Below are 141,621 nucleotides of genomic sequence, written 5' to 3' on the forward strand. Positions count from 1 at the left end.
ACAGCTAAGATGTGATGCGGCCAAATAAATATTTCTTTACAATTTAAAAAAGAGTTGATTTTTGGAGGCCCTTAGTCCACCGTTCTAGAAATGCGTCCACCTATGATATTTTATTTGCAGCTTAGAGAATAGGCGGGATTTTTCCCCTGGGTATCAACATTGTTCTATAAGTGGCTTCTAGGGCGCAGTATAAGGGTTCATATTTTTAATGTACAATGAGCATATTCATTTTCTCCAGCCAGAATTCTCCTTGAACAGACTTCATCACCTGGTACTGTATCGGAGGGCTAAGACAAAGTTGTAGATAAAAACTATCACATTGACCTCTGACACCATCTTCAGTTTTCTCTTGTGAAAATCATATGCACCATGTCTCCAGTATACTTGCATTATATTTCATCCAGATATTTGCGTGTGTGTGTGCTCAGTCACACAGCTGTGTCCAACTGTTTGTGACATCATGGACTACAACCCACCAGGCTCCTCTGTCCATGGGATTTCCCAGGCAAGAATACTGGAGTGGGTTGCCATTTCCTCCTCCAGGGCATCTTCCGGACCCAGGGATGGAGCCACCTGGGAAGCCATACCCAGATATATATTTCATCTGAAAATCATAATCATCAAACTATACAGCTGTTGGGATTTTATCTCCACGCAGAATCTGTGCAGAATCTGTGTAGACTGCAACCTAGTCTGTCTCACTATTAAGTTCTTGCGATTCTCAGTACAAGGCTTTATGTGTCATATTTAGTTTCTTTAACTGCTCATCTCTCCACGATCCCTCTCTCACAATGTTGCTTTTTTATTGTAACAGAAGTCGAAAGTGGGACTTCCCTGGTGGTCCAGTGGTTAAGACTCTGCCTTCCAATGCAGGGGGCGCTGGTGTGATCCCTAGTTAGGGAGCTAAGATGCCACATGCCCACCACACAGAGCTATAAAAAAAAAAAAAAAGCTTTCTGATTATTCTTCATTTAAAAAGAACTCAAGTGACATGATAATCAGAACACCATCATTCTCTGTAACGTGGGACTTCACCTACTATTTTCCCACTTTTGTGCCAAATCACTGTTGTGTCCGACTCTTTGTGACCCCGTGGCCTGTAGCCCACCAGGCTCCTCTGTCTGTGGGGTTCTCCAGGCAACAATACCGGAGTGGGGTGCCATTTCCTCCTCCAGGGGATCTTCCGGACCCAGGGATTGAACCCGCATCTCTTACATCTCCTGCACGGGCAGGCGGGTTCTTTACCACTAGCGCCACCTGGGAAGCCCTGTCCACCTTTAGGGTCTGTCTTAAGAACTTGCTCTGAGACGCTCTTTCCCTATGAAGTTTTTCCAATCATAAATATTAAAAATTTATTCTGCATTTGGAAGTCTATGCCAAATGTAAGTTTTGCTGGCAAGAAAAGAACCTAAAGTACAAAGCAATGATAGAAATAATTAAGTGAAATCATAGATTGGGTGGCTTATTGCTATTACAGATATTTGAAAGGCAACATGTTCTTCTGGGAAAGGTTCCAAGGATTGTGGTATCTTTGTCTAATACAGCGCAGAGCAAGTATTCTGCACATCACAATGTAGACACACAACCTCAGATTATCTCATTCCACTTATATTTGCTGTTCAATAGCCTATATCCACTTTTTATTCAAAATATACTTTTATTAAAATAGAACTGTCTATAGTTCATATCTAGACAGAGACTTGTGTTCACTAACCATCTTTTGAGCCTTTTGTTCTCGAATTACTTTAAGCCTGGATGGGCCACATGTTGTGGACTGAATTGTGCCCCCAAGTCCCAAATTCACATATCCTGTTGAAGCCCTAAATCCCAATGTGACTATACTTGCAGATAGGGCTTATACAGAAGTGAAACTGAAGTTGCTCAGTCGTGTCAGACCCTTTTGCGACCCCATGGACTGTACCCTACCAGGCTCCTTCACCCATGGAATTTTCCAGGCAAGAGTACTGGAGTGAGTTGCCATTTCCTTCTCCAGGGGATCTTCCGACCCAGGGATTGAACCTGGGTCTCCCACATTGCAGAGAACCAGAGATCAAATTGCCAACATCCACTGGATCATCGAAAAAGCAAGAGAGTTCCAGAAAAACATCTATTTCTGCTTTATTGACTATGCCAAAGCCTTTGACTGTGTGGATCACAATAAACTGTGGAAAATTCTGAAAGAGATGGGAATACCAGACCACCTGACCTGCCTCTTGAGAGACTTATATGCAGGTCAGGAAGCAACAATTAGAACTGGACATGGAACAACAGACTGGTTCCAAATAGGAAAAGGAATACATCAAGGCTGTATATTGTCACCCTGCTTATTTAACTTATATGTAGAGTACATCATGAGAAATGCTGGGCTGGAGGAAGCACAAACTGGAATCAAGATTGCCGGGAGAAATATCAATAATCTCAGCTATGCAGATGATACAACCCTTATGTCAGAAGGTGAAGAAGAACTAAAGAGCCTCTTGATGAAAGTGAAAGAAGAGAGTGAAAAAGTTGGCTTAAAGCCCAACATTCAGAAAACGAAGATCATGGCATCTGGTCCCATCACTTCATGGGAAATAGATGGGGAAACAGTGGAAACAGTGTCAGACTTTACTTTTTTGGGATCCAAAATCACTGCAGATGGTGATTGTAGCCATGAAATTAAGACGCCCACTCCTTGGAAGGAAAGTTATGACCAACCTAGATAGCATATTCAAAAACAGAGACATTACTTTGCCAAAAAAGGTCCATCTAGTTAAGGCTATGGTTTTTCCAGTGGTCATGTATGGATGCGAGAGTTGGACTATAAAGAAAGCTGAGTGCCGAAGAACTGATGCTTTTGAACTGTGGTATTGGAGAAGACTCTTGAGAGTCCTTTGGACTGCAAGGAGATCCAACCAGTCCATCCTAAAGGAGATCAGTCCTGGGTGTTCTTTCGAAGGACTGATGCTAAAGCTGAAACTCCAATACTTTGTCCACCTGATGTGAAGAGCTGACTCATTGGAAAAGACCCTGATGCTGGGAAAGATTGAGGGCAGGAGGAAAAGGGGATGACAGAGGATGAGATGGTTGGATGGCATCACTGACTTGATGCACGTGGGTTTGGGTGGACTCCGGGAGTTGGTGATGGACAGGGAGGCCTGGTGTGCTGTGATTCATGGGGTCACAAAGAGTCGGACAGAACTGAGCAACTGAACAGAACTGAACTCCTGCATTGCAGGCAGACACTTTACCATCTGAGCCACCTGGGAAGCCCTATACAGAAGTTAAGGTTAAATGAGATAAGGGTGGGGCCTTGATCTGATAAGATTAATGTCCTTTAAGGCAAGGATTCCCAACCCCCAGACCATGGGCCCGTTAGGAACCCGTCACACAGAAGGAGCCCAGGTGACGAAACAAGCAAACTTTATCTGTATTTACAGCCCCTCCTCACTGTTCACATGACTGTCTGAGCTCTGCCTCCTGTTAGGTCAGCGGCAGCATTAGATTCTCATAGGAGCGAAATCCTACTGTGAACTGAGCGTGCAAGAGATCTAGGTGGAGTGGTCCTTACAAGAATCTAACGCCTACTGATTTCAGGTGGAGTTGAAGAGGTGATGTTAGCACTGGGGAGCAGCAGCCACTGTCTCCCCATCACCCCGAGATGGGACCATCTAGTTGCAGGAAAACAAGCTCAGGGCTCTCACTGATTCTGCATTATGGTGAGTTTGTCATTATTTCATTATATATCACAATGTAATAATAATAAAGTACACAATAAATGTAAAGCACTCGAATCACCCCCTATGTTCATGGAAAAACTGTCTTCCAGAAAACTGGTCCCTGGTGCCAAAAAAAATTGGGGCCCACTGCTTTAAGAGACACCAGAGAGCGGTCTCTCTCCTCCTTTCTCTTGCACTCTCCTCGCACACCACACACCAAGGAAATGCCATGTGAGGACTTCGTGAGAAGGCAGCCATCCATAATAGCAGCCTGAAAGAGAACTGACCCCGCTGGAGCTTAATCTGGGACTCCAAACCTCTGGAATGTGAGCAAACAGATGTCTGTCATTTAAGTCACTCGGTTTGCTTTCTGACGGCAGCCTGAGCAGACGGGAGCGTCCCAAGGGGCACTGTTGTTAAAGTATCCACCACCAACGCAGGAGGCAAGAGAGACGTGGGCTCGATCCCTGGTTGGGGAAGATCCCCTGGAGAGGAACGTGGCAGCCCACTCCAGTATTCTTGCCTGGAGAATCCCAGAGACAGAGGAGCCTGGCGGGCTACAGTCCATGGGGTCACACAGAGTTGACACGATTGAGCCACTGAACAACAACAAACACCCTATCTCCAGCGTGGCCGCATTCTGAGCAGTAGGGGCTAGGACTTTAACATCTGAATTCAGGGAGCTGGGTGAGGGGCACCATTGGCCTGTAATGAACAGCAATATGTACAATACGTGTACGTTTAAGACACTGCCCACTAGCAAGGTGATTCCTTTTATGCCATTTCTTCATCCCCCCTGCAATGGACTCCCAGGTTTTGAAAGATATCACCTGCCAAGTTACATTTATCAACTTACAAATTCCTCATTTCTAAAAATCAAGGACACTATATCAACTCTGATCAGCAGGCAACATCTAGAATCACCATATTACGTTGGTAAAATCTCAACTTAAGAGGAAAATACGACATCTTCCTGTGAAGACATTGGGGGCAGATATGTGATGACTGATAAACTTTTGAAACAACAGTTGTGAAGGGCATCCTCCTAGGTACACAGACACACTGAGTGTGTCTCTCTCAAAGCACTTACATAAGTGTATTGACATTTCTGTGGTTATGTGACTGTATCTCTCTCCTTCTTCTGAATGCCCTGTAAATAGGGACAATGTCTCATTCATTTTCACATCTCTAGCTATGCCCCTGACTGTGGGAAACTGTGCTAAACACATTACCACACCTTTAAGACCTCTAGAGAGCAGAAGACCACAGAGTCGGAAACCGACGTTCCAGGATTTTATTTGTACATGGGAAGATCGCACATTCATGTTCATACATGCACAAACTCACACTTTAAATGCCTGACCATGCAGAGGAAGATGACCAAAAGAGCGTGATGTGCTATCATGGGCCTTCCCTGGCGGTCCAGTGGTTAAGACTCTGGGCCTCCACCGCAGGGGCCACAGGTTCAATCCTTGGTCAGGGAACTAAGATCCCACATGCCGAGCAGCAAGGCCAAAAAATTTTAAAAAATAAAAGATAATTCTGTGGGATTCTGAAGAGAGGCCCAGCAAAAGCTAGCGCTCTCAGGGAAGACTTCCTAGAGATGGCGAGACGAGGCTTGAAAGAATAAAGGAGACTGGATAAGCAGGAAAGGCAAGAAATGGGAAAACATGGACTGAAAGATATTTTATGGTTTTCAGTATTTAAATTTTTAAAAATTAGAACATTGATCTCTGTATATTTTTATATCTTTAAATATTGATTCACTTGAAAATATAAGAATAAAAGAAAAACAAACAAAAACATAATGGGGGATACATTCTGCCTCCTGGGGCCAGCTGAATAATGACCATCCCATGTAACTTATATGCACAGCACATCGTGAGAAACGCTGGGCTGGATGAAACACAAGCTGGAATCAAGATTGCCAGGAGAAATATCAATAACCTCAGATATGCAGATGATACCACCCTTATGGCAGAAGGTGAAGAAGAACTAAAGAGCCTCTTGATGAAAGTGAAAGAGGAGAGTGAAAAAGTTGCCTTACAACTCAACATTCAGAAAATTAAGATCATGGCATCTGGTCCCATCACTTCATGGCAAATAGATGGGGAAACAGCGGAAACAGTGTCAGACTTCATTTGGCGGGGCTCCAAAATCACTGCAGATGGTGATTGCAGCCATGAAATTAAAAGATGCTTGCTCCTTGGAAGGAAAGTTATGACCAACCTAGACAGCATATTAAAAAACAGAGACATTACTTGGTGGACCAAGGTCTGTCTAATCAAAGCTATAGTTTTTCCAGTGGTCATATATGGATGTGAGAGTGGACTGTAAAGAAAGCTGAGCACCTAAGAATTGATGCTTTTGAACTATGGTGTTGGAGAAGACTCTTGAGAGTCCCTTGGACTGCAAGGAGATCCAACCAGTCCATCCTAAAGGAGATCAGTCCTGGATGTTCATTGGAAGGACTTATGTTGAAGCTGAAACTCCAATACTTTGGCCACCTGATGCAAAGAACTGCTGCTGCTGCTGCTAAGGCACTTCAGTCGTGTCCGACTCTGTGCAACCCCATAGACGGAAGCCCAGGCTTCCCCGTCCCTGGAATTCTCCAGGCAAGAACAATGGAGTGGGTTGCCATTTCCTTCTCCAATGCATGAAAGTGAAAAGTGAAAGTGAAGTTGCTCAGTTGTGTCCAGCTCTAACGACCCCATGGACTGCAGCCTACTAGGCTCCTCCGTCCATGGGATTTTCCAGGCAAAAGTACTGGAATGGGGTGCCATTGTCTTCTCCGATGCAAAGAACTGACTCATTTGAAAAGACCCTGATGCTGGGAAAAATTGAAGGCAGGAGGAGAAGAGAATGACAGAGGATGAGGTGGTTGCATGGCATCACCAACTCACTGGACATGAGTTTGAGTAAACTCCGGGAGTTGGTGATGGACAGGGAGGCCGGGCGTGCTACAGTCCATGGGGTCACAAAGAGTCGGACATGACTGAGCAACTGAACTGAACTGAAAGATACTAAGTCTTATCCTCCAGAATTTTTAAGTGCTACTTTTCCTAGAAACCTGATAGCTCAGTTGGTAAAGAATCCACCTGCAATGCGGGAGACCTGGCTTCGATCCCTGGATTGGGAAGATCTCCTGGAGAAGGGAAAGGCTACCCATTCCAGTATTCTGGCCTGGAGAATTCCATGGACTGTACAGTTCATGGGGCCACAAAGAGTCGAACACGATTGAGCCGCTTTCACTTTCTTATCTAGAAAAGAGGTCTTCGAAAATGTGACTAAATTAAGGATTTGAAGATAAATATAACCCAGAGAGACTATCTGCATGGGTCCTAAAAGCCATCACAAGTGAGTGTCCTTACAGTAGTGGAGAGAAGGCACGGAGCACAGACATAGAGGAGGCCAGGTGAGGACAGAGGCAGAAACAGGAGTGACAAGGTCACAGCTCTGGAATGCTGGGATCACCAGAAATCAGAAGAGGCAAGAAAGGAACATTTTTTGGCATTGCCTTTCTTTGGGACTAGAATGAAAACTGGCTTGGAGAATTTTGAACATTACTTTGCTAGCGTGTGCAATTGTGTGATAGTTTGAACATTCTTTGGCATTACCTTTCTTTGGAATTGGAATGAAAACTGACCTTTTCCAGTCCTGTGGCCACTGCTGAGTTTTCCAAATTTGCTGGCATATTGAGTGTACCATTTTCACAGAACCATCTTTTAGAATTTGAAATAGCTCAACTGGAATTTCATCGCCTCTATTAGCTTTGTTCGTAGTGATGCTTCCTAAAGCTCACCTGACTTTGCATTCCAGGATGTCTGTCTCTAGGTGAGTGATCATACCATCATGATTATCTGGGTCGTGAAGATCTTTTTTGTATAGTTCTGTGCATTGCCACCTCTTCTTAGTATCTTCTGCTGCTGTTAGGTCCATACCATTTCTGTCCTTTATCGAGCCCATCTTTGCATGAAATGTTCCCTTGGTATCTCTAATTTTCCTGAAGAGATCTCTAGTTTTTCCCATTCTATTGTTTTCCTCTATTTCTTTGCACTGATCACTGAGGAAGGCTTTCTTATCTCAGCTTGCTATTCTTTGGAACTCTGCATTCAGATGCTTATATCCTTCCTTTTCTCCTTTGCCTTTAGCTTCTCTTCTTTTCACAGCTATTTATAAGGCCTTCTGAGACAACCATTTTGCCTTTTTTGCATTTCATTTTCTTGGGGATGGTCTTGATCCCTGTCTCCTGTACAATGTCACAAACCTCCGTCCATAGTTCACCAGGCACTTTATCTATCAGATCTAATCCCTAGAATCTATTTGTCACTTCCACTGTATAATGGCAAGGGATTTGATTTAGGTCATATCTGAATGCTCTAGTGGTTTTCCCTACTTTCTTCAATTTAAGTCTGAATTTGGCAATAAGGAGTTCACGATCTGAGCCACAGTCAGCTCCCGGTCTTGTTTTTGCTGACTGTATCAAGCTTCTCCATCTTTGGCTGCAAAGAATATAATCAATCTGATTTGGGTGTTGACCTTCTGGTGATGTCCATGTATAAAGTCTTCTCTTGTGTTGTTGGAAGAGGGTGTTTGTTATGACCAGTGTGTTCTCTTGGCAAAACTCTATTAGCCTTTGCCCTACTTCATTCTGTACTCCAAGGCCAAATTTGCTGTTACTCCAGGTATCTCTTGACTTCCTACTCTTGCATTCCAGTCTCCTATGATGAAAAGGACATCTTTTTTTGGGTTAATTCTAAAAGGTCTTGTAGGTCTTCATAGAACCGTTCAACTTCAGCTTCTTCAGCGTTACTGGTCGAGGCATAGACTTGGATTACTGTGATATTGAATGGTTTGCCTTGGAAATGAACAGAGATCATTCTGTTGTGTTTGAGATTGCAACCAAGTACTGCATTTCGGACTCTTGTTGACTTTGATGGCTACTTCGTTTCTTCTAAGGGATTCTTGCCCACAGTTGGATATAATGGTCATCTGAGTTAAATTCACCCATTCCAGTCCATTTTAGTTCACTGATTCCTAGAATGTTGATGTTCACTCTTGCCATCTCCTGTTTGACCACTTCCAATTTGCCTTGATTCATGGACCTGACATTCCAGGTTCCTATGCAATATTGCTCTTTACAGCATCGGACTTTACTTCCATCACCAGTCACATCCACGGCTGGATGCTGTTTTTGATTTGGCTTCATCTCTTCATTCTTCCTGGAATAATTTTTCCCCTGATCTCCAGTAGCATATGGGCACCTACTGACCTGGGGAGTTCATCTTTCAGTGTCCTATCTTTTTGCCTTTTCATACTGTTCACGGGGTTCTCAAGGCAAGAATACTGAAGTGGTTTGCCATTCCCTTCTCCAGCAAACCACATTTTGTCAGAACGCTCCACAATGACCCGTCCGTCTTGGGTAGCCCTACATGTATGGCTCATAGTTTCACTGAGTTAGACAAGGCTAGACATCCTGGAATGTGAAGTCAAGTGGGCCTTAGAAAGCATCACTACGAACAAAGCTAGTGGAGGCGATGGAATTCCAGTTGAGCTATTCCAAATCCTGAAAGATGATGCTGTCAAAGTGCTGCACTCAATATGCCAGCAAATTTGGAAAACTCAGCAGTGGCCACAGGACTGGAAAAGGTCAGTTTTCATTCCAATCCCAAAGAAAGGCAATGCCAAAGAATGCTCAAACTACCGCACAATTGCATTCATCTCACACGCTAGTAAAGTAATGCTCAAAATTCTCCAAGCCAGGCTTCAGCAATATGTGAACCGTGAACTTCCAGATGTTCAAGCTGGTTTTAGAAAAGGCAGAGGAACCAGGATTAAATTGCCAACATCTGCTGGATGATGGAAAAAGCAAGAGAGTTCCAGAAAAGCATCTACTTCTGCTTTATTGACTATGCCAAAGCCTTTGACTGTGTGGATCACAATAAACTGTGGAAAATTCTGAAAGAGATGGGAATACCAGACCACCTGATCTGCCTCTTGAGAAATTTGTATGCAGGTCAGGAAGCAACAGTTAAAACTGGACATGGAACAACAGACTGGTTCCAAATAGGAAAAGGAGTATGTCAAGGCTGTATATTGTCATCCTGTTTATTTAACTTATATGCAGAGTACATCATGAGAAATGCTGGGCTGCAAGAAGCACAAGCTGGAATCAAAATTGCTGTGAGAAATATCAATAAGCTCAGATATGCAGATGACACCACCCTTATGGCAGAAACTGAAGAGGAACTAAAAAGTCTCTTGACAAAAGTGAAAGTGGAGAGTGAAAATGTTGACTTAAAGCTCAACATTCAGAAAACTAAGATCATGGCATCCGGTCCCATCACTTCATGGGAAATAGATGGGGAAACGGTGGAAACAGTGTCAGACTTTATTTTTCTGGGCTCCAAAATCACTGCAGATGGTGACTGCAGCCATGAAATTAAAAGACGCTTACTCCTTGGAAGGAAAGTTATGACCAACCTAGACAGCATATTCAAAAGCAGAGACATTACTTTGCCAACAAAGGTCCTTCTAGTCAAGGCTATGGTTTTTCCTGTGGTCGTGTATGGATGTGAGAGTTGGACTGTGAAGAAGGCTGAGCGCCAAAGAATTGATGCTTTTGAACTGTGGTGTTGGAGCAGACTCTTGAGAGTCTCTTGGACTGCAAGGAGATCCAACCAGTCCATTCTGAAGGAGATCAGCCCTGGGATTTCTTTGGAAGGAATGATGCTAAAGCTGAAACTCCAGTACTTTGGCCACCTCAAGTGAAGAGTTGACTCATTGGAAAAGACTCTGATGCTGGGAGGGATTGGGGGCAGGAGGAGAAGGGGACGACAGAGGATGAGATGGCTGGATGGCATCACTGACTCGTTGGATGTGAGTCTCAGTGAACTCCGGGAGTTGGTGATGGACAGGGAGGCCTGGTGTGCTGGGTTTCATGTGGTGGCAAAAAGTCGGACACAACTGAGTGACTGATCTGATCTGATCTTCCAAAGAAATCCCAGGGCTGATCTCCTTCTGAATGGACTGGTTGGATCTCCTTGCAGTGCAATGGACTCTCAAGTGTCTTCTCCAACAGCACAGTTCAAAAGCCTCAATTCTTTGGTGCTCAGCCTTCTTCACAGTCCAACTCTCACATCCATACACGACCACAGGAAAAACCATAGCCTTGACTAGAAGGACCTTTGTTGGCAAAGTAATGTCTCTGCTTTTGAATATGCTATCTAGGTTGGTCATAACTTTCCTTCCAAGGAGTAAGCGTCTTTTAATTTCATGGCTGCAGTCACCATCTGCAGTGATTTTGGAGCCCAAAAAAGTAAAGTCTGACACTGTTTCCACTGTTTCTCCATCTATTTCCCATGAAGTGATGGGACCGGATGCCATGATCTTAGTTTTCTGAATGTTGAGCTTTAAGCCAACTTTTTCACTCCCCACTTTCACTTTCATCAAGAGGCTTTTTAGTTCTTCCTCACTTTCTGCCATAAGGGTGGTGTTGGAGCCAAACTATGGTGGCTTCCCTGGTGGCTCAGAGGGTATAGCATCTGCCTGCAATGCGGGAGACCCTGGTCGATCCCTGGGTAGGAAAGATCCCCTGGAGAAGGAAATGGCAACCCACTCTAGTACTCTTTCCTGGAAAATTCCATGGACAGAGGAGACTTGTAGGTTACAGTCCATAGGGTCACAGAGAGATGGACAACACTGAGCGACTTCACTTCTTCACACTATGGTGGAGGTAGTGAAGATAATGTCAACCTCCTTCAAAAGATCCCGTGCAGGCACTGCTACACTCAGTGCCCCCAGCCCTGCAGCAGGCCACCGCTGACCGACGCCTCCACCAGAGACTCCTGGACCCTCCCAGGCAAGTCTTTTCGTGGTCACTGCTCCTTTCTCCTGGGTCCTGGTGCGCACAAGGTTTCATTTGTGCCTTCCAAGGGTCTGTTTCCGCAGTCCTGTGTAAGTTCTGGCAGCTCTATGGTGGGGTTAATGGCGACCTCCTCCAAGAGGGCTTATGCCATACCCAGGTCTGCTGCACCCAGAGCCCCTGCCCGTGCGGCAGGCCACTGCTGACCCGTACCTCCACAGGAGACACTCAAACACAGTTCTGTTTCCATCTACAGAAACTTGCTCTTTAAGTGTTTTTATGAACAAAAAGAGAACTTACAATGCAGACCCTTTAGGATGCTACATGACAAGGTACAGCCATCCAGTTGGTTAGTGGCAGAGCTAGGGCAGAGCCCAGGTCTCATTTCCAGCCCAGCATCCCTTTTCACCTGTAATTTCAGCAATCATTGAACGCCTACTGCTGGAAATGCCACAGATACTACAAATGGCTCTTCATCTCTTCTAGCTGTCTCGGGTCAGCTTTCCTGCTCATCATAGCTGCTGCTAAGTCACTTCAGTGGTGTCTGACTCTGTGTGACCCCATAGATGGCAGCCCACCAGGCTCTCCCGTCCCTGGGATTCCCCAGGCAAGAACATTGGAGTGGGTTGCCATTTCCTTCTCCAATGCAGGAAAGTGAAAAGAGAGTGAAGTCGCTCAGTCGTGTCCAACTCTTAGCGACCCCGTGGACTGCAGCCTACCAGGCTGCTCCGTCCTTGGGATTTTCCAGGCTCATCACAGTGGCTCTTCTAAATCCTTATCACTTAAACCTCTAGCCACATGTTTTCCTATTCAGCCTTCCTATCTCCAGCCTGCCCTCCTACCTAACCATCCTTAGCACGTAATATGCACACAACTAGTCACCAAATGAGTGAACCCTTCTTTTTTTTCTTTCTTTTTTTTTTTTTCTTTCTTTTTTTTTTTTTTGAACGCTTCTTTTTCATCATTGAGAGAAACATTATACTGGAGATTTCTGGGTCCTTTCTGACTAGTAGCTTGTGAATTTTCCTGTTTGATTCTGTCTGCGTGAAGCTCATTCATTCCAAACTTTCTAGTACCTTAGAAATTGAATGGTTATTTTCTTCACGTGAAAGTATAATTACTAGCCAACTTGCTGTATGTAGTATTTTCATCCTTACCATATAAAAGACCCAGCTTAGGTAGTACTCGGTTTTCTTGCAGTCAGCATTGAAATGTGGCTAGTTAAAATCACAACTTTTATTCTTGCTGTAATCCCAGTATTTATCTTGCAAGGCTAAGCAAACTGGTACATTTGTTTCTTAATTACACATTGTAGTATGAGGTAATTGATGCCTTTCTAATGCAAATAACAAAGATTTATGCATATAATAGCACAACAGTGCTTTAGCTGACTTGCGCATTATCACGGTGGATTTTAGTGCTTAGTAGAATGACAGCTTTAAACAGGCTGTAATTCCGGAGGAGATTGGAGACAGTCTGTATGCAACCCCTACCTTCGCTGAATCTGGATATATCCATTTGTCCCTCACTTTATAAAACAGTCTTCCAAAAGCATTAGCTAGTTTTTTCTGAAATCTACCTCTCAAAAGTCTCTCTGCATTTGCTTAACCTCTGAGAATTTTTATGGTTGCCAGGTTAGATCACTTTCATCTTTATGTTAAGTAAATAAGTAACCATATACATTGGTTTACCTTTACCTAATTCAAAATTAGTTCATGGCAGTGTAGTCATGCATTCTTTTCTGCTGCTTGAGTTCTGTAACTGAAAGTGCCATGAGTCAGCTTTGCCACCGTGATCAAGTCGTAAATGTCTTAGATAATTCAAGCCTAGAAAATTGCAAGATAATATCTGTTGATTTCAGGCTGTGTTCTGGCCTCTGTTTTAGGTTGAAAACCTTGAAATTAGAATGGATGTGAGAGTTGGACTGTGAAGAAAGTTGAGCGCCGAAGAATTGATGCTTTTGAACTGTGGTGTTGGAGAAGACTCTTGAGAGTCCCTTGGACTGCAAGGAGATTAGCCCTGGGATTTCTTTGGAAGGAATGATGCTAAAGCTGAAACTCCAGTACTTTGGCCACCTCATGCGAAGAGTTGACTCATTGGAAAAGACTCTGATGCTGGGAGGGATTGGGGGCAGGAGAAGAAGGGGACGACAGAGGATGAGATGGCTGGATGGCATCTCTGACTCGATGGACGTGAGTCTGAGTGAACTCCGGGAGGTGGTGATGGACAGGGAGGCCTGGCGTGCTGCGATTCATGGGGTTGCAAAGAGTCGGACACGACTGAGCGACTGAACTGAACTGAACTGGACTCACCAGAAAACATTCAACAATAGGAAGCCTACAGGCCCAAACACACTGTGCTCCTAACGGTAAGGAATCGTGAAAGGAAGTGTTGTCGATCCTCAGCCTGGCAGAGGGGCTGCTGTCAGACAGTGGTATCGCTGAGGATCCCAAGTAATAGAAATGGACCCCTCCTTTGGGCCTGAAGTGACCTTTTTGAATCCAGAAATGCATTTGCACCTTCCTTCTTGTTTTGGGTCATTTATTGACCAATATCTGTGCCCTGTCCTGGACTATCTTTTTACCTCAACAATAGGAAAAAAAAAAAAAAGACAGACGGGCAGATAGCATCAGTCAGTCAGTTCAGTTGCTCAGTCGTGTCCAACTCTTTGGGATCCCGTGGACAGCAGCATCCCAGGCCTCCCTGTCCATCACCAACTCCCGGAGCTTACTCAAACTCATGTCCATTGAGTGTGTGATGGCATCCAACCATCTCATCCTCTGTTGTCCCCTTTTCCTCCTGCCCTCAATCTTTCCCAGCATCAGGGTCTTTTCCAGTGACTCAGTTCTTCTCATCAGGTGGCCAAAGTAGATAGCATGCAATGCTGAAAAGAGTGTCATGTACAACTTTCTCATCCTGCCCTTCAGTTCTTCATGAGTTTGGTGTTGAATACTGATAAAATGACCTCAGTGGTCAAGAGAAGATACGTAGTAAACACAGCAGAATGAAGAATTTGAGGTTATGATCACCAGACCACAGAGCGTGGGGTCCTTAAACAGTTGTGCCACCAGAATTCAGAGTTCTTGGAAGATTCACGTTTCCCCAGATCTGATCTGAAAGCCAGGAGTCTGGTGGGAGATGCGTGTACATAGGCACCAAGGGTCTTGTTTTTTTCCCAAGAGCCTTCTTTCCCAAATTTGAACCTAATGGAAAGTCCACTTCCTGTAGTTGTTGGGCAGGCAAAGGTTTTCCAACCCAGTGAGGGAACAGAGATGAATCAAACAGTAAATATGGTGATTAAGGGCAAGTTTGGAGTTAATTGTCCTGGGTTTGATTGTTAGATGTGGTGTTTACCAGTTGAACAAGCTGTTGAACTCTGAGCTCAGTTTCCTCATCTGTTCAGTTCAGTCGCTCAGTCATGTCCAGCTCTTTGCAACCCGTGGACTGCAGCATGGCAGGCTTCCCTGTCCATCACCAACTTCCGAAGCTTGTTCAAACTCATGTCCATCGAGTTGGTGATGCCATCCAACCGTCTCATCTTCTGTTGCCCCCTTCTCCTCCTGCCTTCAATCTTTCCCAGCACCAGAGTCTTTTCCAATGAGTCAGTTCTTCGTATCTGGTGGCCAAAGTATGGTTTCAGCTTCAGCATCAGTCCTTTCAATGAGTATTCAGGACCGATCTCCTTTAGGGTTGACTGATTTGATCTTGCAGTCCAAGGGACACATCTTCGTCAGTTATCTGAAGGTAATAGTACGTTCATGGAGCTGTGAGCTTTAAAGGAGAACGTTTTGACGTAAAGCACACAGTAAGGTCTCAGTAAATGGATCCTTATTAAGACAATAGCCTCTATTTTTAAGTCTTTTGGAGCTTTTTCCTCCTCAACTACTATGAAAGAACTTTAATTATTTTTTTTCTAATAGGATTCTTGTTTTAAAAGATTTTGTTTGCTATCAAAGATTGTACTTGTGAAATGTTAATTCAGTTTGCCTTTACTAATCAAAAATGTAACCGACATGCAGAGGTTTCTGCTTCCTCAGCACAACTAATATAATCTCACTGGGTTCTTGTTATTTCAGCTAAAAGCAAAGAACTGTGCTGTTATGGCTGGAGCAATTTTATGGTGAGTTAGATTTATGATTTCTAGTGGGCTCTTTGAAACATTGCTTAAGGGTCAGAAATTCCTGTTCTTTTTCATAGGTTCTAGACTAGATCTTTCTCAGTCTCAGCACAGTTGTTTCAAAACAAAAAATTAATGTCAAACTGGATTCAACTGGATTCTCTCCAGACTGAGCAATGCCCGACTTACTTTGTCCTGGAGGTTGCAGCCCGCTTACTTGTATTTTCATATTTCAGGCTTCGGTGCGAAAGAAAACCTAATGGTTAAATTTTCTAGAGCTGTTATTTTTTTCTTGAGGCTTTACAGTCTCAAAAAGCAGAAACAATATGCAGTAGGTTAAGAAAAAACTGTTATGCTACTATGAATTATATGAAGTAGCATGTTGTTAGCTTTTTTTCTGGGAGCAAAATTAGCTGATGAAAATTAAATAATAAACCCATCAAGAGACTGCACGGGGCCATTATGACAGACGCAAAGTATAATGTTCTAAGTTCCGAGGAGCAAGAAACACCACAAGCAGCAGTGATAAAGAAAATATCCACAGCACTGGTTCTAAATGCCCTCCGAGCAAGAGTGGGTCTTGTTAAGTGGAGACGAAGTGGGGTGGTGATGAGACTGTGAGCAGAGCACTTGTTCAGTTCCTAAGTCCTGGCCAACTCTTTTGTGACCCCAAGGACTGTAGCCCACCAGGCTCCTCTGTCCATGGGATTTCCCAGGCAGGAACACTGGAGTGGCTTGCCATTTCCTCCTCCAGGGGATCTTGCCAACCCAGGGGGCACGTCATGGCTCCTACACTGCAAGTGAATTCTTTACCACTGAGCCACCTGGGAAGCCCGAGCAGAGCACACAGAGACGTAAAAAAGTGATTAAGGTTTCTGGTCTCAGAGAAGAAAGAATGGAAACAAGACCAGAGCGGATGTCTTTGAAGAGATCCGACTTGTTCTATTCCCCTCCATGTCTAAGGAACACGACCCTTGTCTCCTCGGTTGCTTGTACCTGTTAGTGGTTAACAGTTTTCAAGGGCTGCTGTGAGCCGGTACCGTTCTGGATGACAGAGTACAGTGACTGGACTGCCCCTGAGGACGCATAGGACTAACCGAACCGGAACACTATTTGTGAGATGTGCCCACGTGTGCCCGCACGAGATGTGCCCTTAACTGGCCCACACTCCTGCACGTGGCTCCGTCCTTGCTGCTCCGTGTTGACCCGCTTGCTGCTTCACGCGTCGATCCCTCACCTGCTTCCTGTTGAGTCTGGCCCTCTCTTACTCTTAGCCTTCTTCCTGCCTGTCCACCCTTCCCTGCCTCCCCTACCTCCCTTGCCGAATTTTTCTCCAGGTTTGTGACTTTAATGAACCCTTTCAGCAAGGAAGAGGAGAGTAGACATGGATGCGCACTTAGCAATGTCCAAGTGCCCAAACAGGACGTGACTGTCGTGTGGTCTTAGGTTGCGTTAGTTGCGTATAATATTTAAAACAAGGGAGGTGGTCCTACTCTGAGAAATTGAGGCCACAGTTGGAGTAGGTCCGAGGCGGGGGGCAGCACAGAGGGCCGAAGTTAATGGAGGGCTCTGGAGACAGGCTCTGTGACCTTGAGTCAGATACGTGACTCCTCTGTTGTGTCAGGGTCGGGGGGCCGTAGCTGGCATGTTAGATTAAGAACATGCAGATGAGGACCAACTGAATGTGGAGACACAAGCCACCCACGTGGGGGTCACCAGTGAGCTCCCTCAGCATCCCAGCTCCCACTCTGGGAAGGTGAAAACCGGGGTTGTTTTAACTGAAGGGGCAGTTTCAATACACTCACACAAAAGAAGCCAAGTCACAAGATTTATTACTTCTAGGTCTTGGAAGTGGGGTTGGGGAGCATGATGAGCAAGTGGGGTAAAGGGCAGCCCCCCTCCCCCAAGACTCCCCCCCCGACTCCCCCACCCCACCCCCGCCATCCCAGGTCACAGTGAAGAGTGTGCAGACAACAGGATTTATCAGTCAGTCAGTCCAGTCTCTCAGCTGTGTCCGACTCTCTGTGACCCCACAGACTGCAGCATGCCAGGCCTCCCTGTCCATCACCAACTCCTGGAGCTTACTCATACTCATGTCCATCAAGTTGGTGATGACATCCAACCCTCTCATCCTCTGTCGTCCCCTTCTCCTCCAGCCTTCAATCTTTCCCAGGATGTATAAGGTTGCTTATGACTTTGCAGGCTCGACTCTAAGTGGTTATTTTAAAAGGCACCCCCCCAGGAAAAGCAAAGCGGGAACTTGGGGCGGGCATCCTGAGCTCAGGCCCTTATCTAACTGTCCAGACTCTGGGTGTGAGCAGGCTGCCACTGAAGCCTGCGAGCCTAGAGCCCGGGCTCTGCAACGAGAGAGGCCACGGCCATGAGAAGTTCGCACACTGTGATGGAGAGGAGCCCCCGCCAGCCGCACCCGGAGAAAAGCCTACACAGCAACAAGAACCCAGCACAGCTAAAAATAAAATAGATGAACTTCAGAAAATTACAAAATGGGCAATAATACTACTCACCTCTCTCATGAGCTTGTTGAAGATTTAACTGAAGTAATAGAGTTGAGGTGCTTGGACCTGATCCTGGCACGTCTGTACACAATGAAAATTGGTTATAATTAGTCAGTCCTGGGAATCATTCTTTAAGGAAGCCTACAGACAAAATGCAGCAGGTTTAGGGGGTGTGACTGTAAAGGCAAGCAAACAAGCCACGTCCTCTAAGTGAGGGCTGAAGGAATCAGGAATGTGGAGGCTAGAAAAGAGACAATTCAGAGGATGTGAAAACTTTTCACATATTTGGGAGAAATTGTGTATCATGTTTGTTTACATTCTGTATAGCTCCTAAGAAAGGATCTTGTAATAGTTCTAAAGGAAATGAGGAAGGCAGTGAGAGTGGAGAAAGTGTAGTTTCATAATCAGAAAGACCAGAGCCTGTCACTTGCTAGCTGTGTGACCTTGGAGGTTTACTCAATTTTTTTGAACTTCAGTTTATATATCTGTAAAATGGAAATAATAATAATGCCTTCTACTGATGTTTTGAATGAAAGAGTTGATGGGATGGTTCACGGTAAGGCAGAAGGTGAATTTATGGTCCAAGATCTGGCCTTCAACTTTACAGGTCTAAACTTCTCGTATTAACTTGCCCAGGATGATTTTGGTGAAGATTGACTCTAATATATCTCTTTCAGGGTTATAGTAGGTTGAGCAGGGCCCCCAAAAGGTAAGTCTATGTTTGAATGCCTGAAACCTGTGAATGTGATCTTATTTGGAAAAGGATCTTTACAGATGTAATTAAGACTTTGAGATATACTCCTGTACTTTCAGGGTGGGCTCTAAATGCCATGACAAGTGTCTTTATTAGAGAGGGGAAGAGAAGATGGAGGAAGGGAATGGAGTGATGCAGTTACAGGCTGAGGAACACCCAGAGCGACCAGGTGTTGGGAGAGGCAGGAAGGATCCTCCCCTAGAGGCTTTGGAGGGAGTGTGACCTTGCTGCAGTCTGGATTTCTGGCCTCCACAACTGCAAGAGAATAAATCTTTCTCATTGTAAGTCTCCCTTCTTGTGATAATTTGTTACATCAGTCTCAGAAAACTAATACAGTCACTGGATAAAGTCTCCTTGATTACAGAAAGCTAGTTGATGTAAAAAAAAAATTTAAGAAAACAATTCATTGGAAGAAGTGTTGTTGGTGACAAAAGCCAGATAAGCTGGCTTTGGAGAAGAAACTTTTGACCTGTGAATTCACCCCCATCCAGGTGAAGAGAGGAGGGCCCTGGAGGATGCAGTCATCCTGGTTCCTACAGGAATGAGCTGTTCTGAGGGGCAGGGGTGCTCCTGGTGGCTCAGATGGTAAAGAATATGTCTGCAGTGTGGGAGACCTGGGTTGGGAAGATCCCCTGGAAAAGGGAAAGGCGACCCACTTCAGTATTCTTGCCTGGAGAATCCCATGGACAGAGGAGTCTGGTGGGGCAGCAAAGAGTTGGATACGACAAAGGAGATCAGCCCTGGGATTTCTTTAGAAGGAATGATGCTAAAGCTGAAACTCTAGTACTTTGGCCACCTCATGCGAAGAGTTGACTCATTGGAAAAGACTCCGATGCTGGGAGGGATTGGGGGCAGGAGAAGGGGACAACAGAGGATGAGATGGCTGGATGGCATCACTGACTCGACGTGGGTTTGAGTGAACTCCGGGAGGTGGTGATGGACAGGGAGGCCTGGCGTGCTGCGATTCATGGGGTTGCAAAGAGTCAGACACGACTGAGCGACTGAACCAAACTGAACTGAAGCAACTAACACATGACATGCTATCACCACACTCGTGGAGCTTCACCAGCACATTATCAAATATGATTCCTTAATAAAGGGATCTGAGAAGTCGTGATACAGAGTTATTCAGATTGGTTATATTCTTTGCAGCTGAAGATGAGAAGCTCTATACAGTCAGTAAAAATGAGACCAGGAGCTGACTGTGGCTCAGATCATGAACTCTTCATTGCAAAATTCATGTTTAAATTGAAGAAAGTAGGGAAAACAACTAGACCAATCAGGTATGACCTAAATCAAATCCTTATGATTATACAGTGGAGGTGATGAATAGATTCAAGGGATTAGATCTAATAGAGTGTCTGAAGAATTATGGGTGAAGGTTCGTAACTTTGTATAGGAGGCAGTGACCAAAACCATCCCAAAGAAAAAGAAATACAAGAAAGCAAAGTGGTTGTCTGAGGAGGCCTTACAAATAGCTGTGAAAAGAAGAGAAGCGAAAGGCAAAGGAGAAAAAGAAATATATACCCAACTGAATGCAGAGATCCAGAGAATAGCAAGGAGAGATAAGGAGGCCTTCTTAAATGAACAATGCAAAGAAATAGGGGAAAATAATAGAATGGGAGAAATACCAATAACCTCAGATATGCAGATGACACCACCCTTATGGCAGAAAGTGAAGAAGAACTAAGAGCCTCTTGATGAAAGTGAAAGAAGAGAGTGAAAAAGTTGCCTTACAATTCAACATTCAGAAAACTAAGATCATGGCATCAGGTCCCATCACTTCATGGCAAATAGATGGGGAAACAGTGGAAACAGTGGCTGACTTTATTTTTGGGGGCTCCAAACTCACTGTAGATGGTGACTGCAGCCATGAAATTAAAAGATGCTTGCTCCTTGGAAGGAAAGTTATGACCAACCTAGACAGTGTATTAAAAAGCAGAGACATTACTTTGCCAACAAAGGTACTTCTAGTTAAGGCTATGGTTTTTCCAGTGGTCATGTATGGATGTGAGAGTTGGACTATAAAGAAAGCTGAGCGCTGAAGAATTGATGCTTTTGAACTGTGGTGTTGGAGAAGACTCTTGAGAGTCCCTTGGACTGCAAGGAGGTCCAACCAGTCCATCCTAAAGATCAGTCCTGAGTGTTCATTGGAAGGATTGATGTTGAAGCTGAAACTCCAATACTTTGGCTACCTGATGCGAAGAGTTGACTCATTGGAAAAGACCCTGATGCTGGGAAAGATTGAAGGCGGGAGGAGAAGGGGATGACAGAGGATGAGACGGTTGGATGGCATCACTGACTCCATGGACTTGAGTGCCTGGAGTGCTGTGGTCTATGGGGTAGCGAAGAGTCAGACGTGACTGAGCAACTGAACTGAATGGAATGGGAAAGACTAGAGATCTCTTCAAGAAAATAAGAGATCCAAGAGAACATTTCACGCAAAGATGGGCACAATAAAGGACAGAAATAGTATGGACTTAACAGAAGCAGAAGACATTAAGAAGAAGTGGCAAGAATACACAGAACTATACAAAAAAAGATTTTAATGGCCTGGATAACCATGGTGGTGTGATCACTCACATAGAACCAGATAGCCTGGAGTGTGAAGTCAAGTGGGTGTTAGGAAGCACCACTACAAGCAAAGCTAGTGGAGGTGATGGGATTCCAGCTGTGCTCCTTCAAATCCTAAAAGATGATGCTATGAAAGTGCTGCCCTCAACATGCCAGCAAATGTGGAAAACTCAGCAGTGGCCACAGGACTGGAAAAGGTCAGTTTTCATTCCAATCCCAAAGAAAGGTGATGCCAAAGAATGTTCAAACTACCACACAATTGCACATGCTAGCAAAGTAATGTTCAAAATTCTCCAAGCCAGGCTTCAACAGTATGTGAACTATGAAATTTCAGATGTTCAAGCTGGATTTAGAAAAGGCAGAGGAAGCAGAGATCAACTTGCCAAAATCCACTGGATCATTGAAAAAGCAAGAGTTCCATAAAAACATTTACTTCTGCTTTACGGACTATGCCAAAGCCTTTGACTGTGTGGATCACAACAAACTTTGGACAATTTTTCAAGAGATGGGAATACCAGACCACCTGACCTGCCTCTTGAGAAATGTATGCAGGTCAGGAAGCAACAGTTAGAACTGGACATGGAATAACAGACTGGTTCCAAATAGGGAAAGGAGTACATCAAGGCTGTATATTGTTACCCTTCTTCTTTAACGTACACGCAGAGTACATCATGAGAAATGCTGGACTGGATGAAGCACAAGCTGGAATCAAGACTGCCAGGAGAAATATCAATAACCTCAGATATGCAGATGACACCACCCTTATGGCAGAAAGTGAAGAACTGAAGAACCTCTTGGTGAAAGTGAAAGAGGAGACTGAAAAAGTTGGCTTAAAACTCAACATTCAGAAAACTAAGATCATGACATGTGGTCATTAGTTCAGTTCAGTTCAGTTCAGTTCAGTCGCACAGTCGTGTCCGACTCTTTGCAACTCCATGAATCACAGCACGCCAGGCCTCCCTGTCCATCACAAACTCCTGGAGTTCACTCAGACTCACGTCCATTGAGTCAGTGATGCCATCCAGCCATCTCATCCTCTGTCGTCCCCTTCTCCTCCTGCCCCCAATCCCTTCCAGCATCAGAGTCTTTTCCAATGAGTCGACTCTTCGCATGAAGTGGCCAAAGTACTGGAGTTTCAGCTTCAGCATCATTCCCTCCAAAGAAATCCCAGGGCTGATCTCCTTCAGAATAGACTGGTTGGATCTCCTTGCAGTCCAAGGGACTCTCAAGAATCTTCTCCAACACCACATCACACCATGGCAAATAGATGGGGAAACAGTGGAAACAGTGAGACTTTGTTGTTTTGGGCTCCAAAATCACTGCAGATGGTGACTGTAGCCATGAAATTAAGACGCTTGCTCCTTGCAAGAAAAGTTATGACCAACCTAGACAGCATATTAAAAAGCAGAGACATTTCTTTGCCAACAAAGGTCTGTCTAGTCAAAGCTACCATTTTTCCAGTAGTCATGTATGGATGTGAGAGTTGGACTATAAAGAAGGCTGGGCACCAAGGAACTGATGCTTTTGAACTGTGGTGTTGAAGACTCTTGAGAGTCCCTTGGACAGCAAGGAGAGCCAACCAGTTCATCCTAAAGGAAATCAATCCTGAATATTCATGGGAAGGACTGAGGCTGAAGCTGAAACTCCAATACTTTGGCCACCTGATGTGAAGAACTGACTCAGGAAAAGACCCTGATGCTGGGAAAGATTGAAGGCGGGTGGAGAAGGGGATGACAGAGGATGAGATGGTTGGATGGCATCATCAACTCAATGGACATAAGTTTGAGTAAACTTTGGTAGCTGGTGATGGACAGGGAGGCCTGGTGTGCTGCAGTCCATGGCGTCACAGGGTCGGACATGACTGAGCAACTGAACTGAACGTGTAATCCTTGTATCTAGATAAGCAGTCTTTACACACCAGTCCATGAATAGGCTTTTAGGGACGGTTCATAAACATCCTGAAATTATATGCAAATTGGTTCCCTACATGATGATATTCTTGCATGCTCAATGTCCAACTCTTTGCAACCTTATGGACTGTAGCCTGCCAGGCTCCTCTGTTCATCGGATTTTTGCAGACAAGTATACTGGAGTGAGTTGCCATTTTCTTCTCTAGGCGATCTTTCCGACCCAGGGATAGAGTCTACAACTCCAGCACTGCAGGTGGATTCGTTACTGCTGAGCCACTGGGAAGACATGGATAAAGATGTGGTGTACACACACACACACACTCACACACACCACGGAATATTACTCAGCCATAAAAAGGGACGAAATGATGCCATGTGCAGCAACACGGTGGACCTAGAGATTATCATACTGAGGCCAGCCAGCCAAAGACGAATATGATAGTGCTTATGTATGGAATCTAAAAAATGATACAATGGACTTCTTACAAAACAGAAATAGATTCACAGACATAGGAAACAAACTTACGGGTTAGGAAGGGGAAATGTGGGGCGGGGGACACAAATTAGGAGTTTGTGATTCACATATACACAGCACTACTATACAGAAGAGATAACCAACCAAGGACTTCCTGTAGAGCACAGGGAACTATACACACACTTACAAAGCATTCTTGATAGATTACATAAAAGGACAATTTTTTTAAAAAGCATTTATTGATCTGATTGCTCCCAGGGGTGGAAATACTCTACAACTCAGAAATCATATTAGTGTTTAGTACCAGAAACTGTAAGAAAACACTTCAATTCAAACCCAACATTTCTACAGCTTCGCTTTCGTCACGGCTCTATTCTTCAAGACTTCCTCACTGGCCACCAAGAACGTCCCCACTCTTCTGATTCTGCATGACTGTATGCAAACTTTCTTTGCACTTTCAAGTGTGGACTAAAATATATAGCCACATCCTGAAAGCAGAGTTATTTTATTTTGTGGCAATGTTTTGGACTCCCAGCCCAGGAGACAGCATCTCAGTAGCTCTGAGACAACTGCTCCAAAGAAGCAGGAGGGAAAGTCAGGCTATACACAAGTTTGCAACAAAAGGAGCAGGCAGTCTGAACATCAAAGACCAGGCATCACTGAATTTACTCCCTTCATATGCACCTCAGCTATCTGGAACCAATCCTGTTTCCTCATTCACTTTGTTTCTTACATTTCTTGTTTATTAATAACGCAGGAGATATTTTCATTTCACACATTTCGTGTCCAACTCTCTGTAATTCCCCTGGAATTCTACAGGCCAGAATACTGGAGTGGGTAGCCTTTCCCTTCTCCAGGGGATGTTCCCAGTACAGGGATAAAAGCCTGGTCTCCCGCATTGCAGGCAGATTCTTTACCAGCTGAGTCACCAGGAAAGGACAAGAATAGTGGAGTGGGTAGCCTATCCCTTCTCTAGGGGATCTTCCCGACCCGCGAATCCAACTGTGGTCTCCCTCATTGCAGGCAGATTCTTTAGCAGCTGAGCTGCCAAGGAAGCCGGTATTTCACACAAGTAAATCATAAACCCTGCCTGGAGGGAAAAAAAAAAAGGTTAAGAACCATTGTTCTAAGAACGTTCCTTTTCTGAAGCAATTTTTGCTAATTAGTAACGGATCTAATTCCCATAGCGACCTATTAACTGTAAGGCAAGGAGCGTTTAAATTGCTTTGTACAGCTTTATTCATTCTCTCATAGCTCTGTTTGGAGAAGGTAATGGCAACCCACTCCAGTATTCTTGCCAGGAGAATCCCAGGGACGGAGGAGCCTGGTGCGCTGTCGTCTATGGGGTCTGTTGGTAAAGAATCCGCCTGCAATGCAGGGGACCCATTTCGATTCCTGGGTCGGGAAGATCCGCTGGAGAAGGGATAGACTACCCACTCCAGTATTCTTGGGCTTCCCTTGTGGCTCAGCTGGTAAAGAATCCGCCAGCAATGCAGGAGACCTGGGTTCGATCCCTGGCTTGGGAAGATCCCTGGAGAAGGGTAAGGCTACCCATTCCAGTATTCTGGCCTGGAGAATTCCATGGACTCTATCGTCCATGGAGTCGCAAAGAGTTGGACACGACTGAGCGACTTTCACTTCAGTACTGTTCATGATATCTTGAGATACTATGCTGTAGTACTCAAGCAAAAGCACACGAATACACATCCTGCCCCTGGACATTCGTACCCGTCCCACAGTTCAAAAAAAGAGGTTGGAGACTTCATTTCATCTTCGTTGATACCGACTAGTGATGCAAAATGGCAAGTGACTTCGCCTCTATGGCACCCACCGAGGAAAGGAAATACAAGCTGGCCACGGAACAGAGGACGGGTCCGCTTCTCCCGTCAACGCCCGCGACCTTCCCACCTGGGCTCCCGAGTCCCAGACCTTCCAAACATCCGCGGCCGGCGCGTCACAGGCACGTGGCCGGCCCACGGGGCAGCTCTAGTCCACGGCTGAGGCACCGAGCTCCTGACGTGACGCTACCCGAGTTCATTCAAGCCTCCGGGGCTCACGATCGCTCCCTTCTCCGAGCTCCAGCACCCCACCCGGACACCACGAGCGCCCGCCGCGCTCCCCTACAGACTCTGCTGTCCCACGCGCCTCTGGAACTCCGGCCGCGCCCACAACCAGCAGCCAACCCCGCGCGACCGCCTCCAACGCGTACAGCGTTCCACACGCGGCCGACGCGCACAAGCCCCGCCCCCCGGTGCCGACTTCCTGCCGGAGCCGGAGCGTGAGACGTGCGCTTGCGCGCGCGCATGCGGAAAACGGGGAATGCGCCTTCGGCAACGGTTTTTTCCCAAAGCAGTTGGGCGCATGCGCTGCGAGAGGCCCAGCCGCCGCCGTGGGTAGTGCTGCCAACCGAGGCTCCGGCGCGCTTGCGCAGTAGCTGGAAGCGGGCGTTTCTTTCCTCCCTTTTTTTTTTCGAATTGGTCGCGAGGGCTCGATTCCAGTTACAAAATGGCGGCCTGAGGTGTGTGGGGCCCTGTTCTCTCAGCCGTCTCCTGCTGAACGGACTGCTTACCTCCCCTCACTGCTCAACGCAGAGAAACGAGACACACCCCCGCCCGGAAGGACATGCTGTTTGAGACTCAGGGGTTGCCGATCACCGAATCCTTCGAGGCTCTCAGCACACCAGAAACGATCGCGCGCCGCTTCAGACCCGAGTGCCGCGGCCGCGACCTCGCACCTGCTCGCTGCGCACCCCGGCTTCGCCGCGCCCACAACCCAGCGAGGGCCACCGCAGCCACCGGAGAGGTGAGGGGCGGGCTGACCGGGCGGCACGGAAGGGGCGGGCGCCGGGTCTAAGAAGAGGAAGCCGGGCTCCGGGTGCCGGACCCGGGCCTGAAACGCGGAGCCCGAGGAGGGTGGAGCGCGGTGCGGGGCGCCGGCTGGGGACGCGGCGCTTGAGGGAGCGGAGGAGGGTGGGGCGCGGTGTCAGCCGCCACGCAGCCCGGCGGGTGTTTGTGAGGCCGGGCGCGGGGCCGGCCTGTCGCGGCTGCGGTGTCCGATCTGGGGAAGGCTGGGCCCGGGCGCGGGGCGCCTGCGGCCCCGGCGGAGGCGGGAGCCGGAGAGGGAAGGGGCCGTCCTGGCTCGGTGTCCTTTCTCGCGCTTCTTCCCGGCACTCGTCTCTCTCCGCTCCTTCCGCTACCCTCCTCCTGTACTGCGGCCACAGGCCCCTGATGACCTGACTCCCCTCGGTTAAGAAGCCCTGTTCGAGGATTCCGTTTTCCTCGAGCGTCTCCGTCTCCGGGGCCGCCCCGAGTTCCATTTTCCCTCCGGGGGCCACGCTGTCAAGTCTGTTCCAGTCTGTTTCCGTCTTAGAGGAGACCGACGTGGACTGAAGTCACCCCGGGGCGGGGGCAGCCCGCGGTGGAGAGAGCACAGAATTCCCTGTATCGGGCACGAATAAAGTTTCCCCAATTACCGAAAGTTTGCGATTTTCCTATCCCAAGGTATGCTTCATACCCAGTAATCATTTCATGATTTGGTGCCTTCTAAACCACAAGCCCACATTTTTTTTTTTTTTTTTTACGTTCTTAGATCTTCACACTTAAAGACTCTAGGTGCCAGGCTTTGTTCTAAGTACTTTACCGGCACTTTTTCCCTTTTTCAAAGCATGTTATTGTCTGAAGTACCATGCTTTGAAATAAAATATGGATTTGGTAACGTATTGTTTAGAGCCCGATTCATAATTCAAGTTAATTTTGTTTTTCCACACCACAACCTTTAAGTTAGGGAAGGAAAGTATTTTAGAGGCTTTGTTTCTGACAGAGCTTTTCTCTTTGATAAGATATATTGAGTCCTTCCTCTGTTGCAGCCACTCTTCTAAGCTAAGCTTTTTGTATATAAATGTCACAGCACCTCCCTGTTGTGAAGTAAAGAAATTGAGGCACAAAAATGAAACTTCAAAGTCTTCAACAACAACACGGCAAAAGTGGATGCTAACATTTTGTAGTATTTTTCTCAATTTTGCAGTGTCCCAGATCTCTGATTCTAGACCATCTATCATGTGGAGGGGGGCGGGTTTTGAGGTACCAGAGTGAGTGAAACAAAGGTACCTGCCCTCTGGTTATTCTTTGATTTGATAAAAATGGGGATTGGATAAATATGGAATCGGAAGTGAACTGGCTGTATTAACTTAGGTTGTTTGACTCTGCCAGTTGTCTTCAGTTGTGGCTGTGGGTTAGGTGTTACAATTTTAACACTTAATAAAATTTTTGCACTTTCAGCTCCACTCCTTTTTGCCTGTTAATAACTAGTTAGGTTATTAAGTTACTAGCAAAAAAACGACTGTTTAAGTTTCTCCCCTCTTCTGCCCTCTGGTGGAGGTGTTAGTTACTGAATGGGAAAATGGCCCAAAAGAAGCCACACAGAGACCTGGCCTCTGAACAGTTAGAGTTTACTAAGAATTTATGGGGAAGGGTACCTTGTTTGTTTTCTGGATGACAAGATTAATAGCAAAACTTGACCGAGTGTTTGGGATGGAGGCATTAAAAAAGATTTGCAAGTAATGACAAAATTATGTTAATTCTCACTTATGTTTTAGAATCTGGGACTTCAAAGCCATTAATTCTGTAATCAGAAGCACTTGGTAAAAGAAAAATTCAGAGATTATTAGGAGATTATTAAAAGCTGAAAATTGCTATGTTTGGAGGACTTTGGAATGCTGGCATTTGAATTTTATTTTACAGATCTTCTGTGCCTAGTGAGTGATGTGTAAGTTTGTATCTTAATGACCATGAGCTTCTAGAAACTTCTCTGGTGGGTTGTAGTCTTGAGGGCAAATAAGAGTGGGGAAGGACTAGGAAGGAGGCTAGGCTGGTTTTCAGGAACCCTTGCTAGTGTTCCAGGCTAACCAGTAAATCTCTGGGCAAGGTAAGGAGTTTTGGGGCCCATTTAATTGATGTTAGGAAAGAGCCAAGCACAGCACTTACAGTGGAGCTCTCCATTGATTGTTTCAGGTTTTAATAGCAACAGATATACATCTTAGGATCAGAAAATAAACTGGAAATTTTAAGGTGTGAATACATGGAATTGGACACAACTTAGCAACTAAACAACAACGTGCCTTGAATAGAAGTTGAGCTGATGGCTTCTTTTTCTTTTGGGGGGATTTTTTTGTTTTAAATTTATTTTTTAATTGGATGCAAATTGCTTTACAATGTTATGTTGGTTTCTGCTGCTGATGGCTTGTTTTTGAAGAATTAAGAATTCTAAGAATGTTAACACAGTCATGTTAATCATATTTTGAACTATCTTCTTCAGCGTATGTTGAGATTATGTCACAATAAACCCATGGTAAGTTGAAAGTACTGTAAGTCGAAAATGCATTTAGTACATCAAACCTACTGAAGATCATAGCCCAGCCTACCTTAGAAGTGCTCAGACGTCAGCCTACTGTTGGGCAGAGTCAACTGACACAAAGACTGATTTATAGTAATGTTGAGCATCTCATATAATTTTTTGAATACTATCCTGAAAATGAAAACCAGAATAGTGATATGGGTACAGAATGGTTGTAAGTGTATCCTTGGTTGTGGTGGCTTGGCTAGCTGGCTGGGAGCTGTGGCTTGTTGCCACTGCCCAGGATCACAGGAAAATATCATACCTCATATTGCTGGCCTGAGAAAAAGTCAAAACCTACAGGAAGGTTTCTACTTAATGAGTGTTGCTTTCCCACCATCGTAAACTTGAAAACTTGCAAGATGAACCCTTGAAGTCAGGGACCATCTGTACTCTTGTAGTGAAAATAATAGCTCGTTCACATTCTTAACTAAGATCAAACTTTACTAAATATCCTTAAGAGAATTTTAAATATTAAAAATGTCTTGCCTATAGCCAGACTATGTATAAATGTAATTTGCATGGAGTTAAGTTAATTGAGCGTTTGTTGATTATTATGCAGTTCTATAGATTTCTGATTTTTAAAAAATCAGTGTTTCATTAGCTTTTTTTTTTCAAATGGAGGTGTTTTATTGTTTTTCACTGTGCCTTAGAAGACCTCGCTGCCTTCTGTAATTTTTGTTGGATTTGTGACACGGGAGCCTAACAGTGTTATACCGTTCTCGTTAAAGAAGTGCCCATTGGTATCAGGGATGTTTTTATCTCATTTAATGCTAAAGTAAATTTTAAAAATTCGTTGTAAGAGTTAAATCATGTTTTAGAAAAGCAAACTTATTACTGGCTGCCTTGGTGGCTCATTGGTAAAGAACCCGCTTGCCAGTGCAGGAGACATGGGTTTAATCCCTAGATTGGGGAGATCCACCAGAGAAGGAAATGGCAACCCTCTCCTGTATTCTTGCCTGGGAAATCCCATGGACAGAGGAGCCTGGCGGGCTATTGTCCAAGAGGTTGCAAAGAGTTGGACACAACTGAGCGACTTAACAACAACAAAAGCTTACTGCTTCTAATCTTTTTACTTTTAGGTTCAAAAAAATGGCCAAAAGAATCGCCGAGAAGGAGTTGACAGATAGGAATTGGGATCAAGAAGATGAAGCAGAAGAGGTAAAAAGTGCTTTCCCTAAGAATGATTTCCTGCTACTTCCAAGTTTAAATTCGTTTTGTGATTCCTCATGAAGACTCTGGTAAAAATAAAAGGGCTTTTTAAGAGCATCCTGATATTGAAGCTGAAACTCCAATACTTTGGCCACCTGATGTGAAGAGCTGACTCATTGGAAAAGAGCCCAGTGCTGGGAAAGATTGGGGGCAGGAGGAGAAGGGGATGACAGAGGATGAGATGGTTGGATGGCATCACTGACTCAGTGAACATGGGTTTGGGTGGACTCCAAGAGTTGGTGATGAACAGGGAGGCCTGGCGTGCTGCGGTTCATGGGGTCGCAAAGAGTTAGACACGCCTTAGCGACTGAATGGAACTGAACTGGAAATAATATGGTTTCTTATGATCTGTGCTTAGTATAAAAATTGATGGGTGTGCTTTTCGATTAGCAACTATTCCTTCAATACTCTACTCCTTTGTAGAATCACCTTCCTCCTGAATTTCATATAGCATTTCGTTGAGCACGCTCAGCCCATTGGTTTTAGTTCATATTGAAGGCTGAGTAAATGATCTAGTTATAAAGTAAATTTGAAAAGTGTTTTACCACCAGTGTCTTAGTTTGCCATACTCACAGTTTTAGATTTTAGAAGATTGCAGTTGCCTCCCTTACTGTACTGCGTCTGGGAGTCCTGTTTTATTTCATATTGAAGATCTGAGACACTCTCCACCCCCATCTGGGTTAACAGGAATAGAATTTAGATGGCCTAGTTTCTTTCCTAACAAAAATGGTCTTCCCTGAGGAAACCTTTTAATTTTTCTCTTAAAAAGAATAAAACACAGCTGTATTTCTGAAATGCCTCATCAGCAGTTTGATACTCCAAGGCCAGTTCACTGAGCAAGCCTGAACCAAGTTAGCCTTTCAAGTTAAAAGAAGTGTGTTAAGTTAAAAAATATACATAAATATTTTAAATAGTTTGCAAAAGCGTTTCCAAGATAATTCTTAGACTGCTGTTTTCTTTCTTTCTTAATCTATTTTCTAGTACTAATATTTTTCCTTTACAAATATGTGTACCAATATTTTTAGGGAAACCAAAATCAAGTATGGGCTTACGAAGAAGTGTTTTTAACAATTCTGACTGACTTGGTACTTTTTAAACACGTCTTTGGTAACTAAGTTTTTTCCATGTTTTAGGCTACAGTCACGTTCCAGGCCTACCACATAATGATTTGTTTTGACATTAAAATATTTCAGAAATGAAAGAACTTCCATTTGGATAGATTCTAATGAAACATGTGTGGAAGGACATTATATTTGAGTCAGGTGTAGTCAGATGATCCCTTCTGTGGGTTCAGAGATTCCAAAGTTTATCTGAAATAAGTATAGAAGAGAACTTTTTACAGCAAGTATTTTATGCCATTTCTCTAAGGTAGAAGAAGGGGTGAAGTAAAGCCAAAGATTTTCAGCAAATTTCCAACAGGTCACTTAGAGTCCCAGGTCCCTCAGAGGTCTTCTGGATCATGGGCAAATGCGCAGAGCTGTTCTGTAAAATAATGTGTATTATGAACTTAATTTTTGAAAACTATAGTAGTAAGATGCTAGTTTTGACATCTGGGTAATGTCCTTGAATATATTTGAAGAATTGATTATGAACAGTTTTGTGCCAAGGTTTGGATGATCTTAGTTTTCTTAGAAAGTTGATGTATGCACCCCTCTCTCTGAATTGTGATTCAAAGTCTGGATTTGTAGTTTCTGAAACATTTCTGATTCACCTGACTAGCAATGAAATTCATAAGACAGATAAGAGACATAAACTTTAGTTTAATGTACTTTCCATAATTTGTGTTACCAGTATTAACGATACTTAAAACCCAGAGATATATCAGTTTGTCTTGGTCTAGCTTTTTAAAAGTTCAGCATTTTACCTTCTTTTTGCCCTTTTTTTATTGCTGTTTTATTTGTACACTCCTGCAGGTGGGAACATTTTCGGTGGCCAGTGAGGAAGTCTTGAAGAACAGAGCCATAAAGAAAGCAAAGCGTAGAAATGTTGGATTCGAAGTGAGTGTTTCCTTACAGCTTCTGGTTCTAAACACTAATTTTATTTCTGAGTTGTAGAGTACTTCCACTTCTGGGAGCAATCAGATCAATAAATGCTTTTTTGAAAAAAAAGTATCTTTTATGTAATCTATCAAGAATGCCTTTTAAAAATATATAATGGTTTATCATTGGAGAAGGAAATGGCAACCCACTCCAGTATTCTTGCCTGGAGAATTCCATGGACAGGGGAGCCTGATGGGCTACAGTCCACAGGGTCACAAAGAGTCAGTGAGAAAGAGCACACAGCACCATCCTCATCTTTATCTATTCATCCATCAGTGGACGTTTAGGCTGCTTCCGTGTGTTGACCCTTGTAGATGGTGCTGCGGTGAATTTTGGGGTGCATGTATCTTTGAATTACAGTTTTGTCTGGATAAATGCCCAGCAGTGGGATCACTAAATTGTATGGTAGTTCTAGTTTTGTTTTTTTAAGGAGCATTCACACTTTTCTCCTTTAGTGGCTGTGCCCATTTACATTCCTGCCAGCAGTGTTTTTCTGTTGAAGGAACGTTTTTCTCCACGTCTTCTCCAGCATTTATTAATTGTAGACTTTTTGATGGTAGCCATTCTGACCTGTGTGAAGTGATACCTCATTGTAGTTTTGATTTGCGTTTCTGTGATAATTAGTGTTGTTGAACATTTTTTTTACATGCCTGTTGATCATCTGTATATCTTCTTTGGGGCAGTGTCTATTTAGACATTTTGTCCATTTTTTGATTGAGTTGTTAATAAAGGCTTTTTAAAATGCCTAGTTCACTTGTGCATACGCTTGGTAAAGGCCATGGGAGATATTAGATCAGATCAGATCAGTCATTCAGTCGTGTCCGACTCTTTGCGACCCCACGAATCGCAGCACTCCAGGCCTCCCTGTCCATCACCAACTCCCGGAGTTCACTCAGACTCATGTCCATCGAGTCAGTGATGCCGTCCAGCCATCTCATCCTCTGTCGTCCCCTTCTCCTGCCCCCAATCCCTCCCAGCATCAGAGTCTTTTCCAGTGAGTCAACTCTTTGCATGAGGTGGCCAAAGTACTGGAGTTTCAGCTTTAGCATCATTCCTTCCAAAGAAATCTCAGGGCTGATCTCCTTCAGAATGGACTGGTTGGATCTCCTTGCAGTCCAAGGGACTCTCAAAAGTCTTCTCCAACACCACGGTTCAAAAGCATCAATTCTTAAGCACTCAGCTTTCTTCACAGTCCAACTCTCACATCCATACGTGACCACAGGAAAAACCATAGCCTTGACTATACGAACCTTTGTTGGCAAAGTAACGTCTCTGCTTTTGAATATGCTATCTAGGTTGGTCATAACTTTCCTTCCAAGGAGTAAGCGTCTTTTAATTTCATGGCTGCAGTCACCATCTGCAGTGATTTTGGAGCCCAGAAAAATAAAGTCTGACACTGTTTCCACTGTTTCCCCATCTATTTCCCATGAAGTGATGGGACCAGATGCCATGATCTTTGTTTTCTGAATGTTGAGCTTTAAGCCAACTTTTTCACTCTCCACTTTCACTTTCATCAAGAGGCTTTTGAGTTCCTCTTCACTTTCTGCCATAAGGGTGGTGTCATCTGCATATCTGAGCTTATTGATACTTTTCCCAGCAATCTTGATTCCAGCTTGTGTTTCTTCCAGTCCAGCGTTTCTCATGATGTACTCTGCATATAAGTTAAATAAGCAGGGTGACAATATACAGCCTTGACATACTCCTTTTCCTATTTGGAACCAGTCTGTTGTTCCATGTCCAGTTATAACTGTTGCTTCCTGACCTGCATACAAATTTCTCAAGAGGCAGATCAGGTGGTCTGGTATTCCCGTCTCTTTCAGAATTTTCCACAGTTTATTGTGATCCACACAGTCAAAGGCTTTGGCATAGTCAATAAAGCCGAAATAGATGTTTTTCTGGAACTCTCTTGCTTTTTCCATGATCCAGCGGATGTTGGCAATTTGATCTTTGGTTCCTCTGCCTTTTCTAAAACCAGCTTGAACATCAGAAAGTTCATGGTTCACATATTGCTGAAGCCTGGCTTAGAGAATTTTGAGCATTACTTTACTCATGTGTGTGAGATGAGTGCAATTGTGCGGTAGTTTGAGCATTCTTTGGCATTGCCTTTCTTTGGGATTGGAATGAAAACTGACCTTTTCCAGTCCTGTGGCCACTGCTGAGTTTTCCAAATTTGCTGGCATATTGAGTGCAGCACTTTCACAGCATCATCTTTCAGGATGTGGAATAGCTCAACTGGAATTCCATCGCCTCCACTAGCTTTGTTCGTAGTGATGCTTTCTAAGGCCCACTTGACTTCACATTCCAGGATGTCTGGCTCTAGGTGAGTGATCACACCATTGTGATTATCTGGGTCATGAAGCTCTTTTTTGTACAGTTCTTCTGTGTATTCTTGCCACCTCTTCTTAATATCTTCTGCTTCTGTTAGGTCCATACCATTTCTGTCCTTTATCGAGCCCATCTTTGCATGAAATGTTCCCTTGGTATCTCTAGTTGTCTTGAAGAGATCCCTAGTCTTTCCCATTCTGTTGTTTTCCTCTATTTCTTTGCATTGATCGCTGAAGAAGGCTTTCTTATCTTTCCTTGCTATTCTTTGGAACTCTGCATTCAGATGTTTATATCTTTCCTTTTCTCCTTTGCTTTTCGCTTCTCTTCTTTTCACAGCTATTTGTAAGGCCTCCCCAGACAGCCATTTTGCTTTTTTGCATGTCTTTTCCATGGGGATGGTCTTGATCCCTGTCTCCTGTACAATGTCACGAACCTCATTCCATAGTTCATCAGGCACTTTATCTATCAGATCTAGGCCCTTAAATCTATTTCTCACTTCCACTGTATAATCATAAGGGATTTGATTTAGGTCATACCTGAATGGTCTAGTGGTTTTCCCTACTTTCTTCAATTTAAGTCTGAATTTGGCAATAAGGAGTTCATGATCTGAGCCACAGTCAGCTCCTGGTCTTGTTTTTGCTGACTGTATAGAGCTTCTCCGTCTTTGGCTGCAAAGAATATAATCAATCTGATTTTGGTGTTGACCATCTGGTGATGTCCATGTATAGAGTCTTCTCTTGTGTTGTTGGAAGAGGGTGTTTGTTATGACCAGTGCATTTTCTTGGCAAAACTCTATTAGTCTTTGCCCTGCTTCATTCCGTATTCCAAGGCCAAATTTGCCTGTTACTCCAGGTGTTTCTTGACTTCCTACTTTTGCATTCCAGTCCCCTATAATGAAAAGGACATCTGTTTTGGGTGTTAGTTCTAAAAGGTCTTGTAGGTCTTCATAGAACCGTTCAACTTCAGCTTTTTCAGCGTTACTGGTTGGGACATAGACTTGGATTACCGTGATATTGAATCATTCTAGGAATCAGCGAACTGAAATGGGCTGGAATGGCTGAATTTAACTCAGATGACCATTATATCTACTACTGCAGGCAGGAATCCCTCAGAAGAAATGGAGTAGCCATCATGGTCAACAAGAGAGTCCAAAATGCAGTACTTGGATGCAGTCTTAAAAACGACAGAATGATCTCTGTTCATTTCCAAAGCAAACCATTCAATATCACAGTAATGGAAGATATAAAAGATAATAAATGACATCTGTATGTTAAAGGGAGCTTATCCAGTTGGGGGAATAAGAGATAGATGTAGACAAATTCAAGTTGTGTTATAGCATGAAGTGGAAAAATGAATATAGTAATTGGAAAGCAAGGGAAGTGGGTGTTGGGAATCAGACAGGAAAATGTAAGCTATTCTCAGTCTTATCTGCCTCCCAGGACTGAGGTGTGGGTGGGGTAACACCTTTGAGAATAACAGAAGCGCTTCCCATTCTGGTGTCCTTCTAGTGTGTGCTGTTGTTGGGTTGCTCAGTGGCGTCCGACTCTGTGACCCCATGGACTGCAGCACACCAGGCTTCCCTCTCCTTCCGCATCTTTCACAGCTTGCTCAAACTCATGTCCATTAAGTCGATGATGCCATCCAATCATCTCGTGTCATCCCCTTCTCCTCTTGCCTTCAGTCTTTCCCAGCATCAGGGTCTTCGCATCAGGTGGACAGAGTATTGGAGCTTCAACTTCAGCATCAGTCTTTCTAATGAATATTCAGGATTTATTTCCTTTACAGTTGACTGGTTTTATCTCTTTGCAGTTCAAGGGACTGTCAAGAGTCTTCTCTAACACCACAGTTCAGAAGCATCAATTCTTTGGCTTTCAGCTTTCTTTATGGTCCAACTCTCACATCTGTACATGATTACTGGAAAAACCATACCTTTGACTAGATGGACCTTTGTTGGCGAAGTAATGTCTCTGCTTTTTAATATGCTGTCTAGGTTTGCTATAGCTGTTTCCCAGCAAAATGTTTCATTCTTGTGTTCAAAAAGATAAAATATGAGTTATAATTCATGAACTGAAATCATGTCTCCATATTCAGCAATCACTCCATGTTTAACAGCTCTTCATCCCTCAAATACATCCCAGACCCGTGAGTGCTGTCTTGGTGATCTGGACGTCTCTTGTCAGTCAAGAGAGGCTTGTTTGAACAGCCTGGGTGGCATCCTTGGAATAAACCTGCTCAGCTGCATTTCTGTGGTGGCTTTGTTCAATTTTTCTTTCTTCTGAGTTATTTTCTGGCCTAATGTCATTCTTAAGACTGGTGACTGGTTGGATGTAGGTCTTGAGCCAAGTAGTATTTGATAGCTCTTTCATGGAAAAGATATAGGGGGGAAGGGACTTCATGAGGAAGTTACTGATTTTGTTTTAGCAAAGTATTTCAGGGCCTGTGGTACCTCCACATGGAGTTCTCTAGGAGACTGCTAGGTATACTGGTTGGTCACTCAACAGGAATTGGGAGATGCAGCTCTGGTAAGTTTCCCTTGGGGGCTGCTGGGAAGAGGCCTGAGAGCGGGAACTTGTGGCGAGGACAAGCTGCCTGGGAAGATAGGCTCGGGGAGGGGCGGGCCGGCTGTTGCTGCGAGTGACAGTGAAGAGGTAGAGACAGTGCAGACCGCAGTGCCGAGAGCAGCTTTCAGGTGTCATGAAGCGGGCCAGGCACCCCCAAAGCACCAGCGTTCTGTACGTTGAACACAGTTTGAAAGCTCCAGAAGTTCGTAGGAAATTGTAAGTAGTGGGTAAAATGCTTCTAGTGAACCTAACTTGATGTTTCTATAACTTCTTTAGGCACTTGGTCTTTGAATAGTGTATGAAAAGTCTTTCATTTGGAGTTTAGTTGTGTTGAGAATGTGTTGTATTTATAGTTCTGTAGCTGGTGGTGAGTCCATAAATTTATTTGAATTAGTCTTTTTAACCTTTTATATCATACATAGATCTTAAAAAATTATTTCACTCTAGATTCCATCTGTCCTTCCTGTTACATGAAGGCAGTTTCAGCTGGCAAAGCTACCATTATGAGTAAAATCTGTGTTCTGTCTCTGCTTGTGCTGGCAGTTTCCTTAAATGCTGGTTGCACAAGGGTTGTGGGTACTATTTAGCCAAGAGAATACTGCCTTTTGCTTGCTTGCTTGGAAACAAAAAGAGTTACCTAATGTGTGCTCTTTCTTTATTTTTCAGTCTGATGGTGGAGGGGCCTTTAAAGGTTTTAAAGGTTTGGTTGCATCTTCTGGAGGAGGAGGGTTTTCTGGATTTGGTAATGGTGCTGGAGGGAAGCCTCTGGAAGGACTGTCAAACGGAAACAGCGTAACGAGTGCCCCTCCCTTCTCCAGCACGAGGGCAGCAACTGAGACCAAGGCCACGTTCGGTGAGTAGGCTCTTGTTCCCCCGTCTTAACCTGTGTAAGGATAATCTATAAAAACTGATTTTGCAAAGGTTTTTTTTTTTTTCTTTTCTCTGGGTTCTGCAGCTGTAGGAGCAAGAACACGGTAATGATGAAAGGGACAAAAATTAGGGAGCTTTTGGCTAATTACAGAGTAAGTAGAGTACAGGCCAAAATAGTCTGGGTTCTGTTCTGTTCTGCCAGTTACCAGCTCTGTGTGACCTTGGTAAAGTTCCTTAACCTTTGAGCTTCCAAATCTTCTTCAACTATGAAATGAATATGACCTCAGAATTGACCTAAGGATCAAAAGAGAAACAGAAGCTCTTAGTGGCCCCTAGGTGAAGGCCTCCCATCCCTCCACCTCATTGATTATAATGTACCAAGGATTTCCTCTGCGCCACACACCTACATTCCCAGGCTTGGTTTATTTTGCTCAGGATATGTTGATTGCCTCATCCTGTTTTGAGGAAATTACTCAAGAATCTTGGAATTAGCGACAGAGAATGGGCTTGTGGGTTAAAATCTTTGATTCTTGGAAGTGATCCTGATTCATTGGATCATACTTAGCAAATTATTCTAAGAGTGTATACTGTTTCATTTAAATTAGGCAGAGTGTTTAGTGTATTAAAATAAGCACTTCCTGTTAAGATTTTAACTACATTAATAGATGTTCCTGCAACCTTGGGGGTTAAGTTTTGTACTATTTTGACAGTTTTAGGTGAAGTGGGCATCCTTTTGAAGGAAAAGATTATTTTAAAATGACAGGTTTAATGCAAGCATGTGAAAAATACATATATATATATATATATATATATATACACATTCATACATATATGTAAAATGTTTGATTTGATTTTTGTAATTACTCTTGCCTGGAAAATCCCATGGACGGAGGAGCCTGGTGGGCTGCAGTCCATGGGGTCGCTAAGGGTCGGGGTCGCTAAGGGTCGGACACGACTGAGCGTCTTCACTTTCACTTTTCACTTTCATGCATTGGAGAAGGCAGTGGCAACCCACTCCAGTGTTCCTGCCTGGAAAATCCCAGGGACGAGGGAGCCTGGCGGGCTGCCGTCTATGGGGTCACACAGAGTCAAGACACGACTGAAGTGCTTAGCAGTTTTTGAATACTATATATACGCATCTTGAACTGTAACAAAAATGGGATACGATAAAAGAAAATGTGAAGGCAGAGCGGTATGAAAATGTGAATGGCTTAATTAAATCAGCTTCTGAATAAATTCTTAAACATGTAATTTCCTATAGGATCTACTGCTATAAATGGCCCTACCTCCTTGGTCGATAAAAAGATTTCAACTCCTAAAACTAACGGTGACAGTCAGCAGCCTTCCTCCTCTGGTGCTGCTTGCCACGGGAACGCCTATCACAAACAGCTGGCAGCTTTAAACTGCTCCGTCCGGGACTGGATCGTGAAGCACGTGAACACAAACCCGCTCTGCGACCTCACACCTATCTTTAAAGACTATGAGAAATACTTAGCAAGCATCGAACAGCAACACGGGAACAGTGGCAGCAGTAATTCTGAAAGTGAAGCCAACAAAATATCAGTTGAAGCACAGCCTCCTTCTCTATTTGGTTCAACAAAATTACAACCAGAGTCACCATTTTTGTTTCATGTCAACAAAACGGAGGATACGTCTGAAAAGAAGGTGGAAGCTGTGTCTGAAAAGAGCAAGGACCCATCACTAGGAGCCACAAGTGCCTCGTTTAACTTTGGCAAGAAAATTGAGAGTTCTGTTATGGGCTCCTTAAATTCGGGCCCCTTGACTGGATTTTCATTTTCTTCTGGAAACTCCAGTTTATTTGGCAAAGATACTACCCAGAGTAAACCAGTTTCTTCACCATTTTCCACTAAAACATTGGAGAGCCAAGCAGAAAGTGGCAGCAACGAATGCAAAGGTAAACACAGCTCAGCGCTCGAGGCCTGTTTAGGTTCATGGGAGGCCTGTGCTTAGTGGGAAAAGCATTGTCTTGTGAGTGAGATGGGTCTGGATTCACGTCCAGACTCCATCAGCGCCTAGACATGTGTGTGATCCTGGGCAGAGCTGGTTAACTTCTCTGATTCCTTATTCATAAAATAGAGTAAGACCTATTTTATAGGATTATTTTAAAGATTACGAATATAAAAATAATATAGAAACATCTGGCATGGGAACTTTGAAAACCCATCAAACACATGCCTTTCCATTAAGAAAAAAAAACTAAACATTTTTTGAAAATTTATTTTATTGAAAACTCATCATAGATGTTCACTGAAATGTTTTAAGAGATTTGCTTATAAATTCACATAGCTTATGACTGCAGTCGTCATCTACAGTGATTTTGGAGCCCAAAAAAATAAAATCTGTCACTCTTTCCACTGTTTCCCCATCTATTTCCCATGAAGTGATGGGACCGGATGCCATGATGTTCGTTTTCTGAATGTTGAGCTTTAAGCCAACTTTTTCACTCTCCTCTTTCACTTTCATCAAGAGGTTCTTTAGTTCTTCTTCACTTTCTGCCATAAGGATGGTGTCATCTGCATATCTGAGATTGCAGCAATCCTGATTCCAGCTTGTGTTTCCTCCAGCCCAGCATTTCTCATGATGTACTCTGCATAGAAGTTAGATAAGCAGGGTGACAATATACAGCCTTGACATACTCCTTTCCCAGTTTGGGACCAGTCTTTTCTTCCGTGTCCAGTTCTAACTCTGGCTTCTTGACCTGCATGCAGATTTCTCAGGAGGTAAGGTCAAGTGGTCTAGTATTCCCATCCCTTTAAGAATGTTTCACAGTTTGTTGTGATCCACATGGTCAAAGGATTTGGCATAGTCAATGGAGCAGAAGTTGATGTTTTTCTGGAACTCTCTTGCTTTTTCAATGATCCAACTGATTTTGGCAATTTGATCTCTGGTTCCTTTGCCTTTTCTAAATCCAGCTTGAACATCTCCAAATACGGGTTGTGTCATTATCCCTCTTCACCCCGTGGTGGTCATAAAACAAGTAGTGTATGTATAGAGACTTAAAAGCAGTTAAAAGTGCATTCCCCGGGTATTAGCATATTGATCTTTGAGAAAGAAAACTGCAGCTGCCAGTGGGCCATAAATACTATGTTTTTCTTCCTGGAGGGAATCTTCCTTCTGTTACTTTGCCCTGCCTTCAGCTATCCTCAGGCAAGAGCCCTCCAGGGCAAAGCAGAGAATAAAGAGCTTCCCTTTGTCTGTCTTAAATAAGACAACAGAGAGTGTGTCCCAGTCACAGGGACTTTGCTGTCTGTAGAAAGGATGCTGAATTGGAATAGTCTCCCGTCTCAGCAGGGCACCCCTCCATAAAGCACTTACTCCTCACCCTGTGGTTATCATGTGCATGGAAGGACTTGGAGAACTTGTTAGAATAACAAAATGCCCTACCTCCGGAGCACCTGCTTAAAATTTAAATCTTGTGATCTGAATTGTTGGAGCAGCAGAATTCTTTTTCTTAGTTACTCATCACTGAGTTTTATGCAGTTGCTTTCTCTTTAAGGGGATCATAATTTGTGTCCACCAGTGACTTACTCTCCCCTATGATTGGGGCACTGAGGTCAAGGATAGTACTTTGGGCTCAGACCGAGAGAACACCCACCGTACCAGCATGTCCAGAGGTGTGGCAATGCAGACACAGCTTCAGTTACTTACACTTGGCTTGGGACTCATTTCTCTGACAAACATGCCCTGTAAAATGCTTGTTTTCTCCATCTTTGGCCATTGTGCTCCTTGGTTCTTCTTTGGCATGATGCAGAAATGATGACAGGAATATTTGGGGGTGAAATTTCTTGTGCTAGAAGCCTGTCTGAGGTTTTTCTTCTTGTGGGCATCCTGAGTGTAAGTCAGTGTTGGCTTTTTCTGTGTAACTTTGCCTGCACTCTGCATACAAGCACGGACACTTTTGTTCTAAGACTTTGTACAAAAACCCAGCAAGTACCTCCTCACCTTGACTCCCCCACACACAGTTAGATGGTGCTTTCAGTTTCTGTATCCGCTTACATGTAATTTTTAGGTTCAGGTGAGGGGTGGGGGGCAAACTTCTTTTATCATATTTTCAGGCTCTTGATCAGAATCGTATTGGTGGTGTTTTTACAAAAGGTGGAGATGAAGAAGAGAATGACGAGCCACCGAAAGTAGTAGTTACTGAAGTAAAAGAAGACGATGCTTTTTACTCCAAAAAGTAAGTAGTAGTCACGGCAACCCACTTGATGAATTTATTTTCAGAGACGTGGAAACAGGCTTCTGGCTGGAGCGCATGGGCAACATCATCCCTGCAGAGTTTACCAGGTACCCCTCCTGGGGTCAGGCTGTGCCTGCTCCCAGAATTGGGACAAGGAAGAATTCTGGGCCTGTTTATTTAAAAATAATATGATCTTTAAATTTCCTGCTGGGCGAAGCCTGCTCTTTCATGTTAGTTTAGCTCTTTCTGCTTTTCAGGTGCTTTAGAAACTCCTTTCTTGTCCTCATCTCTTACCTCATTGTTCTCTCCCTTTTTCTCCTTCCTTTCTTCCCCTCCTTTCCCTGCAAAGATAGTCACCTAAGTCAGTGATTCTAGGTTTGGCTTTCCTTTACTCTGTCTTCCCCCAGCGGTGCAAGCTGGTTTGGCGTTTGGGGGGATTTTGTTTAATGAGAGTTGCTGCTTTCAGAAAAAGGCTGAAGGGAAATTTTTAGTTATCTCTCAGTGAAATGAAATTAGTGCTTTTTAACAAAGATTTTACTGAAAAACATTTGTGCCCTTAAAGCTTCCCTTGGATATGTTTTTCTAACACAAAAATTTCAGACGTAGTAAGTCAGCAGTTTTCATAGTATAAATCACCAAATCCTGTTTGATTTCAAATGTTTATTTTTGAGAACTTTTAAAAAGAGACCAATTCCTTTTGCCTGTTTTAAAATGTAATTACACAGATGGTGTAAGGGAATGACCCTGACTTAGGGCATTTTTTGCTTGTTTTGAATGAGGTTTCTTTGGGTTTTGTTTTGCCACTCCTCAAGGCTTGTGGGATCTTAATTTCCTGACCAGGGATTGCACTCTGGCCCCAGCAGTGAAAGTGCGAGTCCTAACCACTGGACCAGAGACTCTAACCCAAGATTTTTTTCTAATCATAGTGAATCAAAGGAACAGGCAGTGGTTCTGACTTGTTTAATAATGACCAACGGAGATGAAAGAGTCCTGAAGAAAATTCAAAAATAAGAAATAGGAAAAAGGTGAGGTTGAGGGGCAGAGCGTTTGTCCTGTATGTTCCTGTTCTTTAAGCACCAGGGGCAGCTCTTGAGCTCAGGACCAGTACATCCGGGAACTGTAAGGTGCTTGGTGGGGATTTTTGACTGACCTGAGAAAGGATGGTTTCAGAAACCACTGTGAAGAATTGTGTCGGGCCTGCTGTGTAATGGTTAGAAAAAGGAGGGACTGTAGCCTGTCTCAGCGGATTCTCTTACCTGCCTTGTGTGCAGACCTGATTTGCGTCAACAAAAGACTCTTCTAAGCTCCCTCTGCCGTATTTACTAACTGGCTTCCACGTAAGCATGAGCAGGGGCTGTTGGAGAATCGTGTGGCTTTCATGACGTGTCACTGAGTGATCGTATCATTATTTTTCTCCTTAGGTGTAAACTATTTTACAAGAAAGAAAATGAATTTAAGGAGAAGGGTGTGGGCACTCTGCATTTAAAACCTACAGCGAATCAGAAGACGCAGCTGTTAGTGCGGGCAGACACCAATTTAGGTGAGTGAGTACCTTTTTCTTCAGGTGGCACAAAATAATCATAATTACATGGTACATAGAAGCTCTGTACTTTGCTGATTTTAGTCTTCAAGGTTTTCAAGGATGTTGATGTGGTTTTTGGAATAGAAGAGATTGTTCAGGACAAATTCATCCTATACTGACTCATTACTTACCGATTTATTTGAATGATGGGGTAATAGTGCAGAAGAAAAACTCAATGTATTAAAAAGCTGCTGCCAGCAAGTGACAACGTGTTTTCATTTTCCTTTGTGCGAGAAATATGACTAAGAAACTGTAGGTAAATTGGACGGTTTAGTTAACTCTCAAGGAGAATTAACCTTGTAAAGGATCCTTTTTATGTAGCAAAGAATCATTAACTCGTTGTTGTCCACCCTCCAGCTTTACCATTAACAGTCCTCTGAAAGGAGGGGGTAGTGCCTGGGTCGGGGGTCTGAGGGGAGGGAAGTGGTCGGAGTGTCCCTGAAACAGACTCCCGTGAAGCTCTTTCTTTCACATGGGTTCGGCTGACCCGTGGTGCAGTCACAGCGTGCTCACTCTTGCCCGTGAGCGTGCTGGCCCCTGTGACGGCCGTTTCCCAGCTGACTGCTCTTGGGGGAGAAGGCCTCCTCGGTGGGGCCTAGGCCACGTCCTGCCAGAGGCCCCACGGTCCTCTCTCGGGGACCCCATCCTGTCAGGGGGTCTGTCGGGGAACCAGGCCCTTTTTGTTGCATAATTGTTCAATGTTTAGCCTATTCAAGGTGTAGTTTCATGGGAAATATTTTGATGCATTTCCCTTTGTTCGATGCAGGCAACATACTGCTCAACATCCTGATTGTGCCCAGCATGCCCTGCACCCGCATGGGGAAGAACAATGTACTCATCGTCTGCGTCCCCAACCCGCCCGTTGATGAGAAGAACGCCGCCACCCCCGTGACCATGTTGATTCGGGTGAAAACCAGCGAGGACGCGGACGAGCTGCACAAAATTCTGCTGGAGAAGAAGGATGCCTGAGCATGCCCGCTGCGGAGTTGTTGCCAAGCTGCTGCTTCCCCTGGCGCCCCTGAGCTTAGTCAGTTTTCTTCTCTTCTTACTTTGACGTTCTAGGACTTAGAGATAACTTAAAACTTTTGTGGGGAAGATTAATATTAAAAGGCCAATAAAACCTTCGATGTTAAGTGTTAAGAAACTGCATTCTCCCTTCTTAAGAACTGTCTAATGTGTAAAATACATTTGAAAGAAAAATTTTGGAAGATTTTTAACATTGATTTATTAAACTAACCACAAGTGATTTCTTAATGGACTGAAATCAGGGTATCGAGTAGATTTCCCAAAGGCTTTTCTGATCCAGGGCTTGGGGTCTGCTGCCAGCATCTGCACGGCTTCACGGCGTGCATCCTCTGGCAGGCGTGGCTGGCTGGTGTGGGGTGGACCTGCCGCCGCGCTGTGGCCGAGGGGCTCCCCGTGCTTTGTCACGTCGCTTTACAGCTGGGACGTTTGCCTTCAGCAGAGGAGTCCTCAGCTGCTTTCGTGTGGACGCTGGCCTTTAACCCCACAGGCTGCTTTACTAGGATTCCAGAGCTGCTTTTTCGTTTTAAGAGGAAATGAGTAGCTTGTTCTTTGGTTTTGTAGGTTCCTTCATGAGGTGCTCTTACTTCTCTATCCCCCTAGAGACAAAAGGGATGGGGGGCTTGCCAGGAAAGAGGTTTAAAAGCACAAATTTGGTAGTTTGTAGACCACAGACAGTGGTCACAACCCTTAGAGACTAAAGGGTTAAACCGTACAACAAAAGGGAAAGAATATGCTCTTAGTTAATTGTACCGTGATGAACTCTGGATCTAAACCCTAAACTTAAGTCATAGGAGCTTTTATTACACATGAGCCATGTGAACTCAGCAGGAAACACGCAATAAGGTGATGGAAGAGGAAGTTGTGTGTGTAAACGTTGCCTTTAACTTTTAGACGCCAGTGTATTCTGCATTTGATACTGAAATTTCCATTTACTTTTTAACGGTAAGACGTTCCGTGTGTCCATGTGGAATGGAGCCGTGGCTGCACCCGAGGCAGCCACGTCACTTCTCCATAGCTTTTGGGTAACTAGCACTAGCGTTCTTTGAAGATTCTGGTCATGCAAACTAGATGTCAGGTTTAATGTTCTAAATGTCCACTCATTCCTCACGAGTCATTTAATGCTGGTACCAGATAGGCTCAGGGTCTGTGCCTGAGGGCTCACACTTGTATATTCTGCTCTTCAGAACATAATGTCTTCTGACTTTAAAAAAAATAGTCAAAATTACTGTAGATAGTACAGTTGCTTTTATTAAAAAAAATACAATTTTTAGATGTAAAGGGAGCAGGGAAACCATTTTATGATACGTTGCTCTTTAATACTTGAGGTAAAGTAGTTGGGCCAACAATGATCATGAAATTCTTATACTGCTGCATTCTCGCCTCTGATTCCGTGGGAGACTTTGGCCCCATGTGTGACTTTGGGTAGATAACGTGCACTATTAAGGAATGGGATCGAATTTGGCTGTATCATGAGGCCTGGGGAGGAAGTGGCAATTGTTTCTTTTACTTTTTAGAAATGAGAAGTTCATGAGTGTTCGTTGTAGATGAGTTTTAGTTAACAAGTGGCTGATTACTTAATACTGGCCCTTCCCTGTTCACACTAGGTTTATCCGGCTGTTACAGGGACGAGGAAATTAGGGAACAAACCTCATCAGCATGTCCTAGCTTAGCCGCACATGCTCCTTGTCCCACCAGAAGGTCAGGCTCGCAGACTTGTGTATCTCTAGGAACTCGGGTGCATTACTTGTTTGCCTTTGCATGTGATGTGGAGTGCTCACCAAAAATGGCATGAAAGTCCTGATTGGGTTCACTCTTCCCCACCACCATCCTAAGAAGTTTGTCTTTTTAAATCACTGGGTGTGTATGGCTTTCTTTTTTTCTAACATTCCCAGCAAATTCTTGCTAAGACTGTACTGTTAGAGTGGAAATTACAGGGGGGACAGTGGTATGTATACCATAAATCAAAATGTGGTATTGTCTTAAAATCACTCTTGTCCTTTAGGAACTCGCCGGTCTCCACTTTAATTATGTCTGAGTGTAAAAGAGCCTAATAAGTGTATGTGGATTTCTCTGTAAAATCTTAAGTCCATGTGTGTTACTGGGGGAGGGGCGCCTTGGCCCCTGGAGGGCTGGGGGCTGGCCTTTTTGTCCCCACTGTTTAACAGCTCAATTCTACCCCTTGGGTTTAGATTTATTTTTTAACAAGTTATTAGAAATTAGGCTTTAAAATGTTGAATGTGGATGAAGTTTTTATCTTTGGTTTGAGAATCTACAAAGAGAGTGTCGTAAATGTGTCCTAAAGGGTGTATATATCTTTAAATCAGATTGTGTTGTATCTTGACAAATACCGAATATCCCAGTGGCCTTTTTTTTAACTGCTGTGTGTTCATCTCTTCCTTTTGAGCATTCCCATTAAGCAAAACATAGAGTATGATGCTGTTTTCATTATTAGAATTACAGGCTGAAAATGTGTGTCCAGTTTTTAAACTTTAGATTGTGTTTTTCATGAAAGAACAGGTTTATGGACTGGTTTTCTTTTAAAAGGATTATTGTTTTACAGTTTGAATTCTAAATCATATTTTTGATATGCTGCATGCCAAAAAATATCTACCTGTTCTGGGGTAGAGGGAAAAAAACTAATATTCTACCTTAGAGTTTAGAGAAGGCTTTTTTGGTTTAAAGGTCAGCGAATTACCTGTTTCTGAGCATTTGTCAGTTATTCTGTTTCAGAACAGTTCAGAACAATCCAAATGCAAGTGCAGTGCATTTTTACAAACTGAGCGACTCACTCCCAAACCCCTGGTAGTCATCCTTATTCTGGAAGTGAAGTCTCTGAGTACAAACTGCTTTGTCCTGTAGCACCAGTAGGCGACAGGGAGGGACCTGTCACAACTTCCTTCCCGTGTGGTGCTCTGAGCACAGGCCTGTGTGTGTGTGTGTGTGTGTGGCTGGTGTGGCAGACCCAGTTGTAGCAGAGACGGGAAACTTGGTAGCATATATCAAATGGATCAATTGTTTGCTTTCTATTTTACATAGGAAACTGTTTTCTAAAGCTAAAATACTTGAATTGTCAGACAATGTAATCTCGGTGTGTATTAGTTTTTGAATGATCCCGTTGAGCAAGTGTATCAATCCATGAAATGTGAATAAATGGAAAGTAAACAGAATCAGTGTCTGACACTTTATGTTCCTCTGCTGCACCTGGTGTTGGTGCAAGTCAAGCCCGCCGGAGGGGGAGGAGCCGTGTGCAAGTGTGCCCGGAAGCCCTGGCAGCAGGAGGGTCGGCTGGGAGGTGAGAGACCCAGACCCCCAGTAACGGGATCCCTAGGTGCCTTGGGCCCTTGTGCCGGATGAGACCCACTCCAGGCCATTCAGGACTTTCTGGTGGGTCCTTGTTTTACAGGGAATAACGGACTGGTTATAACTGGGAATAACGGTTATAGACTGGGAATAGCGGACCTTTCATTGGCTATTGTGAGAAGCATTGTGCCAGCAGCTTTTCATATGTTCTGTTGTTTAATGCTTGCAGCAAACCTTCCAGACATGGGCTCCTGGGTGCACTTTCCAAAGAAACGGGTTTGGGCAGGCGAGGTTTCTTCCAGCAAGTAAGTAGAGTTGGGACTCTGTGTCCAGGAGGACATTGTGAAACTTAAGGATCAAAATGATCGAGGATAAAAATGTATTTTGCGTCTGTGTAACCTTGTTTTCAGTGATTTAGGAAATCACTGCTAAGGCATTAACACAGTAAACTGTAATTTAGAGTAAGGTTCATATTTTTAAAACGTTCCTGAGTTACTCACTTAGCTTATTTATAAGAGGTGTCTGGTAAAGAAAACTATTACAGAGACTAAGTTATCCATCAAAATATTTTTCCTGAGCTGGCACCGTCTTGTGGAGACTACTGAAGACGCCGAGTGTGCAGGTGCTGCCTAGAGGGAGAGCGCTGCGGCCACGCGGGCCCTGCTTGAGGCGCTCAGCTGGACGGCTGGGCTGGAGCAGTGGTTCTGCAGGCTGGTCCCAAGAGCAGCGAGCAACACCCAGGGCCCGACAGAATCACGCTCAGGGCCCACCCTGCGCCTGCCGAAGCAGAGGCAGACGTCGCTCACGTACTATAGAATTCTCCTTTTTAACGTGTACAGCCCAGCTGTTTCTAGTCTGTGCACTGAGCTGCACACCCATGACCACTGTTAGCAGTAATTCCAGAATATTTTATCACCAGCCATCTGGATTTTAACCGCTGTTTCGGACTCCCGTCAAATTTGAGGACCAGTGGGCTCCATCTGTTTTCCCTTATGACTCTTGTTTCAAGATAACCTATAAAATGCCCCTTTGGCACAATGATCATCGTAATTTCCTGGAACTACACCAGCCTTTGTACACGTCTCAGTCCCGCTTCACCGCGCCTGGGAAGGTAGGTGGCGGTCCTTCACAGTTCAGAAAACCCCAAGATGGAGCTTGTTGGCGGAACAGCCACATGGGGCTCCCTGTGTCTTGAAGGTATGTGTGTGCCCATTAAAGGACCAAGCTTCACTGATTTCTGAAACTGTCTAAAATCTCTTTAACAAAGTGGTTTATTGAAAATATAATCAACATATAAAATTGGTAACTAAGAGAACCTACTGTTTAGCATAGGGAACCCTACAATGATGGGTGGTGACCTAAATGGGAAAGAAAATCTATAGAGTGGAAATGTGTACATGTGTTAACTGATTCTCTTTACAGCAATAACATTGTAATATAACATTGTAAAGCAAGTATACTCCAATAAAAATTAATTTTAAAAATATATAATCACTAGTTTACTAAAAACCATGATGTTTCAAATGGAGCGGTCTCATTGTTTTATTAAAGTCAGGTTCCTTAACCCACAAACAGGAAAAAAGTGTCTTGTTAAGCCTTTTGGCTTACGTGGAGGCCAAGTCAGGAGAGAACTGAATAAAGCTGTAAGCAAAGGAAAAGACATCTTTCGTCTGATCATGCCCAAAACAAAACAAATATTTTCCTTCTTCATACAAGTCTTCCAACTGTGCTGTCCTTTTAACAATCGAGCGCAGAGTACAGGGCGTTTACTCACTCAACAGGTGTATATACGATGGGCCGTGGTACTGCATGGATTATTACACGTTTACCCCTCCTCCCGGTAGAAAGTTCCCCAAGGTTTTCCCTTCCAGTCAACTTTTTTTTTCTAAGCTAGGGCATGACAGTGGTTCCTCAAGTGCATCTCTGTCAGAGTGAGAGAATGGAGACAGGCAGCCTTCGAGAGCAGGCCGTTGGTAGGGGCGCAGCTACGGCAGGTAGCTTCCGGGGTAGAGACTTTCAAGAAAGTCAGCAAGAAAGGGGGTTGACTGGGTGAAAAGGAAGTCCTCTCTGACCTACTGAGCTGCCTCCTCTCAAAGCACCGTCTGTACATCTTCCTAGGTACAGGCTGCCCTTGCTGACGCCAGTTCTGAGGCTCCTGGCTTGTGTTTCTAATGCAGTGACTTTCTACGAGATGTCATTTGAAGTGATGACCCTATTTCCTGATTGTATGTGTTCCTCCCAACTCCCCCCCAACACCCCACCTTTTGTTGTAACTTTCTGTGGTGTCTTAGGCCTTTTGCCCATCACCTCATGACATCAGAGATCACCTAACCATGGAAAGAAAGAGCCCGCTGCCTGAGCAGCTTCCTTCCACAGAACCCGCGGGGGGTGGCGCGGGCGGAGTTGGCCTGCGGGCGCTGTGACCATTCTCAGTGTCGACTTGACAGCTACAGTGCTAGGCGGCAACAGGGCCACAGTCCAAAGACCACCTTCCAGAAGACCCGTGGCTTGTTGGGAGCCTGCCGGCACTTGAACCTGGGACTCCTGACTTTTATTCTAGTCTTTCTCCCACTTCTCTGAGGGCCTTTTAAGAGGTTCTTTAGCAGAAGCTTGGGAAATTTTATAGTATAGCTCAAAGGGTATATACTGCTTTATAGGGGCTGAAAGCCGAACCTAAAGCGTATCTGTGATTTCATTCTGCAAATACAGCATCTGAGCACATTCCGGCTGCTGGCCTCCAGACCTCCCTGCTAATTCCCAGGCCCGCCAAAGCCGGGGCGTGCCTTCTGTCATTCAATAGAGTAACTTGTATGAAAGCTCCAAAGGTTAAGATATCTCTGGGGGAAAAATTAAGATTCAATCAGCAAGTTAACACGTTGAAGTAGTATCCATATTTAATCCGAAACACCCGTTAGAGAAAAAAATAATGGTACAGATTCAATAGAGAAGAAATAAATAATACCCAACATGCAAATCAACTTTCAAAAGAAATGCAAAGTCATAAAGCATGGCTAACAGCCAACCACAATTACTGCTTAGAAATTATTCCTATTGTATGTGGAAGATGGTTAATCCTGAAGCCGTTGACAGTGCTTACGGAAACACCACCAACAGATCCTAATACAGTCAAAGTACGCCGTCGTGGTGTTTCTGCTAAAATATACTTTGTAGAAATCATTTTAATTGAGCCTCAAAGTCGTGAAAAACCTCCACAGGTTTTCTTTTCAGGTTTACATATCGTCACACGTAGAGTCCGTTTGGAGACCATGAAAGATTACTATTTACACCTAAATCGCCCAACCTTCAAGAAGTGGGGAAACGAGAGACTGGATACCTTCAGCGGAGCTGGAGCATCGCTGTGGGCTTTGATCTGCTGAGCTAGGGTCTGGAGCTGCAGCTGCAAAGATGCCCGCCCGCCTCGGGTAGGGTAGAGAACTGTAAACAAACACCTCCACGAGGCCGGCTGCCTCTGCTCCCGAGGCTCTACCCGCTGTGGACTCTGAACCCAACCCCAGGCCACTCGGTTTTCAACTGATTTGGCTTCCGTGTGCTGCCCTGGGGCTCAGACGAAGGAAGGGCTGCAGGGCTCCTTTTCATCCATGGCATGTCAGTGCCCAGTCAGTCCGTGAGCAGGGACAAGGGAAAGAAGCCACGGTGCCCCCAGCACCCAGCTCCTGGGAGGATGGGGCGGGACTCTGGCCAGAGAGGAGCCCTGTCCAAAGGACGGCTGATGCCCCCAGACGCTGCTTCATCCCGGCTCTGGGGCCCGACCTGGGCCTGCATCGCATCCCTGCTGGAGTCTGTCCCACTAGGGTGGATACCTTTCAAAGAGAAACAGCTCTGCTTTCTGATACTCAGGAAAGAAAAGGCCTGAACAGGAATAATCCATGAACTGTCAAAAGACACTTGGCTTTTGAAACTAAATTCTAGCTACACTGGAAAACTGAACAGAATTATCAGAGTGGAACCTATTACCACGGTGTAAGTTGACAGTTTTATCTGTAAATCTTAAAAATTTGGCCAGCAATTTAAAATGCCTGTATTATGATAATGTCAAATATGTTTTTCAAATGTCGGTCATTAGACAATAGTAACTGCATAGGGACTTTCTCTGGAATGTCTTTTAACAGAAAAAAAGATGATGTTTTCACATCATTCTTCGAAAATGTTTACTGACTAGTTTATGTGATTAAAATAGCAAAAAGAAATCCTGGTTTGATTCTAGCTAGATTCTTTGAAAAAAAAAATCACATCAGGAACATGCCTTCCTGTTATTAGCATCTTTGGTAGACACCTGGTTGATTTCTGATGCTTTGCTCACAGTCCTTGAAAAGCCCAAATGTTAGCAAGGCTCTGACTCACCAGAAAACCCACGCTATCTCCAAGCTGACTGGCTATAGAATATTTTGTCTTTGACAACTTCTCTGTTACCGAATGTTTTAAATGATATTTGTTTTAAATAATAATCTTTTGAAGTAACAAGGCTCAGTTGTTTTCACAGACAACTGAACATTCCTTCTATCAGACACTGAATGGAGGCTAAATGCTGCCTGAACCCTCAGGCGCTGGGAGATGCGAACAGACAGCAGGCCTGGCCTGGCTGCAGGACAGAGACGTTTCACTGTAAAGCAGGGAATGGCCTCACTAATGTCCTTAAAAAGCTTAAAGGTTACAGGTTTCTTCAAAGGAACCCCGGACATGAATCCAGTTCCCACTTAAGACATGTCCACAGCTCTGGCCACCTCCATGTTACAGAAGTCAGGCATGTTCCTGCAAAATGAAAGATGGCCATACAGGAAGTGAGGTATGGCAACACTGAGACGCCCCGGGACGCTGGAGGCCTGGTTCCAGCTGTCACGTGCCTCTCTGTGACTCTGTTACTGAAGTCATTTGGGACTGAAAAACGCAAAACTCAGAATAAGGGCTTACTGCCTAGTGACCAAACGCCTCTATGCTTGTTTAAATCGAGTGTCAGAAGTGCCCCGGGGAGCGTATAAGACTGAGCAAGCTCGGCTCCTGTGTCCATCCTGGGGCGGCAGGGGGTCGCGGCTCAGTGTCCATGGGGGCCGGACGCCTGGGCTGTGCTCCTGTCGCCCTGCTCACGGTTCAGTCTCGGGCAGTTCACCTAACCTCTCTGTGGCGGCCTCCTCGTCTCTAAGACAGGGGTGATGACGGTACCTAAATGTCTAGCGCAGCGCCTGTATACGCCAGGGACTCCTCAACGCTGGATACGAAACAGCCAAACCATGCTGTGCGTCTGTTCACGCGCTTTACGAGTGAGCTGTGATCGCTAACCCCAGGCCCTCATTTCTAAGATCTGCAAAGCACGCATACAACCTTCCTGCAGTTGGCCCTCAGTTACCCTACGAGGCTCTTAACAGGGGAGCCTATTCCCTCCTCCGGCTCCTCACCGCTGACGACGGGGAGGGCCCTGCACTTGCCCGTGTGCTGAACGACCTCGCCGCCGGGAGACGAGTCAGGACTGCATTTCTCCCGAGGTCGGGGCCCAGAGCCTTCAGACCCCAGAAAACCAGGAAGGAAAGGAGCCCAGGGAGCACTCAACCCCCGTCTCAGGACCCTGGGCCGGGCTCCCAGGTCCATGAAGCTCTGCTCCAGCGCTCTGGGGCTGGAAGACACAGCTTTGGGACGTCAGACGGTCAAATCATGTGAGGAGCTGAGATGCGGCCGAACGTAGGTGAGCCGGGTGCCGTCAGAGAAGGCGAGAACGTTCGCCCCGATCCCACCACTCGCCTTCTTGGCCCGGGTGGCAGGGTTGGGGTGGGCAGGGAGGGGGAGGAAAGCATTCCTATGACCCGACACCTGAGCTGAGCTATGCGGAATGACTGGCCATCTCACCCTGACCTGGTCGTGCGCTGGAACCCTGGAGACTTCAGTGAGGTAGGTGGTATCAGCCCCATTCACAGGTGGGCAAACTGAGGCAGAATGAAATGCAGTAGCTCGCTTTTAATAACAGCATACAAAATCTGGAGAAGCCCCAAAGGAGTCCCCGTTTCCCGGAGCTCGAAGCAAACCCTTGGAGCACGAAGGACAGAAACGGACGGGAACACGAGCCCCTCCTCCTTCCCCCTCTCCTCCCCCAGGGGGGTCGCTACCCGCACACCAGAGACCCTTCAGATACCCCTGAGGGTGTGCACAGAGCAGCAGAGACCCAGCTGACGGCTTATCCCGTGGGAAGCGGCAGGAGCGACGTTTCTGCTCCCGGGGAGGCTCGCGGTTCTGAGAGGAGCACGCTGTGTCCCCACACACAGAAACCTTCCATCCAAGCTGGAAGGAGGCCTGACCAGCCCCAGGCCATGGGGAAGCCAATGCCTCTTTGCCTCACTGATTGGCCTAAGAGGTGGGACCCGCACACCCAGTCAAAGAAAATGAGCTCCAGGAAAGCAGGGAAGACTAGACGCTCCAGCCCCTGCCCTGGCCGCGGAGGACGGAGGCTCGGCCTGGAACTTCCTGGGAGGACGTCGACCCCACGGCGCACCGTCCGCCCTTCCAGCAGGACCCCACCCTTCTCCTGTTTGGGTACGACCCCTCCCTCCTGCCCTCAGGACCCCAGTACTGCAGGTCACGTCCGCCGAGGTGCAGACAGGTCGTCTCCAGGTTGGAGGTGTGTGTATGTGGCTGATGCTCTTTGGCTGGAAGCAAAGGCCATTCTGGCGGGACGAGGGCCGGTCTGGAGCTGGGCGCGGGGTGAGGTATTCCCAGCCCAGGGTAGAGCCAGCAGACGGCCGTGCTCCCTGTGGGAACCCATCTAAAGACGACTGTGGGGAAGCCGGGGGACAGACGATCGGGACTAACTCATCGGATCAGCATCACCACATCTTAAACCGGTTTTCCGTGAGCGCTGGACACGTGGCGCAGCTCCAGCCAGGTGGTCTCCCTGCTGTCTGCTGGGAGGTGAGCGTCGGGTCTGCGGGCTGGCCGCTGGCCACTCCCTTGCTCTCTTGCGGCCTACTGGCAGATCTGCTCCTCGGGGTGCAGAGGATTCCCCCAAAGACAGGCTGAGGGTGGTGGGTGGGCGGGCGCAGGGGCCGGAGCAGGGCCAGCAGGGACGAGGAAGAGGCACTTCAGTTTGGGCTGGTGTTCGTGGAGTCGGCCCTGGCCCCAGGAGTCGAGCGGCCCCGCCTGGCTCCGGCTCCGGCGCTGGGTGGTCCTGGAAGACCCCAGTGGCGGTGGGCAGGTAGGCACTTGGCAGCACTCCCAGGACTGGGCAGAGCTGGGGGGCTCCGCGCAGGCTCCGCACACGGCTAGGTCATCAGGATGGGCTTCTGCCGAACTTCCAGGATGTCTAGGGTGGCAGGAGGGGGCGTGGAGGAGACAGGGAAGGGTGACCCTCCTTGTGCTCGCAGAGGGAGCACGGGGACCTTCCCAGTGCTCCATCTGTGAGGGACGCCCTCAAGGCGCTCTTCCAGCCCTTGGGGACCTGCGGGGCTGGGCTCACCCTCCTTCCAGACAGGAACGGGGCAATGCGCGCGCCTGGAACGGCTGCACCACGGGGCAAGGGCTCAGGGCGCAGGGCTCACACAGGCAGCCTGACTCTGGAGCCACGGCCCCCGTGGGGCCGCCTACCCCTCGAGTAGCACGCACGTGCTGAGGGTCTGAAGCCCCTCCAGGGGGACGGCGTGGTGCCCGAGTACTGCCCACAGGAGTACTTTTTAGGGGTCGTGGTTCCCCCAGAGGTCCCACCCCAAAGTCAGAGTTACCTGTTAAAATCCGATGCAGCGGCAAAGTGACGTAGGTTAGGTGTGCATAGAGAAGGAAGTTCCCGTCTGCTCTGTTCAGCTTCAGCCAGGACCCGACCAGGGAGCGCCCCGTGCCCGACAGGGAGCGAGATCGCAGGTTGGTGGCGTTGTGCAGGTCAGCTGCAGCGGAGACGACGTGTCAGGCCCGGGCCGCGGAGCGGAGCACACCTCCCACCCAGGTGACCCCTCCCCGGCCCAGCTCGACCTCCGACCTGACCGGACCTCCTCCTGACTGCCCTCCAGCCCCCTGTGCCTTCTAGCCTGACACCCCCGCCCCGGTCCTGGAGCGCCTCCCCTGTAGGCCCGGGCCTGTTGCTGTGCCGGGCCCCACGGCTGCCCCGCTCTGGTCCTCTCCCCGGAGGGGTATGGGGGTACAGCTGGGACGACCCGGCACCATCACCCGGCCGGTGGGCCACCGGGGAGGCAGGTGGGCACTGTGGACACTTTCCTGCTGGCCTGGAAGGAACCCAGGAGGGCGGCACTGCCCAAGCCCACTCGAGAGCAGGTCAAGGCCTGGGCTGGGGTCTGCAGCCCCGGCCAGGGTCTCGTCCAGCAGGCCCTCTGCCTCGGTCCTGCCGATCAGGACCCTCTAAGCTCCTCCAACGGCCTCCTGCCGCCCCTCTGATAAACACGGCCCTGCCCTCCCGCGGTACTGCTCCCACGGCAGGGCCCACGCAGGGCGGAAAAGGGAGCAGGGAGGCCTGAGGACCGAGTAGGTGTGATTGAGGACCACGGAGACACCCGGGCAGAGACGACCAGGAGGCCGCTGGACAGACGGCCCAGGCTCAGGGAGGAGGGCAGGTGAGCCCCGAGGGACACCTCACTGAAGGCGGCAGGGCCACAGGGCACCTCGCAGAGGGAGGGAACAGCACGCGCGCGCCCAGAGCCCTCCCCTCGGAGCCCCTGAAATCAGGTGCCAACTGCCGGCCACACTGAGCCGGGGCTGGGGGCTCCCTTCGGTGGCCGTCTGCTGTCTGTCCACAGCTCCACCCCCGCCCAGGATGGGCAGGCGCATGGCCCCCTGGCTCTCTGAATGTGCAGAAGGGAGTGAGGAGGCCCCGCAGGCCGGGAGGCGGGGGAGCAGCAGGTCACCTCCCCCGTCGTCCTCCCGGAAAAACTCCTCGCTGTCGTTGGCCGAGTGAGACTTCTTCATCTCCGTGATCCGGTTCCGGGGCCCCTTCCTCTTGAGGGATGGGGAGAAGAAGGCGGGCCGGTTGTTCCGCTCAGGGGTTGGGGGTGTGCTGAAGGAGGTTACCTGGGAACAAGGAGCATGTCACCAGGGCAGCCCGCTGACCTAGGGGGGCCCTGGCGCCCACCCGTCTCCCGCCTGCAGAGCGTAGCCAGCCTGGGGCTCGGTGGGCGCTGGCCACCAGCTCTGCCCCGGGAAGAACCCAGCCGCCCACCTGGGGCCTCAACCGCCCGCCAGGGGTCATCGGAGCACAGAGCAAGCCTGGCTGCTCACGCGGGACGAGCACCCTCCAGGCACCAAATCCCCGGAACCTTCCCAACCACCCCTGACGTGAGAACCGGCTGAGGCGGGACAGCCACCCTGGCGGGGCCAAGGTCACCCAGCAGACGGCGGCCACGCTGGGCTGCACCCCAGGTCTGCTGCCCCTAAGGCCATGCTCTTCCCTCTAATTTCTTCTCCTGGCTTTTATCTCCTGTCCCCTCTCCCCCAGCGTCCTTCCACAGAAATGCAGTGGTCAAACAGTTCACCCCTCCATCTCCTGCTCTCCTCTCTTCTAACCACACTGCCCATCACCAACCATTCTCCACACCCACTCAGGGGAGCACACGACCGGGTCCCTGCCCTCAAGGAGCTCACAGTCTGCCGGGGGTGGTGAGAGACCCAAAAGTTGACAACCACAGACTGAATGTTGGTTGTTAAAGACAGAAAAAAAAAAGGAAGCACAGGATACAGGCGAGCACGCAGGCAAAAGGAATCAAAAGCCTGGGAAATCACGAAAGGCTTCCCGGAGGAGACGCCGCTTGAGCTGGGTCTTGAAGGACGAGTAGGAGTTCGCTAGGTGAAGAAGGGGGGGAAGGGCGTTCCAGGCAGAGGGAACGTGGCCCATCTCCTCCCTCCTCCCCATGCAAACAAGAATCTGAGGAACAAGGTGAGCTGGGACTGAAACTTCGGGAGCCCCGTCAGCCTCCTCGTCATGGCTCCGACGTCCACCAGAGTCCCGGCGGCCGCTGGGCTCCAGACGGTCCTCCCACAAGCCAGGGAAGGTTTTTAGAAGATAGAAAAGCAAACACCAGAAACCACAACACACAGAGTCTGTATTTGTCATGCGCTGGTTACAAACGACCCCTCTGGGAAAGGAAGGCAGGGAGCACAGAGGCGGGGCGCCCGAGCAGCGCTGGGACGACCCTGGCAGGCCCCGCCCCTTGACCCTAGCTCCCCCGGCTGCTGGGGGCCAGGGGCTTTCCCAGGCAATGCCTCCTTCCCCGCCACGGCCACCCTGGGAGAGAAAGACCAGCACCCCCATTTGACAGATGGGAAGATGAAGGCCCGGACTGGTCCAGTAACCTCTCTGTGGTCACTGGGCAAACACGCGGCCAGAACTGGCATCCAGGCTTGTCCCGCCTGAGCCCAGGCCACATCTTCATGAGGGCTGTCACGCACACATTTGTTAGCCTCAGTGGGCACCTGAGAACCAAGGGGGATAAGGCTCCTTATCGCAGAGACAAACCACCTCTGTTCCCAAGACAACAGACGCCTCTGCTCAGAATTCTCACCCATCATCACAGAAAGAGAGCGTTTGTCGTTTCTGCTCTGCTTACAAAACACATTCACTGCAGGAAACTCAAAGCGAACAAAAAAAGACACAACAAGAGAAAGAAAAGTGCCCCCTGACTGCCGGGAGGACGCGTGACGGTGAGCTTAGAGTGAAAGGCAGGGTGCGCACGGCTCCCTGACCTCGGGCGCGCCAGCGGGGACTTGGACTGACACGCTCGGGGGCCATTTCTCCAGGCAGATGCCCCAGCCGGCCCCACCCCCAGAGGGGCCCTGATGCCCTGGCTCCTGAGTCCCCAACACCTCGGGAGGCGGGTGTGTGTTCACCCCATTTCCGGGTGAGCAAACTGAGGCTCAGAGAGGAGAGACTGTCCCAGCTCATGCAGCAGCAGTGCCCGGACTGCAGCCCACCCTGCAGCCCCTCCTGGAGACGCCCGGGGGGGACGCACTCCTCCTTCAAGACCCCCGGTTTCCTCTGGAGCCCCCAACACGGGCAACGTGGCCGATGGGCTGGGTATTTTCTCCTGCCTGAGCCCTGGGCTTGCCCCCCACCCACCACCCCAGAGGCTCTGGGAATAAGGCTGCCACTGAGGTCAGCTTCCCGGCCCCCGGGGAAGGACAGCAGCCTAGAAAGGGCTCAGAGGCTCAGTGCTGTTGCATGAGCCACATGGCAGGGGGCAGAGCAAGGAACCCCCGCAGGCCTGGGGGTGCCCAGCTCTGCAGACAGGAAGACTCGGACCCGTCCATGGCTGCGGCAGTCGCCAGCAGTTCCGGGGCCCAGCATCTGGTTGGCAAGCGGCCCCGGCAGAGACCAGCTGGGGGGCCCCAGGGTCTCGAGGCTCTGGCCAACCCTGCTGGAGCTCATCCATCATCGTCCCCATCTCGCCCCCTGGAAAGGCCGCTTGGGTGCCCGCCCCCACCCAGCAGGTCCACCAGGGCGGGTGCTGGGACCCCGCTGGCTGAGCCCTGCCACCGTGGCAGCTCGGGGCCCAGGTACTAACCTTCTGTGTGACCCCGGGCCAGTCACCTGCCCTCTCTGAACCTCGGCCTCCTCCCCAGAGGGGTGGGGACCATGACACCTACCTCTCGGGGGGCTGGGGGGCGGGAAGGACCAGGGAGGCTGTGGGAGGCAGGCCTCAGGGAAGGGCAGAGGCCCTCCCCGAGCTGCGCAGCCTTACCCGCTCATGCATGGGCGAAGCCGGGCTAGAGTCCTCCTCGGTCCCGCAGGGGGACGTGTCGCCGGTGGACACGCGGCTGACGGCCATCTCAGCGTGGCCCTTGCCCTGGGGCCCCTTCATGCGTACAAACTCCATGTTGCTATACTTGTAGAAGCCGAACGACATCTTCTGGGCCATGCGGGCCGCCACGCTCACCTGCGGGCGGGCAGGCGGGGGCACTGAGTCAGGCAGGCGGGGTGCCCGCTCCCTGGGGGCTCCAGCAGCCGGGGGACCCTCCCTCAAGAAGCCCCCGAGGGCCGCCAGCCCCGCTCCGGGGAGACCCAGCCCCACCTGACCCGGGCTCGCCCACAAGGCGGGGCAGTGCCGGCACCCTCGCATCCCTGTCTGACGCCCTCTCGCCCCAATGACCACACCCCGTCTGGGGACAGAGACCACCTCCTCGTCCCCTGCCCCGGGGTCCAGAGAGAGGACACCCGGGGCGGAGCCCAGCGGCAGGAGGGCACCCATCCACCTGGACTCCTCTCCCTTCGGTCCCATCTGTCGGGGACCAATAATCCCAGGAGGGTTTTCCTGGGAAGAGCCCCACGTGACCCAGGCCCCAGCCGCCTAGGAGGGGCATTGGGGGCGCTGCAGGAGCTCTGGGGTGGGCCAGGTACAGCAGAGCTGGGCGAGGGCAGGGGGCGCTGCGGGGTGATCGCCCCCTGGACCCAGCCCACCCTGCACTCACGCGGTTGTCATACACCTTCTTGAGCGCCTCGTAGCGGATGGAGCCCTGAAAGATGACTCCCTGGAACGTGTTGGTCTTGTCACTGGCCACCAGCTCCACGCAGACCATCTCCCCTTCCCCAACGGTCATGTCACTGAACACCTGGGGGGGCGCGAGGCAGACGCAGGGATGGCACCGGTTGGCTGCCCCCGGCCCCCAGCACAGCCCGGCTCCCAGCCCCCTGCCCGGCTCCTTGACCCAGGGAGGGCTGCTTGGAAACTCCCCCTTTACAGGGGAGAACGCTGAGCCACAGACGTGAAGGCCTTTGCCCAAGGCCCCCAGGCCTGCCACCACTCCACGGGGACCCGCGCAGCAAGGGGGACATCCCACCCGTGGGCAGGGGCAGCGTCTACAAGGGGCTAAGGTCATAAGTGACTCTGGAACAGGAAAAGGATGTGCCACCCTCTCACTGTCCACCGGAGCGACACCAGGAAGTAGAACAGTTCACGGGGACTGTCTGGCCGCTTTCAAGTGTCTTCTCCACCTCCAGCTATGGGTGCACAGCCCACCCGCCCCAGCCCTGCCCCAGCCGTCAGGGCGTGTATGTGGGCACCAGCTCAGAAGCCTCACAGACTGCCTGCCTGGGGGGGGTGACTGTCTGCAGGGGACCGGACAGCCTGCCCCCACGAGAGTCACTGCCCATGGGGCAGGGCGGGGGGCTGTGTGCAGGCTGAGCTCTGAGGTCCAGACTCTGGCTTCAATCTCAGCTCTGTTGTGGACAAGCTGTGTGAGTCTGGAGAGGGCGCTCAGCCCCCTGAACTGAAATGCTCAAGACACCAACCAAATCGAGAAGCGACTTGCAGCCCACGCCCCATCCTTCGTGAGTGCTCCCGGGCCCCCCACCCCCTGCCCTCACTGTGGGTGGTGGGGGGAGCAGCTCCACTGCCCAGACCTCGACAGGAGGGTGGCTTGACAGGAGCCGGCAGGGTCGCCAGGGGGCGCAGCTGGCTTCCCAGCACCCCGCGTTTCCCAGTTGAGTGAGCTGCCCCAGGCCCCAGTTTTGTAACTTCCGGAGCCCCACCCATCGCAGACATCCTAGGATCCCAAGGTGGGGAGGCCTCATTTAGGGTTCGAGGGTGGTAATAACCGTCCCTCCTGCCCGGGCAGCGCTCTGCAGGACTTGATGATGCCTCCTCCCACGCGTGAGCTCTCTGATCTTTCAACCCTGACGCCCATTTTACAGATGAGAACACTAAGGCTCAGAGCCCAGTGAACTCGTTTGCCCTGAGTCAAGGAAGCAGCAGGGAGAGCGGGAGCCCAGCCCTGCCCCCACCTCCTTCCTGAAGGCATGTGAGGCCTGGGGGGTGGCTGCGGGGGAGCCAGACCAAGACAGAGCCCCCACCTCCTCGAAGCTGTCGATCATGAAGAAGATGTTGGGGTAGCTGATCTTGGACTCCTCCCCTTTGCTGTCCATGGGGTGCTTACTGGGGGACGCGAACACTTGCTGGAAAGAAAAAGATTGGAAGGGGCTGAGTGAAACCCCCACTGAGCCCTACACCCGGGCCCGGAGCCACGCGCTGGGGTGGGGTGTGCTGTAAGGCATGGGTCGCCAGGGCCCCAGGAGCCGCTGGGGAAGGAGCCGTTGGGAGGGAGGACCTGCTTCAGGGCTCCTGAGCTGGACCCAGGCCCCCAGGCCGCAGGGAAATTCTGGGGTCAGCCTCCCCTCAGGGCAGGGCAGCGGGAGGGGCACCCCTGGGCGCCGCGGGCTCACCTGGGACCTCTTCCTGTGGATGTGGATGTCCCCGCCGTCGGCTCGCGTGCACACAGCACAGGTTACCATGTAGTCCAGCTGGAAGGGGTGCGGGACAGGGGAGTTCAGGGGTCCGCGTGCCCGGGGCCTTCGAGCACCCCGCCCGCACGCCGGGAGCCCTGCCCATCGCGCCAGGCACCTTCTGCAGGATGAGGTTCAGGCAGACGCTCTCCTCCCAGTCGATGTCGGGGTCTCCGAGGCCTGGCAGCTTCTTGGAGTCCCTCCGGTACACCTCCACCTCCACCTCGGGCTCGGCCTCCGCCAGCTGTGAGGCCCAGGGCAGAGGTGAGTCCCAGCACCCCCGCCCCCCCGGCCCCGGGGGCATCCTCTCCTCCCTGGCCCCTCCCACGCGGGGCCTGGGCTCCAATCTCCCTCCTGGGTTCTCTGGCTTCGCGACCCCGGGGTCTCATCAAGAAGCCAGCCTCCCACCGAGGTCGTCCCTTGGGCCCCCCAGCAGGGCGGGGGATCCCAGCATCCTGGCCCAGCCCACAGGCAGCCAGTCCAGCCAGCCACCCTCTACACCAGCGGAGCCCGCAGGAGGCCCTCGGGTTGCTACGGCAACTGGGTACCAGCTCCGCGGCCGGATGAGGAGGGGGCGGGAGGCAGCCGGGCTTGCCGCAGAGAGCCCGCAGTGCGCAGGCCCTGCAGCAGCGCCCACAGCGCGCCGGCCAGGGGCTTTCCTTTCTGCTCTTCGCAGCAGAGGCGGGCAGGGAGGCTGCGCGGGAGCAGCTGTGTGGTCTCCCTCCTCCCCCGCCCCGTCCACCTCGCACCTCCAGACCCGTGGGTTCTCCCCCGCCGCGCCACCCGCCTGCTGCCTTTCAGATACCGCAGACCCACCCCGGCAGGGCCTGTCGTGCGTGTGCTGGCTCGCCCCTCCCCACAAATGTCCTCCGTCCACCGTCATCCCCTCGCTCTGACCTACAACATTCCGGCAGATGCTGCCTCCTCCTCTCTGTGGGTCCCCAGCCACCCCATTCCTCACCCCATCACAGCACCAACCGTTCCACGTGCCACTGGCCACGCCGTCGGTCCCAGCAGACCGGGCCGGGGGCAGGGGTGTGGGGGAGTGCTCCCTGAGGCCCGGCCAAGACTCAGTCATCTTGTCCTCCCAGTGCTGGGAGAGAAGGGCCTGCAGAGCCCTCTGGGCAGGGGTGCGATGGAACGTTCCAGCATGCGCATAGCTAGACTGCCACACGCTCCCAAACTCGGGGTCCCCTCATTGCCCTTGTCAACACGGCCCCAGCCCAGCCTTCAGGGGACCTCACACACAGCCTCAGGCCTCCGGCTCCAAAACTGCTCAGGCCTGAGTCCAGGGTTCTCTTCCAGAGAGAAGGAGCCAGCACTTGCAGCTTCCTTTCACCTCCCTGCCTGGCCACTCTGGGAGCCCACAAAGCGGACCCCTCCTGAGCCCTGCCTGCCCACTGGAGCAGTCAAGGCCAGATCGGCTAAGAAAACCCTCCCTGACCAGAGCTGGGGCCTCTCCAGGCACCAACATTCAAGGCACAACCGCGTCTCAGGTACACTCAGCCCTTACTGTCGCCTCTGGTCTCAACATGCTTCCTCTAAACAACCACCAAGATTTTGTAAAAAAAAAAAAAAAAAAAAATCTGAAACTTAAACCTCAGCAGACGGTCAGGCCCACTGCTCGGCCACCGGCCCCTCCGCTGGGACCATATCTGCCCTTCCTTCAAGACCCACCTCACTCAGGTGGCCTCCGCTGACCACTCCCCTCCCTTCTGGTCACTATAGTGACCCAGACTGTGTTGGCTCTGCGTGATGCACTTCAGGGTCCCAGTGTCCACTGGCCCCAGTGACAACCCGGTCACACGGCCAGCTGCTGCAGACTCCAGATGGTCACCAGAGCACCCTGGCCCACCCCCAGGTCTTCCCGCCTGTCACGCAGCCGGATCGGACCAGCCATTTGGCTGCAGGCATGCAGGCCACCATGTCTCCTTTGCAGCAGGCACCAGGCTATCTGTTTGCAGAAAGCCCGTCCTGCACAATCAGGCTCAAAGAGCAGGCACAAGGCAGGGAAGGCATGAGCCCCGGCCACCAAGCCCCAGCCCGGGGTCACAAGCGCTGGGCAGGCAGGCTGCAAAAACCCGTCTCCACTTCCCGAGGCACTTTTGTGTTTAAATGAAAACAACGCCTTTGTATGTTTGGCATACAGGTTGCTTCGATATTTTACAAAACACTAAATAAAGCTTCTGAAAGACATGCAAAGCTTGTTCTATTAACTTGTCGACTGAAACTTAAGTGGATTAAACACCGGAGGTGACTCAAGTCACCTGCGAGCCTTTGGTCTCTTCTTGTAAAAAAGGGATAACAACCCTTGTCCTGTCCAGTTGCTGGGAAGACATGGGAGATGGGAGAGGCAGAGAGCTGAGCCCCTGTCGGGGGTGAGGTGAGGGCTCGGGGGCGAGGTGAGGGCTCGGGGGCTGGCAGGCATCACCACCATCACCAAGCCAGGTCACCTGCCCACGGTCAGGCTGGACCCAGCCTCTGGAGTCAACGTCTTTGCTCTTCTGTTTACTTACTAAGGATGAGATGCCCGCCAGACCACCCAGCCTCTGGACGTGTCTCCTCCAAGGCACTGTAGTGATACTCATCGCCGCCTTCCGGGCTCGTGGGGAAGCTCAGTAATAATACCCACATGAGGCCCGCGCGTCCCACCACGGGACACATGTGTGACTGTCCCCGCCCAGCTCCTGGCACCTGGCGGGCACTGAATGAACACCGCGTTCCCCTCCTAACACGCGCGAGGAGGACTGCAGACCCCCGGCCCACAAGCCTGCAGACCCAGTTCGGGGGGGGGGGGGGGGGGGCGGTCCAGGGCGCTCACCTTCCGCCCGTCCAGGGCGCCCTCGCTGCCCGCGAACGCCAGCTTCCGGCGCACGTAGAAGAGCATGTCGTCCTGGCGCGGGGCCCACTTCTCCATGAAGTAGGTGGAGAACATCCACGTCCAGAAGACGATGCGGTCGTCCTTGAAGCACCCTGCGCAGGGAGGCCAGAGGGGATGGGGGGTACTGTGAGGGGCCTGGCCGAGCCCCGGCCCCCCGCCCTGCCCCCCGCAGACCTCCACGATGTGCGGAGCCCCAGCCCCCACGGGCGCCCGCAGAGGCCCAAGGGCACCTCCGCGGGAGGCCCCGAGCCCCGCAGCACCGCGGACTCCAGCCCCAGGATGAATCAGCAGCATCGCACGGGGAAGGGAAGCCTGGATCTGAGGGAAGGCTCGGCAGGCTGTCTGGCAGGCTGTCTGGCGGGGAGCCCCAAGGGCTCAGGAGGGGAGATCCATCCATCTCCTGCCGGCACCTCCCTCCCCACCCCCACCCCGGGAATCTGACTTAAAGGGACAGCTGCCCCTCTGCCTGCCGGGCTCAGCTGCAGGCAGGAGGGAGGCAGCCTTCCAGCACGCCGGCTGACTCTGCTTCTTATTACCGACAGTGTTTCTTCCTGATACCTAGATCGTTATGGTCCTCTTTCCCACACAAGGAGGAAAAAAACTCAACAGGCTCCAGTAGGAAGGCTGAGAGGTTCCGCTCCAGCTCTGCACTAGCTGTGTGACCGCGGGCCAGCCCAGGGACCGCTCTGATCCCCAGCTTCCTGGGGGTGAAGGCAGACACCGCAGGCGTGGCTGGCCCACGGGACCTAGACAAGGTGGGCGTCTGCACAGACCTGATGGAACCACAAGATGTGCTGCAGAGTCATCACTTAGAAACCCGAGATACTACATTGCTGCTGGTTTCTTTCCCTCTTCTCCCCAAGCGACTTCATCACCCTAAGTCCTCGCATTTGTCTTCTGGAACCCGTGGAGGCGGGACCCTCGGGGCCTCACAAGTGGTCAGACCCCCTGGCCTGCAGCCCACACCCACTCCTCCAGGGCGTTGCGGGGATGGGGGGTGAGGGGGGGCTCAGCCCTCAGGCCCTGGAGTTCTGAACACCCCGGCCCTGTTTACATCAGCTCTCCGACACAGGCTCCCGCCCTCTGCGCCCAGGGGGTCCGCAGCCCACCCAGGCCCACACCCTAGCTGGCTCCCACGGAAGGAAAACAGAAGGGGGTCTCATCAGTCAGGGGCCCAGGCCGGTGAGCCTTATCAAGACAAAGGTCACCCATCAGCTTCAGGGGCAAAGGCCAGGACCCCCAGACTGACCCCTGTGACAACAGGCAGTGCCCAACTCACACCCCTAAAGCCCTCTGCAGAAAATCAAGGGTGGCGGGGGTGGTGGGTGCATTCTTCCTAACAAAGCAAGAACTCTCCCGGGACAGTTTATCTCAGCTCCTTCTGAGCCCCCAGCCCAGCAGAAGGCCTTCTAGACTCAACGCTCCAAGACTGCCCACACCCACTGCTTCCTGGTCCCTCAGAGGGGCTACGGCAGCCGCTGTGGTCTCCACACCCAGTGGGTCAGGGCTCTGAACCCCACCACCTGCCACAGTGAGTCAAGTTCACCATCCACATCACTCAGGCTCAAGAGCATACGCCCTCTGGCGATCTCTTTATTCTGCAAGCAGAAGGAGCCTGGTGGTACCCACGGCACCAGGTAGGCGGCCACGGTTCTTCCTGCATTTGCCATATTGAGCCCCTACCAGAGCCGTGCGGGCCGTCTCACTGAACTTTGCCCACAGCCTGTTACAGTTGCTGCCTGATTTCACAAGAGAAGAGACTGACTTTCAGGAGTCAGAAAAAGAGGCCCAAGATCCCAGAGCTAGAAACTGCTGAGTCCTCAGACCTGTCAGACCAGACACACGCACACACTCAGGCTCTGGAAAATGCAATGTGATGGACCCAGATAATGAACGCAAAGCGCTCGGCAGGCAGCTGGCAGCCCCAGGTTCTGACAAGGGAAGGTCCTTGAGTTTGGGGGTGGGGCGGGGGGGGGTCCTGCGTGCAGGACTGGCGTGCTGGAGACGGCACAAAATACATGCCAACGTGCCCTCCAGGGTTCCACGTGCCGCCAGGCCTGTCCCAGCAGGTCCGCACAAGGGGTCCCATTTCCCTGCTGTAAATGCTGAGCGATCGCTTTCTTCACAGCCCATCCGGCCCAGTTAGTGAGGGAGCCGCAGCACACTGCCTGCCCGTGTTCCCCCCGACACAGGGGCTCGTGGGGTTCAGCTGGAAGGTCACCCTGTGCCGGTGCCCCCATCCTCGACGGGCCGCTCCCGAACCACCAGCCCACCACCTGGATGCTTCTCCCAGAAACTGCCGGCAGCCCCTCAGCCGTCAGAGAGCATGGCGGGCACCACACCCAGGTCCTTCCCCTCCCGGGGTGGCGGGGGCCAGCTCCCCTGGACTGCATCCACGGCCCCATCCACTCTCACCCCCGAGTCCGCCCCCCACACCACAGCTACAGGGTCTGTATTTAAAGTCGGCTCCTGTCCCCCTTCAAACCTTCCCATGGAATTCAGAATGAAAGCCAAAGTTCTAAGAAAATTCCCTGTGACAGCCCCTCCCCTCGCCACTCACCAGCCCTGCTGGCCTCCTGGGGTTGCCCGCCCCTCTACCCTGGAGCCTTTACACAGGGGGTTCCTTCCTGCCACTCCCGCTGCAGCTCAGATGGCTCTCCTGTCTTCAGGGAACCACTTCAGACCCCACATTAAACGTGCTGGAGGTGCTCCTTCCTCCTCACCTTGTTTTGCCGCCATCACTATGGGGTTTCACGACTGTCCCCCGCTGCACAAATGCCTCCCAGGAGTAGGGACCTGCCTGGATGACCATCTGAGTGTAGTGCCCAGAACAGAGCCAGGCACACAACAGGTACTCAATAAATGCTGCGTGAATAAACGGATTGGCCCAACTTAACAGGAGACGAACTCAGGGAGGTGGGTGCCTTGCCCAGGTGCCCACAGCACAGATGTGGCCCAGCCACTGTCCACCAGAGGCCTAGGTGCCCCACGCAGGACACAGGGTGCGAACATGCCCTTTTCTTTCAGTCAAAAGGGCTCTGATCCAAGAAAAACCTTCAAAGAAGCCCCAAGACCACACACAACACAAGGGCCGAAGCGCCTCTGACTCAGATCGCCCAGGGCTCAAAGCGGTGACTCCACAGGCAGGTGGCCCAGCCACCCGCTGAGAAGGCACCTGGGCACCCAGACAGGGCCCTCCCCACCCGTCTTCCTGAGCATCTGCAGCCCCTGCCTGCCCCGCAGGTATGGGTGGGGAGACCCAGTGCTAACCTCTGAAAGGAACAAGGGGCTGGGAGTTCGCTGCAGACATCACACAGATGTTATCACTAGCGTATCACTATTTAGTACCAATGACAAACTCAGGAGGAAGAAAACTACTCTGTCGGGGAGCCCCCTCGTACCCTGCCTCTCACCAGTGAGACGCCAGAACCATTGCCAAGAGTGGCTGTGGGCGCCACACCCAGAGACGCAGCAGGACAGACAGGTGGGACAGTCAGGCAGAGGCCAGACCAGGGACACTCAGGATAAAGCAAGAAGAGAGACTGCGAAAGTCAAGACCCGCCCGCCACCCTGAACACTCAAAATTCCCTTTATGTCCAAGAGAGGCACAGCTGAAATCAAAGGGAACATGAAAACCAGGGCAGCGCAAGTCACAATAAATAACTGTATGTAAAGAATTCACAGCATAACAAGTTACGAAAGAAAATGCGCAAGACCGCAACAGATAAATGAGTGAAATACCCAAACAGGTAACTGCCGAGAAGGAAACAGACCCACTCAGTAAAATGTGGGAAAATATCAATCTCACTAGCGATTAAAAAAATCACACTGAAAGAACAAGCTGTCATTTTTAAGAAGGCAAATTTGCCTTTTATAAAAATAACCAGGGGACTTCCCTGGTGGTCCAGTGGTTAAAAATCCACCTGTGAATGCAGGGGACATGGGGTCAGTCCCCGGTCCGGGAACTAAGACCCCCACCTGCTGTGAGGCAAGCAAGCCCACGTGCCACAGCTGCTGAGGCTCGGGGCCACAGCTGCTGAGGCTCGGGGCCACAGCCCGTGTCTGCAACAGGAGAAACCTGGGCCCTGCAACTGCGGACTAACCCCCACCCACCGCAGCAGGAAAAGCTCTCACACAGCAACGAAGACCCAGAGCGGCCAAAAAACTAGAAAGAAAAGAAGAAACAATCACTCAGGAAAACTGGCAGATTTTATAAAGCTAAACGTGTTTACCAGCGATTCAGTCACTTCCAGGTTCTTGCCCAAGAGATACAAAGCACGTGTCTGCAGACACTGGTACACAAACGTTCACAGATGCTGTGTTCCTAAATAAACCCAAACTGGGAACCAGGAGGAGACACTTACGGAACGTGGCATAGCCACTGAGTGGCCTGTTACTGGTGATGAGAACAGACTACCGATCGACACAGCACCGAGGATAAATCTCGGAACCATCACGCTGAGTGAAGAAGTCAGACGTAGGAAAACAGCTACATACGGAAAGGCCACATTCACAGGATGCTTCAGAAAAGGCGAAACCAGAGGCACAGACAGCAGACTGGTGGTCGCCCCGAACGTTCTGTGCATCGATGCTGGTGCCTTCACAGCCATCAAAACTCATTCAGTTACTTACTTGACATCGACACAGTTTATTTGACATAAACCATACTCCGGCAAAGTAGATAAAAAGCTATGACGACCAAAGCTGGCGAGAACACTTTGAAGTGGGAGCTCTTGTGAGAGAAGAAAAATTACTGTGTCCTTTGTGGAAGCCAAACAAGCATCTTCCTGCTTATGTGACTCTATCTTATGGCAAAGAAAAAAACGGGAATAAGGAAGTGCCTTATGCACAAAGACATTCCATATGTATTAATGACAGCAAATAATATAGCAGTAGTCATAACATTAGGAGAAAAAGAAAATAATATTCAGTAATCACTCACGTTTAATCTCGGTAGATTGTGCTGTGTGTACTAAATCGAATCGCCATCACACTTTTAAAGGATGCTGTGAAGATGAGCAGACAAGACACTCATGACACGAAAGGCATGTGACACAGCACCTGCCCAAAGAGCAGAGGCTCACACCCTGACCACAGCTGCTACACCACATGGAGCCCTGGATACACACACGGGCGGAGACACATACACCTGACGGAAACAGGCACCCCCGACAGAGACATGTACCCCCGATGGCGACACATACGCCTGATGGAGGCACGCACCCCCGATGGAGACACGCACCCCCAACGGGGACACATACCCCCGACAGACACAGGCACCCCCGATGGAGACACGCACCCCCGACGGAGACACGCACCCCTGATGGAACATGTCTCCCTGACGGAGACACGCACCCTCGACGGAGACAGAACACGAAACGTGTACACTTGATGGAAACACGTACACCTGAATGAATGGCAGGAGCTGCTGAACCTCACAGGACACAGGCTTGATTTTTTTTTTCACCTTTAATACTTTTAATAGTAAGATGATACCACTTTTGCCCATGAATATATGACTTCTGATGAGTGTCATAAAACTAATTAAAGAGAGAGAGGGAGATGGGGGTGGAGAAGGGGCTCCCTGTCTTCAGAGGGAGCAGAAGAGGGAGGGAGAGGAGACAGTCCAAGTCCAAACTAGGAAGGGTCAAGGTCAGGGTGAGGGCTCAGACTGGCGGAGGCGCAGCGCAGCGTTAGGCTTTGCAACCAGACGACCTGAGCTCAGGTCCTGGCTCTCTGCTCCTCCCCATCTGGGTGATGGGTTCACTGAACCCCTGGGGACCCCAGAGAGTCCCTCTGTCAGAGGGGTCTAACCTGCCACTCTCCCGGAACCAGTGGTGAGGTTGGGGGTGGGGAGAGGGGCCATTGTGGAAAGTCCTCTGCACGCTGTAAAGCTCTGTCCATGTGTGTATTTGTGGGGGCCTCCACACTGCTGCCCTGCACATCTGGCTTGCTCAGATGAGGTGATGACTCCCCAGCCAGCAGTGTCCCTGAACCACGCGATGTGCTAATTGGATGAACAGACAGACACAGGGTGGCTGGCCTCGCCGTGTGGCCGGCCTCGCCATGTGGCCAGTGCTGTGGAATCAGTGCCAGCTCTTTCTCTCAGAGGTGAGCCCCTTTCTCGCTGCATCCTGTCCCAAAGCCTGTTCACCAAGACGTGCCCTGGGTCAGAAGCCCCGGGAGCCGCCAGGCCAGCAGAGCTCCCTCAACTCCAGGGCTCTGTCCAGCCCAAGGTCAGCAGGCTTCCAGCCCCAGACGTGGAGCAGCACCATGGACAGCTCCGCACTCACCGCCGCCTCCCCTGTGGGGCCGGGGTCCTCCGGCCTGTTCTAATCCATGGTGACTGTAGTGGTAGCTCTATCAAGTGGCCACAGACGCTGACTTGGCAAATATGGAGTCACTGCTCCTACAGAAATACAAGGTTGGGCTCCTGCAAGCCTCTGGTTGCGTTTTCATCAGATGATCTATACATTATCTTGCGTTATGTGTGTGTATACAGTTGGGTCATTAACACTCAACTCCAGGCCACCAGCACTCTAACTCGTGCCTGGATGAAGCTTATCTAACATGTATATTCTCCATAAGGCCCATCTCAGCATTCTTTTGCTCAGGACTAGACACTTCAGCGTTACACTTGGGGGCCACTCCAAATGGCAAAATCACCACCAAAAAAGCACAACATGCAAATACGTGGCACTAAATAGACCCCGAGGATGAGACGATTGGATGGCGTCACCAACTCAATGGACATGAGTGTGAGCAAACTCCGGGAGATAGTGAAGGACAGGAAGGCCTGCTGTGCTGCAGTCCATGGGGGCACAAAGAATCAGCCATGACTGAGTGACTGAACAACAACCAAGGAGACCACAGAAAGGATGAACTGAGACAAGGAGGCAGGCGTGTCCTTGTTGAACCTCAGCTGTGACCATGCACCCCGGGTGACTCAAAGTTTCCCACCACTTTGCACACATCTGCAATTAACCACAAAAGCACCCAAGGTACTGACTGTGTTGGTGATGGATAAATTTCAGTGAGTAGCTAAATCCGTAAATACAGAATCCGTGAATAAGGAGCAAGGGCCATATCACAAAGTGGGATCTGCCAGCTCCAAATGGGACTATGGGATCCAGCCTCCCCCGCTGCCTGCAGTGAGTGACCTGCTTTCATAAGTCACAGTCTTTGAACTTCAGGTCTGGAGAGTCCTTCATAGACTAGTGGCTCTGGGGAAGCGTGGAGGAGGGCACGCCGCTGTGCAAGGACTGAACCTGAGCCACCCGTGCCCAGCTCCATGCTCTCCCGCCACCCCGCCACAGATTGTCCACTTCATTCTGCAAGACATTGAATTGGGTACATAACCATGCCAACAGCTCAACAGTACTGACAATGATGATGGCTCATGTTTGCCCTGTACTCTACAGCTTATGGGGCTTCCCAGCTGGTGCTAGTGGTAAAGAACCCACCTGCCAATGCAGGAGACCTAACAGATGTGGGTTCGATCCTTGGGTCAGGAAGATCCCCTAGAGGAGGGAATGGCAAACCACTCCAGTACTCTTGCCTGGAGAATCCCATGGACAGAGGAGCATGGTGGGCTGTAGCCCATGGGGTTGCAAGGAGCTGGGCACGACTGAAGCGACTTAGCATGCACTACAGTTTATAAAGTCCATTCCCCTGTGACCTCTCCAGATCGCCATGGCAACTTGATAAGGTGGGATCAGTTCAGTTCAGTCACTCAGTTGTGTCTGACTCTTTGTGACCCCATGGACCACAGCACGCCAGGCCTCCCTGTCCATCACCAACTCCTGGAGTTCACTCAAACTCGTGTCCATTGAGTCGGTGATACCATCTCATCCTCTGTCATCCCCTTCTCCTCCTGCCTTCAATCTTTCCCAGCACAGGGTCTTTTCAAATGAGTCAGCTCTTCGCATCAGGTGGCCAAAGTATTGGAGTTTCAACTTCAGCATCCGTCCTTCCAATGAACACCCAGGATTGATCTTCTTTAGCATGGACTGGTTGGATCTCCTTGCAGACCAAGGGACTCTTGAGAGTCTTCTCCAACACCACAGTTCACAAGCATCAATTCTTCAGCACTCAGCTTTCTTTATAGTCATGACCACTGGAAAAACCATAGCCTTGACTAGATGGATCTTTGTTGACAGTGTAATGTCTCTGCTTTTTAATATACTGTCTAGATCAGTCATAACTTTCCTTCCAAGGAGTAAGCGTCTTTTAATTTCATGGCTGCAGTCACCATCTGCAGTGATTTTGGAGCTCCCCAAAATAAAGTCTGTCACTGATTCCACTGTTTCCCCATCTATTTCCCATGAAGTGATGGGGCCAGATGCCATGATGAATGTTGAGCTTTAAGCCAACTTTTTCACTCTGCTCTTTCACTTTCATCAAGAGGCTCTTTAATTCTTCACTTTCTGCCATCAGGGCCGTGTCATCTGCATAGCTGAGATTATTGATATTTCTCCCGGCAATCTTGATTCCAGCTTGTGCTTCATCCAGCCCAGCATTTCTCATGATGTACTCTGCATAGAAGTTAAATAAGCAGGGTGACAATATACAGCCTAGATGTACTCCTTTTCCTATTTGGAACTAGTCCGTTGTTCCATGTCCAGTTCTAACTGTTGCTTCTAACTGATAAGGTGGGATAACCTGAGCTTAAAAAATCCTCAGGCTTCAGTTTAAAGATAAGGCCACAGAAGCTTGGGAATCCAGTAGCTCAAGAGCTTCTGAGGCTCAAACCCAGCCCCTCCTACTCTTTCCAAGACCCCGGGCCTGGGGTCTTCCAGCCACTGTATAATGAGGACACTGAAGGGTCGCTGGTGAGCAACCAAGAAATCAACTCAGGCTTCCAAACCTTCCCACTGCACATCTGAGAGCCCAGTAGAGCTATCCTACAGCCTCCCTCGAGATTAGAGCTAACCCCAGGTGCTCAGAATGCTAACAGGCGCCTCCTCAACACTCAGTGGATGAACATGCTGTTGCTCCTGTTGATAACTTGGAATTATCTCTCACTAACCAGAGCTCCGGAACAGTCATGAACTGGATTTCAGGAGGCATTCCTTGAAAACCACCCCAGTCCTTCTCCAGACCAGTAAACCACACAGGTGAAACAAGCTATGGTAACTCAGTACTTAAAACAGTTTACAGCCGTTAAAAATGATGGTCATGGTGGTCCAGTGGTTAGGACTCTTCGCTTCCACTGCAGGGAAGCGCAGGTTCAATCCCTGGTCGGGGAACTAAGATCCTGCAAGCGGCATGGCAAGGCCAAAAAAGAAAGAAACCATGGGCATGTATTACAATACAGAAAACTGCCCCAGAGCTACTCCCTAAGCAAGCGCGCTGCAGCCAAGAGACGTTTTTGAGAGGATGTTACCAGATCTTCTACTTCTGTCTTGGGTTTTCCTTTGGAAAAGTTGTATGGATTCACTACATATTTTAATGTATTGTCTATAGATTATAAAATAAAGTCAAGCATGTATCTGCTGATACTTTTTAAGTTGACCTGTCTTTATACTTACAAATGTCTCTTAATAGTAGGCTTCCTTGGTGGCTCAGATGGTAAAGACTCTCCTGCAATGCAGGATCCCTGGGTCGGGAAGATCCCCTGGAGAAGGAAATGGCAACCCACTCCAGTAATCTTCCCTGGAGAATTCCATGGACAGAGGAACCTGGCAGGCTACAGTCCATGGGGTTGCAAAGAGTCAGGCATGACTGGGCAACTATCAGTCACTCACTACCAGATCTTCAAGAAACAGATAGCTCAAATGCTATGCACAAGTTTTTAAGAGCCTGAGAAACTTGCAAATTCTTTTTAACAAGAAGGTACAGCCTTGACCCCCCAAAACAACACAGAGAAAATTATGGGCTAACTGCACTCATCACAAACATAAAAATCTTAAATGATATATTTAATAGAATCCAGCCATCTGTTAAAAGTATGCCAAGTAGAATTTAACTCAGAAATATAAGAATGGTCCCATATTAGGAAATCTAGTTATATATTCATGATAAAGTTATAGTTCAAATGAGAAGTAACACATGATCGTATTCACAGATACTGGGAGAACATTCAGTAAGATTAAATACTCATTCTTGATTTTTAAAAAATTCCCTATAAAATAGAAATAAGCAAATACTTCCTTAAACACGATATGTATCTCAACTAGAAAAAACTAGAAATGGGGACTTCGCTGGTGGTCCAGTGGCTAAGACTCCGAACTCCCAATGCAGGAGGCCCAGGTTCAATCCTTGGTCAGGGGAGTGCTAACAGACCCCACATGCTGCAACTAAGACCCCACACAGCCAAAGAAATAAATATTTAAAAAAGAGACGAAGTGAGTATCATCACAACCCACTATTACAGGCAGACCTTGGAGATGTTGGGAGTTTGGTTCCAGACCAGGGCAATAAAAGCAAATATCACAATAAAGTGAATCACATGTACTGGTTTCCCAGTGAATTAAAAGTTCAGTTCAGTCACTCAGTCGTGTCCGACTCTTTGACCCCATGAACTGCAGCACGCCAGGCCTCCCTGTCCATCATCAACTCCCGGAGTCTACCCAAACTCTTGTCCATTGAGTCGGTGATGCCATCCAGTCATCTCATCCTCTGTCGTCCCCTTCTCCTCCTGCCCTCAATCCCTCCCAACATCAGGGTCTTTTCCAATGAGTCAACTCTTTGCATGAGGTGGCCAAAGTACTGGAGTTTCAGCTTCAGCATCATTCCTTCCAAAGAAATCCCAGGGCTGATCTCCTTCAGAATGGACTGGTTGGATCTCCTTGTAGTCCAAGGGACTCTAAAGAGTCTTCTCCAACACCACAGTTCAAAAGCATCAATTCTTCGGTGCTCAGCTTTCTTCACAACCCAACTCTCACATCCATACATGACCACTGGAAAAACCATAGCCTTGACTAGACCTGCATATAGGTTTCTCAAGAGGCAGGTCAGGTGGTCTGGTATTCCCATCTCTTTCAGAATTTTCCACAGTTTACTGTGATCCACACAATCAAAGGCTTTGGCATAGTCAATAAAGCAGAAATAGATGTTTTTCTGGAACTCTCTTGCTTTTTCGATGATCCAGCAGATTTGGCAATTTGGTCTCTGGTTCCTCTGCCTTTTCTAAAACCAGCTGGAACATCTGGAAGTTCACGGTCCACGTATTTCTGAAGCCTGGCTTGCTGAATTAAAAGTTACGAGTATACAATTCTGTAGTCTAGCAAGTGTACAACTGAGCGACTTCACTTTCCCTTTTCACTTTCATGCACTGGAGAAGGAAATGGCAACCCACTCCAGTGTTCTTGCCTGGAGAATCCCAGGGACGGGGGAGCCTGGTGGGAGGCCATCTATGGGGTCGCACTGAGTCGGACACGACTGAAGCGACTTAGCAGTAGCAGCAGCAAGTGCACAATAGCATTATGTCTGAGAAATCGAAAACATACCTCCATTTAAAAATCCTTTATTTCTGAAAAATTCTAACCATCATCTGAGTCTGCAGGAAGTCACAATCTTTTTGCAGTGTTGACATCGAAGCTCACTGATCACAGAGCACCACAACAAACATAATCATAGTAGAATATTCAGATCACGGAGGCAGCAATTCTACCTAATTTAACATGACCCAAGAGAAAATGCCAAGAATGTTTCAAAATAAAAACAGCCAGGAAAATGCAGAAAGAGTGACGAGGGGCATGAACCCTCTCAGATATGGAAACACACTCGGAAAGCTAAACCCTTATATCACCATCAACCCAAATCGTACAGTGCCTGTCCTGCCACGTGGAGGAGGAGGACTTGCGAGAGGAGACAGCCAGAGACAAGAGGTCACGGACAGAGAGAGGAGATCCACTCAAGTTCTTAGTGTTGGGCTTCCCCAGTCTTCCGGAGGCTTAGATTTCAATCTTCTAGATTGTTAGCCAATACATTTCTCTTTTTACTTTTTTAAATTGAAGTATAGTGTTGTTGGGGTTTTTTTAATATTTGGCTGTGTGCATGCATGCTAAGTCACTTGAGTCATGTCCAACTCCTTGCAACCCTATGGACTGTAGCCCGCTTGGCTTCTTGTCAGCGGGATTCTCTAGGCAACAATACTGGAGTGGGCTGCCATGCCCTCCTCCAGGGGATCTTCGGGACCCAGGGATCAAACCTGCATCTCTGTACCCCCTGCGCCGGCAGGCAGGTTCTTTACCACTAGCGCCAGCCCTTATTGGCCGCGTGGGATCTCAGTTGCAGCGTGTGAACCTTTAGTTGCGACCCCTGGGATCTAGTTCTCTGACCAGGGACGAAGCCCAGGGCCCCCTGCATCGGAAGGGTCTTAGTCACTGGACCCCCAGGAAAGTCTTAGTCACTGGACCCCCAGGAAAGTCCCCACTGAAGACAGCTGATTTACAATGTAGAGTTTCAGGTCCACAGCAAAGTGATTCAGTTATATAAATTCATATAATTCAGATACCTATATATATTCTTTTTCAGATTTATTTTCCCTTTCTAAGCTGCCATGGATAAGTTTCTTCACTTCTAACCAAAAGACTCCCCCCCCCCAAAAAAAATACTCAAGAATTACCCAAGTTAAAGAAAAACCACAAACCCTCTCTTAACCCCACGACACCTCTAGCTATTGTCTCACCAGATGTTGATTCCAACGGAAACTTTTCAGTCCTCTCTTACTTGGACAGACAAGTGAACTGACAAATTTGTTCAATTCTACCATTGTTTGGTGGGTTTGTCTTTTGTTTTCCTGCAGAACTCTCTGACTTCATCTCTGCATCATTTCATTGATTCTATCTTTAAATGTATCTGGAATCCAACTGCTTCCCACAAACCACTCTTCCAGCCGGGGCCAAGCACCACCATTTCCTGCCGGTGTGAACTGTCCCAGCTTCCTAAACGGCCCCCAGACTTGAAACAGTTCTTGTCACTTTCCTGCTCCAAATCCTCCATGAGGCTTCCTTCCTCGCCTCCCCGGTTCTTACCTGCAGCAGGCAGGATCTTTGAGGCATGTCAGTTCAGTTCAGTTCAGTCGCTCAGTCATGTCTGACTCTTTGTGACCCCATGGGCTGCAGCACGCCAGGCCTCCCTGTCCATCACCAACTCCCGGAGTCCACCCAAACTCATGTCCATTGAGTCGGTGATACCATCCAGCCATCTCATCCTCTGTCGTCCCCTTCTCCTCCCGCCTTCAATCCTTCCCAGCATCAGGGTCTTTTCAAATGACCTTTTAACTGAAGCAGGCAAACTCAGTTGTGGCATGTGGGATCTAGTTCCCTGACCAGGGAGGGCACTGGGAGCACGGACTCTTAGCCACTGGACCACCAGGGAAGTCGCTCCCTTAGCTCTTTACTCAAACGCCCACCTTCTCGGGGGGGCCTTCCCAAAGCACCTGTACCACTGCTACCACTGGATAGCACTGCATCTATTTTATCTGTTTTCTTTGCCTTCAGTCTTTCCCAAGTACAGCAGCCAGAAACCTTTTTCTATTAAGGTCCAGACAGAAAATACTCTGCAGACCATATGGTCCTGTCTCAACTACAAGATCACCCACAGCACTACATAAAGAAATGGGCATGGCGATGTGCCAAGAAGTTCATTTACAACAACGGGCAGCAGGCTGGAGCTGGCCTGGGGCCCTCAAGTGCCAGCACCTGCCTCACTAGAACCCATCTGTCCTAACAGAGCACCTTCCCTCCTTGTTTTGTTCACTGCTGTACACAGCTCCTAGAACAGTATTTGACTTGTAGGAAACAATAAATATTGGCTAATTAAGTGAGGGAGATGAACTGAGTGATTAAGGAAAGCGAGGTGGTGCTGGTACACAATTAGACTGATCAATAGAACAGAAGAGAAAGCACAAAACCAGAATGAAAACACACGGTAACTTAGTTCACATAAAGATTTGTCCTTTATGTCAGTAGGATAAAGCTGGTTCTTCAACAGATGGTCTTGGACAGACTGGCCAGCAGAGAAAAGAGAATGAGGCGGGGCCCCTGCTCAGACCAAAATCAATTTTGGAAAGAGAAACACTTCTGATGCTAAAAGTAAAATCATAAGAAAATGAAATAAACCATGCATGAGTTTTTTTGATTCTTTCGGAAAGAGGAGGCTGTCAAAGAAAAGAATGATAGTAAAAAGAAAAGAATGATAGTAAAAAAAAAAAAGGATGATAGATAAATCAAAGTACATAAAAAATTTCTATAGAAAACAAAAAGCCCTACACACCATAAATAAAGGCAAAAACAAACACCACGCTGGAAAAATTACCGGAGCTCTTAAATGAGGGTTAATTTTCTTAACAAGTAAGTTTCATACGAGAGCAGAATAAAATGCAGCAGAATGGAAAGGCAAAGGGAGATATAAATGGCTTTTTAAAAATACATTTATTTATATGGCTGAGCCGGGTCTCAGCTGCAGTGCGCGGGATCTTCAGTCCTCATAGGGCGTGGGGTCTCTGGTCCTCGCTGTGGCACGTGGGATCTTTAGTTGCGGCACAGGGGACCTAGCTCCCTGACCAGGGGTCGACAGGGCACTGACAGAGGGAATACCTCAGGCACCAGCGAGCGAGGGGCCCCTCGGTCACTGACAGCTTCACAGTCAGAAGACTGACGGGGCCCAAAGTCAGAGGTGGCTCCGCCTCGAGGTGGCGTCTGTGCAAGTGAGGCTGAGCCTCGGTGCTCACTGAAACGGGGCCACTTGACGGGATTTCTCATATACACTGGTGCAGCCTCCTGGGTTTCAACCCAAATGACTGAAAACCTTGACAACTGTAGGGAATGTGTAACGGCAGTGGCAGGAAGGAGGCGGGGCACACTTTCCCGGGACCCCTTTTCTGTGACATCAACACCTGTTGCTTCTACTCTGCTTTCTGTTTGTGCCTGATTGTCCTATTTCTTTAAGAAAAGAAACTTACTCGTTAACTAAATTAGGGGCCACCCTCTCTCTCAAGGGACAAGAAAGCTACCCTCATCACCAAATGTTATTAACAGAAAAAAAGAAAAAAAAAAGGTGCAGATTAAACCCATAACTGAAATAAAAGACTCAACAGACCCTGAAATATAAAACACTGAGATTCTGGGCCTAACTCAAAACAAATTGAGGCCTTAAGTGACCCCCTTCCGGATTTGGAAACTGTCGGGGTTAAAAAATGGTTTGGATCTTCAAAATCGTGATTGTAATCTCTTTGAATGACTTTTCTGATGTTTACTGCTGTATTTCTTTTCATACACATCTTTTTGGAGACTCGTTCTCCAACGCTTAACTTCTGAGAGAGAGAAAAGGGTGATGTTAACCAGAATGACAATGACTGGCAGTTCTCCCAGCAGAGACGGGCAATAAGCCGGCTGTTTGCTCCTTCCCCAGGCAGGCCTCTGCCCATCTCAGCTGGAAGGAGCTAATGACTGAAGGACCATCACCCTCACCCCCTTTTATGCATAAAAGGATAAACACCTGGAGGGGGGAATCACAGGGACAGATAGGTGATTAAATAGTCGGTCCCACCACGGGACTGTGAGTAGAAAAATACGGGAGACCTCTGGAACTTAATCATTGCTCGAGAAAGCACGCTCGCTTAACCACGCAACCAAGCAGGCTTGCCTAGCAACCAAACCACACGGCAGAAGCACGAGACGTGACCCAGAGCAATAAAACAGAGGCGGCCTGAGACCTCTATCCTGTCCAGCGAGCCTGGTGAGCTAGCGATCACAAGGACATGCTCTCTGCACCCGCGAAAAACCATCTGTGGAAGGAAACTCCCCTGCCCAGCCTGGAGGAGGAGCTGGTAATGGAAGCATGACGTCTACGCAAGAAAGACAAAGAAGGTCTTCTCCCCCTCCCCACTTTTCCTTTGACTATAAAACTGTGGGGCTTCCCTAGTGGTTCAGATGGTAAAGAATGCACCTGCAATGCGGGAGACCTGGGTTCCATCCCTGGGTCAGGAAGATCCCCTGGAGAAGGGTACGGCAACCCACTCCAGTACTCCTGCCTGGAGAACTCCATGGACGGAGGAGCCTGGCGGGCTGCAGTCCACGGGGTCACAGAGAGTGACACACGACTGAAAAGACTAACACTTTCACAGGAAACTGCAGCCCACTGAGTTCTTGGGGTGTGGCTTTCTCACCCGCCCGCTAGCAAGCCTCACAAGTGTCCTAGTCTAGCAAACCAGTTCTCATCAGCCACTCCGCTCTCGCTGAATTCTCCTCTGCACTGAGACACAAAAGACCACGGTCCGGGAGTTCTTGGAGCTCCCGTGAAGGGACACCTATCGGTCTCAGGACAGCTGCGTCGGGAGGGTGGGGAGGGCAGGCACCACAGCGCTGCACCCGGCCAGGACGTCAGGGAGCGCACCCCGAAGGGGGGAGGTTCAGGGGGCTGGGGACCAGCACTCAAGGCCTCCTGGAGAGGGGGTGGGACAGGGGAAGGGGCCACGGCTGGGGGGCCGGGACCGCACGTGGCCTCTGGCAGGGTGGGGCTTTGTGCGGACCCTCAGAGGACTGGGGCCCTGAAGGGGCTGAGATGGAGCCTCTCTGCTGTGGAGACGAGGAAGGGGTGGAGGCGTGACCCGCGCCTGTGGATGCTGGGTGTCCAGCCTGCCCAAGGGCCCCGCGGGAGGCCTCCTGAGAGCTGCCTGGCTTGGGGGTGCCCAGCTCAGCCCGGCCCCTCCCGAAGGCCGGGGGGTCAGCTGGCCTCTTTGGGGAGAGGCTGGGCAGCACTCGGCCACTTCCACCCCCGGGCAGCCAGGGCAGCATGAATAGGCTTCTGTGGCCCCTCAATAGGCCTTTCATCAACTCGTGGCTCTCCGTGCTCCCGCCCCCGGGGCACAGAGGACAAAGAAGCTGCCCGGGGAGGCCCAGGGCTGCCCCAATGAGGCATTTGGATGGAGAGCTGGTCAGACGGGCCCCACGTGAGCCACCCCATGGGCCAGGCCGGTCCTCTGCTGCAGCCCCAGGGAAGCTCGGGGTTTCAGTGATGCTCAGGGGCCTGACCAGGAGAGCCATCACCTGCCTGGCTCCTTTCTTCTTCAGGGAAAGTCCAGCCTTCCTCCCCAGAGGAGCCAGGCCCTCCAGAGAACCCGTTCCAGAGGGCAGTGTGGTCCCCCACGCTCCAGCCACCCCCCACACCTTCTTCCCTGACTGAACACCCTACGCATCCTCAGCCACCCCTCCCCTCACCGTGGAGTCTCTTCCGGGGCTCAGCCCAATCTGGCTTATGCAGGTCAGCTCGCCATCACCTCCGGGGGGCCCGTCCCCACCATCCGCATCCCCCACCAAGCACCTCCCCGACCCAACGAGCCACTTGACCGCACGTGATCTTCTAAAGATCAAAAAATGTGTTCACTGTTACAAGTATTTATTAAAAAGTGCAATTCAAGGGTTAGCTGGGTAAGCGCATCATTGCAAATCACATACAAAAGAAAGGGATAACAAATGCCCCCGCACCAACGAAAAAACAAGATGCCAACAAAACAAGGGGGAAAACTTAGCGTGCTGAGGAATGGACCCCAGAAGACGAGGAGTGGAAGTCAGAGCCAGATTTCTACCCACATGTTGTGCAAAAGGAGACGGTGAGGAAAGACGGGCAGCCACCACCAAGTACTGGCTCTGGGTTCAGCTGCAGCTTCAGTATTAGGTTTTCACCAGGGGGGTGATGGGAGGTTTGCCCCAGGGAGGTGATGGGAGGTTTGCCCCAGGGAGGTGATGGGAGTATCCTATATACATGTACACTGGAGGCTTGTGAAGTCATCAGAAGCTTGAAGCGTGTGCATCTTGACGGGTTCAGCTGCTAACACTCAATTAAAGCACCTGTTAGTGTCTTCACTCCGCTGAGGAGGAGGTGGAGGCTGCAGGTGTGACTCACCTGTCTGAGGTCACCCTGCTGGCAGGGGGCAGGCCCAACCGCAGCCCAGCGCTCAGCCCTGGGTGGGGCCTCGTCACACTAACCACCTGTGTGTGTCCCCCCACCGTGAGCAGGCAGCTCGCTGGCAGAGTGGCGGAGCACCCAGCACAGGGCAGGGCCCAAACAGGGAGTCAGCCACGCTGAACCAACGACCGTGTGACTGTGACACACTCAGGTTTCCGGTTCACTCGGAGAACACGTCGGCTTTAAACCCAGCCCAAAGCCACAGTCCCTTCTCACAATGTGTGCAGTGTTGCGAAATCCTTCAAGGGCTCCTACACCCTTGGGTTCCCCCGCAGGGAGGCCTTGATCCCCACTGGCCAGCTCCAGGTCGGGTTCAGCCCCCACCCTGACCTGCCCCATGCTGGGCATCACCTGAGGCCTGGGTGCAGTGAGGAAGAAACCCGGACCCGACCTCAAGGTCACTTTCATGGGTGGGACTCGAGCTCCCACGGCCCCCACAGTTCCCAAAAGCGATCCTTTGGATTCTCCGAAGCAGCACTGCGTGCAAACCCCACAGTCCTGCGGCCACCGTCACGGGACTGTGGCCAGCCCGCTCCCTAGTAACCGCTCCCAGATGGCTTCGAGCCTGCCTGCCCGCTCATCAGGCCAAAACAGTAGCTCCCCGTTCAAACCCCACATCGCCAGCACCAACGTGGCCTTAACCAACTCCCGACTCACTGCTTTGTCCAGCACATCAACCAGCCTCCAGGACGAGGAGGGGCCGTTCTCCTGAGTGACCTTCCATGAACACCCACGCAAGGTGCCCAGCCCAGACAGGGGCCATGGCCTGGCCGCCCCAGTTCCCGCCCACCTGCCCCGGCTGGAGGTCACCTGGTCCCTGCCCTGGTCACTATCCCGCTTCCTCCCACGGAGTCACACAGCACGAGGCACACGGTGGGAGCCCAGAAGCCCAGGCCAGCCCTGCAAGAGGCTCACAGCTGTGCCCGAGCAGGGTGCCACCCAGCAACCCTAGGCCGTGTGGGTGCCCACCCCCGCCCACAAACCAGGCTCGGGGCTGGGGACCCAGGTCAGCTGGGCCAGCCCACCCAGGGAGCCCAGGCAGAAGGACTGCCCTGCTCATGGTCGCACCCCAGCAGCTGCTCCTGCGGGCTTCAGGGTGCAGGCTGAGGTTTACTAAGCGCTTCCAACGTGTGACCCGCTGCGGGAAGCTACGACTCGAGGCCTGCCCGCCTCCCCCGACCAGGCCCTGGGCAGTCAACAGACACGGGCGCTTCAGGTGTCGCCCACTGAGTTCCCCCCAAACACACCGCCCCTCCCCCAGGGGCGGCTCCTCTCATTTCTCCTCCTTCCCAGGGTCTGGGGGGTGGGGGCAGCCTTGTGCAATTCCAGCCCTCAGCCCCGTGGCTTCCTGCCCCGGAATGCCCCTCCCAGGCAGTCCTCCTCTTTCATTTCCCTCCTTCACTCTCGCTTCTTCGAAGAGGTCCCTCCCTGTGAAGAGCAGCAGCCGGGGTTCCTCTTAATACACTAGGCCAGGGTGAGGCCACGGGGAAGAAAAGGCACACATGCCTCTGGGGAAATGGATGTCCGCGTGAGGCAGGCACAGACACAGCCTCGAGCCCAGGAGGCCTGGGTACAGAACCCGCACAGACTACTTGGGACCCTGACCAGGGGCCCTCGTGTCTCTGAGGCCCATCACCTCGGTCCACCAGCAGAGGTGACGTCCCCTTCGCCGCGGCTGCCAGGGGGTGACCAGGGCTGGGCTCGCAGTGACGGAACAGTGGCTGCTCGGGGAGGGAAGCGGCCTCCCCAACTTGGAGAGGGGCTCCTGACACAGACTGGGATGGCCCCTGCTCCCTGCACAACCTCTCCCCTAGGTTGACCCCCTGACTCCTCAGGGTCTGCTGCAGGGAGCGGGGGTGGGATAAGGACTCCCAGGAGCTGACCAGCTCCACTTGGGGGGCAGCTCCCTCCTCCACAGATCAGGGGGGAGCCTGAAACCCAGGCCCCCCCTCCCGGAAGCGGGGCACAGCCTTGGGGACCACCCGAGGCAGCACCAGTTCCCACAAGCTGGGGATCAGAAGGACGGACCTGCAGACCGAGCTGCGGGGCTCGCCGGGTGTGAAGCCTACTGTCCCAAGCATGACGCGGCAGCTCTGGGTGGTGGATGGCCCGGTTCTTATGTCCACCTTGGGGTGGGCTGCATGGTTCCTCCTGCGTCTGCTTCTCCCAATTTCATTTCCCTTGTCCTGAACCACAGCAGCACGGTCCTCCCCGAAGCTTGGTGGCTCGGTGTTAGAGGCATGTGCACTGGTGACCAAGTGTCCCAGAACCACGGGCTGTGAACAGTGGGCCAGTCAACCTCCCCTCCCCGTTTTACCCAAGAGGAAACCGAGGGCTGGGCGGGGGAAGGGCCCTGCCTGCAGCAACTCCCACGGGATCCCCCGGACTTGACCCAGGGCCGAAACCTGTCCTGGGGAGCCTCGGTGACCCTCCCTGGGCTCCAGGTCTGCAGGCCGACTTCTGCCTGAGGTGGACGCAGGGCAGAAGCAGTCCCACTCCTCCAGGGGATCGGAGAACAGCAGTAACGTCCCCAAAGTGACACAGCATTCAACCTCTGAACCTTCTCTGCTCTGTCTCTGCCAGGCAGGACCCCCCATACCCTGATGACTGCCCTACACAAGGGCTGCTTCCTAAGAATGACCACTGTCTTCACTCAACAGACACCAAGCCCTCCCCCCGCACCCCCCTCCCCCACCCGACCCCTCCCGCTCACTGCCCCCAGCCCCGGCCCTGGGCCTGCTCTGCCATGAGCTGGCACAGGCGACCCGGAGCCAGCCCAGTGGCCCTGCAGGGGAGGTGAGGGAGAGGAGGCCACACACAGGAGACTGCCTCACAGGCCTGCTGGCGGACATCCCTACAGGTGCCAAGAACAGGGTGGGGAGAGGGGCAGCAGAGCCCCTCCAGAGGTCAGGAAAGGGCAGGAAGTGAGAGGTGAGGCTCCCCATGGAGGAGCGCCACCCCCCGCCAGAAGACTCACACGGCCGGGGGAGCAGCTGTGAGCGGGGCCAGGTCACAAAGGGTCTTGCAAGCTGACTTGGCTGCCTCGAGGAGTCTTGCAGGGCTTGAGCAGCAGAGTATGACAAGGTCGAGTACGACACGGTCGGGGGTGGCAGCTGCGGGGATGCAGTGCAGCCCAAGGGGGACCCGAGGTGGGGGTGAGGGACGGCCCGGGGCAGGTAGAACTCGGCCACGGGAGAGAGGGGTGCCGGGAAGGGCTGACCTCTGCCCAGGCCTGGCCAGGCTGAGGGGCAGGTACCTGCGACGCGTCCCTGGAGGGAAGATGGTGTCCAATGGCCGAGGGCAGTCGGGACTGGGGGCTGAGGACCCAGCGAGGGTCTGGGCTGGTCTGGGAAGGGGCTGGGCGGGATGCGGGGGCAGCACGAACCGTCACCCTCTGCCCACCTGACTCTACCATCTGCCCCGGAAGCGCTCCGCCCCGGCAATTCAGAAAGTCCTCCGTGAGTCTGGTAAACATCTGTCTGCCACCTGCCATATCCACGCATGGTCTCAGTCCGGCCCTGGGGGCACAGACAGCAACCTCTAAGAAACAGCCTCCTGGGCTGGGGGCCCAAAGAAATCCTCCGCTTGCAGAAAGCTCCGCACAGATGAAGAGGCTTGTGGCAAGCTGTTTATAGAAGCAAAAAACTGGATCCAAACTAAGTTTCCCACAAGACAAGACCAATTAAGTAAATTATGGCACATCCACTCAACTACCCTGCAGTCATTTAAATAATGCTTCGAGTCTGAACAACATGGAGAATGTTTTAGGAATTTTAAGTGAGAAAGCATGATGAAGAAACTTCATGTGTAGAATGTCAAGTATCTGTTAAGGGGCTTCAGAAAGCTTGGAAATGGAGACTTTGCAAAGTTAAAAGTGTCAGCCCTGTCCATCACCAGCTCCCAGAGTTTGCTCAAACTCGTGTCCATTGAGTCGGTGATGCCATGTGTGTCTGTGTAACTGGAACTATGAGTGATTTTTTTTCCATTCTCTTAATATTTTCCAGTTCCTATATTGTGCATGTAACATTTTTTAATTGGAAAAACAAATTTTTGTTCGGGGTTTTTGAGGCTGTTTTTGTTGTTTTTTTTAAACAAGTGTCCCACCCGGGGCTTCTCTTCAGGGGCCTGGTGGCTTGGCTGGTATTCGAGGCGGATGTAAATAAGGAGCCACTGCCTCAAGGAGGGGGTGCGCCTTGTGCAAGGCCTCGGGGCAGGGGCACAGCAGGCACTGCAGCCCAGGGCAGGGGAGGGCGGCGGGTGCCAACACGGCTGACCGCCCTCTGGCTCTGCCAAGAATCTCTGCAGCCCAGAGCCTCAGTCTCCCTAGTGAAGGCCCGCGTCCTCAGCATTCTCTGAAAGAACGCAGGGCCCCGACCTTGAGAGAGGACCCACCGGCAGCCCCAGAAATGGTGGAGGCCGGAACCCACAGGCCTTAAAAATAGGCGCAGGAACCGAGAGAGGCCCCCCTGCCATTCCAACGGCCACACTTCCTCCCTGTGCACTGGCCCACGGCCAACTCAGCCAGCCCTGGCGCTGGGGGCGGCCCCAGGGACCCCCGGGAAACCAGCCACAGCCACGGCGAAGCCATCATCTGCGGAGCTCGGGTCCCGCCCCAACTCCACAGACAGAGGTCTGTGCCCGTTATAATGATGACGGCACCGAGGGCCAGCCCGTGCTGGGGCGGCGTGGGGCCCGGTCCTGCCGCGGCTCCTGTGGCCCTACGCCGCCTCGTGAGGCTGCGCCTGCCCTTTCCTTGATGATTCCCTCGACCCTCCAGACCCTGACGTCCCCACTTCACGGATGAGGACACAGGCCCCAAGGGATGGCAGGCACAGGCCCCACAGTCTTCCCCTCCAGCCAGACCTCCCACAGACATCTCCCGCCCGACATGACGCCCCAGCTACACAGCGCCGAGCCAGACAGAGGCCCAGCGGAGCGTGCAAGGACCTTCCCAACGCAGTGGCGGTGGTGCGTGCAGGTGTTCCGCGCAGAGGTGAGGCCCGCGGGAGAGGGCTAACTGACCCCTTAACCCTCTGTAGGCCTCATTCCATCAACTCTCTGCAGGATGGCTCCTGGCGCCTGACTGGCCTTGGCTGGAACCCCGAGAACCCCAGCTCTGCTAGCTCCCAGCTGTGTGACCCTGGGGGAGTCACTTTCCTCTCTGAAGCCTGGTTTCCTCCTCTGGGGTAACAGCAGAAGCTGCCTCCACAGGAGACAGAAGTGAAGGCCCAGTGGGGCTGGCACACGGCAGACGGGCTGAGCCCCCCACCCCCAGGACTAACAGCTTATCTAAGTGCCAGCTGGTCCTCAAGTCAAACACCCACAGAGCAGCCTGAGGGCGGGCCCCGGGAGCACCGAAGTCCCAGCCGGGCACCCGGAGCCCCAAACGCCGCTCCGGCCTCAACTCCCGTGGCCACCCTTCAAGCCTCCCTGCTCCAGCCTGGCAAGTTCTGCCCGCCTCAGGCCCCCCTCTCAAAGGCATGACCCCGCCCCGTCCCATCAGCGGACAGGGGTCCCCTCTTTGTGCCCCTCACCACCTCTCCCACCTCCAGGCCACCTGGCGGCAGGTAGCTACGCAGGCCCACATCGGGTCACCTGAGGACAGATGTGGGCCTTCACCTCTGCTAAGAGCTGGGGTTCAGGCAGATTCTTCCGCCACTTACTAGCCACGGGACTGGGGTACGTTACTTCACCGCCGAACCTGTGTTTCTCCACCAGGACAAAGAGAAGAGTTTAATAATCCTTACCTTAAGAGAATTAGTTTGAGGATAAAAGGACATGGTGAAAGGGAAATACCCCGTTTGGTCCCGCAGCACTCCAGAGAAAGTTCCCTAAGCTACCTAAACAGGGGTGAGAGCCCAGGAACTTCAAAATGCTTCAAATGCTCAGCCCTGGGAACTTCCTGGTGCTCCAGGGGTTAGGACTCTGTACTTTGCCTGCGGAGGGTGAGGGTTCAATTCCTGGTTGGGGAATTAAGATTCCACAGGCTGGCTTCAGCCATAAAAAAAAAAAAAAAGCCAATAAAATAAAATGTAAAAAATATATAACGCTCAGCCTAGGCAGGGCACCAAAAAAAGCATTGTGAGGAGGCCCCTCCCCTCACAGAGCCCTTCCGCAACTCACACCCAGGTTGTGTCCATATGACCTGACTACACGCCAGTGGCATGACGCCCGTGTTAAAGGGGGCCTGTCCACACAGCGTGCGTGGGCTGACGCCCAAGAACCATCAGAAGGCCCAAGCCCCGAGAGGAAGCCTCAGGCTATCTCCACCTTTGGTTCAGATGTCGGCATCACACAAAACCTGGGCACTGGACCACCTCACTCTTCCCAGCTCAGAGATTCTTGGTCCCTGAACAAGCTAACCCAGCCGCCAGCTTGGCCCACAAGTTCTCTGGAAGCACAGGCAGGTTCCTGTGGATAAAACACCAAAACCCCGCTCAGAATGACCTGGCTGATTCCACAGAGTTCACCTGAGTACCTGGCTCTCTCCCCACTCACCAGTCCCCCGCCCCATGCGGTAGGGATCCAAGCTGATCCCCCATCTGGCATGGAGCGAGTGTTCAGACAAATGCTTCCGCTGCAGAGGATACAGTGGACAAGATTCAGAAATCAGGTTTGGGTCTCCAAGGTGCCTTTCATCATAGCAGCCAAGCAATGATGTGGGGAGTGGCCAGGGTGGGGGTTAGGTGTGGGGCAACGGTAGTCAATTTCTCCCATCTTATAGACAGACACTGACTCATCCAGGTTCAAGGGTCTCCCCTAGAGGCTCCTGCATACCTTCAAAACAACCTCAGAGAGCATGGCACAGTTCTGAATAGCCTAAGGGTTGAGTCAACAACAATCTGGGAGAGTTAAGTTAATTCATAACTGTAACAGGTTGTCCCAGCTGCAAAGTGGAGATGAGAGGATGACGGGAGCAACTGGATGTACAAAGTGCTTTGGGGAGGGCATTCTGGCTCACACCCAGGTGCTCAGGCCAGTCGCTCCTAACTCTGCTTGGGCATGAAGTCACTGTTTAGCTTGCCCCTCTCTGAACATCACATCTCTCGTCTGAAAACTGAAAGAGATGGGCAACATGAGCCCTTCTATGAGTTGAAGATCCTAACTTCCTTGCCATCCATGCCCTTTACTTCCCAGTCCAGAAAGTAATCCTCTCCTTCTTTTGCTGAATGAGCACCGGGCACCTGCTCTGCACGTGCTGCGTGCTGGGCATTGGGTGGGGGATGGGGGGACCCAGATGTGGGCAAGGCCCTGGAGGGGTCACCTGCTAACTGAGGAGACAGCATCACAGAGCCACAGCAGTCCAATGACCCACTGGACATGAGTGCCCAGACAGCAGGACAGGGGGCGGAGGAAGGGTCCCTGGGTGGCGGCATCAGCGCTAACGCCCGAAGGCAGACCTGCAGCTGTCTGCAGGGCCGGTGAATGTGCGGGACAGGTGGCCTCCCGGGAGCAGAAAACAGCAGGGATAAAAGCGCAGCGCACCGGAGCACTACAGGGACAGTTCTGAGGGGCTGGGGGTGGTAGGATGGGAGACCTTGTGTGTAAAGGGCAAGTAGAGGTGAGGAGGAGGGACGCAGCACCAGTGTGACCCTCGGCCTGCGTCCCCAGCCTAGCAGGCGCAGTTCTCCTCCCCAGATGCAGCAGAACAGCAGGCGCAACGCAGCCTGGCTGGGATTATCCAGGGCGGCCAGGCCCCGGGGTCGCCCCGACCACGGTCAACCCCAGCGGTATGACGTCCTCGCAGGCTGTCCCTGGGCCCCTCTGGACCTCAGGCTCCTCGTCGGTCAAACAGAGATCACACTCCTCTCGGGCAAAGTCAGCATCAGATGGAGGGCACCCGCACAAAGCACCTGGCACACAGCGAGTGCTCGGGGAGCGCCAGGTGCCAGGGCAATGAGTACTGTGCTTACGGGGTGGCGCTGCAGGCCCTTCGGGGCAGGGACTGTCTAACAGGGCAGAGGATGCTCAGAGGACATAGGAATGGGCTGACAGGGAAGTGGGGAGGGGTGCCAGGGAGGCTGAGCAAACAGGGCAGAGGTGCCTGGAGCAGATGGTCGCTCCGACCCCTCGCATTTCAGACACTCTGTGCCAGGTGACAGGCAGCCTGCCGGGCGGGCATGCAGCCGGGCACAGAGTAGGTGCTCAACCAACGTTTGCTGAATGGAGGAATGAGGATCCTTCAGTTTTTGCTCAGAACTCATTAGTGACACCTTTTCAGAAGAGACCAGAGAAACCTATGTCCCTGTCCAGCTCTGTGTTGTAGACACCCTCACCTTCACGCCCACCACCCTCATCCCCACTTGTGAGGAAAGCTTCATTCCAGGGCAGCCTGCCCGCCACAAAAAAGAGGATGCAAATTGATCCCCGCCCTCATCCCGGCCTCCAGGGTGTGGCCTGCTGAGGGGGTCTGGAAGCCTTGTGACCTCAGGTGGGTTGGGGGTGGGGGATATATCGGCTCTTTGGGACCCAATTTCCCCAACGGTGAATGAAGGCGGGGCCGTAGAATCTCCAAGGTGGACATTCCCTTCTCCAAAAGCTGCCGTCGCCCCCTCAGAAGTCCCCAGCCCAGACTCGGGGGGTGGGAGGTGGGTGGGAGGTGACAACGTGGTAATGAAGTCATTCCCGCAGGAGGAAGGGAGGGGTCTTTGCAGAGAGAAAACCTTAAAACCCACCCTACGGGGTGGGGTGCGGTGGGGGTGGGGGCCTCCTAGCGCTTCAGTCCAAACACGATCCACCAGGAACCATTACCTCACATCCAGCCGCGCCGGGAGACCCCATCCCCGCCTGCAGCCCCCCACCCCCGGTTCCCTGTAGACAATACTGGACACCGCTGCCCCCACTCACCGGCCGATCTAGGACCCGCGGCCTCCGTAGAGCGGAAATCACAGCCTGAGGGGCGGCCGCCCCGCTCCCTCTGCCCAGTGGGTGGGTTCGGGGCCCAGGGTCCAACAGGTCCCCAGTCAGAGCGAAGGCGCAGAGCCGCGCGGGGAGACAAAGGCTTCTGGCGCCGGGGACCTGACCTGTCTACACTGCCGGCCGCGGCACGGAGGCCCCGGGGAGGGCTTCGGGCGCCGGGGACCTGCCCTGTCCACACTGCCGGCCGCCGCACGGAGGCCCCGGGGAGGGCTTCGGGCGCCGGGGACCTGACCTGTCTACACTGCCGGCCGCGGCACGGAAGCCCCAGGAAGGGCTTCTGGGGCCGGGGACCTGCCCTGTCCACACTGCCGGCCGCCGCACGGAGGCCCCGGGGAGGGCTTCGGGCGCCGGGGACCTGCCCTGTCCACACTGCCGGCCGCGGCACGGAGGCCCCAGGGAGGGCTTCCCAGAGACGGAAGAGACCCGGCGGAGCCAAGGAGGGGAGAGGGAGGGAGAAGACGGGCAGACCCCCGGATGGGCGGACAGGGGGACAGACACGCAGGGACGCGAGCGTGCCGGACCCCTCCAGGGACCAGGATCAGAGACGGAGACGCGGGGGCGCGGGAACGACCAGGACGCGAGGACCTGGAGCGACAAGCGGGGGTCCCCCTCGAGATGCACTCGGGGACAGACGTGCGGAGACTCAGAGACACGCGTAGAAACGGAGACGCGCGCTGACACTCCGGCGCCACCACTGCTCCGGCCTCGCCCCCGCCCGGCCCCACTCACCGAGGCCGCAGACCTCGCGACGCAGGCTGACGCGGCCGCGCTCCTCGGCTATGGCGCGCAGCATGTGCTGCAGCGAGCGCTCCTCGGCCTCCGCGCCGCCCGCAGGCTCGGGGGAGGCGGCGGCGGCGGCCGGGAGGGCGGGCGGCCCGGCCCGGAGCCCCGCGGGCGCGGGCACAGCGGCGCAGGCCCGGCCCGGCGGCCGCGCGGAGGCCATGCCGGGCCCCGACTCATCGCCCGCGCCGCGGTGCCCGCGGGGGCCCCGGGCGCGCCCCGCCGACCCCGCCCCGGCGCCGCCCGCCGCCAGCACCAGAGAAGCCACAATCCGCCTTTGTGCGCGTCGCCGCCGCCGTCGCCGCCCGCCGAGCCCGGCGAAACCAGCGCACCTCCGCGTCGCTGACACACCGCCTGCGCGCTTCCAGGCCGCCGCCGGCCCCGCCCGGCCCCTCCCCCAAGCCGCCCGGGTCCCGCCCCAGCCCCGCCTCTGCCCGCCCTCAGACCACATCCCACCCATCCAGATCCTGCCACCATCCTCCAGGCCCCGCCCCATGATCACCGAGGCCCCGCCCCTGGCGCCCAGGTCCCACCCCGGACACGCCCAGATCACGCCCCCGTCTCAGGCCACGCCCCAGGTCACCCGCCTGTGACCTGCCGCGGGGGACCAACCCGGCCGGCTCCACACCCTACGCGCTGCCCCGTGAGGGACTGAATTTGTCACTTGCCCTCCCCGTTGTCACCCTTCTCTCCTCAATCAAGTTGTCAGTACCGGTTTCCACTGCGAACTTCCTCTTCAGAACCCAGAAAGGGGTCACCCCTCCCCCAGAAACAGGTCTCACGTCGGGGGGTGGGGGACAGTGGAAAAGCCCTTCCTTACTGCCACCGCAGCCTCCTTCGCCTGCCACAGTGCAGGGTACTGAGAAAGCCTGCTTCCTCAGCCGTGTGATGGGGTCTCTCTCTGAGTGTTAACTAGGTACGAGGGGGTTGGAGAAGACTTGAGAGTGCCTTGGACTGCAAGGAGATCCAACCAGTCCATCCTAAAGGAGATCAGTCCTGAGTGTTCATTGGAAGGACTGATGCTGAAGCTGAAACTCCAATATTTTGGCCACCTGATGCGAAGAGCTGACTCATTTGAAAAGACCTTGATGCTGGGAAAGATTGAAGGCAGGAGGAGAAGGGGACGACAGAGGATGAGATGGTTGGGTGGTGTCACCGACTCAATGGACATGAGTTTGGGTGAACTCCAGGAGTTGGTGATGGACAGGGAGGCCTGGCGTGCTGCGGTCCATGGGGTTGCAAAGAGTGGGACACGACTGAGCGACCAAACTGAACTGAACTGAGGGGGTTGGGGGCAGGGAGTTGAGATCAGCTGGACTTGTGATTCTGATAAAGACCAAGGTCCAGTGGGACCATCGGTCCCCATGCTGGGCTCCACTGAGAGGGAGATCTGGGAGGGAAGTAGCTAGAGGCCCTTCCCTGATCTCACCCCTGGTAACCCATTTCTGCGGACTAGGGAGATGGACATGGAAAGGGAGAAACTGGCATTCCCCACTCACTAAATCTCCAAGGACATCCCCCTATGGTCATGCCAGTCTCTGTCCACAGACCACCCTTCTAACTGTCCCCCAGCCTTGTAACTCAAGCTTCTTCGTCTTATTTGGGTCCCATGTCACCTCCTCAAAGAGATTCCCCAACCACCTAACTTCAAAGACCACCTTCCCTCCCCTCAACCCCTTTATCCTGTTTGTTTCTTATTGATTTATTTATTTGGCTCCCCTGGATCCTAGTTGCAGCACGTGGGATCTTCAGTCTTTGCTGCAGCATGCAGTATCTTTAGTTGGGGCATTTGAACTCTTAGTTGCGGCATGTGGGATCTAGTTCCCTAACCAGAGATCGAACCCAGGTCCCCTGCATTGGGAGCTGAGAGTCTCAGCCACTGGACGACCAGGGAAGTCCCTATCCTGCTTTGTTTTTCTTCATACACGTCACTTCCCTCTGCTGACACTACATTATAGAGCTCTGTGTTCTCTTTATTGTCTGACGTCCCCACTGAGGGAGGGGCCTGTCTTCTGCACCACTGTATTCCCTGTGCCTGGCACGTGGCCCGCCACCAAGTAAATGCCTGTGAATTGAGCACATGAAGAATGACTGAGAGGCCTGGTAGGAAGCAGGGCGTGGAGGAGGCAGTGGGGGACCTCGGGGTACAGCACTCGAGGAAGAAGTGGGTGGTCTGGGTCCTGCTTCAGGCCTCACGGCTACTTTTGTGCCACCCTGAGCACCTCGTGGCAGGGCGGGGGTCTGAACCCTGTGTGCCCACACCAGGCATGGGGAGGGTGGGGTTTGGGAGGCTCTGTAGAGGCATGTGGAGGAAGAGAACTGATGAAGCCAATGACCTGCCGTGTGTGTGTGTGTGTGTGTGTGTGTGTGTGTGTGTAATCTCTTCTCCCCGGGACTGCTTCCCCATCTTTGAAAGGAAGACGCTGGCCTGAGGGCTACGGTTCTGGTTCTGAGTCCAGACTGCTGGGATTTGGGGCTGGTAAAATGGGAAATGGGGGGACTTCCCTGGTCAGGGAGCTAAGATCTCACACGCCACGGGGCAACTATGCCCACGTGTTGCAAATACTGATCCCGTGTTCTAGGGCCCGTGTTCTGCAACAGGAAAAGCCCCCCAGCACCATGACCAAGACCCAGCGCAGCCAAAATAATAAATAAATAAAATGTTTGTGAGAAAGATTTTAAAAAATGAAATGGGACACAGGAATGACTGAGCAAGGACTCACAGGCTGAAAAGTCCAGTGGTCAGCTCTTTCTTTGTTTCCCCTAACTCCACCTGACTCCACCCGACCCCACTGACGCTCCTTCTTTTGTGCCTCCACTTGCTGGAAATCCTTTCTTTTCCTCTGCGTGATCACCTTCAGGGCCTACATTCTATGGGAAGCCTTCTGATTAGGCCTGGCCAATGCATTTGTATTTTTATCTCTTTCTCAAACTTTCTTCCCACCCCCTCACCCCCCACCACACACACACACACACACACACTAGCTGCCTCTATTGCTTCTGTGCCATAGGACCCTTGTCCAATCAGCTCATCCCATTTTCCCTGGCATCCAGCCCAGGAGAGGTGCCAGAAAATACTCATCGAATGAAGAAATGAACAGCCCTTGGGTTCTTTCCTTTTTATTCAATCATACTCCAAGTATTGCCCACATAGGAAATTGTTTAATGTCAACAAATGTTGACTAATACCTTGGACTTGAAGCGGGCATGAGCCGGGTTTCTGGGGTCCCAGGGCATGTTCTGCTTCTTGATGTGGGTGATGCTTACATTGGTGCGGTCGATTTATAAAACTCATACTGTAACTTGATGAGTTATACACTTTTCTGTATATATGCAGAATGTTAAATAGAATTAAAGATAAAAAGATTTAAAGTCTTTGAAAGAATTTTGGTGTAGCCATATTTTCCATGACAATGAAAATGTTCTTTTCTGCAAAGAACTGGGTATATTTTTAGAGACACCACTGAGGGGGGAAAAGAACATCTGAGCAGAACATTGGTCCCCAAAGATGCCCAACCCTAATCCCTGGAATTTGTAAATATATATTACCTTACATGGTAAAAAAAACTCTTCCCAAATGCGATTAGGTTAAGGATCTTGAGATGGAGAAAGTATCCCGAATTACCCATGTTTACCCAATGCAATCACACACATTCTTTTTCTATTATTGTTACTATTATGTATTTATTCGGCTGTGCGGGGTCTTGCTTGTGGCACATGGGAGCTTTTAGCCATGGCAGTTGAACTCTTACTTGCAGCGTGAGAGATCTAGTTCCCTGACCAGGGATTGAGCCCAGGTCTCCTGCATTAAGAGTCTTAGCCAGACTCCCCACATATGTTCTTAAAATTGGAGGTTTCCTGGCTGTAGTCAGAGAGCGGACAACAGAAAAGTGAGCAGATAAATGCAGCGCTGCTGGTGTTGAAGGTTAAGGAAGGGACCACGAGTCAAGGGATGCAGGCAGCTTCTAGAAGATGGAAAAGGCCAGGAAACAGATGCTCTCCCAGAGATTCCAGAAAAGAGCACAGCCTTCCCTGCACCTTGCTTTTAACCCATCTCCTCCCCACTGCCCCCAGTCTTACTTCTAACCTGTAGTTTGTTGTTAGCCACTTAACCAATGCGGTGGGCAAAGCTGAGATGAAGGGCATCATATAAACTTTGTACTTGAGCACTTCTTTTCCCAAGGTTTACTTTGCAAACAACATTAGAGCAGCAATCAAGCAAAGTGCAGAGGAAAATCAAGCACAAGCGGTCTGCTTTCATAGGTCAGTTGCTTCGTTCCCTGACATCTGTGCCCACAGACCCGAATGCCATCCTTGTGTATGCAAGGACAATGGCATTGGCGGTTCATGTTTTCCTCTCTCAATATTTGGGGCTGATCTGATTCAAAGAGCCTGTCAGTGTTAGGAACAAATGCTCCCAGAGAACTCTTCTCGAAGGGACTGGTCATCAGAGAAGCCAGCAGTCCTGATGCTGGCCCCTGGCCACCAACCTTCTATTCTCTGAGCATCATTTATTTTCCATATAGTGGCCCATGGGATCGGATGATCTCTAAGCACTTTCCTGGGTTTCCAATGCTCTGTGAGTCTATCACTTCAGTCCAGTTCAGTCGCTCAGTCATGTCCGACTCTCTGTGACCCCATGAACCGCAGCACGCCAGGCCTCCCTGTCCATCACCAACTCCCGGAGTCCACTCAAACCCATGTCCATTGAGTCGGTGATGCCATCCAGCCATCTCATCCTCTGTCGTCCCCTTCTCCTCCTGTCCTCAATCTTTCCCAGCATCAGGGTCTTTTCCAGTGAGTCAGCTCTTCGCATGAGGTGGCCAAAGTACTGGAGTTTCAGCTTCAACATCAGTCCTTCCAATGAATATTCAGGACTGATCTCCTTTAGGATGGACTGGTTGGATCTCCTTGCAGTCCAAGGGACTCTCAAGAGTCTTCTCCAATACCACAGTTCAAAAGCATCAATTCTTCGGCACTCAGCTTTCTTTATAGTCCAACTCTCACATCCATACATGACTACTGGAAAAAGCATAGCCTTGACTAGATGGACCTTTGTTGACAAAGTGATGTCTGCTTTTTAACATGCTGTCTAGATTGGTCATAACTTTCCTTCCAAGGAGTAAGTCTTTTAATTTCATGGCTTCAATCACCATCTGCAGTGATTTTGGAGGCCAGAAAAATAAAGTCAGCCACTGTTTCCCCATCTATTTGCCATGAAGTGATGGGACCTGATGCCATGATCTTAGTTTTCTGAATGTTGAGCTTTAAGCCAACTTTTTCACTCTCCTCTTTCACTTTCATCAAGAGGCTCTTTAGTTCTTTTTCACTTTCTGCCATAAGGGGTTATGCATATCTGAGGTTATTGATATTTCTCCCGGCAATCTTGATTCCAGCTTGTGCTTCTTCCAGCCCAGCGTTTCTCATGATGTACTCTGCATAGAAGTTAAATAAGCAGGGGGACAATATACAGCCTTGACATACTCCTTTTCCTATTTGGAACCAGTCTGTTGTTCCATGTCCAGTTCTAACTGTTGCTTCATAGTTGGGACCAATTGCTCGTCTTTTCTGCTTAGTCCCCAAGAAGAAAAGACAATATTTCTGGAGGTAGATCGGGAATAAATAACCTCTCCTCGGGTGGATGAGCAGAAGGCCCAGGGGGCAGGTTCAAAGGCTCTCTTAGTCACCCTTGAGAGCCTGTTAAATTTTGTTCAGTCATGTGCGAGTGTTGTCAGCAGCTTCCTAGCCTGACTTCTCCCTTCTTGTGACTCAGGTTCTTGAAACTCCGGTTCCTCAGCCTTTTTTTTTTTTCATCAGGAAATTTAAACCCAACCGTCCCCAGATCAAGACTGGAACAGCTGCTCCAATGCTGGGCACTTCTCACCTGCTAACAAGACAGAGGAGCGACCTGGAAAGGTCCAGCCACCTCCTCTCCCATCCTCTGGCCCCCTTTCTACCACCCGCCTCACACATGAAATAGTTTCTCATCCTCATCTGTTGGCAGAAACTCCAACTTTAGCACTCCACTTTTTAAAAATAGATCACTGTTAAAATTCCCCCAGAAGGAATAACCTTAAAATTATTATTAGGCACCGACACGTTGGGGAAAAGAAAGGAATTCAGCGATTTTGAAAGAGGATGTGCTGGAGACGGTTGGGGGTTGGGGAGATACCTAACTAACATTTCTTGAGAAGCCGCCTGATGTCAGAAGCTTCATGAATGTGGACAAGGATTATCCTCAGTCCCGAAAGGCAACTGGTGTTCTCTTCCATGTTAAGTGAGACACGTGAAGAAGCCCAGAGAGGCTGAGTCACGCTTAAAATCACACAGCAGGTTGGACCTGGAGTCTGGACTGGAACCCTGGAGCCAGGAAGGGAGAGACAGCAACCCACACATCATCTGGCTTTAGTGAGTCCTTTTTTTCTGGTTTGGGGCGGGAAGGCCTCTTGGAGAATGCACGTTTGATGTCAAGTTTGCAAAGGAGAAACCTTTCTTCATGGAACTGCCAGGCAGTGAGTTGTTCCTGGGAAGAACAATTGTACCTGGGATAGGGATGTGGGAGGTGTCGTGGGCTGTGCTGGATGTGGAAGGGGTTGAAATAGGGAAAGAAATTTGTTCATCGGGAGGGAGACCTGGGAGCACACACTTTGTACCTGCGCAAGTCCCTTCTGCTCCAAAGCCCCGGGCTCCTGTCCGTCAATGGAGGCTGGACTATATGTCCCCTGGGGCCTGTCCAGCCCAGACCGGATAGGAGAACAGGTTTGGTGAGCCCAGCAGAGAGCTAGAGAGCCTGCCCTCCTTTCCCCTGCTCTTCTAGGCTCTCAGAGCTCCTGCCTGGAGGTCACTTCCCTTGTCTGTGAATGCAGCTTTTGTCCCTTGGGGTGATAGAACTTGTATTAACAACCAACACTGTGTACTACTGCAAATAGAAAAAAAAAAAAAAAAGTAAAATTTAAAAGATGCTTTACTGGGACTTCCCTGGTGGTCCACTGGTTAAGAATCTGCCTTCCAATGCAGGGGACACAGGTTTGATGCCCAATCAGGGAACTAAGATCCCCCATGCCTGAGGGCAACCAGCCCCAGGCACGGCAACAAAGACCCAACACAGCCAAATAAATGAATAATGCTTCATTAAATACCTACAGGCAAAGAGCCGACTCATTGGAAAAGATCCTGATGCTGCGAAAGATTGAGGGAAGGAGGAGAAGGGAGTGACAGAGGATGAGATGGTGGATGGCATCACTGACTCAATGGACACGAGTTTGAGCAAGCTCTGGGAGTTGGTGATGGACAGGGAGGCCTGGCGTGCCACAGCCCATGGGGTCACAAAGAGTCGGACACGACTGAACAACTGAACAACAACAACAAATCCTATAGGATGTGACAATATGTCATCATTATTTTTGATTTGATAATTATGAAAGTTTCTCTAGTTTCACTACATCGAGAACTCTCAAGTAACAAGAATCCTGAGAATTCAGAGTCATTGATGAGAAATCAGATGGAAAATTGCTGGTATTTCATCTTAAATAGCTGACGTGCCTGCGGGTCTGCTATGTGCGGGGCACTGTTTCATGACTTTACAAATGCTGACGTTCGACCCCGTGACTCAGGAACACCATTATCGCTCTTTCACGGAGGAGCCAGGAGGTCCAGAGAGGTTAAGCATCTGCTCCAAGGTCATCAAAGGCAGGGTCAAGGAACCAAGTCAATTCAAGTGAAAAATTATTTTAAAATCCTTTCAGAGTCTGTTTTTGAAAAAACATTACATTTTGTAAGGCTGCCTTAATGTTTGGGACCGTGTGGACAGAGCCTCCAAGAGCAAGAATTACACAGAGGCCAACAGACGCCTGCAAACGGCCCGTCCTCCCCGGTGACCCACAGCGTGGGCCGCGGTCCACGGGGGTGGAGACTGGGGTGGAGGAAGCAGAACGACACTGCGTGTCAGCACCCAAATCAGATTGATTGTATTCTTTGCAGCCAAAGTTGGAGAAGCTCTATCAGCAAAAACAAGACCGGGAGCTGACTGTGGCTCAGATCATGAACTCCTTATTGCCAAATTCAGGCTTAAATGGAAGAAAACAGGGAAAACCACTAGACCATTCAGGTATGACCTAAATCAGATCTCTTATGATTATGCAGTGGAAGTGACAAATACATTCAAGGCTTTAGATCTCATAGAGTGCCTGTAGAACTATGGACAGAGATTCATGACATTGTACAGGAGGCAGTGATCAAGACCATCCCCCAAAAAAAGAAATGCAAAAAGGCAAAATGGTTGTCTGAGGAGGCCTTACAAATAGCCGAGAAAAGAAGAGAAGCGAAGGGCAAAGGAGAAAAGATATACCCATTTGAATGCAGAGTTCCAAAGAATAGCAAGGAGAGATAAGAAAGCCTTCCTCGGTGATCAATGCAAAGAAATAGAGGAAAACAATAGAATGGGAAAGACTAGAGATCTCTTCAAGAAAATTAGATATACCAAGTGAATATTGCATAAAAAGATGGGCACAATAAGGGACAGAAATGGTATGGACCTAACAGAAGCAGAAGAGATTAAGAAGAGGTGGCAAGAATACACAGAAGAACTGTACAAAAAAGATCTTCACAACCCAGATAACCACAATGGTATGATCACTCACCTAGAGCCAGACATCCTGGAATGTGAAGTCAAGGGGCCTTAAGAAGCATCACTATGAACAAAGCTAGTGGAGGTGATGGAATTCCAGTTGAGCTCTTTCAAATCCTAAAAGATGATGCTGTGAAAGTGCTGCACTCAATATGCCAGCAAATTGGGAAAACTCAGCAGTGGCCACAGGACTGGAAAAGGTCAGTTTTCATTCCAATCCCAAAGAAAGGCAATGCCAAAGAATGTTCAAACTCCCACCCAATTGCACTCATCTCACATGCTAGTAAAGTAATGCTCAAAATTCTTCAAGCCAGCCTTCAACAATATGTGAACCATGAACTTCCAGATGTTCAAGCTGGATTTAGAAAAGGCAGAAGAACCAGAGATCAAATTGCCAATATCCATTGGATCATCGAAAAAGCAAGAGAGTTTCAGAAAAACATCTGCTTTAGTAACTTTGCCAAAGCCTTTGACTGTGTGGATCACAACAAACTGTGGCAAATTCTTCAAGAGATGGGAATACCAGACCACCTAATCTGCCTCCTGAGAAATCTGTATGCAGGTCAAGAAGCAACAGTTAAAACGGGACATGGAACAACAGACTGGTTCCAAATGGGAAGAGGAGTACATCAAGGTTGTATATTGTCACCCTGCTTATTTAACTTATATGCAGAGTACATCATGAGAAACGCTGGGCTGGAAGATGCACAAGCTGGAATCAAGATCACCTGGAGAAATATCAATAACCTCAGATATGCAGATGACACCACCCTTAAGGCAGAAAGTGAAGAAGAACTAAAGAGCCTCTTGATGAAAGTGAAAGAGGAGAGTAAAAAAAGTTGGCTTAAAGCTCAATATTCAGAAAGCTAAGATCATGGCATCCGGTCCCATCACTTCATGGCAAATAGATGGGGAAACAGTGAGAGACTTTATTTTCTTGGGCTCCAAAATCACTGCAGATGGTGACTGCAGCCATGAAATTAAAAGACACTTGCTCCTTGAAAGAAAATCTTTGACCATCCAAGACAGCATATTAAAAAGCAGAGACATTATTTTGTGGACAAAGGTCCATCTTGTCAAAGCTATGGTTTTTCTGGTAGTCATGTATGGATGTAAGAGTTGGACTATAAAGAAAGCTGAGTGCCGAAGAATTGATGCTTTTGAACTTCGGTGTTGGAGAAGACTCTTGAGAGTCCCTTGGACTGCAAGGAGATCTAACCAGTCCATCCTAAAGGAGATCAGTCCTGGGTGTTCACTGGAAGGACTGATGCTGAAGCTGAAGCTCCAATCCTTTGGCTCTTCCAGGCCGGCTGGCTGTCAGTGAACTGTCTTCCTGGTCCAGTCTGTCCTCCCGCCCTCCAGGTGGCCCTGCTGAATGTGTGGCCACGGCTCCCTTTTCTCCTTTCTTGGTGAGGCTACCCTGCTTTGAGCGAACCAATTTACGCCTTATTACAGACAGAGCTCCAGCCCTTCACCCTGGGGTTGGTAGATAGAATTTAGGAGATTGGTGGACTTGAGCGGGGAAAAAAAAATCACCTCTTTACTGTCACAAGTATCTATCTTAAATGATCGTTTCTCTCAGTATGGTTGCAGGCTTCAGATCACAGAAACGTCACAAACCATGGTAGTATCTGCAACTTTGTCCCCGGTGCTCTCCAAGGACCCAGGAACGGGTGGGTCGCACGTGGTTCCTGCCCTCCCAGAGCTGCCCTGAGAGCCCAGGGAGTCCCAGGTAAGGGCGTGATCTCAGCTGTGAGCATGCAAGAAGGGCCACTGAGAACCGGTGGGGACCGGAGTCAGGGAGGCGAGTGAGGGGAAGGAGGCTGCTGCGGGAGGTCAGGGGAGGGGCCGGGAGCCCTGGGCTGGGGCCCTCCGGTGGAATGAGGAAGGAGAGAGGACAGAGTCCAAAGGTCACGAAGAGGTCTCAGTGCAGGGCTTGGTGGCCCGGGTAAAGTGCAGCTGGAGCCCTTGCCTTCACCCTGAGGCCTCTCCCTTCCCCAGCTCTCGGGACCCCACCCTTGCCTCCCCCATCAGCCCTTCAGAGCCCCCCATGAGCCCTCCTCCTTCCCTCCGTGGGACCTACTGGTCTGCCTTTTCCTCCTCCATGCAGTCCAGCCTTCAGTCCCCGGGGAAGCCCCCAGGAATCCCCGAAGCAGGTCCAAGTCTTGTCTCATCTGATCTCTGGGACCCCTGTGTCTGCCCTGCCCCAGTCCTGTCCTTCGGAGCACCGCCCCCCCAGTTCACAGCGACCCATTCAGGGGGTGCCTCCTTGACTGCTCTCTCACTCTCCCAACAGCCTGGGACCCCAAGAGCAAGGACGTCTGCCCACCGTCAGGTGCTGGGATCGCCCCACCACCTAGCCCCGAGCCAGCACTTTGTAGGTGCTCAATAAGCACACGCTGAGTCGGTGGACGCAGGAGTGGACCAGGCTGTGGACGAGCCACTGTGCCACCATCAGAGGAGTTTGCGAGCCCCTGCTGGCCAGAGGGGAGTTGATGGCCAAAGGGTCTGACCCCAGGGGAGCGCCACAGGGGTGCTGATACTCCAGCAGGCATCAGGGGTCACTAGCCACCCACCGCCCCTCCTCAGGACACCCAGCTCCTACCTTCCCCGATTCTCACCACCCGAGAGCCAGGAGGGAGGGGACCAGAGCTCCCTTCCTCCTGTGGGCGCTGCTGTCAAAGGGAGGGATGGCTCTGATGGCGGGACCACGGCTGGCGGGGTCCACGTGCTAGCCAGGGCCTCCACGCTGCTCCCTTCAGACCACCTCCACGAAGCACCCCAAGCGACGTTCCCAAAACTGAGTTCTGATTGCTCCACTCCTGCTTCCATCTCACAAGGAACAAAACCCCAAGTCTTCATCACTGTCTGCACAGCCTGTGTGACCTGATGCCTGCAGACCTCACCGAAAGTGAAAGTGAAAGTCGCTTAGCCGTGTCCAACTCTTTGCGAACCCCTGGACTATACAGTCCATGGAATTCTCCAAGCCAGAATACTGGAGTGGGTAGCCTTTCCCTACTCCAGGGCATCTTCCCAACCCAGAGATCGAACCCAGGTCTCCTGCACTGTAGGCGGATTCTCTACCAACTGAGCTACCAGGGAAGTCTGCAGACTTCACTGAGCTTTCCTAAAACCAAACCAACAGCGTGATGCCACAGAGAGGGGCCAGGGCTGCGTGTGAGCAGGGGCCTCCCTCTCAGAGAAGGAGACACGGACCAGGAGGTCATCTCAGGGTAGAGGGTGTGGGGCCAGGATGCAGGTGCAACTGCGGCCCTGAGTCAGGAGGTGCCTGGCTAAGGCAGCCAAGGAGGTCTGCGTGGGAGACAGAGAGAGATGGGCAGGGCCTGTAGCAGGCCGACTGAAGACTGGCTTCTCTTTGATCCACACAATGTATTAAAGATATTTGAGTTAGTTGGAACAGAACTGAAAGTCCAGAAATGGACTCACACATCTACAATCAATTGATTTTTTTAAAAAAATCATTCATTTATTTATTTTTGGCTCTGCTGGCTTTTCTCTATCTGCAGAGAGTGCAGCTCTCTCTTGCTGCTGAGCACAGGCTCTCGGGCGCACAGGCTTCAGGAGCTGCGGCTCCCGGGCTCGAGGGCACGGGCTCAGTAGCTGGGGCTCATGGGATTAGTTGCTCTGCGGTAGGTGGGATCCTCCCGGATCAGGGAGGATCGAACCCGTGTCTCCTGCATTGGCAGGTGGCTTCTTTACCACTGAGCCACCAGGGAGTTTCTGGTCAACTGATTTTTGACAGAGGTTGAAAAGCTAAGCAATTCAGCGGGGACAGAAAAGTGCTTCAACAAACACTGTTGGATCAGTTTGGATGTCCAGATGCCAAGATTTCTTTTTTACCTTGATCTCTTTAGGTCTGTGAGATGGATCATAGATCTAAGTGGAATAGTTAAAACTATGAAACTTCTAGGAGAAAACATAGGAGAAAATCCTAGTGACCTTGAGTGACTCAAGTAGACACTTCTGTTATAGAATAGTAAGCTCTAACGCATTGGCATTGGCAGGCGGGTTCTTTACCAAGAGCGCCAGCTGGGAAGCCCTGGAATGCGCAACTGATAGACTGGACTTATTCCAAATTTACAAATTTTCCTCTTTGCAAAACATCCAACAAAGGACTTGTATCTACAACGATGTTTCTCAGCCTTTATCACCCCTCTCTCCTCCACGGAGCCTTTTCAGGCATTTCCCCCCCTAACTGCTCCCATGAAGTTTTAATAGAACAGATACTGCTTCTGTGCAGTACATATATATGTTCATGCTTTCCACATTAAAAGAGTATGTTTTTTTTCACGTCCTCAAAACCAATTTTCACCCCCTCGGGGGCAATACTGCCTCCATTGAAACTGTGTGATCTCGAATATAAAAAGAACCCTATGGCTAGAGAGTAAGAAGACAGACAACCCAATTTTCACTTAATGGGCAAAGGATTCCAATAAATCTTTCACCAAAGAATATACAGGGCTGACAAAGGAGCCCATGAAGAGAAGCACAGCAGCATGAGCGCTTAGGGAATGAGATCTCATGAGGAAGCAGCACTGCGCCTGTGTCTGGACGGCCAAAACTAAAGACTGAGCGTTGGGGGACTTCCCTGGTGGCCCAGGGGTTAAGACTTCATGGGTCCTGGGTTTGATCCCTGGTCAGGAAACTAGATCCCATCTGCTGCAACCGAGTTCACATTCCACACTAAAGATCCTGTGTGCCACAGCCAAGACCCAGCACAGCCAAACACCTAAAAATCAAGAAAATAAACACCAAAGACTCCCTTAAAAACAACAACAACAACAACAACTGATCATCCCAAGTGTTGTCAGGGATATGGAAAAATAGGAACCCTCATACATGGCTGGTGGGACTGTAAACATACACCCACTTTGGAAAACAGCGGGCAGTTTCTTAAGACATTAAACATACTCCTTCCACACAACCCAACCATTCCACTCCTAGGATTTACCCAAGAGAAACAGAGCCATACATACATACAGAGACTTGTACATGAATGTTCAAGGAAGCTTTAGGTAACAGCTGAGAGAACAAAGGACCTTGATGCTGCGTAAGATTGAGGGTAGGAGAAGGGGGCGGCAGAGGATGAGATGGTTGGATGGCATCATCGACTCAATGGATGGGAGTTTGAGCAAGTTCCGGGAGTTGGTGATGGACAGGGAAGCCTGGTGTGCTGTAGTCCATAGGGCCTAAAAGAGTCAGACACGACTGAGTGACTGAACAGCAAGAGAACAAAAGGGAAGACAATCCAATGTCCACACAGGTGAATAGGTCAACAAACTGTCCACTGTTCTGATGGAATTTAGTGCTTCCATCAGGACTGATGCTTTTGAACTGCGGTGTTGGAGAAGACTCTTAAGAGTCCCTTGGACTGCAAGGAGATCCAAGCAGTCCATCCTAAAGGAAATCACTCCTGAATATTCATTGGAAGGACTGATGCTGAAGCTGAAACTCCAATACTTTGGCCACCTGATGCGAAGAGCTGACTCAGTGGAAAAGACCCTGATGCTGGGAAAGATTGAGGGCAGGAGGAGAAGGGGATGACAGAGGATGAGATGGTTGGATGGCATCACCGACTCAATGGACATGAGTTTTAGCAAGCTCTGGGAGCTGGTGATGGACAGGCAGGCCTGGTGTGCTGCAGTCCATGGGGTCACAAAGAGTCGGACACACTGAGGGACTGAACTGATGATGGGATACTGCTCGGCGGTTAAAAGAAACAAACTCAATACACGGAACTACGTGGGTGGAGCTCAAAACGATAACACTGAGTGGGACTTCCCTGGTGGTCCAGTGTTTAAGAGTCCGCCTTCCTATGTAGGGGATGTGGGTTTGATCCTTGGTTAAGGAATTAAGATCCCACAAGCCTCGGAGCAACTAAGCCCGTGCCCCACAGCCACTGAGTCATCGATCCACTCCGGAAGCCCGTGTACCTAAAGCCTGTGCAGTGCAACCAGGGAAGCCACCTCAGCAAGCAGCCCGCGCACCGCGACTAGAGAAAGCCCGCAGGCAGCAACAAGCAGAGATTTAAAAACCTCTGACTTTACTTGAAAACAGGACTGACCGGCTACGTGTGGCTTTCCCATCCGCTGGACTGGAGGTCCTGGGGCCCCTCTGGACCCAGTACAGGCTCCCCAGCTGGCCTTGGACCCACTTGCTGGTTTTTGGTTTTTCTCCACCCTGCATCCATGGAGACAGCAGAATCGCCAGAGAGCTGGGAGTGGGTTTTGAGCAAGGGGACACAGATTTGTTCCTCCAGGCCCTTGCCAGGTGGCCCCAGGAGGCCCTGCTCATTCTGACTGCAGCTGAAGTTTGCTGGGAGGGTTAAGAAGAGCCTCGAATACCAGACTTTGGACTTCATCCTAGAACAGGGTCAGCTCAGGACAGACATCACACCCTGAAAGGCTGAATCATCGCCCCGTTTTACAGACGACCCTGTGGGGGCTGTCCAGTGGGGTAAGGGGCGGAGGCTGGTGGGGATTGTGCGGGACTCCTTTGGTCCTGATTTCTGTGTCTGTAACACCAAGTCGAGCCAGGAGGCTGGGAGCCGCTGCGAACCCAGCTCTGCCTGCACACCTTCGCCCCTCTTCCTGAGGGACGCCAAGGCTGGCCTTGCTCAGGCAGCTCTGTGCTTCGACTGGTCCAGCTCTGGGTAAATTTTTGCAGAACTGGCCTGCGTGGCTTTGGCCACATCTCTTCCCCTCTCCCCGGCCTCAGTCTCCCCATCTCTAAGGCGGAAGGAAGGCTCAGTGTTTTCGGTAATATTCCAGTACTCCTCAAGGGTTCTCTTCGTCTCCACAGCTTCCTCCTTGGAACTGCTAACTCCCAAGATCAGAAACATGACCCCACGAAGCTGTGTCCTGGGACTCAGAATCTTCCCAAAGCTCTGTGCTCCTGGGGTTCAACCAAATCCGCTCTGCGGGAACTGTAGGATCCTGGGAGCCTCAGGGAGTTGGAGAAATCTCTCACCTTCACCCCTTACTATATCTGTGCACCGAACCACTAAGAAAAGGGATTCAGGGAAGCTCAGAGCACTTCTCCTTGACTTCAGGAAGACAGAAGGATCTCTCGTATCTACTGGCTTTTCTTTTTAAAAAAATTTTTACTGTTTAATTTTTGGCAGCCAGTCATGTGAGATCTTAGTTCCCAGACCAGGGATCAAACCTGTGCCCTCTGCAGTGAAAGCGCGAAGCCTTAACCACTGGACCTCCAGGAAAAGTCCCAGAGCTCACTGTCTTTTAAGTGCTGAGGAATGAGATCGGATGTCTGGACGCACATGTCCACACTGGGTCTTTCCTGCTACCACACAGAGGGAGTACCGTAAGTAGGAGGACCCAAGGGGGAGTTGATCAGGTTAGCTCAAGAGAGAGAGCCAAGACAGCATATATTTCAAGTTATTAATAAGTCATGTATATGCCAGAATGACTTCCCCAAACCTCAATATGTAAATATTTCTTCATCATAAATTAAATGATTTTACAACTGCATTAGTATCTCTTCAGTTCAGTTAAGTGGCTCAGCCTCATCTGACTCTTTGCGACCCCATGGACTGCAGCATGCCAGGCCTCCCTGTCCATCACCAACTCCCAGAGTTTATCCAAATTCATGTCCATCGAGTCAGTGATGCCATCCAATCATCTCATCCTCTGTTGTCCCCTTCTCCTCCTGCCCTCAATCTTTCCCAGCATCAGGGTCTTTTCCGAGTCAGTTCTTCGCATCAAGTGGCCAAAGTATTGGAGTTTCAGCTTTAGTATCAGTCCTTCCAATGAATATTTAGGACTGATTTCCTTTAGGATGGACTGGTTGGATCTCCTTGCAGTCCAAGGGACTCTCAGGAGTCTTCTCCAACACCACAGTTCAAAACATCAATTCTTCCGCGCTCAGCTTTTTTTTTTAGAGCGTTAGTATAGAGACAGAAGAAGGCAATGGCACTCCACTCCAGTACTCTTGCCTGGAAAATCCCACGGACGGAGGAGCCTGGTGGGCTGCAGTCCGTGGGGCCGCCAAGAGTCGGACACGACTGAGCGACTTCACTTTCACTTTTCACTTTCATGCATTGGAGAAGGAAATGGCAACCCACTCCAGTGATCTTGCCTGGAGAATCCCAGAGACGGGGGGAGCCTGGTGGGCTGCCATCTATGGGGTCGCATACAGTCGGACACGACTGAAGCGAATTCGCAGCAGCAGCAGCAGCATAGAGACACATATACCAAAGTGATATGCTAAAATATTTTCTTCCTGTAAGCTTCCTGTTTCTTCTGATTACAGTAGAACTGGGCTCAGCCGGCCTGGCGCGGTCCTGCAGTTCCCAGCGCGTCCACCACGCCGCTCCTCCCCGGTCCGAACCGCTCGCGGGGCGCCGCCAGAGGGCGCCCGACTCCGGCGCGCGGCCCCGCTGAAAAGCGGGGAGGGGACGGGGGCCCGTGCTCCGCAGGCCTAGCGGTTCTCTGCGGATTCCGCTCCATCCCCTACGGTCCCCGCCGCACCAAAAACCCTCTTGTGCACTTCACGGCCCCTCGTTCCTCTCCAAGACCCAGTTGAGCTACCACCGCCTCCAGGAAGTCCTCTGAGCCAGGCGCCTCCCTTGAGCTCCCAAAAGCCCCTGGAGCTCTGTCCACACTGTCGCTTCCTTCTCCTAAGACAGTGGACAGGGAGTCTTCAGGCTGGGATGGGCCTGGGTCACTCCTAACCTAGAGAAATGGTTTTCAGGTGGATAAATACGGGAGCTGGGAGACCCACGCAGCTTTCCTGGGTGCTTGGTGGTGGAGGTCCGGGCCCCCACCCCACCCATGCCTTAGTTTCTCCAACTCTGCAGAGTGGTCTTTGGGGCTGGGTCATTCTTTCTGTGTGGGGCTGCCCTGTGCATTGTAGGATGTATATTGTCATTTCTGGACTCCACTGGGGGTCTCCAGAGAAAGAGAACCAGCCCTGTGTGTGTGTGTGTGTGTGTGTGTGTGTGTGTGCATGTGTATGGAGAGAGTTTGTTTTGTTTTATTGTTTAATTTAGCTTAGTTTATTTATTGAAGTATAGCTGAGCTGCAATGCATGTTAATTACTGCAGAAGCTAAACAGGGTTGGACCTGGTTAGTGGTTGGCTGGGACATTGATTTGTTTTAATAAATTGGCTCATGTGACCCTGGAGGCTTGGCAAGTCCAAAATCTCCAGGGTAGCTGGTACACTGGAGACTGCAGAACAGTGCAGTTCAAGTCCAGAGGCCACCTGGAGGCAGAATTCCTCTTTGCTCAGCAGAGGGAGGGCAGTCTTTTGTTCTGTTCAGGCCTTTGACGGATTGGATGAGGCCCACCCACCTTAGAGAAGGGAATCTGCTTTACTCAAGTCCATTTGATTTATTTTTTTAACTAGTCTGTACTGGGGTATAGCCAGTTACCAGTGTTGTGACAGTTTCAGGTGGACAGCGAAGAAAGTCCATGCAATTTAAATGCTAATCTCATCCAAAACACACTTTCACAGAAACATCTCATGTTTGACCGTGTATCTGGCCACTGTGCTCCAGCCAAGTTAGCACATATAATGAACCATCACAAATGGACGCAGAAAAAGGAACTTCTTATAAAATCCAGGACTTGATTCTGTAGTATTCTTTTTTTTCCCCCAGTATGAATCTGGCAGAGTTCTTTTGGATTTATTTTATTGTATTGTAAGCAAAAACAACTAAGTATATATGTTCATGTGTTAGGAATTGGGATTTTCCGATAAGAACATAAATAACAATTACAGAGTCAAATAATGTAAGTGAGAATGCTCTAATGTCAGAACTGCATTGGAAATATTGACACAAACTCATGGTCAGAAATAACTACATTAGTAATCATTAACAATGATATAAACATATTTGCCTGTCCCCACGAGTGGGCCAGGAGCCATCTGGTAAACCTGGGCCATCGTGATTCATCGTGGGGGCAAGGAAGCTTTTAAGGATCGCTCGAGTTGTCTCAAGAGGGCACAGAGCTTACTTAAAGGGCCTCCCATTGGCTGAAGGTCTGGCAATTTGAGCACTAAAAGAAGTAAATAGAGTGTACTTAATTAAAACACATTGAATCTATGAAATACCATGACTCCATAGTGATACACAAGATAAAAAGTTACCATAATATCCCCAAGGAAGAGGGAGGATGGATAGGTAGGGAGTTTGGGATCCATATGAACACACTGCTGTTCTTAAAATGGAGAGGGACTTCCCTGGTGGTCCAGTGGTTAAGAATCTGCCTTGCAATGCAAGGGACACGGGTTTGATCCCTGGTCAGAGAACACCCAAGTCCCACATGCCAGCGGAGCAACTAAGCCTGAGAGCCAGGACCACTGAGCCTGAGCACCACAGCTAGAGAGAGTCTGCACTACAGCGAAGGCTCCCGCACGAGGCAACGATGGAGACCCCGCATTGCGACGAAGAACTGACCCACCTAAATAAAGAAGTCAAATGGGTAGCCAACAAGGACCTGTTATACAGCACAGGGAACTCTGCTCAGTGTTAGGTGGCAGCCGGGATGGGGAGAATGGATACATGGACAGGTACAGCTGAGTCCCTTTGCTCTCCACCTGAAACTATCCCAACACTGTTAATGGGCTACACCCCAATATAAAATAAAAAGTTAAAAAATCACGTTAAAGAAATGGAGATCTGTGAAAGAAAATATCCCCGGGAAGATGACTTGTGTTCTTTTATCATTTATTGAGTTATTATATTAATAAGGAATACATTTGTTTGAAGACATTTTCCAACTCACGGCAAGAACTTGATAGAGTAATCCCATACTTTGTAACTTCCATTAATCATAAATGTGGATTTGCTTCATAATCGCTTGAGGGGAGGGGCACACGGTGCAAGTATAGACCAGGTAACTGATGAAAGAACGAGTAATTGTTGAAGGTGGGAGAGTCCTGGTTCCATTGTTCGACTTTTGTAATATAGTTACAATTTTCCTTGATAAAAAGATTATTGTAAGTCAGAGGATGGATGAAACAAAATTGGCAAAATGTTAATCACTGTAGAAGCCAAGTGATAAGTACATTCTATTTTCTGTACTTCTGTGCTTGTTTTAAATTTTCCATAGCAAAAAAAAAAAAAACCATCTTTTCTCAGTGTTCACATTTGTTAGCATCATGCCTTAGAATGCAAGGCTTATAAGCTGAGCTTAAAATCTGGGGAGGACACACTTGGGGTATCAGTGCTCCAAGGTGCCTTCAGCCATCAGGCATGGACCAGGCATAGACCAGATTCTCTCCGTGTGTCCCTCCCAACTCCCTCTCTGTCTTTCCATCTTGCCCGCACCCTGCTGACCTCCAGGGGCTGCACTGATGGGCTCCCTTCCTGTTGGTGTTCTAAACCCCTCAGTGGGGTTGTCTGGAGTGAGACTGCTAAGCCAGGAGATGCCCAGGACGCACTGATTTATTTATCAAGTACTCATAATATGTGGAAGGGAAATGGAAACCCACTCCAGTGCTCTTGCCTGGAAAATCCCATGGACGGGGGATCCTGGTAGGCTACAGTCCACGGGGTCGCAAAGAATCGGACACGACTGAGCGACTTCACTTTAGTGATATGTAGGGCTCCCCTCGTGGCTCAGATGGTAAAGAATCCACCTGCAGTGTGGTAGACCTGGGCTCAATCCCTGGGTTGGGAAGATCCTCTGGAGGAGAGCATGGCATCCCACTCCAATATTCTTGCCTGGGGAGAAGCCCCATGGACAGAGGAGCCTGACGGGCTACAGTCCATGGGGTGGCAAAGAGTTGGACACGACCGAGCGCCTAAGCACAGCACGTGATGTGTACCGTCTCGTTTCATCGTTACCCCTGAGTCCTTCTTACATATATTAGCTTATTTATTCCTTAGAGCAGATCCGTGAAGAAGAGATTATGATCATTTTCAAATAGGACACAGTGAAAATTACAATCAGCGTGCCCAAGGCCATGGAAAACAGTGAAAGTGTTAGCCGCTCAGTCGTGTCTGACTCTGCAACTTCCCCAGCAAATCTGGGGGTTTAACCTGAATGCCTCCCAGCGTCCGCAGGAACTGTCCAAGAGCCCCCCACCCCCAGGAATTCACAGAGTCACGTGGCCTAGTTTGTCAGATGTTTAGGGCAGTGGCCATTGAAGGGTTGGTTAGGAGAAGAACATGAAATAGAGAACTCACCTGAGAACTGAGGTTACTGGCAGGGTGTTCAGATTCCGGGACTGGTACCCAAAGGGCAGCATCAGAAAAGGTCAAGTCAGAGCTGCTTTGCATCTGCTCTGGGAGACGCAGGGAAGCGGCCTGGGTGCCTGCATGTTGGTGGAGATGGGAGTGGAAATGGGGCAAGATCACGGGCTTCTGAGACGACCCTTCGGGGCCAGGCTGGGCAGTCCCCAGCTGCTCCTCAGTGTCCCCATGTGTGCGTGCGCACTTACTTGCTGTCATGTCTGACCCTTTGCGACCCCATGGACTATAGCCCGCCAGGCTCCTCTGTCCATGGGATTCTCCAGGCAAGAATACTGGAGTGGGCCGCCACGCCCTCCTCCAGGGGATCTTCCCGACCCAGGAATCAAACCCTCATCTCTTACGTCTCTTGCATTGGCAGGCGGGTTCTTTACCACTGGCACCACCTGGGTAGTCCCCTGACCAGACCCCAAGGGGGTGGATCTGGATGCATGTGCAAGCCCCTCCCAGCTGGCCAGGATGTCCTGGGATGGATAGGGGAGGTGGGTGAGCTGCAGTCAAATCAGACAGAGGCCTGGAGTCCAGGCTCCCGTGCCCGGACGTTCTGCAGGGCCTGGGGCTGCCCTGCCTCTTCCCCTGTATCCATAGCTCCCATCCCCAAGGACCCCTGAAACACACACTTCATGTGGCACCGTGTACACAGAGCCAGCAGCCTGGGGGTGCAGGCGGGGGACGGGGAAGGCACTGTACGCCCTGGTTCCTCCTCTGTAAAGTGGGGGTGAGGCCAGCCGCCTCCCCAAGCCCCTGCAGGGCTGCAGGAAAGTGATGAGGGGGGCACACTTGACCTTGGGAGCTGTCCAGCGCCCCGCCTCCTGCGCTCACCGTCTGGGCTCTGATCCACAGGGTTGGCCAGGGTGAGGGGCCAGTCCGGGGTGACTGGGTCACCCATGGCCCCTGTGACAGAGAGCAAACAATTCCTCTGAGCTGACAGGGGCCTTTCAGGGCTGGGCGGGCCAGGACCCGCATGCCTCCCAGCCTCCCGATGACACAGATAAGCAGAGATTCATGTCTAAGCCGGGCTTCATTCCAGGGACGGACAAACCAGTCTGCCACCTCTCAACTGGAGAAGCCTCACCTCTCCCCAGCGGCGGGGGAGGCCGGGGTCGGGCCAGAGCTCCCCTGACCCTCCTCTGCCTCGCAGGACTGACTGGTGACACCAGGGCTCTGGGAGCTCATTCAGGGCCTATGGGGCTGATTGCCCTCAGACCCCCGTGCCCAGCAGGGGACTGGGCACCTAGCTGGCAGCGCAGGGCAACACTGGTTACACTCAGGGTGTAAATCAGTCCTGCCCCCACTTCCTGCCACCCTCGGGTGGGAAAAGCGGCCACTCGCTTTATAAACCTTCCCCCCCGGAGGCCAGGAATGGGTCCCTCATCAGGGAACCGGCCTCACGGATCTTGAAGTAGAAACCATCCAGGGTGGGAGGATGACCGGAGTCTGTCTCCGTGTCTGTGGGGCTGAGTGCCTTGGCCCAGGTACTTTCCCTCTCTGTGCTCAAGAGCCTCAACTGAAGAGCTTCCCTGGTGGTCCAGGGTTAAGAATTCACCTGCCTGGATGAAACTGGAGCCTATTATACAGAGTGAAGTAAGTCAGAAAGCAAAACACCAATGCAGTATATTAATGCATATCTATAGAATTTAGAAAGATGGTAACGATGATGACCCTATATGAGAGACAGCAAAAGAGACACAGATGTAAAGAACAGACTTTTGGACTCTGTGGGAGAAGGCAAGGGTGGGATGATTTGAGAGAATAGCACTGAAAAATGTATATTACCCTATGTGAAATAGATCGTCAGTCCAGGGTTGATGCATGAGACAGGGTGCTCAGGGCTGGTGCACTGGGACAACCCTGAGGGATGGGGTGGGGAAGGATGTGGGAGGGGGATCAGGATGGGGAACACATGTACACCCAAGGCTGATTCATGTCAGTGTATGGCAAAAAGCACCACAATATTGCAAAATAATTAGCCTCCACTTAAAATAAATAAATTGAAAAAAAAAACCCACCTGCCAATACAGGGGACACGGGTTTGCTCTCTGGTCTGGGAGCTAAGATTCCACATGTCACAGAACAACTAAGCCCGTGGGCCACAGCTACTGGGGCCCACAGGAAGCCACCACAGTGAGAAGCCCACTCACCGCAACCAGAGAGTGGCCCCCACTCGCCAGCGCCTGAGGCCACCCTTGGTTCCCCCTCTCATCCACACCTGACCCCCCGCCCATCGGCAACATCCTGGTGGCTCAGCCTTCATCAGTGCCCCGCTGCCTCCGCTGACCCCAGCTGCCCCACGTTGCCACGGCTCCTTCCCAAGGGCGTCCGGTGTGAACCAAGATGAACTTGGCACCTCGGGAGAGCCACGCTCTTCTGCTTACATTCATTAAAGAATTTTTTTTTTCATTTAAAAATTTGATTTTCATTAAATAAAAATCAAAACCAGGTTACGCCAAGTTCTAAGAAGAATTTAAAATTCTGGTTTTCCCCCACCCTTCTTGCTGCCTTTATTCTTTTTCTTTCTTTTTAAATGGAACAATAGTTGATTGAAGGGCTTCCCAGGTGTCTCAGGGCTGAAGAATCTGCCTGCCAATACAGCAGACGAGGGTTCAATCCCTGGGTCAGGAAGATCCCCTGGAGAAGGAAATGGCAACCCACTCCAGTATTCTTGCCTGGAGAATCCTATGGACAGAGGAGCCTGGTGGGCTACAGTCCATGGAGTCACAAAGAATCAGACACGATTTAGCAACTAAACAACAGCAATAATTCATTGACAGTATTGCACCAGTCTCTGCTGTACAGGGAAGTGCATTTGAAAATTCCTTCACTTATTCAGTCATCAAACACTGATGGGCATGTGCCCCATCCAGGGTCCGGGAGTAACAAAGAAGATTCTATCACAGGCCAGGAGGGGCTCTCAGTCTGGGGCTCAAGGGAGCAAGACACACCACCGGCATGATGTCATCCTAGTGGCTACGTGCCATGGAAGGAAGACTTCCTGGAGGAGGAGGGATTCAGGCCAGGTCTCCACGGAGAAGCATGCAGCACAGTGACCACGCAGCAGGCACAGCGCGTGCAAAGGCCTTTGGACAACGATCTGACGGCAGCAGCTAAGATCAGCCTTGAGGAAGCATCAGTTGTTGATATCAAAGTTGGGGAACACAGCCAAAGCCCTCATCTTTGGAGTCACACAGGGCAGGAGAGTGCTTGGGGAGCTTGGGGACTTGCCAGGGTCCGGTGGGGCTGGTGCTTGGACTGCGGGGGGAGAGGGAAGGCCGAGAGGTGGGAGGGAGCTCACTGGCCAGGTAAGGGCCTTGGAGGCCGGGTTAAGAAGCAGGGGCTTTATCCTGAGGAGGGCCAAGAGCAAAACCGCAGAAGGGTTTTACACGAGGCAGTGACATCAGATTTGCACTTTAGAAACGTCACTCTGGTTTCCGAGTAAGAGGAGACGAAGGAGGAGGCGGGCCTGTGCAGTGGTCAAAGCTGGGGCCCTGTGATGGCATGGCTCTAAAATTCGCTCCCTACTTCTACTGGCGGCCACTGGGCACGTCCATCTCTCCCGCACAGGAGCATTAGGCACTGTGCTGGAGTGAAAGAGCTTACAGTCTAGTGAGCAGTTAGTCAACCTCTTTGAGCCTCAGTTTCATCATCTGTGAAATGGGGGCAGGGGGTAATATTTGTACCTGCTTCCCAGACTGGATGTGATCAGTGAGTTAATATGCTTAGAATGCTCAGTAGAGTCCCTGATACGTGAGGGCAATTGTTATTATATTACTATCCCAGGCAGGAGGGCGTAGACAGAGCCAAGTGTGTGCCACAGGACTCACCATTCACTGGAGTCCTAATAGCTCAGTTGGTAAAGAATCCACCTGCAATGCAGGAGACCCTGGTTTGATTCCTGGGTTGGGAAGAGCCCCTGGAGAAGGGAAAGGCTCCCCACTCCAGTATTCTGGCCTGGAGAATTCCACGGACTGAATATTCCATGGGGTCACAAAGAGTCGGGCACGACTGAGCAACTTTCACATATCACATAACCCCCAGTATCTCAGAATGTGACTGGAACTGGGCAGAGCGTTTAAAGAGGTGGTAAGGTTAGATGAGGTCATTAGGGTGGGCCCTAAGTCAACGTGACAGACACCCTTAGAAGAAGAGGAGCTTAGGACTGGATGTGCAGAGGGGGGCCGCGTGAGGACGCAGGGAGGAGGTGGCCTCCTGCGAGCGGAGCGGAGAGACTCAGAAGCAGCCAGTCCTGCTGGCCCCTGGTCGCAGACTCCAGGCTCCCGAACTGTGCAAAACTGAGTTTCTGTCCTTGAAGTCCCAGCACCCCACCCCAGCCGCAGCCTGTGATATTTGTTATGGCAGCCTTAGCAAAGTATGGAGAAGGAAATAGCAACCCACTCCAGTGCCGTTGCCTGGAGAATTCCATGGACAGATGCTACAGTCCATGGGGTCGCAGAGCCAGACACAACTGAGCGACTAACACTTTAGCAAAGTAACGCTGTGTGCCGGCAGGGTAGCAAGAGCAGCAAGGAGAGATGGATTGAGCCACGGGGGAGACGGCGTGCCAGCACATACTAGGCACTCAGTAAATACCTGTAGAGTAAGGCTGGATCCTGGAGAAGGCAATGGCACCCCACTCCAGTACTCTTGCCTGGAAAATTCCATGGATGGAGGAGCCTGGTAGGCTACAGTCCATGGGGTCGCAAAGAGTCAGACACGACTGAGCCACTGAGCTGAACTGAAGCAACTAACACACACACACACAAGGTTGGATCCTGTGTGCGTGAGACCGAAAGGGAGGCCTTCGATGGCCTAGAGGAGGCAGGTCTCACCTGACAGGCCGGGCTGAGCACGAAGGGCTGGAGGGTCTACCCCAACACCGCCCAGCTCCCCAGTCACGTTCGCCCCAGACGGCACTTTGTGCCTCTGCAATGCTGGGGGGCACCTTGAGTCCTCCCAGTTTACTAAAAGAGAACTAAAGCTTTGGATAGAACAGGCACTGCCTCTGAGGACCAGAGTCATGGCCCTTCGGGGCCCCCCTGGGGATGCTGTGCAGGGTGTGGGGTTGGAGGTGGGGGCGTGGAGTTGGAGAGAGGGACGGGGCTGCTGAGAGCCACTCGGAGCTGGCGGCAAATGGGTGAACTGCTTTGAAAGTGACTGAATCTCCGTGCATGGAGAAGCTTGTCTTCCAGAACCCCACAGAGGCAGCCAAGACCAAGTGCTTACTGGGGCGGCGGTGAGGATGACCCCCCACTTCTCTGACATCAAAGAAAGAGTCGTGAAAACCAATTCCGGCCTCTCTGGCCCTTGAAGAAACATTTCTGGGTCAAGAATTTGCAGCTTATAAATTCCCCGTGTTTGAGATTCAGAGGAGGCCTGTGCAGGGCTGGGTCTGTATAACCTTTCACATCACACGACTTCCTGCTCCATGGCCTCCCAGCAAGCACGTAGTCTAGGCCAGGGTTCAGAAAGATGGTCTGATGGATTGCAATACACGGACAGATTCAAAGACAGGTGGAACTAACATAGAGCTGTAGTCAATGATACTTAAAAAAATAAAAAATAAACAAACAACCAAAAAACTCATAGAAAAAGAGATCAAATTTGTAGTTACCAGAGGTGAGAAATAGGGCAAGTGGGAGCTGGATGAATGAAGGCAGTCAAAAGCTACCAACTTCCAGTTATAAGATCCATAAGTACTGGGGTTGTAACTTACAGCATGTTTAGTCGCTAAGTCGTGCCTGGCTCTTTGCAACCCCATAGACTGTAGCCCACCAGGCACCTCTGCCCATTTGCATTTTCCAGGCAAGAATACTGGAGTGGGTTGCCATGCCCTCCTCCAGGGGATCTTCCTGACTCAGGGATCAAACCCACATCTCCTGCATTGGCAGGCAGAGTCTTTACTGCTGAGCCACTGGGGAAGCACAGTATGCCAATTATCTCAATAAAACTTGAAGTAAAAAAATTGTCAGACAGAAGGCTTGGAGTCCTGGAACTGGCCTGATCAAAAGTGGATTTTTTTTTTTTAGTCTTGAAAGATTTTATAAAGAATACTTTAAATAATTGGTATGATCGTTTAAAACTTTAAAAATGTTGACAAATTCTTGAAAAACTACTGATTTCCATTATGTAAAACAGTTCTAAGGCCCTTTTAATACAAAATGTTTGGATAGTATCTCTGAATTGCTCTTACAGTCAAACTGTGCTTTTGCTTTCTGAGAGGTTCCATATGTTTCACTCTTCAAAGGGGAAATTTTTAAAAAATTGGTATTTGCCAAAAAAAAATTCTGGGGACGTCCACGTGGGTACTTGGGCTGTAGCAGGAGGATGCGGGCAGGCGTCCGGGCCCCTTCGTCACCGGGTTCCCTCCACCGACATCAGCACGAGGGTCTCCCAGGCAAATCTGCCACCATGACTCAAATCTCCTGAACTTTTTCCCTCTTCAGAGTCTGCCAGACAAAAGTCAGCATCTTTGAAGTGGAAACTTGTTTATAAATCCAAAACGTTTTTTTTTTGCAGAACATTTTTGGGCCTTAGCAGATTATTATTTTAACTTTTTCCCCCAAATATTTTTTCCATATTTGGGCAAGGCAAGAGACCAAGGACTCTTGGTTTGTCTTTCTCGTAAGAAACTGCAGTGTCTCAGAGAACGCAGTGGGTTCCTGGGCCTTCTCTCTTTCTCACGGGGGTTTCTGGGCCGAGCCTTCAACTTCCGCTCTGCTGGCCTCTGACAAACTCCGGTCCACACACCTTTGCTGGACAAGAAATGTCAGTCCATAAAAATTCCTGGAGGAACACCCCACCCTTTGCTCAACAGTTGTTTATCTCGGGGCGTTTCCTGTTCCCTGGAGATAAGGATCTGTTCTTCTAATTCTTGGCAGGTCAGAGCTGAGAGGCCATCAAACCCCCGCCCTGTTTTACAGAGAAGAAACAGACATCCAGAGAGGGACGATGCGTTTGCGCCACGAGAAGAGAATCTTTTTCTCCCAACATTTTCACTTTGAAAAATTTCAAATCTATAAAAGTATTTCAAGAAGAGTACAGTGAATATCTGTACTGACCAGTTGCTGACGTTACACTACATTAGCTTTGTCTCTTACTTTCTGTTTCTCTCCTTAAATATGTGTGTTTCAGATACTGTGACACTTTGCCCACAAGAATCCAGCATGTGTCTCCCTGTGTGCTGGGTGCTTAGTCGCTCAGTCAAGTCCGACTCTTTGCGAGTCCATGGACTGTACCCCGCCAGGCTTCTCTGTCCATGGGGCTTCTCCAGGCCAGAGTACTGGACTGGGTTGCCATTTCCTCCTCCAGGGGATCTTCCCAACCCAGGGATCGAACCCAGGTCTCCCGCATTGTAGGCAGATTCTTTACCATCTGAGCTACCAGGGAAGCCTATGAATACTGGAGTGGGTAGCCTATCCCTTCTCCAGAGGATCTTACTGACCCAGGAATTAAACTGGGGTCTCCTGCATTGCAGGCAGATTCTTTATCAGCTGAGCTACTGGGGAAGCCTGTGTCTCCCTCTACAGAACCACAATCCAGGAAATTAGTGTCAGATCAATATCATTATCCAATACACATTCCGTAACTCGAATTTCTCTGTCATGCTAACTACCGTAGTGTTCGTTAGAGCTTGTTTTGTTTCTCGGGTTTTGTGTGTGTGTGTGTGTGTGTGTGTGTGTGTGTGTGTGCTTTCGTTTTGCCGCCTTCACTCAGCATGTGGGCTCCTCGTACCCACCCGCGCCCCCCACGCCCCCGCAACAGGAAGCTCGTGCCCCTCGCAGTGGGAGCTTGGTGCCTTAACCACTGAACTGCCAGGGAAGTTCCAGAATGTCTTCGTTTTTACTCAGGAATTCATCAAGGATCACTCAGTTCACTTAGCTGCTGTGTCTCTTTCAAGCTACAGTAATTCTCAGCCTTCTGCTTTGTTGTTTAGTTTTTGCTTTTGCCTTTTATGACACTTTCAGAGCATCCAGACCAGTTGGTTTGCAGAAAGTCCCTCAATTTGAATATGTCTGATTGTTTGCTGTAGATTTGACTTCAGTTGGACATTTTGGTCAGGAAATCCCAAGCTGATGCTGAGCCCTTGCCAGAGCCATGATGCCAGCAAGCACATGAGGTCAGTCCCTCCCGTACGGGTGGCATTAGTGAAAGTGAAAGTCGATCAGTCGTGTCCAACTCTTTGCAGCCCCATGGACTATACAGTCCATGGAATTCTCCCGGCCAGAATACTGGAGTGGGGAGCCTTTCCCTTCTCCAGGGGATCTTCCCAACCCAGGAATCGAACTGGGGTCTCCTGCATTGCAGGTGGATTCTTTACCAGCTGAGCTACCAGGGAAGCCTTATTAGTGACATTAGGTCTTATTATTTTGTTAAGCTGGTGTCCTTAGATTTCTTCCTCCCTAAAAATATTTTACCTTACGGTTTTAACATCTGTTTTTCCTTTTTGGCCATGCTGTGTAGCTTGTGGGATCTTAGTTCCCTCACCAGACGTTGAACCCAGGGCCCTCGACGATGAGAGCTCAAAGTTCTAACCACTGAACCACCAAGAAATTCCCTAACATCTTTTGAGATGATTCTTTCTTGAATCACTTATTACCAGGATGGCTGTAAAACAGTGATTTTTGGTTTTGTTATTCCCTCTCCTTTTATTCACTGGTGTTCTTCTTTGAAGAAGCATTTTCCCTTCTCCTTTAAAACACTTTTTAGGACTTCCCTGATGGGCCAGTGTTTAAGGCTCCATGCTTCCAGTGCAGGGGGTACAAGTTTGAGCCCTGGTCAGGGAACTAAGATCCTACATGTGGCACAGCGCCACCCCCCAACCCAAAAGAAAAGTCTTAAAATACTTTTGAAAGTATCAATACTCATGGATTTGTATTTTATCCAATGAACTAAATGTGTTGCTTTTATCATTGATTTTGTGCTCAAGTCCCTCTCCCAATCTGGCCACTGGAAGCCCTTTCAAGATCCTTCTGTCCTTTCCCATCATTTTTCAAGCGCATCTTTACTTTCTAGGCTCCTCTGGACTCTCCCTGTCTCAGTCCAGGGTCCCCCGTGCCGTTCACTGGGGAGTGGAGTTTCAGGTCTAGGTCAGTCCCATGCAGCTGGCTGCCATTCCTTCTAGGCCCTCTCAAGAGAGAGAGCTCAGGAGTCATTTTGTTACTGTGTCATTACAAAATTACTAATTGAGAACACCTCAGAGTTCTTCTCCTTCCCCCCCCACCCCCGCTCCAAATCTCCCTCATCCTAAGGTGAGAACCCAGGTCCTGACAACACCAGTCCCAGGGGACCCCAAAGTTGCTCCCCAAACGTCCTGCTTCCCACCCCACCACTGCCTCACAAGCAAGGACCAGAGTCTCTTTGTCCTTAGAGGACTCTCCACCGAGGGATCGCAGGCAGACAAGTCCCTCAGATACAGCCCTTTTCTTCAAGTGGTTATGTCATCAATATCACACACAGATCACTAGTTACTGTTGGATTCCAAGTTACTTTTCCTCCACCCTTTTACTTTTCTTTCTTAAATGTAAAATCTAACATTTAGGGTGTACTGGGAGACATGCACGATTCCTGACTCTGGAGGGAACGCTATGGTCCAGGTGATGACCCCAACATTACAGTCAAAAGCCCCCCCACCAAGCAGGCCTTAAAACTCTGCTTCATCCCTTCTGAAACAGCCCTGGGCTGGGCAGGAGGACTCCTGCGCTGCGTCAGCCTCTGGCCCACCGGCAGCCTTGGCAAGTCCCTGGCCTCCCCAGACCTTGGCCCTGCACCTGTGAACTGAAAGAGTCACACCAGAGGTGTCCGGATAGCTTACGCACCCAGGACTTCAAAGTTTCCAGGACACCACTTTCACCCGTTAACCTGTTTCACCTTCACAAGAGCCCAGTGAGTGGCACAGAGTAGGGTTTCCATAAAGAGAATTCTATGGAGGTATTACGGGCCTCTTTACAGTATGGAAACTGAGGCTCAGAGAGGGGCTGGTTTGCCCTTAAGGTCTCATTAGGTGAGAAACGCCCTGAAAACACCGCTCCATCCTCAGTACAAAGGGGGCGGGGAGGGGGTGCAGGGTTGGGGGAGGTTCCGTGGGGATGGATTTGTGCTCTGAGCACCTCGGGTCCAGGGGAAGCCCGGCCCGGGTTTATGCAAATATCCTGCGAGGAGGCTGAGGATTGGCTGGCTTGGGTGGGGGCGGGGCGTGCCCTTGGCTCAGGGCCGACAGGTGCGCGCAGCGGGACAGGCGCGGTCCAAGCTCGCCCCCTGGACCACCGGCCGTCCTGTCGCAGCTTCTCCCAGGCGATGCCTCCGCTCTGGGTAGTGCTGGCCCTGGGCTGCCTGCGACTTGGCTCCGGTAAGCGGAGAATGAGAAGAGGATGGGGGGCGGGTCTGTGCCCACCGTGGACGGGGCGTGTCCTGCGTCCCCCGATTCTCCTGAAGGGTCCTGAAAGGCACCTGGATGGGAACTTGACTTATTCACCCCAAGAATAGGCGTGGGTGCCCTGCTCTGCGCCAGGCTCTGTGCAGGCTCTGGGGACCCAGATAGGACTACTAATAGCTAACAATGATTAATAAGCTTTCTCTGATGGGAATTCAAGGGCTCTGTGTTGGCTGTTAGAAGACACAGGAGCTGCTGGAGAGCAGGGGAGGGTCTGGACTAGATTCATGGTGATGCTTTGACTGGGGAGGGGAGGCACATTTTTAGGTGAAGGAGCAGCACAGGAGGAGGGGGGCGTCAGGGTCTACCCTGGGAACCTCCTGCCCATTGTCCATCAGTGTGGCTGGAGCGTGAGGTCAGGGGATGAACATACAGATTAGTCTGGGGACCCATGAGGCAAGCCCAGAGCTTCCAGGCCTCACTGCCCCTCCAGAGAGGCTGGATCCTGTTGGAGAGCAGTGGGGAGCCCCCAGGGGGCCCAGTGGTAAGGCGTTGCAGTCAGCTTTGCAGGTCAGAGAGCAGAGGGTTGGGGAGGGCTGGTTACCAGGGTCCAGGTGAAGAGGGTGGACTCAAACCGGGGAGATGCATGGGAGGGGCCTGTTGGGGGTAGCGAGAGGGCAGCAGTCCAGCCGGATTGCCCAGTTTCTGCTCAGGATGGCTGGGTGTGGGGAGGGGAACAGGGGCTCTCCCCACATCTGAGACAAGCTCCTGAGATGGCCTGTGGGGAGAGGGAAAGGCAGTGCCTGGCACCAGCGGGCACTCACTGGCCGAAGGCATGCGCGTGTGAGCATGCAGATGGTTGCCCGTGGGTGTGGGCAGTTCTGTCGGGGGTCAGCTCCCATCCTCGCTGCCTCCTCCAGGTGTGAACCTCCAGCCCCAACTGGCTAGTGTGACCTTTGCCACCAACAACCCCACCCTCACCACGGTGGCCTTGGAAAAGCCCCTCTGCATGTTTGACAGCTCAGCGGCCCTCCACGGCACCTACGAGGTCTACCTCTATGTGCTGGTCGACTCGGGTAAGGGTCCTGCTGCCCTCGGGCTTCTCTGAAGGTGGCTTTGACCTGTCTGTGGGCAGGAGGGGAGGAGACAAGGCAAGGGGTGCTCCATCCATGCAATCAAACCACTCCAGGCACCTCACTAACACGCTCTGGTATCTGCTCTGTGCCAGCCCTGGGCTGGAGACATCTGCCCTGGAGGGACATCGAGTCTAGAGGGGGAGATAACAGCATCAATCACGGAGCACTTACATCCTGCCTGGGGCTTCCCAGACCTTAGAGCTGATGATCACAACCTGCCTGCAAGGTGTCTGTTAGGATGTCCGTCACAGGGCAAATAATCGGGGCCCAGAGGGGCAGAGTGACTCGTGAGAGCTCCTGAGCTGGAGAGCAAATCAGAGTCTCTGGTCCTCAAGCTCAAGTCCTTCTCAAGGCTTTTCAAGGTGGTTCGAGATAGGTGTTTGGGAGACGTGCTGGTCTGGGCCAGCCCCGCCTGTTCACTGGCAGCGATCCTGGGGTCCAGGAGAGGAACCCGATGACTGCCTCTTAGCTTTCAGCCATTTATAGCAGTTCATGTAGGGCCCTGATTTTATTGACTGCCTACCCATGCCCAATCCCAGTCTGTGGGCACTGTGGGGTGTTTTCCTCCCATCTCACAAAGAGTCTAGAGAGATACAGTGAGTGGTCCAAGATCACCCAGCAAGTAAGGAAGAGATCCCAAGACCTGGCTCGGCACTGGTGCAGAGAGGATGCTTAGGGACATTTGTTGAATGACTGAGTGAGTGACTCAGCCCGGCACTGCCTCCACAGCCAGCTTCAGGAACGCCTCTGTGCAGGACAGCACCAAGACCCCTCTCAGCTCGACGTTCCAACAGACCCAGGGGGGGAGGACAGGGCCCTACAAGGCCGCGGCCTTTGACCTGACCCCGTGCAGCGACTCGCCCAGCTTGGATGCTGTCCGGGATGTGTCCCGGGCCTCGGAGATCCTGAACGCCTACCTGATCAGGGTGGGCACCAACGGGACCTGCCTGTTGGACCCCAACTTCCAGGGCCTCTGCAACCCACCCCTGTCTGCAGCCACGGAATACAGGTGAGTGTGAACAGCTGCTGGAAGACGGCAGGTGAGCCCCAGCCCTGACTTGGTGTGGGGGAAGAGGGCCGCCTAGAGCTGGGTGAAGCGTCAGAGGCCACATTCTTTCAGAACCTACCACATGCCAGGACCGTCCTGGGTACCACGAAGGACTCCTGGCTTCCTGGGCGGGCGACTGTGCACAGGGCCCTGTGTTCAGAGAGACTCCCTCTTGGCTTGACACTGCCATCACCATCTTGAAATCCTTAATGTTTAAACAAGGGGCCACATTTTCCCTTTTGCACCGGGTCCCACAAAGTACACACCTGATCCTGGCCCATCACCGTGTAGCAGTTTGATTGACAGGGAAGGAACTGGTCCAGAAGCCGAAGGGGGTCACTTTAAGAAAAGCTGGGGCTCAGTGTGGAGGCTTCTCCCTGCTCCCCGCAATGTACCCTATCGTGGCCCACCCCAGAACCGAGGGTCCCCGATTCATTTTCACACCTATGTCCTGAGCATCTTCTCGGGGCCAAGTTGGGGGCTCAGCCGTGACCTAGGCCCGGGGGGCTTACCCAGTGCAAAGCCTTGACTATACCCACTCCAGTTCCCATGGAGACACCTGGACGGGGGGTCTCTGTACCCTCTGGGCCACATCTGGACCCAGGCCATCACTCACCTCCGTCCTCTCACACAGCCCTCTCCTCCCCTCGCCTTGGCCAGCAGGCAGGACTTGAGTCCTGGATGTCCTCGCCCCCACCCTCGACTCTTACCTCTGACCTTGTTCTTCATGGGAGAAGCCCACCCTACCTAGGGGACTCATCCCAGCCTCTGGAATTCCCATCTTCAGACCTGTCGAAGCAGGGGAATTAAGCAAAATCCTGGATGGTATGAAGATTTTAAGGGTCTTCTTTTTTTTTTTTTAGTGTCAAACTAGAGGCTGTTGATTTCTTTGATCTCAGAACATTCATCCTTTTTAACTGAAGGTGAAGAAGGCCTAAGGCTGTGGGTATCCCGTACTGGTCACCTGGTCTTCCTTTATGATTTGCAACACTTGAGTGGGATTTTCTGCCTATAAAGTTAGCCCTTATCAGAGGGCAGCGGGGTTGCAAACAGATATTATTCCCTTGTTTGTTTTTTTTTTTTTTTTTTAAGTCACTTTTGTGAGACCAAGGACCAGGCTAGGAAGAGAGGAAGGCAGAAATGCAAGGAGGACACACGGGTCAATACTGGCATATCAGCTATGAGTGTGATACACACGACAAAGAAACAGAGGGGCTCCTGGAGGGCGCGCAGGCTCTGAGGGCTGCGTGGAGGAGGGGCCTGAGCTGGGGAAGCAGCCGGGGGGAAGGTGATGCCGATGCAAAGTCCAGCAGCAGCCTGCTGCCAGAACACCCCCGCCACCGCACCCACTGTAGCCACCTAGATTTTCATCTCCCACAACTCCCGGTTCTGCCCCCAGCCCCCCAACCCTGCCCCCTCCCCATGGCCAAGGCTCACAGGATGGATAGAAGTCATCCCCACTCCACTTCTTTCCAGGTTCAAGTACGTCCTGGTCAATATGTCCTCGGGCTTGGTGCAGGACCAGACCCTGTGGTCGGACCCCATCCGCACCGACCGGCGTAAGTGGTGGGCCCTGGGTGGTCTGGGGGTGGTCCTCAAGGGAACCTGGGCAAGCAGACTCAAGCTGTCACTCGGAAAATTCTCCCCAGACACAGGCAGGTCACTGGATTAATAATTTTCCCCATCCTCGCCCGCTCCCTCCCTCCCTCGAGGGCCAGGTCATGTGACACGGGAAGGTGGAGGACTCGCGGGTGTTGGGCCAGCTGGCACAGGTGCTACGGGCTTCCCTGGTGGCTCAGGGGTAAAGAATCTGCCTGCCAATGCAGGAGACATGGGTTCTATCCCTGGGTCAGGAAGATCCCCTGGAGGAGGAAATGGCAACCCACTCTAGTATCTTGCCTGGAGAGTTCCATGGACAGAGAAGCCTGGTGGGCTACAGTCCAAGGGGTCTCAAAGAGTCAGATAGGACTGAGCGAGTAAGCACGCACTGGCCAGCTGGACAGGCCTCACTGGAGACAGAATCAGCCGGCATCTTCAGCCCTGATGATGCATTTGCCTCCAAAGGGCAGGGAGGTTATCGTGCATGTAGACCCTAACCTGCCCCCTTGATGAACCCTGCCAACGACAACATCATTATCACGTAAGATGGTTCCAGAGGCATCTCAGCCACAGGGGCAGGAACCCTAGAGGCAGCAGGGTGCCATTCTCCTGGAGAGCCCTGTGGTTTTTCTAAAGTGGGCGTCTTGCAGGCCCAAGCATCTGCCCATGGTCCTGCCCGTCTGTCCTCAAGCCTCCAGCTGTGTTCTCAACACAGATCTGAGGTTTATAAATTCAGAATCTTATCTGTTGAAGCTTAGGGGCAACAGAAGCGATTTCCCAGTGTAATTTTGACAACCCGTGACCCTAATTTTAGACCTCCCCAGGACTTCCCTGGCAGTCCAGTGGTTAGGACTCCACGCTTTCACTGCTGGGAGCCCAGAATCAATCCCTTTTTGGGGACTAAGATCCCACAGGCTGCGTGGCACAACCAAAAAAACCAAAGAACCCCCTTGCCACTCACAGTGATCTTGTGGGTCAATTAGGGCTCGGCAAGGTCGCCTAAGGTCACAGGGCCAGTGAGGGTGCAGACAGGCAGGCCTGGGTGCAACTGGGTGGTTCCTTCCCATCCTCTGGTGGCACGGCCACGCTCTGTGGTCCCACTGGATCAACACTGCCCTGGAACCAAGAGTCCCAGATTCAATCCCAGCCGCTGAGCCTCACTGCTGTGTGAGCCCTTCAGGACCTCAGTTTTCCCATCTGAGAAATGGGAAGGACTATCCTTGCCCCGCTTCCCCAGCAGGGCTCCTTTGGGCAGTCCAGATGAAAGCCCCAGGCCCTGCTCTCTAAGGGCAGGGCCTGGAGATCAGTCCATGTGGAGACCGTGCCCTTGGGGACCTGACGGACCTTCGGCTTGAGGCTAGAGTCCAAGTCCCCTTGAACAGGCACACAGTCTCCCTAAGCTGCAGTGAGTGATCTGCAAAACAGGGTCGCATGGGATCTACCTAGGACGCTGAACGGGAAGTGGCCAGCTCACGGGAGGACCTATAATGATTTGTCCACCTAGTTCCAATGGGTGACACTGATCAGAGCAGAGGGAGGCCACAGTCCCCTGGCTTCATTAGATTAGGGACCTCTCAGTTCAGTTCAGTTCAGTCGCTCAGTCGTGTCCGACTCTTTGTGACCCCATGGACTACAGCACACTAGGCTTCCCTGTCCCTCACTATCTCCTAGAGTTTACTCAAACTCATGTCCATTGAGTCGGTGATACCATCCAACCATCTCATCCTCTGTTGTCCCCTTCTCCTCCTGCCCTGAATCTTTCCCAGCATCAGGGTCTTTTCCAATGAGTCAGTTCTTTGCATCAGGTGGCCAAAGTACTGGAGCTTCAGCTTCGGCATCAGTCCTTCCAATGAATATTCAGGGCTGATCTCCTTTAGGATGGACTGGTTGGATCTCCTTGCAGTCCAAGGGACTCTCAAGAGTCTTCTCCAACACCACAGTTCAAAAAAATCAATTCTTCAGCGATCAGCTTTCTTTGCTCCTCCTGTATTTTGTTCATAATCTGTATCCCATCTTCACTGGAAGACTTGAGGCCATTTGTCATTTAAAATCATACAAAAAGACAGTGATAAGAGGGCAAGAGTAGACACATGCAAGACAAAGCTGGGGAGTGGAATATGGAGGCAAATGTAATTCCGCCTCAGACCCAGGGGGAGGCACTGGCCTGGCCTCGCTTCATCCCTGAGATTTTTGGCTGCCAAGGCAGGCACCCCCTTATCCCTGGGAGGAGGCTGGGTGAGGCAGTGTCCAGGGAGTGACCGCCTGCCTCCCACAGTCACCCTGTACTCGGCGATAGACACGTGGCCCGGCCGGCGGAGCGGGGGTATGATCGTCATCACGTCCATCCTGGGCTCCCTGCCCTTCTTCCTGCTCATCGGCTTTGCTGGCGCCATCGTCCTCAGCCTCGTGTGAGTATCTGCCAGCTGGGGGGTGGGGCGTGCGGCGCTTGGGGACACACCCCACGGGAGGCTCTTCCTAGGTGGGGAGAGCCTGGGAGTAAAGCTGCCTTCTGCCCTGGGTGGTGTGTGTGTGTAGGGAGGGGGGTCCAGTGAGACAGGAGCAGGGTCCCGGGGAGGCCCAGGTCAAGTTTTCAGCTGGGTAAGAGAGGCTCAGCACCAAGGCCCTGTGGGTAGACCCCAGCTCCGACACAGCGGTGTTTCTTGGGTGAGGATCGGGCTGGCCGAAAAGTTCGTTCGGGCTTTTCGTATCATCTTATGGAAAAACCCAAACAAACTTTTTGGCCAACCCGATATCTTATCCTTCTATGCCTCAGTGTCTTCTTCTGGAAAAGGGAGATCCTGATCCATATTGTCTGCCCTGTGGAGTTGCAAGGGATAAGAGAAATAGTCCCTCTACTATACGGCCTGTTGAGCACTCAGGCGGTTGTCGTTCAGTCGCTCAGTTGTGTCCGACTCTTTGCGACCCCATGGACTGCAGCACGCCAGGCTTCCCTGTCCTTCACCGTCTCCCGGAGTTTGCTCAAATTCATGTCCATTGAGATGATGATGCCACCCAACCATCTCATCCCCTGTGGCCCCCTTCTCCTCCTGCCCTCAATCTTTCCCAGCATCAGGGTCTTTCCCAGTGTCAGGGTGGAATCCAGGTACTAAACAGGTCTTGATGGGGACACTGAGGTCTGTGGTGGGAAAAGAGGCCCAAGGTCACAGAACCCGTTAAAACGGAGCTGACCCTGAGCTCCCAAGTCACCTGAGCGCACTGACAACTCTGATGTGTGTCTATTTAGATTAGGGCTGGAGGGGTCCCCTGGGGTGTCTGGAGCAGCTAACAGAGCTGCCTGATGGGAAGACAGGCATGCAGTCACAGGATGGAGCAGGGAGTGGGTCAAGGCAGCCACGGGTACAGGTGCTGTGGGAATCCAGAGGAGAGCAGCGAAGATCCTCCCTGGTGTATCAGGGTGGGCTTCCTGGAGGAAGGGACAGCAGGAACAAATTCTTATCAGGACTGGGATGAATTGAAAATTTATGTGTGGTGCGCATCTCAGCAAGAGAGGTAGGAGACCCGGCAGCTTTAAAGAAGGAGAGAGGGGATGCTTGTCCCAGTGTGAGTGGAGAGGGTGGATGGAAAAGCTTCTTGGAGTGGGTGAAATTAAGTGGAAAAGTAGAAATTAGCCAGGCAGATTTAAAGACATGTGGGGTGGGTGAAGGACGGAGTAGGGAGACGGCAGTGACCTTGGAAATCAGATTGCCGTCTGACATTTAGGTTAATAAAAACAAATAGTAGATGAGATTAGCCACTAAGGGATTGGTCTGTCTGGCCAGATCTGGGAGCAGGCGGAATGTGGTCACATCCCTCCCTCCCTTTGGGTAGCATCCTAACCATGGTCCTGTTATCTGACTTCTGTCTGGTTCTTCCATTGGTCTCTCCTACTTCCCGCATCCCAGTTCCAGCTGCCCACAGGTCCCCATTCTTGCCCCAGACACACCCCAGTCCTTCCTATCAAAGGCCTGCAATGCCTTTCTGTACCTCCACTCTCTTCAAGGCCAGACTAACTGCCCCCTCCTCCAGGAAGCCCTCCATGGCTTCCCTCCCTGGACTTGTCCAGTCATTATGTGCTGTGGTCTGTCTCCCATAGAATCTTAGCTCTCTGGGGACATTTGTCCAGCTCAGTAAGACTTGTAAATTGTCCACCCAGTTCCAAAAGAGTTACACTTTCCTTAATGCAGGGCCTGGCACATAAGAAACAGTCCAGAAAGACTGGTCTTTTGAATGAAGGCCTAAGGTGACCTCTGTGAAAGCCATGTCTGAGTAGAAAGGTCCCTGCCCAGCTGAGGGGAGCGGTTAGCTCTGCGCCCCTAACCCCAGCTCTGTTCATCTCCTCTGTCAGGGACAGGGGCGATGCTGACGGGGCAACAAGCCACGACTCCCAGATCACGCAGGAGGCTGTCCCCAAGTCCCTGGGGACCTCGGAGCCCTCATACACGTCTGTGAACCGGGGGCCGTCCCTGGACAGGGCCGAGGTGTACGCCAGCAAGCTCCAGGACTGAGCCGGGCGCCTCTTCTGGGCAGCCACAGTCCCTCCAAGGGCCTTGCCCGGGGGTCTGCAGAGAACAGTGTTTACATCCGGACCCCACCCAAGGCAACAAACACAGGCCTGTGGATCCAACTATAGGAAAGCGCTTAATAAAACCTTCCCGAGATTTTGAGTTCAATAAAGATGTACAGAATGACTGAGTGAGATGCTGAATGAATGAATGAGTCGCTGTCATTTTGGGCAGTTGCACATCGTTTCTCCAGGGGGTGGGGGCAGGGCTTTCAGTCAAGGCGAGGGTGCAGAGGGTAAGGAAATCAGGGCTGGTGGCACACCTCCTCTGGAAGATGGGAAATCAGCGCCCCCTTGGGTGGGCTCACGGGAGCTTTAGGGGCCGGCCTGTGGCAGGTTCAAGTACCTGCTGTACCTCGGGCTTGGTGCAGGACCAGACCCTGTGGTCAGACCCCATCCGCACCGACCGGCGTAAGTGGTGGGCCCCGGGTGGGCCGGGGGTGGACCTCAGGGGAACCTGGGCAAGCAGATTCAAGCCGTCACTCAGAAAATTCTCCCCAGACACAGGCAGGTCACTGGATTAATAATTTTCCCCATCCTCACCCGCTCCCTCCCTCCCTTCCTTGAGGGCCAGGTCATGTGACACAGGAAGGTGGAGGACTCGCGGGTGTTTGGCCAGCTGGTGCGGGTGTTATGGGCTTCCCTGGTGGCTCAGGGGTAAAGAATCTGCCTGCCAATGCAGGAGACGTGGGTTCTATCCCTGGGTCAGGAAGATCCCCTGCCTGGCGGGCTGCAGTCCAAGGGATCTCAAAGAGTCAGACAGGACTGAGCGACCAAGTATGCACGCACACCAGACGGGGCACATGTGTGGTTATTCGATGCTGTTTGGGGTTTGCTGGCTTCGAGGTCTTGGAAACCAGTCTGGGCCCAGGGTGCGCCTCTGTGGGCAACTCATCCCATCATCACATTCCCCTCTGCCCCCGGTCAGCTCTTTGTCTCTGGAGCTCAGCTTCCTCATCTGCAAATGGGCTGATGTAGACAGTTAACTTAAGGGCCATGCACACCTGCGTCCCTTCACAGCTTCCTCTGAGGACCGCCCCAGAGGTGACACGGGGGAGGAGCACCGAGTCCTCCTGTGGGGCTGGACAGGCTCTCCAGTCTTGGGTCTCTGCTCAGGTGACTCAATGCTATCTTCTGAGCCAGGTAGCAAGACTGACTCCCTTTCTGGGGTGTGCCCCACTTCCCGTCACTGAAAGAAGAGGTTGATCAGCGGACTTCCCTGGCAGCCCAGTGGTTAAGACTTCCTGCTTCCAACGCAGCAGGCAGGGGTTTGATGCCTAGGCGAGGAACTAAGATCCCACATGCCACGGGGTGGCCAAAAAAGAGAAGAAGAGTTTTGTCACAGCAGGTTTGGTTAAAGCAGGAAGCTACCTGACACCATGAGAAAGCGCCCCTGCTGCTGACGGGGTGCGCTCAGGACCCCGGACCGTCCTCCAGGGCCACGGATGCTAGACGTGTCCAGAGGCCCTGGAAGGGCCCATGGCTGAGAAGGCAGGAGGCCCCGTGGAAAAGGGTGAACCATCTTTGGCGAGTTGGGCATTGGGGCGGTGAGCTTGGATTCAAGGGCAGAGGTCACGCATTTGCCAGCTTCTGCTGCTGCTGCTGTTAGGTCACTTCAGTCGTGTCCGACTCTGTGCGACCCCATAGACGGCAGCCCACCAGGCTCCTCCGTCCATGGGGTTTTCCAGGCAAGAGTACTAGAATGGGTTGCCATTGCCTTCTCCGTGCCAGTTTCTAGCCAGTTCTAATTAATCAGCAGAACAATCCAAGCTGGGGGGTGGGGGTGGGCAGGAGAGGCTGGGCTTGGCGCCTGGGTTCTGGGCTGGACTCAGACTTCCCAGAAACGTTTAATGATACATACCCACAGAAGTGACTTTTCTGGTTCACGTCTCAGCTTCTGAAGGAGCCCCTCCTCCCATGACTGAGAGGCCAGGGCTTCCGCGCTGAGTTTTCCACCTCTGCACAGATGTGGCTTCCCCTCCCTCCCATCTCAGTCGTGGTTCATCAGTGAGCCGACCACTGTAGACAGGCTGTGTGACCGAGGGCACGGACACACCCTCTCTGCGCTTCTCTGACTGCCTCTGTGCATAGAGAGCCAGGCTGCTTCGGAAGGTTGCTCCAAAATAGGTGGTTTTTTCCTGAAATATAATCAATCCCAAGGGAATGTCATTCAATTAAATCCACCCAAACCCTGAGCCCCAAGCTTGGGAAAGCTTGGAGTCACCCATCTGATCAGAATAGAAATGCACAGAGGAGTTGTCAGAGGGGAGACCCTGGACAGAGCATGGTCTGACCTTGTACACACAGGTCAGGCAATGCTGTAAAAACCGGAGATGGGAGGCCCGTCCCTACCCAATCAGGGCAGGCATAGCCGGGAGGGCTTCTTGGAGGAGGCAGTGCTTTTCTCAATTTCCTACTGTCTCTAACCCAGAGCTCCCAAGGCCAGAGGTCATGTTCCATGCCCTGTACCTGATAGACAGGTGCTCATTAAAGAGTAAAAAATTCCTGGAATGCCATATATATTTCTTGTTTCTCCATTTTTAACTGAATAATTCTAAATTTGGCAAGTAGTGGAGCATATAGTCTGCTTGACAAGAGAGAAGGGGCTAAGCTGCTCTTTGACGAGGCTCAGTCCAGTCCCCCGCACGTTTCTTGGGAGTGCTTCTTTCGGTCTCCTTCCAGCCCCTCCCCAGAGCCCGTGAAACCACCACCGCGATCGAGAGGACAGACACACCCCCGAAAGTCTCCTGCTTCTTTGTACAGCCTCTCTCCTGTCCCTCCTTGCCAGTCCCCCACCAGCTGATTTTGCTTCTGATGCTAAAGCTTCTATAGCACATTCTAGAATGTCATATAAATGGAACCACATAGAAAGGTCTCTTTTTGTCTGGCTTCGTTCCCCTCAGAATAATTATTTCGAAGGACTTCTCTGGGGGTCCCGTGGCTGAGACTCCACGCTACCCATGCAGGAGACCTGGGTTCCATCCCTGGTCACGGAACTGGATCCCACGTGCCGCGACTAAGAGTTAGCATGACGCAGCTGGAAGGCCTCCCGTGCCACAGCTAAGAAATGCAGCGGCCGAAATAGTAAATAAATACCCCAAACGTTATTTTGAGATGCATCGTATTGCAGCTTGTACTGGCATTTGGTTCCTATTAACTGCTGGAGGAATCCACTGTGTGACTATTCTACAACTTGCGGATCCGTCCTTCACCTGTTGAGGCGCCATCTGGTTGTTCCCAGTTTGGGACTGTTACGACTAAAGCTGTGATTGCCGGGGACCAGCCCCGGCTGATCCAGGGTATTCGAAGGAGAGACGGCGTCGGCGAGGGTCAGGATACGATAGCTTCAATTAGATATTAATTAAAGATATAAAGAGTAATAGGATGAGGATAGCTCAGTAGGAAAATTCAGTGGAGAAAAGAGGCTGAGTGGCTTGGTTTACGCGGGAGACCAATAAAACTTCAAGACAAGAAGTTTGCACCACTTACGTAGGCCGCAGGCGTCCTTCCGTTCTCCCGAAGGAGAGGAGACACTGAGGCCTCCCCGGTCGGATCTTAGAAGCCCAGGCATAATTAGTAAGCATGGTGGGTTCCGCGCTCCAGATGGAGACTCAGCCAGAGTGAGAGAGAGAGCGACATGGGGAGACCAGTATTTCGAGAAACTGATCCCAATTCTTTATTTTCCAGAGTCTGTTTTTATACACTGAGATGTTATACAAAAGTCACGTGGGGACAGCAGTCCTGACTTTTATCAAAGTCAGGTGCTTCATACAAATGTATACAGAGGTCTTAGGGGTGTTACATCATCTTCTGGCCAGGGGGGCCTGCTGACAATTTACGACCCTCTCCTTGTGACAGCGGTCAGTCAATCAGGACACTTATTTCTCCAGGGCTGATTATTCTCAAAACAGACGCCACCCAAGTAAAGTTACACTCCTACAGGGTGAGGGTGTAGTGGGTTTTAGTTAAGGAAAGAATTTACTTAGCCTAAGGTCTAACGTGATTAATATCAAAGGTCAATTCTATATATTCATTAATGTGTATAAGGGCAGGGGATATGGAGACTTAGCAACAAACATTGGCTCAACAAATGAAAAACCCTTCACCAACACAATTTCTAATTAGCCCACTATACTTATAGTAATAGTTTTCTAACTTTTCTAAGGAACCTGTTTTTAGAAGGTTTAAAGCATCTCGTGCCTCTCACAGTTGGGAGGCTGTGAGCGATCACATGTGGCCGGACAAGACTGTCAGGCAGGCTAGAGAACCTTCAGAGGAGTTTGTAGGTTAAAACACTCTTGTCACACCCAAGAGTTTTTATTGACTGGAGCTCTAGGTTAACTCCTTCTCCGAAAGAGGTGGTGGGGGACAGCCCCCCGTAAAGTCAGAGGTGTAGGTAAGAGCACAAAGTAGTAAAGTAGGCAGGCTCTGGTTATGGGGGTAGATGCTCGAGGAGTTCCAGGGGGACTCCTGAGGTTCGATCCCGCCTTTGCGTATGTTGAGCCTCCTTCCTCATGACCTTTGTCATGGGCGGAGTACCTCACTCTGGCCCCCAACATGTGATGAAGATTTGCGTACAAGTTCCTGCATGGACACATGTTTCACTTCCCCTGGGTGAATCCCCAGGGGCAGAACCATGAAAAACATTTTTACTTTGAAACCATTAGAGATTCACAGGAAGTTGTGCCAAAGCCACAGAAATACAGGGAATACCTGTGGACGCTTCTCCCAGTTCTCCCCAGTGTGAACATCTTATATAACAATAGCATCGTTATATCAAAACCGGGAAGTTAATATTGGGAAAATCCACAGAGTGTATTCATAGTCGCCCCGTTTTACAAGCACTTACGTGCCTGTGCGTGTGCTCTGTGCCACGTCCTCCCCTATGCAGATTTGTGTCACTCCTACCACAAGCAGTACACAGAACTGTTAATACGGTAAATCAGAAAGAAAGTGAAGTCGCTCAGTCGTGTCCGACCCTCAGCGACCCCATGGACTGCAGCCTTCCAGGCTCCTCCATCTATGGGATTTTCCAGGCAAGAGTACTGGAGTGGGGTGCCATTGCCTTCTCCACACAAGCAGTACACAGAACTGTTAATACTGTAAATCAGAAAGAAAGTGAAGTCGCTCAGTCGTGTCTGACCCTCAGCGACCCATTGGATTGTATAGTCCATGGAATTCTCCAGGCCAGGATCCTGGAGTGGGGAGCCTTTCCCTTCTCTAGAGGATCTTCCCAACCCAGGGGTCAAACCCAGGTCTCCTGCATTGCAGGCGGATTCTTTACTAACTGAGCTATGAGGGAAGCCCCTATTAGGGGAAAAAAAAAAGATACAGAACTTCCCTGGTGGTCCAGAGGTTAAGTATCCACCTGTCAGTGCAGGGTCCTATCCCTGGTCTGGGAAGATCCCACCTGCCTCTGGGCAACTAAGCCCAGGGACCACGACTGCTGAGCCCTCGCATCCGGGAGCTCATGCTCTGCAACTTGAGAAGCCAGCGCAGTCGAAGCCTGAGCACCGCAACTGGAGAGCAGCCCCTGCTCGCCACCAAGGCAGAAAGCCCACATGCAGCAACGAAGACCCAGCACAGCCGAAAAGTAAATGCATAAATAAAACGTTTAGAAAAGAAAAGAAAGAAGATACAGAACTCCTCCATCACCACAAGGCTTCCTCCTGCTGCCCCATTCATGACCTCCCCCCAAACCTCTGGTAATCACTGATCTATTCTCTCCAACTCCACAAGTTTGTCTTTTAAAAAATACTGTATACGTGGAATCATAGTGCATATACCCTTTTGGGAAAAATTTTTTTTTCTTTTTTGCAGCAGCATAATTCCCTTGAGGTCTGTCCAGGCTGTTGCAGGTATAAACAGCACATTCCTTTTTATTGCTGAATACGGTCCCGTGATGTAAACAGGTCAGTTTGTGCATCTGTTCTCCCACTTGAAGCACAGCTTGTTTGTTTCCAGGTTTTAGCTGTTGTGAATACAGTTGCTCTGAACATTTACGTCAGGTTCTTACCTGAACATAATTTTAATTTTTCTGGGATGAAGACCTAAGTGCTGTTGCTGGATTGCATGGGAAGTGCATGTCTACTTTGAAAAGAAATCACCAAACTATCTTCCAGAGAAGCCAGAAACCATTTTACAATCCCACCAGCAGAGTACGGGTGACCAGTTTCTGCACGTCCTCACCAGCACTTGGTGTTAATATATATTTTTTTAAATTAGCCACTCTGACAGGTGTGCAGTGGCTGAACACCGTCACATTCCCACCCCTGGTGTGAGAGCTCCTTGGCAGCACTTGGTATGGTCAGGCTTTTAAATGTTGGCTCTTCTGTACAAACAGCTCATGGAGCTCAATATCAAAAAAACAGACAACCCAATTAAAAACTGGGCCGAGGACCTAAATCAACATCGCTCCAAAGAAGACACAAAGACGGCCAAGAAGCCAAAGAAAAGATGCTCAACATTGTTAATTATTGAAAGTGAAAGTGCTAGCTGCTTTTTGCAACCCCATGAATTGTAGCCTGCCAGGATCCTCCGTCCAGGGAATTCTTCAGGCAAGAATACTGTAATGGGTAGCCATTCCCTTCTCTAGGGGATCTTCTGACTCAGGGGTTGAACCCGGGTCTCCTGTATTGCAGGCAGATTCTTTACTGTCTGTAATTATTAGAGAATGCAGATCAAAACTACAAAGTGGTATTATCTCACACCAGTCAGAGCAGTCATCATCAAAAAATCTATAAACAATAAAAGCTGGAGAAGGTGCAGAGAAAAGGGAACCGTCATGCACTCCTGGTGGGAGTGTAAATTGATACGACCACTGTGAAGAGTGTGGAAGTTCCTTAAAAAGTAAAAGCAGGACTCTCGTTTGAGCCAGCAATCCCACTACTGGGCTTATATCTTGAGAAAATCGTAATTCAAAATGACACATGCACCCCTATATTTACACTAGCAGTATTTACAATAGACAGGACATGGACACAGCCTACATATCCAACAACAGAGGAATGGATAAAGAAGCTGTGGTGCATACACACAGTGGAACATTACTCAGCCAGAAAAAGGAATGAAACTGGGTCATTTGTAGACACGTGGGTAAACCTTGAGATTGTCATACCAAGTGAAGTAAGTGAGAAAGAGAATACTGTATATTAATGCATGTATGTGGCATCCAGAAAAATGGTACAGACATAGGGAACAGACATGTGGACCCAGAGGGGGAAGGGGAGGGTGAGACGAAGCTTAGGATTGAAGATACACACTCCCACGTGTGAAATAGACAGCTAGTGGGAAGCCGATGTATGGCACAGGGAGCTCAACTAGGTGGTCTGTGATGACCCAGAGGGGTGGGAAGGGATAAGGGAGGGAGGTCCAAGAGGGAGGGGATGTGTGCATACACGTGGCCGATTCCCTTGGTTGTACAGCAGAAACTACAGCAACATCGTGAAGCAATTTTACTCCTCCCCAAAGACACAGGCTCTTTCATTCTGTTCATGGGGTTCTCAAGGCAAAAATACTGAAGTGGTCTGCCATTCCCTTCTCCAGCGGACCACGTTTTGTCAGAACACTCCACCATGACCCGTCCGTCTTGGGTGGTCCTACACGGCAGGGCTCATAGTTTCATTGAATTAGACAAGGGAAAAGGAGTATGTCAAGGCTGTATATTGTCACCCAGCTTACTTAACTTATATGCAGAGTACCTCATGAGAAACGCTGGGCTGGAGGAAGCACAAGCTGGAATCAAGATTGCCGGGAGAAATATCAATAACCTCAGATCTGCAGATGACACCACCCTTATGGCAGAAAGTGAAGAGGAACTAAAGACCCTCTTGGGGAAAGTGAAAGAGGAGAGTGAAAAAGTTGGCCTAAAGCTCAACATTCAGAAAACTAAGATCATGGCATCTGGTCCCATCATTTCATGGGAAACAGATGGGGAAACAGTGGAAACAGTGTCAGACTTTATTTTGGGGGGCTCCAAAATCACTGCAGATGGTGATCGCAGCCATGAAATTAAAAGACGCTTACTCCTTGGAGGGAAAGCTATGACCAACCTAGGTAGCATATTAAAAAGCAAAGACATTACTTCGCCAACAAATGTCCATCTAATCAAGGCTATGGTTTTTCTAGTGGTCATGTATGGATGTGAGAGTTGGACTATGAAGAAGGCTGAGCACCGAAGAATTGATGCTTTTGAACTGTGGTGTTGGAGAAGACTCTTGAGAGTCCCTTGGACTGCAAGGAGATCCAACCAGTCCATTCTAAAAGAGATCACTCCTAGGTGTTCATTGGAAGGACCGATGCTAAAGCTGAAACTCCAATACTTTGGCCACCTGATGCGAAGAGTTGAATCATTGGAAAAGACCCTGATGCTGGGAGGAATTGGAGGCAGGAGGAGAAGGGTACGACAGAGGATGAGATGGCTGGATGGCATCACCAACTTGATGCACGTGAGTCTGAGTGAACTCTGGGAGATGGTGATGGACAGGGAGGCCTAGCGTGCTGCCGTTCATGGGGTCGCAAAGAGTCAGACACGACTGAGTGACTGAACTGAACTGAACTGTGGTCCATGTGATTAGATTGGTTAGTTTTCTGTAAGGGTGGTTTTCAGGCTGTCTGCCTTCTGATGGAGAAGGATAAGAGGCTTATGGAAGCTTCCTGATGGGAGAGACCGACTAAGGGGGAAACTGGGTCTTGTCCTGATGGGCGGGGCCGTGCTCAGTAAATCTTCTGAGCATTCTGGTGGTCTGTGGTGGTTTTGATTTGCATTTCCTAGTGATAATGTTGAGCATCTTTGCAGGTCATTATTTGCTGTTCATGTATTTTCTTTGATGAAACTTGTTCAGATCTTTTGCTCAGTTTTAAAACTGGGTTGTTCATCTTATTATTGAGTTACGAGTTCTTAGCATATTCTTGATGGGGTCCTTAGTTG

The 141,621-nt window shown here is 50.6% G+C and overlaps 3 protein-coding genes and 1 long non-coding RNA gene across 7 annotated transcripts; 3 read left to right on the forward strand and 1 right to left on the reverse strand.

Moving 5' to 3' along the window:
* The first annotated feature begins 26,365 nt into the window (after positions 1-26,365).
* On the forward strand, positions 26,366-48,279 carry NUP50 (nucleoporin 50). Of its 3 annotated transcripts, none has more exons than XM_070790568.1 (8): positions 26,366-26,700; positions 30,381-30,460; positions 32,425-32,508; positions 38,103-38,289; positions 39,568-40,221; positions 42,423-42,504; positions 43,926-44,044; positions 44,853-48,279. In XM_070790568.1, the coding sequence occupies exons 2-8, from the start codon at positions 30,392-30,394 to the stop codon at positions 45,053-45,055; spliced, it is 1,398 nt and encodes a 465-aa protein (XP_070646669.1). In that variant the 5' UTR covers positions 26,366-26,700; positions 30,381-30,391; the 3' UTR covers positions 45,056-48,279. The 3 variants fall into 3 exon arrangements, with proteins under 3 accessions (XP_070646669.1, XP_019817512.1, XP_070646667.1); XM_019961953.2 differs by having other exon boundaries at positions 26,385-26,710; positions 30,382-30,460; XM_070790566.1 differs by lacking the exon at positions 26,366-26,700 and adding an exon at positions 26,987-27,408 and having other exon boundaries at positions 30,382-30,460.
* A 3,009-nt stretch (positions 48,280-51,288) lies between these two features.
* Positions 51,289-93,478, reverse strand: KIAA0930 (KIAA0930 ortholog). Of its 2 annotated transcripts, none has more exons than XM_019961954.2 (10): positions 93,070-93,478; positions 65,446-65,597; positions 62,743-62,868; positions 62,565-62,642; positions 62,196-62,297; positions 60,815-60,955; positions 60,088-60,282; positions 57,262-57,424; positions 56,131-56,289; positions 51,289-55,715 (listed from the first exon to the last, which is right to left on the reverse strand). In XM_019961954.2, the coding sequence occupies exons 1-10, from the start codon at positions 93,281-93,283 to the stop codon at positions 55,675-55,677; spliced, it is 1,371 nt and encodes a 456-aa protein (XP_019817513.2). In that variant the 5' UTR covers positions 93,284-93,478; the 3' UTR covers positions 51,289-55,674. The 2 variants fall into 2 exon arrangements, with proteins under 2 accessions (XP_019817513.2, XP_070646670.1); XM_070790569.1 differs by lacking the exon at positions 93,070-93,478 and adding an exon at positions 65,736-65,814.
* Positions 93,479-100,604: 7,126 nt separating this feature from the next.
* Positions 100,605-106,537, forward strand: LOC139183272 (uncharacterized). Its single transcript, XR_011566898.1, has 2 exons — positions 100,605-103,478; positions 104,043-106,537. It is a non-coding gene; the product is annotated as an uncharacterized lncRNA (long non-coding RNA).
* A 17,654-nt stretch (positions 106,538-124,191) lies between these two features.
* Positions 124,192-132,827, forward strand: UPK3A (uroplakin 3A). Its single transcript, XM_019960168.2, has 6 exons — positions 124,192-124,324; positions 125,269-125,424; positions 126,214-126,493; positions 128,009-128,091; positions 130,407-130,539; positions 132,477-132,827. The coding sequence occupies exons 1-6, from the start codon at positions 124,273-124,275 to the stop codon at positions 132,634-132,636; spliced, it is 864 nt and encodes a 287-aa protein (XP_019815727.2). The 5' UTR covers positions 124,192-124,272; the 3' UTR covers positions 132,637-132,827.
* Positions 132,828-141,621: the final 8,794 nt, after the last annotated feature.

The sequence above is a fragment of the Bos indicus genome, chromosome 5, assembly GCF_029378745.1.
Source record: "Bos indicus isolate NIAB-ARS_2022 breed Sahiwal x Tharparkar chromosome 5, NIAB-ARS_B.indTharparkar_mat_pri_1.0, whole genome shotgun sequence".
In the NCBI taxonomy this organism is placed as follows: domain Eukaryota; kingdom Metazoa; phylum Chordata; class Mammalia; order Artiodactyla; family Bovidae; genus Bos; species Bos indicus.

Bases quoted from the DNA above. Each gene is read 5' to 3' on its own strand.
- NUP50 (XM_070790568.1), top strand. From the start codon at position 30,392: ATGGCCAAAAGAATCGCCGAGAAGGAGTTGACAGATAGGAATTGGGAT. The intron at 32,509-38,102 runs GTGAGTGTTTCC...TTTATTTTTCAG, and splicing joins GTAGAAATGTTGGATTCGAA to TCTGATGGTGGAGGGGCCTT. The intron at 40,222-42,422 runs GTAAACACAGCT...TTTTTACAAAAG, and splicing joins TGGCAGCAACGAATGCAAAG to GTGGAGATGAAGAAGAGAAT.
- KIAA0930 (XM_019961954.2), bottom strand. From the start codon at position 93,283: ATGGCCTCCGCGCGGCCGCCGGGCCGGGCCTGCGCCGCTGTGCCCGCG. The intron at 60,956-62,195 runs GTGGGGGCTCTG...GCGCCCCCCCAG, and splicing joins TGATCGACAGCTTCGAGGAG to GTGTTCAGTGACATGACCGT. The intron at 56,290-57,261 runs GTGACCTGCTGC...TCTCCGCTGCAG, and splicing joins CCGGGAGGACGACGGGGGAG to CTGACCTGCACAACGCCACC.
- UPK3A (XM_019960168.2), top strand. From the start codon at position 124,273: ATGCCTCCGCTCTGGGTAGTGCTGGCCCTGGGCTGCCTGCGACTTGGC. The intron at 124,325-125,268 runs GTAAGCGGAGAA...TGCCTCCTCCAG, and splicing joins CTGCCTGCGACTTGGCTCCG to GTGTGAACCTCCAGCCCCAA. The intron at 126,494-128,008 runs GTGAGTGTGAAC...ACTTCTTTCCAG, and splicing joins TCTGCAGCCACGGAATACAG to GTTCAAGTACGTCCTGGTCA.